A 143,325-nucleotide genomic window follows, 5' to 3' on the forward strand; every position below is an offset into this window, starting at 1 on the left:
TTCACTCCATCAGATTGTATGTACCGAGCGCTTACTGTGTGCAGAGCACTATACCCAGTGCTGGGGAAAGCACAGAATAACAAAGTTGGTAGATACGTTCCCCGACTACAACAGGCTCGTAATCCAGGTGGGGAGACGGACATCAATATAAACAAACACATTACATATAAGGACCTAAGTGCTTTGGGGCTGAGGGTGGGGTGAATAAAGGGGGCAAATCCAAGTCCTCTTCCTCCTCTCTCCACTCTAAGTGGACCCTTGCCGGAAGCAAGTGGCCAGGCTGTCCTGGAGGGCAATCTCTCCACCTTCGAAGATTTATTGAAGTCACACCTCCCCCAATTAAGCCTTCATTTCCCCTACCCCCTCTCCCTTTCGCATCCCCTATGCAGTTGGAGATGTGCCCGTTAATCACTTGATATTCACTCCACCCTCAACCCCACAGCACTTATGTCTACATCCATAACTTATTTTAATGTCTGTCTCCCTCTCTAGACTGTAAGCTCCTTGTGGGCAGGGAACGTGCCTACCAATTCAATTATAATGTACTCCACCAAGCGTTCAGTACAGTGCTCTGCACACAGCAAGCGCTCAGTAAATACCTGATGGATCGATTGATTGAGGCCAATCTGGGATTTCCAGGATATAACCCAATTGAGCCTTGGCTCTTTCCCTCAGGCCAGAAGCCCAGAATCACATAATCAACACCTGGCCCTGTTCAGTCTCTTCTGGAGGGAATCCAGAGAGATCTTCCCCCTCAGAGAGACTCTTATTCCCTGGAGTTGGGCAGCCTGGAAAAGCCCTTAATCATCTCTGGGCCACTCGGAGTTCCACCACTGGGAATCACCCGGAGAGAAAATGGCCGGAGTCCAGTGTGATCATCACAGAATTCAGCTCTTTTTGACTTCTGCTTTTGGTCTATTGTCTTTCCAGGGAAGAATCCTGCTCCCTCTCCCCTCCTGCAAATCTCCCTGGGATGAGGGAGCCTCTCAGCCTCTCAGCCTGTCTTTTGGGACAGCCCTTTCAGGGTGGAAGTACCAACTCCTCCTTGGGAGAGACAGTCGCCTCCTCATCCCCAAGACAGTCAGTCAGTCAGTCAATTGTATTTATTGAGCGCTTACTATGTGCAAAGCACCGTACTAAGTTCAACAATAAACAGACACATTCCCTGCCCACAGAGAGCTTACAGTCTAGTGGCAGCTTGTAACACCTCATGGCCCAAAACACCCAGAGGACAGCACCCAGAGCACACCAGAGACAGAGACACAGTTCCTGCCCTCCAGGAGCTTACATTCTAAATGAGCTCAAGTTATTCTGTAATTATATCTGCGACTTATTTATTTATATTAATGTCTGTCTCCCCCTCTAGCCTGTTAGCTCGTTATGGGCAGGGAATGTGTCTGTTTCTGTATTGTACTCTCCAAGCGCTTAGAAAAGTGATCTGCCTACAGTAAGCGCTCAATAAATACGACTGACTGACTATTCCACTGTCAAAGACTCCACAACTTCCCTTCTTCGGTAACCAACAACCCTAGAATCGACTCCAAATCCTTCCTCCTGCAAAGTGCGTTTTTTCCCCCCGAGTTCAGTCTGAACGGGGACAAGTTGACCCAAGCAGACCCCCCGCCGCTATCTGCAGAGAAGGGCTTTATCTGGAAGGCGGACCCAATCCTATCACGGCCACCCATCTATACACACATTCCACGCTCCACCAGTGATGGAATTAGCACATCCAGGCCGCCCATCTCCAACCCCTGCCCACCTGACCCTGAATTTTGAAGTCGGGAGAGAGCGATAGGGACCTGGGAGGTGGGCGGAGGAGGAGGCCGTTCATTCATTCATTCAATAGTATTTATTGAGCGCTTACTATGTGCAGAGCACCGTACTAAGTGTTTGGAATGTACAATTCAGCAACAGATAGAGACAATCCCCGCCCAATGATGGGCTCACAGTCTAAACAGGGGAGACAGACAGCAAAGCAAAACAGAACAAAACAAAAACAAGACAACATCATCAAGACAAATAGAATCAAGGGGATGTACACCTCATTAACAAAATAAATAGGGTAATAAATTATATACATATATACATATATATATATATATATATATATATATAAGGGAGCAGTGGGGGAAGAAGAAGGGGAGCAAAGACCCCCTCCCCCACAAGTGCTGTAATGCCTTTCCAGCCGATGGGGTCTGCTAATATCCAAAGTGGCTGTGATAAGAAGCAGTTCCCGGGTCCCAGGTGGCAAGGTGGTAAATCGTACACAAGGAACTATAAACAGCGTGCGCTAATAAAGCCAGATCAAAGAGGGAAAGTTTATTTTCTAAGTGTCTCCCTTCCTCTGGGAGTGCGAGCCAGGCCGCCGAGGGGAAGGAAGGGGAAAGCAGGAGGAGGCAGGGCAGAGTGGGACAGGGAGGGGGGGAATCTCTATAGGGGTGGCCCTAAGTGGATTGACTCCACCAGGCCCCTTTCTTCTCCTTCCTCCCCATGCAAGGGGCTGCTGCGAAGGCCCAGACCCCCCTGCTGTTGCAGTGGCTGCTGGCGCTGGGAAGGGGGTCCTCAGCAGTGGCGGGCTGGGGAGGGACCCAGGAGAGCGGGGCGGCCCACCAGCACCAAACCGTCTAGAAGCGGAATGGCAGAATGTGCGGAAACGTTCTAAGGAAAACATCTCTAGGGGGAAAATGTCCGGCCTGGAAAACACGGTTCTCTGCCCTTCACATCTGGCCGAGTGTTAAAAAAAATATGGGAAAACAGAAGAAGTGTTGGGAGGAGGGGAGAGGAGAGAGGAAGGAGGGGGTTCCTGAGAGATTTGAAATCTTCTCCTGGTCTTTTAGAGCAAAGAGTGGTTAAAGGAAGAGGATGGGACTGGGCGTGGGGTAAGGGAGAGGGAGTCTGGAAACCTGGGTTCTAATCCCAGCTCTTCCACTTGCCTGCTGAGTGGACTGGGACAAGTCACTGAACCTCTCTGTGCCTCAGTTTCTTCACCTGTAAAACGGGGTTCAAATACTTGTTCTCCCCTTTCCTCTCTCTCCCCACTCCCTTCCCCCTTAGACTGGGACTTTTAAAGTTAGATTCCCTTATGGGGCAGGGTCTGTGTCCTATCTGATTATATTTTGATTACTGCAGTGTGTAGCAAAATGCTGGGGTACATCACGCATACTTAAATAAATGTCACTGTCATTAGTATTATTAGCACAGTTTTTCTTTTGGGTTTGTTACAATATAAGCAGGTCGGACACAGCTCCTGTCCCACATTGGGGAAGGAGAATAGGTATTTTACTCCCATTTTACAGAGGAAGGAACTGAGGCAGAGAGAAGTGAAGTGATTTGCCCAAGGTCATACAGCAGACAGATGGTAGAGGCAGGATTAGAACCCAGGACCCTTGACTCTCCTTCCTGTGCTCTTAGCAGTGCTGAAACAAAGAGGTAGAGGGGACTACTAAAAGCCCCCCACACGCACACCGGAAGCAGTGTGGCCTAGTGGCAAAAGGATGGGCTTCGGAGTCGACCTACATTCTAATCCCACCGTGTATCTGCTGAATGACCCTGGGCAAGTCACTTCTCTGTGCCTCAATTATCTCATCTGTTAAAACGGGATGAAGACTGCGAGCCCCATGAGGGTTATGTATTGTGTCCAACCCGATTAGTATGTATCTACCCCAGTGCTACAGTACAGCGCCCCACGCATTGCAAGCGCTTAACAAGCACCATTAAAAACAAAACAAAAAACCTTTCCATTTCTTTTCTCATGGCTAAGGGGAAAACAAGGAGAGGAATGCACTCTGATTTTTCCCCTTTCTTTCACATTTCACCTTGGAGTTTCAGAAGCCCTGCTCCCATTCTGAAACGAGTATTTCACTGTCAATTATTGCAATTATTATAAAATGCTCATCACATTAGAAGCTGCCCAGAAAGTTTGCCCAGCCCACCACTTCACCTTCCTTATTGCAGAGATATTAATGATGTCATAGAAGTGAACAGAGCACTGTCTTGAGCACTGGGACGAGTACAGATCCTTGGCTTCAAGGAGAGCACTTATGTATTTTTTTACACTCTCCTCCACAGTCATGTAAATATGAGTGCTCAAGCTTTATTTTGACCACTCTGGTTGCTCATTCATTCATTCAGTCATATTTATTGAGCACTTACTGTGTGCAGAGCACTGTACTAAGCACTTGGGAGAGGAGCAGCGTGGCGCAGTGGAAAGAGCACGGGCTTTGGAGTCAGGGCTCATGAGTTCAAATCCCAGCTCTGCCACTTGTCAGCTGTGTGACTGTGGGCAAGTCACTTAACTTCTCTGTGCCTCAGTTCCCTCATCTGTAAAATGGGGATTAAGATTGTGAGCGCCACGTGGGACAACCTGATTCCCCTCTGTTTACCCCAGCGCTTAGAACAGTGCTCTGCACATAGTAAGCGCTTAACAAATACCAACATTATTATTATTATTACAATTTAACAAGAAACATATTCCCTGGCCACAATGATTTTACCAATGGACTTGGTCTTTCTTGTAGAACAGCTGGGCTAGTGGCCTTCCCAGAACCTGAAGCAACTACAAATGTGTACAAAGACACTGAGGAATAATAATAATAATAGCAATAATAATAATAGTTATTAATAACAGTGGTATTTGTGAGGTGCTAACTCTGTGCCTGGCACTTTACTAAACACTGGGGTAGAGACAAGATAATCATATCCAACAGAGTGACTATCTCACTTGGGGCTTACAGTCTAAGTAGGAGAGAGAATGGAGATTGAATCCCCATTTTACAGATGAGCCTACTGAGGCACGGAGAAATGAGATGACTTGCCCAAGGACAAACAGCAGGCAAGTGGCAGAGCTGGGATTAGAACCCAGGTCCTCTGATGCCCAAGCATGGGTTCTTTCCATTAGGCCACACCGTTATGAAGTCAACCAGTCCTCCCCAATCATTCATTCATTCAATAGTATTTATTGAGCGCTTACTATGTGCAGAGCACTACTAATTCGGCAACTCCACGGATCCACTACCAGAACGATGGCAGACGCAGAGCAGCGTGGCTCAGTGGAAAGAGCCCGGGCTTGAGAGTCAGAGGCCACAGGTTCTAATCCCGGCTCCGCCGCTTGTCAGCTGTGTGACTCTGGGCAAGCCACTTCACTTTGTGCCTCAGTTACCTCATCTGTAAAATGGGGATTAAGACTGTGAGCCCCACGTGGGGACAAACTGATCACCTTCTATCCCCCCAGCGCTTAGAACAGTGCTTTGCACATAGTAAGAGCTTAATAAATGCCATCATCATTACTATTATTATTACGGAGAGCGGGGCGTCCTGGGAGAGACGCGTCCGGGGTGTCGCTATGGGTCGGAGACAGCATAAGACGAGTAGCGGTAAAACAGTAAGAGTTGTACTAGTTGTAATAATAGCGCTAGTAGCAATAGTTATAATAGTAATAATAATAATTATGGTATTTGTTAAGTGCTTACTGTGTGCCAGGCACTGTACTAAGCGCTGGGGCGGATACAACCAAGTCGGGTTGGACATAGTCCCCGTCCCACGTGGGGCTCACAGTCTCAATCTCCATTTTACAGATGTGGCAATTGAGGTCCAGAAAAATGAAGTGATTTGCCCGAGGTCACACAGTAGACAAGTGGTGGAGCCGGGATTAGAACTCATGACCTTCTGACTCCCTGTAGCAGCAGTAGAGCATTACAGCAGTAGCGCAATGCTCTGCGCACGGTAAACACTCAATAAATACGATCGACTGGCTGCCGGGAGGCCTCGGGGGCCTTGGGAGGGGCGGCTCTTGGCCGGGTTTGTCCTCTGGCTCCCTTCCCTGGCCATGATGTCACTGGGGCTGAGCTCATCCCGGGAGCCAGCTGCCTGCTTCCCTGACATGTGAGCGGGAATGTCGGTGGGGGATCCCGACCCACCAGTGTCCCGGAGCAGGAAATGAGGAACATCTGGCTGGGACTCCAGAACACCTGCTTCCTCAGGCAGAGAGAAGGAGACTCCCACAGAGACCCTCCCTGGCCCCCACGCCCCCAGGGACTGCTTCCGCTCTGAGCTCTGCCCGGCTAGGGGCTTCCAGGAGCCAATCGATCAATCGATCGATAGTATTTATTGAGCGTTTACTGGGTGCAGAGCACTGTACTACGTGCTTGGAAGAGTACAATATAACAGAGTTGGTAGACATATTTCCTGGCCACAGTGAGCTTACAGTTTAGAAAAGCCAGGCTGCAGAGCATTTGTCTCTGCCCCTAAATGGGGAAGTGATCCAGGTCAGCCCCACGCCCTTAACATCCTTCCCCTCTTAGACTTAATCGTCCAAGATTTGCCCTCAGCACTTCCCCGCTCTCTGCAAGGTGTACACGTGAACACACAACGTCCCGTGACATGCATGTACACATCTTACATGCCCCATGAACTAAGCACCAACTGGTAGGGAAGCAGCATGGCATAGTGGCTAGAGCACGGGCCTGAGAGTTAGAAGGTCATGGGTTCTAATCCCAGCTCTGTCATTTATCTGCTGTGTGACCTTAGGCAAGTCACTTAGGCAAGTGCCTCAGTTACCTCATCTGTAAAATGGGGATTGAGACTGAGCTCCACATGGGACAGGGACGGTGTCTAACCCGACTTGCTTGTATCGACCTCATCGCTTAGTACAGAGCCTGGTACATAGTAAGCGCTTTATAAATGCCCATTTATTATTATAGTAAGCGCTTCACAATTATTATTCTTCGGCGTCTTCGGCCACAGTTGCAGTTGTCGCAGATTCTGGGAAGGCCACTATCCCAGATGTTCTACAAGAAAGAGCTAACCCATTTTCCCTTTTTCCTTCTTCCTTCCTTCATATATTATATATGATCTGCTAGATCAGAAGCTCCTTGAGATCAGGGATTTTATCTCCCTTACATCACTGATCTCCTACTGCAACCCAGCTTGCACTCATCACTCCTCTAATGCCAACCTACTCGCTATACCTCGATCTCATAATCTCTTTGCTGTCTCTTGCTCAAATATTTCCTCTGATCTGGAACTTCTATCTCTTTCACATTCAACAGATGATCATTTTCCCCATCTTCAAAGGCCTCCAAAAATCACATTGCCTCCAGGAGGCCTTCCCTGCCTAAGTCCTCATTTCTCCTACTCATCTTCCCTTCTTCTGCACTGCTGATTCATTCATTCCTTCAATCATATTTATTGAACGCTTACTGAGTGCAGAGCCCTATACTAAGCGCTTGGAAAGTACAATTCAGCAGTAAAGAGAGGCAATCCCTGCCCACACCATGCTTACAGTCTAGAAGCGGGGAGAGAGACATCGAAACAAGTACAGGCATCAATAGAAATAAATAGAATTAATACTTAAGTGCTGGGGGGCGGGGGAGGGAGGAAGGGCAAAGGGAGAGAGTGGAAGTGATGCAGAAAGGAGGGGGAGCTGAGGAATAGAGGGGCTGAGTCTGGGAAGGCCTCTTGGAGGAGGAGAGCCTTCAGTAGGGTTTTGAAGGGGGGAAGTGTGCTAGCTGGGTGGATGTGAGGAGGGAGGGCGTTCCAGGCCAGAGGTAGGACGTGGGCCAGGGGTCAATGGCGGGACAGATGAGAATAAGGCCCAGGGAGAAGGTTAGTGGCACCAGAGGAACAGAGGGTGCAGGCTGGGATGGAGAAGGAGAGAAGGTAGGAGATGTAAGTAGGGGCAAGGGGATGGAGAGCTTTGAAGCCAATAGTGAGGAGTTTTTGTTTGATATAAAGGTTGGTAGGCAACCACGGGAGATTTTTGAGGAGCAGGGTGACACGCCCAGAACATTTCTGTAGAAAGTTAATCCGGACAGCAGAGTGAAGTATGGAATGAAGTAGGGACAGGAGGTTGGATGCCCTTGGATCTGTACCTACTAAGCACTTGATTTGATATTCACCGTCCTCAGCCCCACAACACTAACGTACATCTCCTTACGCTCTGCCATTTCCCTTTTCTTTACGCTCTGCCGTTTTCCCTGTACTTTATTTTAATGTCCATCTCCCCCTCTAAACTGTAAGCTCCTGGAGAGTAGGGATCATGTTTACCAACACTACTGTATTTACTCTCCCAAACTCCTGGTATAGTGCTCTGCACTCAGACAGGCAACTCCCAAAAGCTGTATTAGTAGCAGTAGGACCAATTAGGTGTGGTATACTGTACTAGGCATTTTGGATGTACATAATTTAACCTCCTGGGGCTGGGGCTGGGGCTTAGTTTCCTCATCTGTAAAATGGGAAGGAGCTAGTTTGTGAGAACTCGTTTCCAGAGTTGAATCCAGTGCTCTGCAAACAGGTGGTTCTTCCAGTGCTCTGCACACAGGTGGCTCTCAGCTAGCCTATTGAATGAATAAATGAATGAATGAGGTGTTCTGCTGAGGCCAGGATGCTGGGAGCACCTGTTTCCTGCTTGGCATGGCTGACAGAGACCCCTATGTCAGGGCCACCGAGGCGCTGAAGAAACAGAGGAACCAGTTCCCACCTCTGCTACTAGTTCCTGTTGGTCTGGAGAAAACTGCCGTAGGCAGATGGTCTCTCTGGCATCCCCCACCCCGGCTTTCCCTGGCTCGCAGCACCCAGTGCGAGGAGACAGGGAAGAGGAGGGGGACTCTCCGGCTAGAGACGCCCAGGAGGTGTGCCGATGCCAAGTGCCAAGGGAAACAGCAGGACCTAATGGATAGAGCACGGACCTGGAAGTCAGAAGGACCTGGGTACTAATCCCGGCTTTGCCACTTGTCTGCTGGGTGACCTTGGGCAAGCCACTTATCTTCTCTGGGCTTCAGTTACCTCATCTGTAAAATGGGGATTAAGACTATAAGCCCCACGAGGGACAACCTGATTACTTTGTATCTACCCCAGTGATTAGTACAGTGCTTAGTATAGTAAATGCTTCACAAATATCACAATAATAATCTTCTTGCCTTATGCTGTCATGTCGTCTCTGACCCATAGCGACACCACGGACACATCTCTCCCAGAACACCCCATCTCAATGTGCAATCGTTCCGGTAGTGTATCCATAGAATTTTCTTGGTAAAAATACAGAAGTGGCTTACCACTGCCTCCTTCCGCACAGTAAACCTGAGCTCCTCCCTCGACTCTCTCCCATGCTGCTGCTGCCCAGCATGGGTGAATTTTAACTTGTAGCAGGTTGCCTTCTACTAACTTGCCACTATCCAAGCTAGGAATGGAAGGGGTAGGCCTCCGCTTGACTCTTCCTCCTGTAGTCGAGACTGGTAGAGTACTGGGAAACTCTCCAGGTGTGAAAGGATAGAATAATAATAATTAATGGTATTTATTGAGCACTTACTGTGCACAGAGCACTGTTCTAAGCACTCGAAAGAGCACAGTACAACAGAGCTGGTATAGATGATCCCTGCCCTCAATAATAATAATAATGTTGGTATTTGTTAAGTGCTTACTACGTGCAGAGCACTGTTCTAAGGGCTGGGGTAGATACAGGGTAATCCGGTTGTCCCACATGAGGCTCACAGTTAATCCCCATTTTACAGATGAGGTAACTGAGGCACAGAGAAGTTAAGTGACTTGCCCACAGTCACACAGCTGACAAGCGGCAGATCTGGGAATCGAACCCATGACCTCTGATTCCCAAACCCGGGCTCTTTCCACTGAGCAAGGAGTTTACAGACCAGAGGGGGAGACGGACAGAAAATATAAATTACAGATCGCTGTGTACGACAGTGCTGTGGGGCTGGGGGAAGGGGAGGTGAATATAAAAAAAACTTAAGGGGAACAGATCCAACTGTATAGGTGAATTAGAAGGGAAGATTAACACAGGGAAGTTAGGACTCAGTAGGGGAAAGTCACTTGGAGGCAATGTGCTTCTAGAAGGCTTTAAGGTGGGAGAGCGATGGTCTGTCAGTTATGAAGTGGGAGGGTGTTCCAGGCCAGAGGCAGGACGTAGGGATGGGGGTCGGAGGCCAGATAGAAGAGATCGAGGTACAGTGAGTAGATTGGCGTGAGAAGAGTGAAGCGTGTGGGCTGGGGTGTAGGAGAAGATCAGTGAGGTGAGGTAGGAGGGAGAGAACTGATTGAGTGCTCATTCCCTCACAGAATAAAAGAGAGCATCTGCTTTTTGAAAGGCAGGTGCCAGAGGGATAGAATGGTAGTGAGTAGGAATATAATGTTTTGGTAAGAAATGGAGGGAGAGGGATAGGGAGGAAAGGAGAGGGAGGGGGAAGAGAGAGAGAAAAGGAGAGGGAGAGAGACGAAGAGGGTGACCTTGAGCAAGTCACTTCACTTCTCTGAGCCTCATTTCCCTCATCTGTAAAATGGGGATGAAGATTGTGAACCCCATTGTGGGACAGCGACTGTGTCCAACCTGATTAGCTTGTATCTACCCCAGTGCTTAGCACAGTGTCCGGTACATAGTAAGCGCTTAACAAATGCCACAATATTTACCACAGTAATAATTACTATTCAAGGTACAATGGCTCTCTAGGCTCATTCCATTTCTCCTCCCGCAGCCTGCCCCCTTCCCCCTCTTCCCGGGCTCCTCTAGATGCCAACGATGCACTAAGCTGGTCTTCTCCCGATGCCTCTTCAGGGCCCAGTCAGTCAATCAGTCAGCCAGTCAATCATATTTACTGGGCACGTACTGTGTGCAGACCACTAAACTGTACTACGCTATTCTAAGCATCCCACCCAGCACCAGTCAGGAGTCCATCACCATCCAGTCTGAACTACCTGGAAGGCCCTGCTCCTAACTCTTATTCCTCCCTCCCTCTCTCTCCTTCTCCCGGGAGGAATTCCCACAAGCACACCCACGGAGAGATCCTCCTCCCTCTCTCCGGCCCCAGGACACTTCCTGTTTATACCCTCCCAGAGCCCCGCACCAGGCAGAATTCCACAGGCAAACAAGATCATTCCTGTCGGAAATGGAGCGGGTGAGGGCTGGACGGAGGAGGGCCAGGGGCCTGCCCCCAGCTGGGGGGACAGGATGCCGGTGGCCCCGCAGCTTCCCTTTGAAAACAAAGATAAAGCCCCGAAGGAATGTCTTCCTCCCGTTTACTTGGCCGGGGCTGAATCAGTTCAGGCATTTGCCCCTCGGCCCTGCCTCCGGGCCCCGAGAATATCCCAAATAGGGCAATGGCTGTCGCAGGATCCGTGTCCGGCCGGAACAGGGGTCCGGTGGGAGTGTCGGCGAGGGGCTAGACAGTACAGGTCGCTTCATTTCTCTGTGCCTCGGTTACCTCATCTGTAAAATGGGGATTAAGATAGAAAGCAGCATGGCGTAGTGGATAGAACATGAGTCTGGGAGTCGGAATGTCATGGGATTAGAACCCATGACATTGGAACCCGGCTTTGCCACTTGTCCGCTGTGTGGCCTTGGGCAAGTCACTTCATTTGTCTGGGACTCCGGTACCTCATCTGTAAAATGGGGATTAAAAGTGTGAGCCCCATGAGGGCCGGGGACTGTGTCCAACCTGATGTTCTTCTATCTACCCTATCGCTTAGTACAGTGGCTGGCACTTAATAAGTGCTTAACAAATACCTTAATTATTATTATCATTAATAAAACTCTAAGCCCCATGTTGAGAGGGACTTTGTCCAACCTGATCAGCTTGTATGTTCCCCAGCACTTAGAACAGTGCCTGGCATATAGTAAGCAGGTCCGAGAAAGTCCATCCAGCCACAGAAATGGGGACGGCCAGATTCAGCTACAGCACTTACTTCTGGGACTTAGAACCCTAAATTTCCATCACCTCACCAGGCCTTCCCAGAATAATAATTATGGTACTTGTTTAGTGCTTACTTTGTGTCAGGCACTGTTCTAAAAACCGGAGTAGATACGAGGTAATCAGGTTGGACGCCTGTCCCACAGAGGGCTCACAGTCTTAATTCCCACTTTACAGATGAAGGAACTGAGGCCCAGAGTAGTGAAGTGACTTGCCCAAGACCACATGGCAGACAAGTGGCGGAGCAAGAATTAGAACCCATGATCTTCTGACTCCCTGGCCCGTGCTCTTTCCTCCCCCATTTAGACTGTGAGCCCGTTGTTGGGCAGGGATTGTCTCTATCTGTTGCCAAACTGTACATTCCAAGCGCTTAGTACAGTGCTCTGCACATAGTAAGCACTCAATAGATATGATTGATTGAATGAATGAATGAATGAACTACACCACGCTGCGTCTTTGTTCGAACAGGGAGCCCAGGAGCTCTGACCACCCAGGGCTTCTCTGGGGATAGAAGCAGGCCAATTTTGGACCGTGTTTGTATTCCCAAGGCCCCGGGGTCAGGGAGAGAGAGACAGCGAAACAGGAAGCCTGCATCTCCACAAGTGAACCTCGGTCCCATCACAGGCAGAAGCAGAACCGGGTCCAGGGTTACGATTAATGAACTGAGATGGATAATGGTGCTTGTGAAGCACTTAAAATGGGCCCAACCCTGTTCTAAGAGCTGGGATTTGATGGCTGTGGGGCAGAGATAGTCCAGTGCTTAGAATAGAACTTGGCACATAGTAAGTAAGTCCTTAACAAATACTGTAATTATTATTAATACTTATTAATTCTCCTCTTTCTCCTTGCCCCCCAGAACACCTGCTTGGAGCTGAAGCCGGATGGGATTGGGGGGTGAGGGCTGGGGGGTGGGAGTGGGGACCTTATTCACCTCTGTCAGTTGCAAAGCTTCCTCCTGGCCCCCGCTGGCCTTTCTACATGGGGCCGTTCCCCCTTTAGACCGCAAGTTTCTCGTGAGCAGGAATCATGTCTACCAACACTATTGAATTACACTTTTTCAATCAACCGATCGATGGTATTGATTGAGCGCTTACTATGTGCAGAGCACCGTACTAAGCACTTGGGAGAGTACGACCCCACAGAATTAGCAGACTCATTCCCTGCCCCTTAGTACAGTGCTCTGGACACAGTGAGCACTCGGTAACGTCAACTGATTGATTCCGTTCCACACGCTCAACCGTTAAAATAATAATAATAGTGATAATAATTATGGTACTTGTTAAGTGCTTACCATGTGCCAAGCACTGTTCTAAGTCCTGAGGTAGATATTAGTTAAAATCAGGTTGGACAGAGTCCCTGGCCCCCATGAGGCTCACACTCCTAATCCCTGTTTTTCAGATGAGGTAACTGAGGCTCAGTGAAACTTAAGTGACTTACCCAAGGTCACACAGCAGACATGTGGCAGAGCTGGAATGAGAACCCGGGTCCTTCTGACTCCCAGGCCCGGGCTCTCTCCACTAAACCACGCTGTTTCTGGTGGCTGATGGAGCGGGAGAAGCTGCGGAAGCCAGCCGTGTCTTCAGACGGCTGGGAGGACAGCTGATTCTCCAGCGAGGTTCCTGGCAGAATCGGGAGCTGTGAGCCTGGGAATTCTCCGCCGTTCTCATCTGCCTTAAAGTCCGTCTTGGCTCTTTTGGCTCCGCTAATTAATCTTCATTCGTCTCCCTCCGAAGGCCCACGCCTGGAAGCTTTTCGTCACCGTCACCGGCAACCGGCCTGAACAAAACCCACAGACGACCAAAATTTAAACCATGAAAGATACATCAGAGAGGCTAAGTGCTTATTGAAGGCCCAAGCGTTCTTCCCTAAGCCCTCCGTTCCTTGTCTCCCACATCCTTCTGCGTCACCCCGTCTTTATTCATCAACCCTCCCAGTCCCTCAGCAATTATGTCCATACCTGACATTCATTTATTTATAGTAATGTCTGTCTCCCCCTCTAGACTGTAAGCTCACTGTGGGCAGGGAATGTGTCTGTTTATTGTTATTTTGTACTCTCCCAAGCACTTAGTACAGTGCTCCGTACACAGTAAATGCTGAATAAATACGATTAAATGAATGAATGTATATAACCTTCGGATATTTGTTGATTTTGATTGAGAGGCAGCATGGCCTAGTGGAAGGAGCACAGGCCCGGGAGTCAGAGGACCTGGGTTCTAATCCCGGCTCTGCCACTTCCCTGCTGTGCGACCTAGGGCAAGTCAGTCACTTTACTTCTCTGTACCTCAATATCCTCATTTGTGAAATGGGGATTCAATCCCTGTTCTCCCGCTTAGACCGTGAGCGCTGCGAGGGCTATTGTCTAACATAATTATCTTGTATCTACTCCAGAGCTTAGTACTGGGCTCGGCAGCTAGGAAGCGCTTAACAAGCACCATTCAATAGTATTTATTGATCCCTTACTATGTGCAGAGGACTGTACTAAGCGTTTGGAATATACAATACAGCTTGGAATGTACACTATGTGTCAGACATCTGGGAGCAGCTTTCAGTTGGTACAACTCCAGTGGGGATTAGAACAGTGCTTGGTACATCTTAAGCACTTAACAAATACCATAATAAATGATAATAGATAAATAATTAGCTCCTCTCCCCTCCTACTTAGCCTGGGAGCCCCAGATGGGCAGGGACTGTGTCTTAACCTGATTGTCTTGTATCTATCCCAGCCCTTAGTACAGTGCTTGGCACATAGTAAGTGTTCAAGAATACCATACTTATAATTAGTATTTTCGGATGGGATACAGTCCCTGTCCCAAGTGGGGCTCACAGTCTAAGAAAGAGGGAGAACAGGAATCTTATCCCTGTTTTACAGATGAGGAAACTGAGGCACAGAGAAGGTAGAGAACCCGAAAGATGGATCAGATTCATGAAGGCTCCATGGTGGCCTGGGAGGCCTGTGGGTTTTGGGAAGTTTCGGAAGGCTTTGGATCTGGGAAAGCAGTGTGGTCTAGGGTATTGATCACGGGACTGGGAGTCAGAAGGACCTGGGTTCTAATCCCAGCTCCACCAGTTGTCTCCTGTGTGACCTTGGGCAAGTCATTTCACTTCTCAGGGCCTCAGTTACGCCTTCTGTAAAATGGAAATTAAGACTGTGAACCCCATGTGGGACATGGACTGTGACCAACCTGATTACCTTGTATCTATCCCAGCTCTTAGAACAGTGTCTGGCACATAATAAGCACTTAACAAACGCCATTAAAAAAAAAAAGGTATTGGTGGCTGGGGAGCTATTTACCGCTGCCCTCCCCGGGCCCTTCTCTCGTCATCCGTCTCCCTGCAGAGCGCTCATGAGACCAAATCCAGCCCCGTCGATGCTCCCGGGCCCACCCAACCAACTCCCAACTCCTTTCCCACTCCTGCCCACCCTGGTGATCCCATCGTCCCTTTCCCTGGATCAAGGATCAAAATCGTCTGGCCTGGGGGAGCGGAGATTGGAGTGGCAGTCTTGGAGCTGAACTTGGAGGGAAGCGAGCTGGGAGTTGGCAAGGAAAGGCTGGCCTATAACCGTTCCTAGCCTGGCTGGCCTGCAGCCCCGATGTGGGGCATGCACACACGCACACACACACACACGCATACTCCCCACTCACTCTCTTCTGCAGTTACTCCACACGTGCAAATGTCTGTTGCAATCTACGCGACCCTGGTTGCCAAACCCCAACCGCAGTCCCGTCACCTCCCAGCCGGGGATGTCTCATCGGGAAATTCCTCCCCTTCCGGGGAGCTGCGTGGACCCCACTCCCTCCCCCACCCCGCAGCCCCTCCCCAGGTCAGGAGGGGACAGAGGGACCCTAGACTCTCCCTGCTGTCTGCTTTCTTTCTTTTTTTTTTGGTCGTTTAATGGTGTTTGTTAAGCTATCGCTATGTGCCAGGCACTGAACTAAGCACTGGTGTAGATATAAGCTAATCAGGTAGGACATGGTCCGTGTCCCACATGGGGCTCACAGTCTTAATCCCCATTTTACAGATGAGGAAATTTATCTTTTGTACTTTGCTGCTTCCCCTGACTGTAATTTATTTTAGTGACTGTCTCCCCCCTTAAACTGTTAGCTACTTGAGGGCATATCTACCAACTTTAATATACTCTGCTCAGTGCTTAGTACAGTGCTCTACCCACAGTAAGCCCTCAATAAATACCACTGATGGATTAATTGACAGGGGGCCCCTAAGGGTCAGTTTCCTATGGGATAGGTCAGAATCATCCCAAAATCCTTGAGATGGCAGGAACCTTGGGAGGTCATCTAGTCCAATCCGTTGCCTTTGTGGTTGGCCCAGAAGAAACAGAGTGTCCTAGTTTTAAAATACCTGCCTGGGAAATTCCATGATGTCTCTCAGCCACCTACCACCTGGGACTCATCCCCCATAATGATGAGACATTCTTCCTTCTGTCTAATCCCAAACCCGCTCAGTCCTCTGAGGGAGAGGGTTTACTTTATTCACCAGCCTCAGCTAGGCCAGCCCACTGCCTGGCCCGGATCCCTGAGAAAATAACAATAATAATAATCATAATGGCACTTATTCAGGGCTTACTAAGTGCTAAGCATTGTTCTAAACACTGGGGTAAACACAAGTTAATCAGGTTGGACACAGTCCCTGTCCTACACGGGGCTCACATTCTTAATCTATTGCTAAGAACAGTGCTTGGTACATAGTAAGTGCTTAACAAATACTATCATTATCATTATTATGATTATTAATCCCCATTTTACAGATTAGATGAATAAGGCCCAGAGAAGTGAAGTGACTTGCCCAAAGTCACACAGCAGACATATGGCAGAGCCGGGATTAGAACTCAGGTCCTTCTGACTCCCAGGCCCAGGCTCTATTCACTAAGTGACATTGCTCTCCACTTGTTCCATAAGAGTGTTTCTTTCTACACGGCATTTATGAAGCACTCTCTCTGAGCCAATTCCAAAACCCAGGCTGAACTCAGCTGCTCCATCTAGATCGTAAGCTCATTGTGGGCAGGTAATGTATCTGTCTATTGTACTCTCCCAAGCGCTTAGTACAGTGCTGTGCACCCAGCAAGTACTCAATAAATATGATTGACCGACTGATCCTCCAGCCGTAGCCCCGGTTTCCCTTGGCCACCTTCCCACTTCCCTCCCCTCTCCTCCCCTTCCCTTCCCGGGCCTGTTCTGCCCCTTTCCAGAGAGGTCTGAGCTTGGCCTCTAACCCCCCGTTGCTTCCCAACCTCCTCTCCCCATCTCTTCCCTGTCACCTTGGAGCATGACCGCATTGCATCACTTCCTGCCAATTCACTCTCTGCCCAGCATTTCCAGTGCATCTAACAAACCGAACCTGATTCACCAACTTCTTCTTCCTGTCCAAAAGTGGGGCGAAGGGCACCTCCTTTATCAATCCACTATGGGCAGGGAACATGTCTCCCAACTCTGTTTTATCATTCTCTCCCAAGTGTTTAGTACAGTGCTCTGCACACAGTTAGTGAATCCCAGTTCTGCCACTTGTCAGCTGTGTGACTGTAGGCAAGTCACTTAACTTCTCTGTGCCTCAGTTACCTCATCTGTCAAATGGGGATTAACTGTGAGCCTCACGTGGGACAACCTGATTACCCTGTATCTACCCCGGCGCTTAGAAACAAATACCAAAATTATTATTATTACTAATAATAAATATCACCGACTGAATGATAGGCACTCGATCCCACAGACCCCTTCTCAAAGCCATCAAGATCCCTGCAGCAGCCCATTTTGGTGACACTCTGGTCATACAAGACCCATCGTGGCACACTCTCCCTATTCCCACCTCCCTGGGACGCGCCATTTCTTGGCTCCCACGTCTGTTATAATTAAGTTCTTACTTTGGGCCAAGCACTGTACTAAACAGTGGAGCAGGTGCGAGAGAATCTAATCGGACACAGTCTAAGCGGGAGGGAGAACAGACATCGAATCCCCATTTTGCAGCTGAAGAAACTGAGGTGCCAAGAAGTGAAGTGACTTGACCGAGGTCACAAATGGTAATTATAATAATAGTAATGGTAATTGTTAAGCACTTACTACGTGCCAGGCACTTTACTAAGCGCTTGGGTAGATATAAGGTAATTGGGTTGTACAAAGTCTCTGTCCCACAATGGGGTTACATCTTTATCCCCATTTTACAAATGAGGGAACTGAAGCCCAGAGAACTGAAGTCGCACAGCAGGCAAGTGGCGGAACCAGGTCCTCCGGCTCCCAGGCCCGGGCTCCGGCCACTAGGCCATGCTGCTTTTTGATCTCCTCCTGGGGAGGCTCCCGAAGCGGGCCTAGGCCGAGGTCTCGGAGGGCTCAGCTGGGCTTCCCGCCTCCCGGCCAGGCCCGCGCTCCGGACCGTGAGCCGGGGCCAGACAGCAAGGGGCCGAGCCGGCCCCGCTTCCAGCTCCCGCTAATGAGAACGCCAAATGTCTACCCGGACGGGGGCTGGGCGGGCTCTGGGCAGCCAAGGCAGCCCCGGCCATCTTAATCATTTCCAGATTTGTGTGCGAGGTCAGGGCCCTGGGGTGCCGAGCTGTGTCAGTTTTATAAACAGTGCAGTTTTTCCAGATGGCCGCTGGCTCCAGTCTGGCTAGCAGGTTGATTGGGGTAGACCAAAATAACAACAGGTGGAGAACAGGCCCCCCGTCCCTCTGTCCGTCCGCCCGTCCGCCACCGCTATCTCCTCTCCCATCTCGTCGTTCCCAGCTCCCCTCGGCCCCCCAAACTCCCTGTTTGTAGAGCCAAATCCCGGGGCTGGGGCTGGGGTTGGGACCCAGACAGGAGCACCAGGTCAGCCTCCGATGCTCAGCCTGGGCCCGGCGGTGGAAGTGCTTGGTCTGTGTGCGCGTTGGGAAGGGTCCAGGGAGCCACAAGGAGGTATTTTTCCAGTGGTATTTGTTAAGAGCTCACTATGTGCCAGGCACTGTTTTAAGCGCTGGGGTAGATACAAGCTAATAAGGTTGGGGCTCAAAGTTTTAACTCCCATTTTATTATTAATAATAATAATGGTATTAAACGCTTACTATGTACCAGGCACTGTACTAAGCCCTGGGGTGGATACAAACAAATCGAGTTGGACACAGTCCCAGCTCCACATGAGGCTCACAGTCTCAATCCCCATTTTCCAAATGAGGTAACTGAGGCCCAGAGGAGTGAAGTGACTTGCCCAAGGTCACACAGCAGACAAGTGGCAGAGCCGGGATCAGGTGCTTCTGATTCCCAGCCCGGGCCTTTTCCTCAGAACTTCGCCTCCTCCTCTTCTGACTCGCTGCCCTCCTCCGCCAAGTTCCTGTAACCCGGCTTGTCCTTGGCAGACCTTATCAACCCGGTCGGGCAGAGGATGGCTCCGGGGAGGGGTCCGGTGGCCCGCCTTGGCCTTGCCCCTTTCCAGTCCCAGCCCGCCTCCCTTCGCCCACGTTGCCGTGCTGCCTGGGGAGAGCCTGGCCTCTTGGTCTCCGGGCCGGAGCAGGAGCAGAGTGGGGCCGTGACCCACCGCGTCTGGGAGGGTGTGTTCACCCGGGTGCCAGGAGGACCAAATCCGCCGTGGAGATGGGTCTTCTCCGGCAGAGGCCGGATTCATGGGCACTCTTCTCTCCAATCAATCAATCAATCAGCGGTATTGTAGTCTCCCAAGCACTTAGTACAGTGCTCTGCACACAGTAAGCACTCAATAAAAAAGACTGACTGATTGAAAGTACATGACATCAAAGCTGGTAGAAGCAATTTCTGCCCACAAGGAGAAGCAATATGGCTTAGTGGAAAGCCTGTTTCCTCCTCTGTAAAATGGGGATTCAACACCTGTTTTCTCTCCAGCTTAGACTGTGAGCCCCATGTCTCATAGGGCCTGTGTCTGACCTAATTAACTTGTACTGACCCCAGTGCTTAGAATAGTGTTTGACACAAAGCGAGCGCTTAACGAACACCATAAAAAAGGAGCTTACAGTCTACGTGTGGAGCAGGAGGGACAGACAGGCAAGACAATGAAGTAGATTAGGGAAAGGGGAAATAGTAGCTCCCTCCCTTGAAAGCGCTTTAGGTCGAGGGGGTCCCCACTGGTTTGTGAGCCACTCCCACAACGACTTCTGTTCTCACACTGTGTCCCGCTGGCGAGGCCCGGGGGTCCCGGAATGTCAGTGTTGAGTCCAGGCCCCTCTGCCCACGGTGACCCCCGTGACTCAGCCACGACCGGCTCCCGGTTCCCCATTCCCCTCCCCGCCCCTCAGATCTCTTCCCGGGGCATGTCCACTCCCTTACGCAGAAACCCTTGACCCCTAAGGGTTTGGGGCACAAGTCCCTGTCTTCTAACTGCACACAGTAAACGCTCAATAAATAGGCTTGACGTACTGACTAACTGGCACATGACCCCCGGTGAGGCAATGCAGCTTCTCCGAGAGAACTCCTTTGAGGGGACCAATCGATGAATCAGTCGTGGCATTTCTTGAGCGCTTACCATGTGCAGAGCACTTCACTAAGCGCTTGAAAGAGTATGATACGACAGAATTAACAGACACGTTCTCTGCCCACGATGAGCTGACCGAGCTAGAGACGAGCTAACAGTTGAGAGTCTAGAGACGCATGGAACGTAAGCCCCTTCCGACACTCTGGCACAGAGAGAAAGCTGGGGTGGTCCCAAAGTCCGGGAATGAGGAGAGAGCCAGGTTGGTATTCCAAGGACCCGGAAAAGGAAGAGAGCCAGGCCGGTATTCCAAGGACCCAGAAAAGGAAGAGGGCCAGGCTTGCTTCACTGATCCGGGCTTCTGGGTTTGGCTCATGTTCCCAGGAGGCAGAATATTTTCTAGGTAGTTGGCTGGAGTGGAATTTATACCTGAATCTATAATCATGTCTCAACACACACACACACACAGACACACACACACACACACGCACGTACGCGCGCAAACACACGCAGAGAAATAGAAAGGCAAAAGGAACACTGGATATGGAAAGCATTCAGATCCATAAATAAAAACACCTGGAATTCGCTCTGTTTTCATTTTTCCAAAGAGCTTCCACGTCAATTATGATATTTTTCCTCACAGCGACTCTGTGAGGTAAGGAGAGTCAGGGATGCTATACTCATTTTCCAGAAGACGACACTGAGGCCCAGAGGGGCTAAGTGGTTTGCCTAGTGTCACGCAGCAGGTGGACGGAGAGCTGGGGCCAGAAGCAAAGGGTCCCGACTTCCAGTCCGATGCTCTTTCCATTAGGCTATCCGGCCCCTAGTCACGGACATCCAAGCCAGCGAGGAAATTCTCCATGGTGATGAGATGCAGGTGGGACCCCCGACCCCTGCCCTAACAGCTCCTGAACTCATGTTCCCACCTTCCGTGTCCTCCCACCCCCTAAAAAGGAAATCGATCCCCTCCCCTCAACTGCTCCGCCGAGGGACCAGGACTCTCTACTCTTTCAGCATCTGGGGCTCGCTGTTTCTCCATCCCTGCCCGACAGCCGTTCTGTCACACCTCTCCCCCAAAGCTCCATAGTCAACCGGTCGATCAATCAATCAATCAGTAATATTATTGAGCATCTTTCGGGTCCAGAGCATTATACTTAGCAATGGGGAGACTCCAGTAGAATTAGCAGGGCTGACTCATGGCCTCCGGGAGCTTTTACTCTATGAAGGGAGACAGGCACTAAAACAAATTACAGCAGGGAGGAAGCAGGGAAAGGGATGACCTCCTGGAGCGAATGTCTAAGCGACAGCACTTGCACCCCAAGCCATAGACTTCTTCCCCTATTCCCTCTCCCTTCTGCCTCATCCTTGCACCTGGATTTGCATCCTTCAGCCTCCCAGCACTTCTGTCCAGTAAGCGCTCAATAAATACGATTGAATGAATGAACGAACCCCCGTGCTTAGGACAGTGCTTGGCATATAGTAAGTGCTTAAAGAGTACCGTAATTATTATTATCATGATTACAACAAGACAATCAGGTCGGAAATAGTCCCTGTCCGACATGGGGCTCACAACCTATTGGGGAAGAGAGAATAAGATTTGAACCCCCTTGTTACAGTTGAGGAAACTGAGGCCCGGGACGTGAAGTGATTTTCCCACGGTCACCCAGCAGGCCGGGGTTGGAGCCGGGATCAGAACCCAGGTCCCCGAACTGGTAGGCCCATGGGCTTTTGAGCTCCACAATGGGGCAGGGATCGTGTCCAACCCTATTTGCTTGCACGCACGCTAGTACTTAGTACAGTGCCTTGTACATAGTAAGCACTTAATAAATACCGCAGTTATTATTATTATTTCCACTAGGCCCCGCTGCCTCTCACGGCCGGCTCTCCATCCCGTTCTCAGACTTCAGACCCCTAGGCGGGAGACCTGAGACGTAGTGGCAAGAGCACGGGCCTGAGAGTCAGAAGGTCATGGGTTCTAATCCCGGCTCCGTCACTTGTCTACTGTGTGGCCTTGGGCAAGTCACTTCACCGGGCCTCAGTTACCTCATCTGCAAAATGGGGATCGAGACCGTGAGCGCCACATGGGACGGGGACCGCGTCCAACTCAATTTGCTTGGGTCCGCCCCAGCGCTGAGTACGGTGCCTGGCACATAGTAAGCGCTCAACAGATACCGTTACGATGATTATCGTTATTATTAACACAGCCAGTCGCCCTCGGTCACTCTGGCCGACGCGGCCGATCGTCGGCTCGTCCCTAACGCTCGCCGTGCCTTCCTGCTGCAGAGGAATGCCGCCGCCGCCCCCCGCCACCCCTGCCCGCCCACCCCACCGCAGAGGAGGCCACGATAATACGGGCATTGTTCGTGCCCGGCCGCCGGGGTCCTGGAGCCTGCCTGGGAGAAAGGTGACTCTGAGCGCCGGGCTCAGCCACATGTGTTTACACAAGGAAATGCGTGCGGGTTTGGGGTGGCGCCTGGTGTCAGCAGCCGCTCTCTGTCCTCCTGACCCGCCGGAGCCGTTCGCTTGCTTCTGGGGACGTTTACTGCGCTCCAGATGTGCGCCGGCTCCAGCGTGGCTGAGCAGAGGCGGAGGGAGGCCTGGCATATCCCCGAGGCTCATCGGCGGCCCCGGCTAGAATGCCACGCTGGTGGTTTTTAAAGCTGTAATGCGTCTTAGTAACACATCATGATTTATTCAGAACTTTGTTTGACAGAGGGCCTTTATCAAAAGCTCATGTGCAGGGGGCCGGCCGGCCCGGGGACTTCACTGACCTCCAAACTTCCCAGACTTTGGGTCCCCCGGGGGGTGGGCTGCTGGGGGGTCGGGGGGGTGGTTTGCTGAGGGGGGACAGGGAGCGGGGCCTGGGGTGCCTGAGCAACAGGAGGACAGCGGCGGGAGCTGGGCGGGCTGAATAATCTTGGGGGAGAGTCGGGTTCTGGTCCCCGCTCTGCCTCCCCTGTTCTGTGTGACCTCGTGCACGCTCTTGTCCCTTTCTGGGCCTCGGGTCTCCTCCATGGAGACCGGAGAGAGTGGTCCATGGTCCTGTTGAGGCAGATGATGCCGGCTGTGTGAGGTTCTGGGGTTTTCTTTTTAATGGGATGGTTGCAGCTGGAGGGCTAATAGCAGGACTTGAGGCCCCAGCAGGGCCTCGAGTTGAAGACGTTCCTACCTTTGGCTTCTGGGAAGCAGCAGCCCCCTACTCTCCTTATTCCGCCTCCTCAACAGAGCTGGGCTCCCTCTGCTCTGACGTGATGGTGCCCGTGAGGAACGCTGAGGGATGGCACATTTGGGCCCGGCCACAGAGTGGAGATCTTGGCCTCGTCTAAGCGCGGCCATCTTGATCCCACCTCGGGACAGCTGAATGTCTGAAGCCAGTCCTGGGCAGCGGCACAAACGTTTCCTCTGCTGAAGAGGCTCCCGGCAGCCCAGAGGCTCTCTCATTCAACCTCTGAGAGGGTCCTGCTGACAGGGGAGAGATGACGATTACTAGGGGAGGGAGAGGCAGGTGATGTCCATTAATTTCCCTCCTGAGTTGCTGGAAGTAATTGTGCTGATAAGTCTCCTGGCTTCCACGGCCCACAGCAAACTCCACAGACAGAACCAGTATTGGGGGCTAGCTAGGTTTAGAAGAGGCCTGTTGCCCTCCCTTCCACCCCAAGTCACACAGCAGGTCACTAGAACTCATGCTAATTCTACAATTTGCTTTGTTCCCTCCAGTTATCATAATAGTACTCATAATGATGCCATTTACTGAGTGCTTACTATGAGACAAAGCATTGTTTTAAGCCACAGTCTAGGCTGTGACTTTGAGCGAGTCACTTAACTTCTCTGGGCCTCAGTTACCTCATCTGTAAGATGGGGATTACTACTGTGAGCCCCCATGTGGAACATGGACTGTGTCTAAGCTGATTAGCTTGTATCTACCCCAGGGCATAGTACAGTGCCTGGCACATAGGTGCTTTAAAAATACCATTTAAAAAAAAGTGCTAGTCCCTATCATACACTTTCTGCCCACTATCCCCAATACTCTCTGTCTCTCAGAGAACAGACGAGGGGGACAAACAGGGAGAGCTCACTGCCAACAGGCCTTTTCTACTTCTTCAAGGCTTTTAGTGTCCCCCAGCTGTGCCTGTTAGCCGGACCTGAGCTCGTGCAAAGCTGCTGGAGATGGAGCTGCAGCTGTGACGTTCTCCAACTTGTGCTGTCAGGAAGGTTACTGGGTTGGTGACCATGAGGTCTAAACTGCTATCACTTCATCTTGCTTTCCTAGACCCCTCGGGAGGGCCTGCATGCGATATGCTATTTAAACAAATGGTTCCCATTAATTGTAAAAATGTTTGCCCCTGATTTATGGATCACTATTAAATACACAATATACTCCTGGGCTTGCTTTTCCTAACTCTTTTTCACAGGATTTGGCCTTTTCATGGACAAGAGGGTGGGGACAGGAAAGGATCCTTCACCCTGTACTTAAAAAAAAATTATCATTATCACTATTAATAATACAAATAATAATATTTGTTAAGCACTTACTATGTATTCAGCACTGTTCTAAATGCTGGGGTAGATACAAGTTAATCAGGTCAGACACAGTCCCTATCCCTTACGGGGCTCGCGGTCTAAGTAGGAGGGAGAAAGGTATTGAATCCCCATTTAACAGTTGAGGAAACTGAGGCATAGAGAAGTGAAATGACTTCCCAAAGGTCAAACAGCAGACAAGTGACAGAGCCAGGTTTAGAACTCAGGTATTCTGACTTGCAGGCCTGTGGTCTTTCCATTAGGTCACACTGCTTCTTTGGAATGGAAGAGGTTGGGTAGATAATGGCCCTCTCCTTTTTCTTTCCTGACGTCACGGAATTAGAGTATTCTGGAGTTGGAGGAGGCTTCAAGAGGTCATCTAGTTCATTCTTCTGCCTCCAGGCAGGTGATATCTTAAACTTCCAGTTATCTGTTCCCTTTTTTGCACGGAAAGATTTCTAGGGGCAGAGATTCTATACCTGCTTTGCTTCCTTCGGACGGTGAGGTGGGGGCTGTGAATAGTCTACTTATCATTCATTAATTCATTCATTAAATCGTATTTATTGTATGCTTCCTGTGTTCAGAGCACTGTACTAAGCGCTTGGGAAAGTACAATATAACAATAAACGGTGACACTCCCTGCCCACAGTGAGCTCACAATCAAGAGTAGGGGAGACAGACATCAATATAAATAAATAAAATTAAGTGCTTTGGGGCAGGGAAGGGGGAAGAGTAAAGGGATAAATAAAATTACAGATTTGTAAATAAGTGCTTTGGGGTTGGGAGGTGGGACGATCAAAGGGAGCTCTACCCCTGTACTTGGCATAAAGTAAGCACTTTATTCTTATTTTTATTATTATTATCTGGGCTACCAGACCAAACCTAGGATCTGGGTCCCAAGGAGCGAGGCAGAACCAAGGTGGAAGAGAAGAGGAAGACAGGGCTCAGAGGATGCTTTGCTGTGGTGACACCAGAGGCCTTATCTCTGCCAGATTGGCCGGGGGACCTCACTCAGGGAGCAGTGACCTCAGCCTGCCATCTCCCCCGTGGCCTTCCCAGCTTCGCCTTCCCTCCCGCCCCTCCTCCTCTGCCATCGCCACTGCTGCTATCACCTGCCTGTTGGGGAGAAAGCCTGGAAACCCTCAGAGAGAAGCTTGGCCTGACCTGATCTGGTCTGGCCTGGACCGACCTGACAACAGGCCTGAATAGATGCCTCTTAGGGCTCTCTTGAATCACTTGAGCCTGTCCACATCTCCAGCAGGGGAGGAGGGAGAAGAAGGAGAATGAGGGAAGAGGAGAGGGAGAGAGGAAGAGAAGGAAGGAGGAAGATGGGAGGGAGGGAAGAGGAGATGAAGGGAGGAAAGGAGGAAGAAAGGAAGGATGGAGAAGTGGAAGGAGGTTGGAAGAGAAGAAGAAAAGAAGGAAGAGAGGAAGGGAGGGGGAGAGAGAGGGAGGAAGAGAGGGAAATGGACATCAGGCCTCAAGTCGAAAAAGAACTCAGACCTCGGAGCAGAGAGGGAGAAGAGGGAGACAAGGAATGGAATTTCTTTCATATTTTCTCTCCTATAGCACATCCCATGTTCATGTGGAAGTACACACACACACACACACACACACACACACACACATAAACACCCACCCCCATTTGACTCTGGTTCCCCTCTGCAGGGGAGACTTTATGTGGGTCCGAGGACCCTCCTTGGTAAAGGAGTGTCCCTCCCCTCAGTCCCCCTGGCCCTATAGCTGTCCATCCCAATCCACAGTGAGATTCCCTTTCTGCAGGGCTGAGTCCAGGTCTGGGTTTTCTACTCTAGCAGAACCTGGGGAACAAAGATGTGGCTTAAGGAACAGCTACAGAGATGGTGAAAGGGCTGGAAAATTTGGTTTATGAGGAAACGCTTGAAGAACTGGAATTCGTTAGCCAAAGAAGAAAAGGCCGAGGGGCAGCTTAATAGTAAGGTTGCTATAGGCACGGATCTCTGATACTGAGAATGGGAATAGCTGATTTCCTCCTCCCGTAAAGACCAAGCAAATACAAAGAGTAGTAATTGTGGCATTTGTCAAATGCTTACTACATGTCAAGCACTGTGTAAAAGCTCTGGGGTAGATACAGTGCTATGAGACCCAGTTCCCATTTTACATGGGGATCACAATCTAAGGGGTGGATTGGCGTGCTGGGGAAGAACAGGTGTCTTGTTCTTATTTTCCAGATGAGGAAACTGAGACAGAGAGAAGTGAAGTGACTCACCCAAGGTCACAAAGTAGGTGAATGGTGAAGTCTCCTCAGTCCCATCTTTTGTTTCACTAGGCCAAGATAAAATGGCAAAGATCTGAGACGTGTTTTAGACGCAAAGAAAAATTCCTTCCTGCATCAAGAAGGTTATTAAGATCCTGGTGTAAGTAACTAGTTCAGTTCATTGCAGCTGGTGGCTTCTTAATAAATTCTCTGACTACTGTGGGTTCTTGTTCTCTGGCTTTTTAGGTGGGGTCTCCGCTGGTTTATTCAGGATTATTTTGCGGGGAGGGAGTGGGACCTTGTTTTTTTTTAAAAAAATGGTATTTGTCAAGTGTTTACTAGGTGCCAGGCACTGTACTAAGCAACTGGGGTAGATCCAAGCTAAGGTTGGACACAGTCCATTTCCCTCACGGGTTCACAACCTCGATCCCCATTTTACAGATGAGTTAACTGAGGCAGAGAGAAGTTAAGTGATTTGCCCTAGGTCACGCAGCAAAAGAGAGACAGAGCCAGGGTTTTAGCTGCCGTGCTGCTGAGGACGGTGGCTTCAATCAATCGATAGTATTTATTGAACATCTTCAGTGTACAGAGCGCTAAGTACATGGGAGAAGACAATAGAGTTAGTCCTCCGACTCCCTGGCCCTCAAGGAGCTTCTAGTCTAGCGGGGGAGATGGACGCTCGAATAAATGACTAGAGTCCCAGAGCAGTCCCCATGAGGAGGGTTTGATGGCGGTGGGTGGAAGAGTCGAACGCAGGGTCCCTGCTTTCGATTTCATCTACCTTGCCGCCGATCTCTCACCCACGTCCTGCCCCTGACCTGGAACTCCCTACCTCTTCATATCCGACAGACAATTACTCTCCCCACCTTCAAAGCGTTATTGAAGGCACATCTCCTCGAAGAGGCCTTCCCTAACTGAACCCTCATTTCTTCTCCCCCTCTTTTCAGCATCACCCTCGCACTTGGATTTGTACCCTTTATTCACTCCTCCCTCGGCACGTATATACATATCTGTAATTTATTTATATTAATGTTGGTCTCACCCTCTAGACTGAAAGCTCGTTGTGGGCAGAGAATGTGTCTGTTATATTGTTATATTGTACTCTCCCAACTCTGAGTACCATACTCTGCACATAGTAAACGCTCAATAGATACAATTGATTGATCGACTGATTGATTGCTTTCGAGGTGGAAGGCGCCGAGGGCCAGCACCCCCCGGCCGGGATCTGGTTTAGCTTTTGGCTTTCCACTTGGTCTCTGGAGCCGACAGACGCCGGCAGCTTGGCTTCCCCGCAGGCCTCATCCTGCCAAAACACACAGCAAACCCCGGGCTCGCTTTATAAAACACAGCCCGGGACGTTCTCCATCCGGATCTTGTTGGCTCTCCGGGAGGGGGGTCCCCAGCAATGGCCCCCGACTTTCCAGGAGTCTTTCCCCCGCCTCCCCTCGGGGTTCCCCCGCCTCAGACGAGACACCCTCGAGGGGCCAAGGAAACAGGGTTTGATTACAGGGAGAGAATGGAGTTTTCTGACTGGAACTGGCTCTAGGGGGGTGGGGGTGGAAGGAGTTTCCCTTCCTATCTGCTCCAGGTGATTGAGGGAGGGCGATGGACTGTGTGAACCCTCAAGGCCTTCGGGTGCTCAGGGTCGATGGGAAACCACTTGGGAGGGAACTAAGCTGGGGGGAAGGTGTCTGGAGTAATATTAATAATAATAATAGTGGATGGTATTTGTTGAGAGCTTACTATATGCCAAGCACTGTTCTAAGGGCTGAGGTAGATACAAGGTTCTCAAGTTGGACTCCGTCCCTGTCCCACGCGGGGCTTTCAGTCTCAATCCCCATTTTACAGATGAAGTAACTGAGGCACAGAGAAGCGAAATGACTTGCCCAACAGACAAGTAGCAGAGCAGGGATTAGAACCCAAGTCCTTCTGGCTCCCAGACCCGTGCTCTATCCACTACACCATGCTGCTTCAGTCAGTCAGTCATATTTATTGAGTGCTTACTGTGCGCAGAGCACTGTACTAAGTGTTTGGGAAAGTACAGTATAGCAGTCACGTTCCCTGCCCTCAAAGAGCTTACAGTCTAGAGGGGGAGACAGACATTAATATAAATAACTAAAGGACAGATATGGACCTAAGTGGTGTGGGGTTGGGAGGAGAGATGGAGGAAGGGAACAAGAGTTCTGGGTCTGCCTTGCCTTAGACCTGCCCTCCCCACAACTGACAAGAGCCAGAAACAAGCTCCAGGAGCGAGGCGGCTGTGTTCTTTTGAACCCTCCCTCCCCGCCAAGCTCCAGACCCAAATCCTGAGCGGATTAACCCCCTGCGGAGCGGCTGATTCGGCGAGGTCCAGCCCCACGCTGGTAAGATGGTAACTGAGTATCCGGAAGGGGGTCCCACTGTGCCCAGGGTTGGGGTCAGAGACCTTACGGTGGGCCAAATGCCTTTCATCCCCGATCCTAGCCAGCACCGCTCTTTGACAAGAGGCTGGAGCGAGGAGGAGGCTGCAGGAATGCGACCTGCCCAAGGCCCAGATACTAATCAACCCCCTGGGGGGCCAGGTGGCCAGCAGCCTCCCAGGGCAGGGGCAGGGCCCGGCCCTGTGGCACCAACAGGAGCCATTTTCCGGGACCGCGTCTCTGGCTACAGGGGGCACAGGCACTGGCACCCCCCCTGCAAACTCCCCTGGTAGAGTCAACGACTTTTACCTACCCTCTGCTTCCAAACCCATCCACCCAGCCAATAATCAATCCATCGATCAGTAACGCTTAATAACAATAATAATAATGGTATTTGTTAAGCGCTTACTGCGTACTAGGCACTGTATCAAACGTGGGGCGGGGTGGGGAATAGAAGCAAATCTACTTGGGCACAGTCCCTGTCCCACATGGGGCTCACAGTCTCAATCCCCATTTTACAGATAGAAGCAAACGAACTACAGAGAAGTGAAGCGACTTGCTCAAGGTCACACAGTAGACAAGTGGCGGAGCCGGGATTAGAATCCACAACCTTCTGACTCCCAGGCCTGGGCTCTAGCCACTACACCATGCTGCCCTTGAGGGGATTACTGTCTAACAGGGTAGGTGGTGGCTAAGAAAAATTAGAGGTTGAGGAAAAAGTAGATTATAAATGCTGCGCGGTCTGGAAGGGAGGTGAGTAGCCGAGTGTTGAGATCATGCCGAAGGGGTGAAGTGGTAGATGGAGTGCAGAGAGAGGCTGAGAGATGAATCAGGGAAAGACACCCACCCCACCCCCATCCCCCAGGGGCAGGGAATGTGCCTGTTCCTTGTTCCTTTATACTCTCTCAAATACTTTTAGTACAGTGCTCTGCACACAGTAAGCACTCAATAAACACCATTGAATGAATGAGTGAATATTGTTCTTTTGAACTCTCCCAAGTGCTTAGTACAGTGCCCTGCACACAGTCAGTGCACAATAAATGACTGAATGAATGTTGTTCTATTGTACTCTCCCAAGCGCTTAGTACAGTGCCCTGCTCACAGTAAGTGCTCAATAAATATGATTGAATGAAAGGACATGCGATTTCAGAAGGGTTTTGAAGATGGGGAGAACCGTGGTCCGAGGGAAGCAAAAGGGGAGGGGGCTCCGGGCAAGAGGGAGGTGGGCGTGAGCAAGAGGTCACTGGTGGGAGAGAGGAGGCTCGGGGAGTAGGAGGCTTGAGAGGAGCCGAGCCAGGGAGCCAGAGAGCCAGGGGGCGGCAGGAGATGTTTCCTGTCTGATGAGGATGATGATGATGGTATTTGTTATGCGCTTATTGTGTGACAGGCACCTTACGAAGGGCTGGGGTGGATGAAAGCAAATCTAGTTAGAGAAGCAGTGTGGCTCAGTGGAGAGAGCCCGGGCTTGGGAGTCAGAGGTCATGAGTTCGAATCCCGGCCCTGTCACTTGTCAGCTGGGTGACTGTGGGCAAGTCACTTCACTTCTCTGTGCCTCAGTTACCTCATCTGTAAAATGGGGATTAACTGTGAGCCTCAGGTGGGACAATCTGATTACCCTGTATCTACCCCAGCGTTTAGAATAGTGCTCGGCACATAGTAAGCGCTTAACAAATACCAACATTATTATTAGTTGGATACAGTCCCTGTCCCATGTGGGGCTCACAGTCTCAATGCTTAGAATTCGTGACAGAACTTGATATGGGCAGGGAATACGTCCGTTAATTCTGCTGTACAGTACTCTCCCGTGCGCTTAGAACAGTGCTCTGCACATAGTAAGCCCTCAATAAATACGATTGATGGATCGATTGACTGAGGGGCCTGGTCTCTTCGTGGGCCGGCAGGACGGGAAGAGGAATGAGGAGGCTGGTCATTTGGCCCACATGCAGGCTACTGCCCGTGAGCCTGCTCGATCGCCAGGCCTGGCATCTCACGCTCATGCACCACTTGGAAGCGGATAAGGGGGAGCGGAGCCGGGGGACCGGGCTGCAGGGGAGGTTAGGAACCATTTGAAGGAAAGGCTCCAACCCAATCGTGAATTCGTCTCCTCCGGGACCGCAATCGATCAGAGATAATGAAGCCGGCAGAGCCCGGGCCGGGGAGGACAGCGGCTTCTAGGGCCGCCCGGGGGACTCTCCTCGCCTGCGAGAAACCTCTCCGCCCTGTCCCCCTTTCTGAAATGCTTCGGTCTCATCTTTCCCCTGCCCCCTGCTATTTGGAAGTAGCCTCTCTGGATATCTCCCCCATGGGACTGGCAGCTCCTGGAGGGCTGGGAACACATGACCGCTCCCATTGGGTAACCCCAGCGCTCAGTCCAGAGCTGAGCATGCCTCCAGCACCAAGTGAGCATTGCCAATCGATCCCTCTATTGATGGAGAAAAGCCACCAGGACTAGAGAGAGCTGACTCTGTGGGGGTGGGGGCGCGAAGGAGGGAGAGGGAGACTGAAAAAGAAGGAGGGAGGAAGAGGAGAGAGAGGGCGGGAGGGAGTGGATGAGTCTGCTGCCTTAGGACAAGGGAGCCCCGGGAAAGCCTGGGGTAGACCGAGGCGTAGGTCAAGTCCAAGTGGCGACCAGGACAAGGGTTGGGCCCAAGATGGGCAGGGAGCCAGGAGGCAGGTAGGTCCTCCGAGGCTGGATTTCCTTCCACCCAGCCCCGGTGAGAGCAGTGGGTCTCGCCAGTCTTCTGCCCCCCGGACTGTGGGCGTGCGGTCGGTCCCGGTGCTGCAAACACCCCAGGACCACCGAGACCCTGGGAATCACCCGGACCCCTGGGACCACTGGGCAAGGACAAAGACACCACTCTTCCTTCTGGGAGAAACGTGCTGAGCAATCTGCTAGTTGACAGAGAAGAGAGGCGAGGCGGAGAGGTAAACTTCCCCCCACCCCCCCTACCCCCCGCGAGGGTTCAGGGGGTGTTCCCAAGCTCCTGCTCCGAGCCACACACGGAGACACAAATACCCTCCATCAGCCTCACAAGGAAACACAACAGACATTTGCTGAGGGCCAGGGGGTGAACTCGACGCAGGAACAACAAACAAAGTCCGAGCTTAAAAAATCACGGTGGCATCCGAAGCACAACTCTTGGGGCAGGGGTCAACCACCACCACTCCCTGGATGGGCAGGGCAGGCGGGATGGGACAGGACAGGGCACGGTAGGACAGGGTAGGATAGGTGGAAGGTGGGATGGGTGGGGGGGCAGCACAGGTGACAACCTTCAGGCAGGTGACCGGTATCCACGTCTGGCTGTTTTCAGTCCCCTTGTCTGCCGTCAACGGCAACTAATATGAGCCCCTGCCTCTTGCAGCCCCCGTGCTGTGGGAAAGTAAAGTGAGAAGCAGCATAGTCTAGTGGAAAAATCACAGGCCTGGGAGGCAGAGGACCTGGATTCTAATTCTGGCTCTGCCACACGTCGGCTGTGGGACCTTGGGCAAGTCACTTAGCTTCTCTGAGTCTCAGGTAACCCACCTGTAGCCCCATGTGGGACATGGACTGTGCCCAAACAGATCGACTGTATCTAATCCAGTGCTTATAGAAGAAGCATTGTCTAATGGATAGGGCACGGGTCTGAGAGTAAGAAGGTCATGGGTTCTAATCCCAGGTCTGCCATTTGTCTGCCGTGTGACTTTGAGCAAGTCACTTCACTTCTCTGTGCCTCAGTTCCCTCATCTGTAAAATGGGGATAAAGACTGTGAGCTCTGTATAGGATAGGGACTGTGTCCAAAAGTATCTTGTATCTACCCCAGAGCTTAGAACGGTGCCTGGCACATAGTAAGCACTTAACAAATACCATAGTTATTATTATTATTATTATTATTATTATTAGAACAGTGCTAGGCACATAATAAATGCTTAAAAATGCAATAATAATAATAACGATAAGTAAAAGCCAAAGCTGTTGCTTGAGCTCCCCTTTTTCGGTTTCACAGAAAAGGTTGTCCCCGTGTATACAGGCTGTGCAGCACCAAGTTAGTGGGTCAGTCAGTCAGTCAGTCAGTCAGTCAGTCAGTCAGTCAGTCGTATTTATCGAGCACTTCCTATGTGCAGATCACTGTACTAAGCACTTGGGAGAGTACAATACAACAATATAACAGACACATTCCCTGACAACGATAGCATCAGCCCTGTCCAGGCCAGGAGAGGGGAAGGCGGAGGCCGCTGGCCCGGCCAGACTGTTTGGAGAAAAGAAATACATTTCAGTCTGCAAACGTCTTCCCCTCTCCTACCCGGCACCACGCAGGCACCTAAGTCGGAGCCTCGGAAAGCTATAGTCTGGAAGAAAGAAACCTGTAGGAAGTGACATCACTTCAGCAGAGTGTCGGCATCCACTCAGCGTCACCAGGTTGCTTCGTCGCCACACCGTGTAGCTGCTGCTCCTCTTTCTCCAGGCCTTGGGTCCCTGGGAATTAAAAAAAGCCCCTCAGGCTTGAAGGTTTAGCTGGGTTAGAAGGCACTCGGTCAGCTCTCTCCACCTACTTAATCCTCTCTCCTCTCCCCCTACCCACCGGCTTGCCCGCTTTCCTTCTCCCAAGCCAATCTGCTCCCGGGCCTCTTTCTCCCGCCACCGAGCTCTCGCTCACATCATCCCTCCTGCCGGGAAATTCCTCCCGCTCCCGCTTCGCGTTGAGCGGACCGGACCGCTGCTGTCCCCGCTTCCAGGCCATTCTAATGATAATGATAGTTGTGGTAGTTGTAAAGCATTTACTTTGTGCCAAGTACTCTGCGAAGAGCTGCTGTAGACATAGGATAACCAGGCCCCTGTCTCATATGGTCACCCAGCCTGAGGAGGGAGAACAGTGCTTAAAAGAGTGTCCAGTGCTTAGGGCAGTGTTTGACACGGAGCAAGCGCTTAACAAATACCATAAGACAAAGGACAGGTTTTGGATTCCTATTTTAGAGATGAGGAAACTGAGGCATAGAGAATAATAATTGCATTATATCTGCTAAGTGCTTACTATGTGCCGCGCACCATACTAAGGGCAGGAACCCTAAAGTCAGATCAGCACAATCCCCATCCCACATGGGGCTCACAATCTAAGGGCTCACAGAGAAGTGAAGTGATCAGCTCAAGGACACACAGCAAGCCAATGGCAGGGTCGGAATTAGAATCCAGATCCCAGCCTGGGCTCTTTCCACTAGGCCAGCTCCCCATACAAGTACCCCATCCTTTAAAATCCAAATTCCATGGCATGATTTGCATCTTCTCTCAGGTCCTGAAATATATTTGAATTTCAAAAGAATGCAAATACACCTGTAAGCTCGTCGCGGGCAGGAAATGTGTCTACCAATTCTGTTATATTGTACATTCCCAAGTGTTTAGTACAGTGCTCTGCACGCAGTAAGCACTCAATAAATACAACTGATTGATCGATCGATTGATTTGGTAACTCTTGTTCTAGCACACTGGATTTTCCCAGGCGTCTATGACAGTGTTGGGTGTGCGAGGAGCTGGACAATATGGTGTGGGCTGGTAGATAGCTCAACCCTATCTGCAAGCCTGGTTTAGCTCCTAGCCCTGCCATTAACTGCGGCAGTAAAAGTGTCCTCGTAGGTTTCCAGCTTGTTACTCACCAGTTCCTCTTTTCGCCGACCGCGGGTCGGAGTGGGGACATCCATCCGATCCCGCTCCTCCACTCAACCACAAAGGGTGACAGGTTGAGCTTTATAAACGAGGCCAGGCCGTGACTCCAGGGGTCCCATAAGGAGCAGAGTTCAAAGGGGGTTTTGGACTTAGAGGGTGGGGGGAGGGACACAGGAGCCGGGATTGTGCTCTGGCTGGAAAGCGTGACGACAGCGAGGAGCTGCCGGGGCCAGAGGGAGTGCGGAGACTTCTGGCCTCAGTGATCTGCGAACACAAATAATCAGATGTCGGGACCACACGGCTCCGGCGCCCCGAGAGTGGGGGGAGGCGGGAGGGCCTGGGCCCGTGAGCAGGTGGCCCGTGGCCGCGGTGCGGGCAGGATGCCCAAGGCCTCTCCCCACCGGCCCTCCCTCTGTTCCCGGAAGCCAGAGGCCCCACAGGCAGGACCGTGGGAAGTTTTGAGGGTCTACCTCGGAAGAGAGCCCCCTTCCCCACACTGTTTCCGGGAAGGGTGAGGTGATGGGTGAGGGCTCGCCGGGGAGGGGCTGGAAGCCGGCGGGGTCCACAGTGGAGCATCCGACTCCAAACTCCCGGCCGGGTGCGGTCACCCCCCGGCCCAGGGCAGGATGCAGCCCGGCAGGCCTGGGACCGGGAGTCCCGTTCCACTTCCGGTGCAGTGCTGGCAGTCCGGGTTTGGGCCTGGCTGCTGCAGCTGGAAATGGAACACCCCTGCTGCCATCCGCCACTGCTCCGTGGGGCCAACGAACCCGCTGCCTCTCGGCTGGGACACGAGACCTGGGGAAACAGAGGCAGGGAATCTGAACGTGTGGGTACCAACGCTAGTCGGTCAATCAGTCTGTCAGTCAATTGTATTTAGTGAGTGTTTACTGAGTGCACCGCACTGTACTGTTTGGGAGAGTACGATGTAACTCTAACTGTACCCTCCTCTAGATAGTAAGCTCACAGAATGTGCCTGTTATATAGTTACACTGTATTCGTCCAAGCGCTTAGTACAGTGCTCTGCACACAGTAAGTGCTCAGTAAGTACTCAGAGAAGCAGCACGGTGTAGTGGTTAGAGCACGGGCCTGGGAGTCAGAAGGTCATGGGTTCTAATTCTAGCCCTGCCACGTCTGCTGTGTACCCTTGGGCAAGTCACTGCACTTCTCTTGTCTCAGTTCCCTCATCTGTAAATGAGGATTGAGACTGTGAGCCCCACATGGGACAGGGACTACGTCCAAACCGATTTGCTTGCATCCACCCAAGTGCTTAGTACAGTGCTTGGCACATAGTAAGTGCTTAACAAATACCTCCATTATTATCATTATTAATTATTATTAATAAATAGCACTGATTGATAACATTTGAAGTATTTTCTAAGTCCTTACCTTATGCCCAGCAATCAATCATTCAATCAATCAATGGTATTTATTGAGCTCTTACTGTTGCTTAATGGGGATCACGATCTAAGTTGGACGGAGGACGATTTAATCCCCATTTTACAGAGGAGGTAACTGAGGCACAGGGAAGTGAAATGATTTGTCCAAGGTCACACAGCAAGCAAACTGGCAGAGCTGGAATTAGAACCCAGGTCTTCTGACTCCTAGGCCTGTGCTCTTTCCACTACACCATGCTGCTTTTCAACTGCAAATAATTTTCCCCATTTGCACCCCAGAAAAACCCATTTTAGCCAGAATCGCATTCCTGGAATCTAACACGAAAAAGGGTCTGAGATGCAAAGGCTTTGACCCTCTTCTCCCCAAGGGGGAATTTACACACTTATGGAAGCACTCTGGAACACTGCTTAGAATCCCTGAGCCTTCTCCAACCCAGACTTCTCAAACAGCAGCCCCCAAAAGGCATCCACATTTTTAGGAAGATCTCCACCGGCTTTTCACCTTTTGAAGTAAAAGCCAGAAGATCAAACTAATTTCCTGTGAGGGGAGGCAAAAATGGAATTTATCGTGGAACAGTTCGTTCTTAAATCTTCCAACGAAAGGACTCCATAGACACCTCCTAACTAGATGAACTCAAGGAAATGATACACAGACCTGTTTGTGCTTTCTTACAAAGCTGGTAGTCAGAGTGGTAGAATAACAGTAATATTTCTATTTCTGCTACCACTATTACTGCCCTCTCAGGGTGGCACCTGAAGAGTTTCCAGTCCTCTACCAGTCTCGGCTACAGGAGAGAAAGACAAGCAAAGGCCTACTCACTCCAATCCTAGCTTGGCCGGTGGCTAGCGAGTGGCAGGCAATCTGCTACAAGCCAAAACCCCCCTGTGCTGGGCAGAGGCGGCACCGGAGAGGGTGGAGGGTGGAGGCCCGAGTTGACTGCACGGAAGGCGGCGATGGTCAACCGCTTCTGGATTTTGACTAAGAAAAGTCTAGGGATACAGATGAGACGATTCCAGATGGAGAGCGGGGCGCTGTGGGAGAGATGTCAGATGGAGAGATGGGGCGGTCGCGGTGTCGCTTTGGGTCGGAAATGACTCGACGGTAGAAGGCAAGACAAGGCTACTACTACTAATACTAGTTTTGGTACTAGTAGTTCGGACTAAGCCCTCATTTCCCCTTCTCCCACTCCCCTTCTGTGTCACCCTGGAACTTGGATTTGCACCCTTTAATAATAATAACAATAGTGGCATTTGTTAAGTGCTTACTATGTGAAAAGCACTGTTCTAAGCACTGGGGGGATACAAGGTGATCGGGTTGTCCCTCGTGGGGCTCACAGTTTTCATCCCCATTTTACAGATGAGGTAACTGAGGCACTGAGAAGTGAAGCGACTCCCCCAAAGGCACACAGCTGGCAAGCGGCAGAGCCGGGATTAGAACCCTTGACCTCTGACTCCCAAGCCCGAGCTCTTTCCGCTGAGCCACGCTGTTTCTCTATTTACCCCTCCCTCAGCCTCACAGCCCTTATGTCCAGATCCCTAATTTATTTTTTTACATTAATGACTGCACCATCGTCCAGACTGCAAGCGCTTTTAGTTTTTTTAAATGGTCCTCATTAAGTGCTTACTATACACCAGGCACTACTAAGCACGGGGGTAGATGCAAGATCATCAGTTTGGACACAAGGGGCTTGCAGTCCTAATCCCCATTTTACAGATGAGGAAACTGAGGGACAAAAGTGAAGTGGCTTGCCCAAGGTCACACAGCAGGCAAGCGGCAGAGCAAAATTTATAATCCAGGTCCTCTAACTCCCAAGCTTTTGCTCTTTCTGGTAACTCATTCATTCAATCATATTTTTTGAGCGCTTACTGTGTGCAGAACACTGTACTAAGTGCTTGGAAAGTAAAATTCAGCAATAAATAGACAATCCCTGCCCACACTAGGCTTACAGTCTAGTTCAAACTGCTTCCCTGTCATAGTAGTAGTAGCATTCACTGAACACCCACTTTCTGCACAGCTCTGTTGTATTTAAGTACTTACTATATGTAAAGCACTGTGCTAAGCACTGGGGTAGATTTGAGACAATCAGGTCAGACATGGTCCCTATCCTGCACGAAGCTCACATTCTAATGGGGAGGGAGACCAAGTATTGAATCTCCATTTTATGATCGAGGAAACAGGCCCAGAGAAGTTAAGTGATTTGCTCAAGGTCACCGAGCAGGCAAGTGACAGAGCCAGGAGTAGAATCTAGATTTCCTTGGGACAATCAGCACTCAATTAATACAATTCAACGAATGAAAGTACCGAATCATAAAGTGACTTGTTCCCTGCCCACAAGGAGCTTCCACTGACAAACATGAAAACGCTTACAACACTGTTCAAATAAATGAGCAGAGCAGACACAAATACATGAACTTATTGCATAGTTTCTACAGAAGGAGTACGGAGCGGGTTTGGGGATTGGGATATCAAACTGGGGTGGAAATAAATTTCTTTTGACAGCAATCTATATTTCTCACAGTCTGCTCCTCCTCTTCTTCCTTCTCCTCTTCTTCTTCCTTCTCTTCCTCTTCTTCCTTCTCCTCTTCTTCTTCCTTCTCTTCCTCTTCTTCCTTCTCCTCTTCTTCTTCCTTCTCTTCCTCCTCTTCCTTCTCCTCTTCTTCTTCCTTCTCTTCCTTCTCTTCCTCCTCTTCCTTCTCCTCTTCCTCTTCTTCCTTCTCCTCTACCATGAGCGGTCCCATGTAAATTCCAACAAGTCTTTTCTGGCCCCTGACAGGTCAAACCCACATCCACGGGATGAAAACCGCCAGCGGAGGAAAGAAAGACAAAAAGGCGATGGAAATGTGAGTTTCTGGCCGGGGGGGATGTGAAAAATGGACCCAGGGAAGATTCATTGTGGAGAGAAAGGCTCCAGTGGATCATTTGGGTTTCATGGGCAGCCACGGGGCTTCGACGGTTCACCCGCTCCCTCTGCTGGTGCCCGCACAGAAAGGCTGGTTGGCTAGCTGACTGGCTGTTTGGCTAGCTCGTCCATCCTCTCTCCAAGCAGCAGACTGACACACACATCCCCCTTCCCCAAAGAGCGGAAGTTGGCGATTCAATCAATCAGTGGTATTTATTGAGCACTTATTGGGTGCAGAGCACTCCACTAAGTGCTTGGGAGAGTACAATAATCCTGCGAGTCCCGAGCAGGTCGGTTGAAAAGAGACCCGGCTATTAAAACAAGAGAACCCAGAGTCTCTGTTGCAAAGGGCTACTGAAGACACGGATGAAAAGCATGTTTTGCTCTGGAGGGTGTTTTCTGCTGGGACAAAGACTGCTCTCGCCGAGAGTCTGTCTCCTTCCTGGCACTGACTGCTTGGCTTCCGAGTGGCTCGGGGAGGCGCGAGTGGCAGGAGAGTTGCCCTCAGAGGGAGGTAAGAGGCTGTCCTCACCCCACAGCTGTTCAATCAATTGTATTTATTGAGCATTTACTGTGTGCAGGACACTGTACTAAGCACTTGGAAGCATATGACACAACAGAAGAGACATTCCCTGGCCACAAGGAGCTGGTCCCCCCCAGCCCTCTCCCCATCTTCATCCCAAATCCTTCCTCTAGTAACCCATTATGGCCCTTAGCTTATAAATCTATTGATTCTAGATCGAATCTAACACTCTTTGTGTGGTACGACTTCCTGGGATAACAAACTTGTATTTATCACCGGCTGTGTGAAAACATGCTTCCTTCAACTGGGTGATTTCCCCCCTACTCTCCCCCTCCCCAGAGACATTCTTGGGGCCCAGCTGTCTCGCCTTCACACGAAGGCTGACAGGACCGTGAGAAAAGCTTCTGGCCCTTTGCTGCAGCCTAGGTTTAGTGTTAAGAGTTTGGGATTATGGAGCTGCTAGAGGCCAGACTGAAAAAAAAAGCTTTGAGAGAAACAGCGGATCCCATGTCGGGCACTCCCGACATGGTTAAGTCTCTTTTTAAATCGAAGGATCTGGCCAATGCTCAACTAGTTCGTTCATTCAATCATACGTATTGAGCACTTGTGTGCCGGGCACTGTACTAAGCACTTGCGAGAGTACAACAATAAACAGACACATTCCCTGCCCACAACGAGCTTATTGATCATTTCATCTGTGGATCCCGTTGGGGACAGGGAACGTGTCTGCTAACTCTGTTGCATTATTCCAAGTGCTTAATACAGTGCTCTGCACATAGTAAGTGCTCGATAAATATCATTGATTGATTCCAAGAGACATGAGAGACAATGATATTGTGTGTCCCTTTCTCCAGCTTTAGTAAGAATCACGGTATTTAAGCACTTACTTGTACGGGCAGGAATTGTCTCTGTTGCTGAATTACTTTCCAAGCGCTTAGTACAATGCTCCGCACACAGTAAGCGGCTCAATAAAAACTATTGAATGAATGAATGTATGAATGAATTATATGCGCCAAGACTGCAAACTCATTATGGGCAGGGAGTGTGCCTGCCATGCTGTTACACTGTACTCTCCCAAGTGCTCAGTATGCTGCTCGGCACACAGTAGGGGCTCAATAAATACAACTGACTGACTAAGTGCTGGGGTAGATAGATGCAAGATAATCGGGTCCCACATGAGAGCTCACAGTTTAAGCAGGAGGGGGAATAGGGATTGAAAGCCCATTTTGCAGATCAGGGAATTCTGCCACTGAAGTTGTGACCTGCCCCAGGTCACACAGCAGACTAGCGGCAGAGTCAAGATCAGAACCGGGGTCACCTGACTTCCAGGCCCTTAGTCTTTCCATGAGGCCACACTGTTTCAAGGGACCTTAGTTTTTTGCATCTAAAAACTTGACCAAGGCTATGCCAACCTCCTAACACCAAGCAGAAGGGAGCACACACATTTTACAGAAGGAAAAAGGCAGAGGTCTCAGCCAAGGGCAGAGGTAGTTCTGACCACCAACAGACCCTAAATCTAGCCTCAAAGCCAGCCACCACCTGGAGAGCACCTCTCTCCTTACAAGGTCCTGTCATCCCATGGACTAACCAGGTGGGACCCCAAACAACCCTGTTGCTGTTTCTCTTGAGAATGGAAGGGTCCACGGCTGCATTTCCCAATGCCCCTCATTACCTCTTAAATTATTGTCTTTAAGGTACTCGTTAAGCGCTTACTCTATGTCGACCACCATTCTACGCACCGGGGTAGATACAGATCAATCAGTTTGGATGCAGTCCCTGTCCAAAATGGGGCTCACAGTGTAAGTTGGAGGGATTCAACTGATGTTCAATCCCCATTTTACAGATGATGACACTGAGGCCCAAGGTCACAGAGCAGGGTAGTGGAGCCAGAATTAGAACCCAGATCCTCTGGGTCCCAGGCCTGTGCTCTTTCTCCCAGGCTTCACTGCTTGTTGGCATCTTTCAACACAGCAGAAAACAGTCACACGACAGTCGATGGAGCAATGAAGAAGCAGCACAATTCCATTTATTTTCACACCATCCAGAGGGCTGTACAACGTTTTAACCAGTTTGAGGTGGCGCACAACACAACCAAGGTCCTTAGGTTCCCTAGCCCGCATAGTTTTTTAGGTGTTTGAAAAATGATTTTTAATACGCGCTTTCTACACACCAGGCACCATTCTAAGCTCTGGGGACAACACAAGCTCATCAAGTTGGATGCAATCCACGTCCCATATGGGGCTCACAGACGTAGTCCCCATTTTATAGATGAGGGAACTGAGGCACAGAAGTGACGTAGCTTGCCCCAGGTCACACAACAGACAAGTGGCAGAGTCAGAACTAGAACCCAGGTCCTCCTGGCTCTCAGGCCCGTGCTCTATCCATTAGGCCACACTGCAGCTCCAGTGCAGTTGCAGTCCACGGGTACTGTTTGGCCCCTGTCCTCGCTAATGATTTGTTTGGAGTTTGGGGGTGAAGCAAACAAAATTTACAGGGCAAATGAACCAGGGTTCACAGGTCCTACTTCCGTATTTCACAAGTGCAAAGTGTCTACACTAATTTTCTGGCTGTAATGCCACCTCCAATTTGGTTCAGATTTCCCCCTTTTATGCCAGCGACATTTTCAAGATCCCATGTTGAAGGGATACATATAATAAAAGCTTACAGTGTGATCTTTTAACTGGAGAGAAAGGAAATCCAAGAGGAATTAGTCAGAAGAACTTTATAGTAGCAGAAGCTAATAGAACAATTGACATCCTACCAAGATTTGACCTGAGAATAGGGATTTCTTTGAAACTCCACTGATTAGGGTGGTACTCGGACCCATTCCCTCTAGTTCTTGAAAAAATATTTTGTCTGACCATCAAGTTCCCCCAAATGACTACAGAGCTAGTCACAACCAAACTCAGAACTTCCTGAAAAATCAGCAAGACGTCACAAAATTAAGCAAACCACTCCACCCCCCTATAGAAGCCCAATTGAATGTCAAGTTGGGCTTCAGAAAAAGGCTTGTGTTGGGACCTTCTAGACTGTCAGCTCTTGGTGGGCAGGGAAGGCGTCTACCAACTCTGTTAGATTGTACTCTCCCACGCACTTCTCTCCCTTCTGTTAGATGTCCGGATCTGAGTACGAAAGCAGCCCTTGCATCATTAGACATGCAATTCCAGGAATTGGTGCCTTCAAGGCTAAGCAGTGCATCCAAAAAGGAAACCTCTTACCCATCCATCAATCAGCGGTATTTATTGAGCACTTAGGGTCTGCGGGACCTTGTACTAAATGCTTGGGAGAGTATAACGGAACTGGTAGACGCGATCCCTGCCCGCCAGTTTAGTCTCCAGTGGTTAGAACCACCACCTACCCCACCTGGGAGTGGGAATCGGGCAGGTTTCATTGGCGGCTTCAACGGCTCTGGCCCTCCAAAAGCCGCTGAACCCTTCCCTTCCCCAGCTGCGGTCATTCTTCCTCTACCTGGAAGCAGAATGGCAGACGCCCAAGGGGAAGGGCTGGCTCTTGGAATGCCACGGGTCCAAGAGGCCCCACCCCGAGACTGCAGCGGCGGCAGGCGGCATTCACAAACAGTACCAAGCCCACCTGCACGTTCTTAGCAGTGTCCCTGTTTCTCCCACCTCCCCCTCCTCCTCCTGGAAATCCTGGTCTTCAAGTGACTTTCCAGTGGTCAAAATGATAGTCTCGGCCCAAACGGAGAGAGTCTGGAGCTGTTAATGTTCCAGGATTGGTGGGCACGGGACGCCGATGAGAATTTGGGAATGCTTCTGAGATGGCAGCTCTAATTGGCAAGAGGGAATGGTCTAGAGCACAATCCCCACTCCTCACCACCAGACAGAGATCCTCCCCACAACCTCAGCAGGTTATTTACGCTTTGCTGTAAGTGGGGAGGAGTTTCCGGAAGCTCATCCTCGAGACTTTAAGCTTGTTATGGGCAGGGAACGTGGCCTGTTCATTCTGTTGTATTCTCCCGAGTGCTTAGTACAGTGCTCTGCACATAGCAAGCGCTCGATAAATACCATTGATTGCAACAATGAAGGCCATGTCTCTGAGCCCTGCTACTGCTAGGGTAATACCCTAACAGGAATAAGACCACAGCCTCTTCATATTAATACACACTTTTTATTATATTAAAATCAGGCAATGGTCTGACACAATAAAAAGGCTGCTTATGGAATACTGTTGTTAAACTTTAATTACAGAGGCTGTTAAATCCTTACAACTCATATTTGAATATCTCCCTCCAAAAAGTTAATGGAAACACCAATTGTTTCTGGCTGGATATCTACTGCTTCCAAGTGTGGTTTTTACACAGACACTGAATTACAAAAAAAACCCAAAAACAACCAAAAACAAAAACACAAAACCAAACCTAGGATACAAATCTTGAAGCTTGCATCCACATGTTCAGTAGAACAGTGAGTCAGAAGAGGCTGTGAGTTGCCAGGAAATGATGCCGGGGAAATGCTATGGCTGCTATGCACACCGAGTTTTCTTGAATAACTGCAGAAGAGCTGGACTTCACGGACACCGAGGGAGGGCTCGGAAACCAAAGTTTGCCCCGAATTCGAAAGGAACCACCCGTTCCGGCTGCCGAGTTCCAAAACCGCTCTTATGCTACCGCGAGAGCAGCCGAGAAAGGGCTCATGTGATTAACGAATAATCCTTCAGTTTCCAAAGCTGAAAGCCCTACAGATATCTGACTGATCCCTTCAAAGTGGGGCACGCTTAGAACCGAGATCGCAGCCTTTTCTTAAAAACTAGCTGCTGAAGATCTTGACCATTGATGGATCGACTCGATCCTGATGAAACTTCTGCTCTTCTCACTGGACCAAGAGCCAAGCTAAAAACCATCAGCCGTTGCAGGGGAGTTGGCAAAAGGGCAGGGTCTCGGGGGGCATCTGGGTGTGGGGAAGGGAGGGGAAGGCGGGAAGAGGTGGAGGGGAGAAGGAAGTGGGGGGAGAAGGGGGCTAGGAGGAGGTGGGTCTAGATTTGCAAACATTAGATACGCCGGTCTCCCAGGCTGGTGAAAATTAAATGCAATTTCAGTCAAAATAATGAGCTAGGGAGGGCAGGCTGGCTATTGGCCTGAGGTGAGGAGAAGCTGCAGGAAAGGGATGACCGACCAATTCAAGGAAGGGGCGGGGAGAGAGAGAGCAGCACCCCACAGCCAAGGTGGGGGAAGAGAAGACGTTGGAAAGAAAACCCTGAATCCCTCACCAAAGGCCCTTGTTATGAGGGGATGGAAAAAAAATACAATCGAAGTCTTGGCCAAAGGCTGTGGAGGGGAGGACGATGGCTTACTGGGGTATCGTTTAAAAGAGAAGGCGTAGTGGTGGGGGGGGGGTGGGGTGGAGGGAAGGAAACCAGCTTCGTCAGTCTTTGCTAGAGGCGGGACAAAGGGAGGGATGGTTGAGGCTAGCAGGCAACCCTCTTAGTAGTCCCAAGCCCAGCATCACACTGGAAGCTAAAAACCTTTGTTTCCTCTAACATACTGCCCTGAGCTGGAATGCGATTGCCAAAAGGGCGGGAGTAAGGGGGAGGGAGGTTGGGGAGGCTGACCAAAGAAAGACAGAAAACGAGGAAATCCCAGGCCAAATAAAGCAGCAAGGTGATTGTGTGATGCACGCTTTCACAGTTGAGTTAGATGTGCCACATTGGTTATGACAGTCCAAATTTTAAATAGACTATCTTGAGACCCGAAGGTCAACTAAGTGGACAGTGGTTACACATGACACATGATTTGCTATAGCACAACTTAGGTTTCAGATGAAAAATTAGTATCATTTACAGTATCTTAAGATAAATCGCCTTTGAACGGGAACTTCCTTTCCAGTACTTTGAGGTCTACAAGATGCAACTAGAAAATGGACTACTGTGGAAAATGAAGACAGCTTAAATTGAATAAAGGGGTAAGGGTGGGGTGATTTTTTTTTTGTTTGTGATTAATTGCTGTAACATTGTCCTTCAGGTGGCTGAGGAAGTTTCATATTTTCTTTAGATAGCATTAAGCGCCGCAACTCTTGCAAAACAACTTTGATGCTATATGAATTCTGCCATTTTGCTAGCACTGATATGGCTCTTGGATCCACCTAAAAAAAAAAAAAAGGTTAAACAAAAAACATGTTAGCCATTGTAGCTCCAGGATAATAATAATGACAATAACAATAATGATAAGGGTATTTGTTGAGAATTTACTATGTGCCAAGCCCTGAGGTAGATTTTCTTTTTTTAATGGAATCTGGTAAGCGCTCACTATGTGTCAAACACTGTTCTAAGCGCTGGGGTAAGTACAAGTTGATCAGGTTGGACACAGGTAGATACGGTACAATCGGATGGGGCACAGTCCAGGATGGGGCCAAGGTATTTGCTGCGTGAACCGAATAAACAAAAGAAAATTGAACTTTCACTCTCTTGTGCTTAGATCTAAGTCCCTACTTAAAATCGGTCTTTTTCTCATCAGTTTTCCTCCTGAGCCATTTTGTTTTTAACAATTATTACAGGCTGAGGATTTGCACATCATCAGTTTAGATGCAATAGATGCAAGTTGCAATACTGAAGGTTTTTTGTGGGGTTTTTTGGTTTTAGTTTGAAATCACAAAAAAAATTGAGGCACTTTGGTCACGACATCAGGCCTTGGAGAACAGTACATCAGAGGGGATTGCGGAAGACACTTGGGTCATCAGGAAAAACCAGGGCTTGTTGCTTGAGGTGTGGGTATTTAAACTCTAGATAAAATTTTTCACTGAAAATGTAACCCTGCGCTGCAACCTTGAGAGCAACCCGCTGGCACCAAAGAAGGGCTATGACTTTTCTAAACGGTTTTCATTGCCCATCATTTTATAACTTGAACCAAATCTGCAGTGCCCTAAATAATGATAATAATGATGATAATCATTATGGCATTTGTTAAGCACTTACTGTATGCCAGACAATGAACTAGGTACTGGGGGAGATACAAGATAATCCGTTTAGACACAGTCCCTGTCCCCCCTGAGGTTCACAGTCTTAATCCCCATTTTACAGATTCGGAAAGAGGCGCAGAAGTAAAGTGACTTGCCCAGGGTCACGCAGCAGATGAGTGATGGAGCCGGGATTAGAACCAAGGTCCTCTGACTCCCAGGCCTGTGCTCTTTCCAATACGCCACGCCGGTTCTCCTCAGCTCAAATAGCTGAAAAGGGCACAGTGGGCTGTCCTAAAGAATGAGGCAGGTGGGAGGGAGTTGGGGGGTAAGGGAGAGGGGGAAGGAGGGGACCTCAGAGGAGCAATGGAACCACAGTTCTGCTGCTTTCCAAATAGCTGCTTGGTCTCTCAGGGGAAGGGAAGATTTGACAACAACGAGAAGCCTGGACTCCACTGGACTACTTCCACCACCCTAATTCCATTACTTAGGCCAATCAAAGGCCTATTGAAGAATCAGCTACTCAAAGCCCCCTGACATCCAGGTTACGCTCTAAGATTTGGAAGGGCAAGAAGGTGATGGGAAAATCACTTACCACTCCGTTAGAACTATTTACTCCATTCATATTAATTTTTGTTACAAATCTTACAAATGGGGGCGCTTCTGGATATTTAGGTCCACATTCTACTTTAAGGCTGTATATTCGGTTTTCATAAATGGTCTGGAAAAAAAGGGGGAGGGGGGAGAGAAAATATCAGAAAATATCCACATGCTTTTACTGGAGCGAAGAAAAGAAAATCCCGTAACATAGAGCCCTTGCAAGTTCCAATTCTCGACTGTGGCATCAGTTCAGTCGCTTTTAATTAGATAAGAAGCAGTCTTTCAACATCACGAAAAACGGATACAGGCCCTCTAGACGGTGAGCTCGTTGTGGGCAGGGAATGTGTCTGTTTATTGTTATATTGTGCTCTCTCCAAACACACATGGTAAGTGCTCAATAAATACGAATGGATAAATGAATAAATCCCCTTCCCAATGTTTGGTGGGACGGTTAAGGACCGTCCAGTGACATCTTGTGGCCGATCCCGACTAGCTGGATGCCCATCGGCAATTCACTCCCCATCCTCTCTAAACACTCGAAAAGACCTTTGATGTTTAAGTGCCATTCAGCTGCACCTGCCGCTACTCGGGCTCTGGAGAAAGAACCCAGGCCCACGCAAACCAGGTGCTGTGGGAATCCGCCATCCACAAAGACAGGAGGATTGGGGATAGAGAGCGTGGCTCTTTTTTTCCAAGTCTGGCACCTGTGACCCGCACAGCTCTTCTTCTTTTTTATGAGCCCCTCAGTTGCCTTTCACAAAGCAAGTCCAAAGATAGTGCACCGTCTTGCAGTCGACCTATCACTGGTATCTGTTCGGCGCTTACTTTGTACAGAATACTGTACTGAGCGCTTGGGAGAGTACAGAACAACAGATATGATGCTGAAAGTGAACAGGGAGATTTCTCCTGCAGGTAGAATGCACGAAGAGCATTGGAAAGCTGCCGTCTTCTACAAGATTCCCAGATGGCCTCACCAGGAAGGAAACTCCCCAACTCCAAGCTTTGTCAATCAATTATTAATGGTATTTACTGAGCACTTACTTTGTGCCCTTGGGAGAGGACAATGCAGTTAGTTGGTAGACCTGATCCCCGCCTACCCGGGGCTTACCGTCTAGCGGACTCTGCCTTTTTTGGGAACAAGTTCTTCACAGGTTCTGCTGACCTCCCCCAGCGCTTAGTACAGTGCTTGGCACATAGCAAGCTCTTATATACCATAAGAAATAATTGGATTTTACTGCTGAAGAGATAAAGCATTAGAAATACGATGGAGTAGCAGTAGGAAAGGTATTTACTGAGCACCCACAGAATGAAATGCAGATGTCCTGAGTGCATGAAGCCAAATACAGTTTTCCCCGCTACTGGTTCAGTTAGATTTCCAACGTGGGAACATTCCAGTCCCCCAATGTTCAGAGCTGAGAAGAGACATCAGTTTTTGGCTGTCTCTAAGGCCCTTTCTGGACACTGATCCAACACCAAATCTACATCTCTGAACTTGAATTCTAGAAAAACAGAAGTTTGTTGAAACTTCCCTTGGCTTTGGGGTGATTTTGCTTACTCCTGGTTAGAATAGGCAGAAAAATGATAATAATAATAATAATAGACTACTCAAAGGATTTAAGAGTTTCAGGTCTCACCAAAGCTACTGATTCCTAAAAGAGAAATGCTGAAATCAATTACTGAGAACTCGGCTTGGGAGCGAGGGAGATGGCTTTCCCACCTTGAGTGCTGAGGAGGTGATTGGGTGGAAAACCAAGGGAAGCGGTCAGCTCCCCTGCCTGGCCGGAACCAGCTGGGTAGAGCAGTTCAGAGCTGTCCCTGTTTCTTCCTCTCTAGACTGTATTTCATTTTACTTATTTTACTTTTTATTTTATGGCATTTGTTAAGTGCTTACTATGTGCCAGGCACTGTACTAAGCAAGGGAGGGGCAGATTCAAGATAATCAGGTTGGACACCATGTCCCACATGGGGCTCACAGTCTTAACCCCCACTTTACAGATGAGGTAACTGAGGCACAGAGAAGTGAAGTGATTTGCCGAAGATGACAGAGACACAGGCGGCAAAGCCGGCATTAGAACCCAGGCCCTCTGGACTCCCAGCCCTGTGGCTTTCCCACTAGGCCATGCTGCTTCTTGTGGCCTCTTTCAGGTCCTGCTTCTTGATGAGAAGATCGATTAGTCAATCAAAAGTATTTACTGGCACTTACTATGTGCAGAGGCCAGTACTAAGCATTTGGGAAAGTACAACAGAATTAGCAGACCCGTTCCCTGCCCCGTAACAAGCTGACATTCTCGAGGTGTCACCGGTTAGCTATCAGGGGATTCCCCATCTTTGCTTCTGTCCTATTTGAGGCTGGAGATTTCGAGCAGACATTGGACGCCGTCCCCGAGCCGGAGAACGTCACCACCAGTTAGCGTTCCTGTCGGACACGGTCCGATGACCAGCTTTCACGTTTCGGTGTTTCTATCTGCCCTTGCATTTACATTCCTTCGCGACGGGTGGCTCGTCGGGTTTTGGAATCCCCGCGCTGAGTCTGTCCGGATCTCTCGAGTCTTTTTCCGCTCCGCAGCGTTCGTCGGCTTTGGGGTTGTACGCACTAATGACGAGAGCCAAGCGCTTTCGCTAAACGGGCACGTGTGGCAGCGTCGGTCAGTCCCGGCTGCCTCGGCGCAGACCGGGGAGGCTTGAAGGTCTCCGGACTGCCTGCTAGCCAGAGCTGCTAGCCAGGCTGAACCTGGATAAAGTGGATCCAGCCCCTGCCCCTGTGAGCCAGCTATCTCTTCAGGCACTGCCATTTTGGGTTTCCCTCAGGGCCATCAGTAGATTAATCAACTGTGAATCTGGTCAGTTCACGTGCCACAGAGAAGTCGCTGGCCTTTCTGGACAATCCCTAATGGATGCTGAGAGCAGCCCGGGTCCCAAAGAGGACTGTGTCTAACCTAATTAACTTGTACCTACCTCGGAGTCTAGAACAGTTTTTGACGCACAGTAAGCATCACCTCCACATCCAGCAGAAACTCCTTACCACTGGCTTTAAAGCCCTCATCGCCTTGCCCCCTACCTCACCTTGCTGCTTTCCTACTAAGACCCAGCCTGCACAAGCCACTCCTCTACTGCCAATAGACTCACTGTACCTCGATCTCGTCACCAACCTCTTGCCCACGTCCTGCCTCCAGCCTGGAACGCCGTCCTTCCTCAACTCTCTCTGACAATTACTCTCCCCGCTTTCAAAGCCTTATTGAAGGCACATCTCCTCCAAGAGGCCTTTCCAGACGAAGCCCTCCTTTCCTCTTCTCCCACTCCCTTCTGCATAGCCCTGCCCTGTTCCCTTTATTCACTCTCTCAGCCCCACAGCACTTAGGTTCTTATCTGTAATTTATTTATTTTTATTAATCTCTGCCTCCCCTTCTAGACTATAAGCTCCCTGTGGGCAAGGAATGTGTCTATCAACTCTGTTATGCCATACTCTCCCAAGCACTCAGTACAGTGCTCTGCACACAGTCATCACTCAAATATGACTGAATGAATGAATGACCATCACCCGTGAAGAGTGACCGATCGAGGTTCTTTGTGGTGACCCAGGAAGAGAGTTTACTCTCCCGACGCACACATACCTAACTACCTACCTACACTGACAATCCAGTGGGAGTTTCTTTTGGAAGAAACTGAAAGAGGGAAGTCAATCACCACAAAACGATACTGAAAATCCAAAACAAGCCAGCTGCCCTTCACAGACATCTCTTAGGTTTCTCAAAAGCAAAGACGCAAGGAGACGGATTTCCCCGATTAATCCCGTTTCCCCTACTCGCTCTCCCTTTTACATCATCTCTGCACTTGGATCTATTTATATTTATATTAAGGTCTGTCTGTCTCCCTCTAGACCATAAATTCCTAGTGCAGGGACCATGTCTACCCATTCTGTTATATTGTACTCTCCAAGCACTTGCTAGAGTGCTCCACTCGCACCAAGTGCTCAGGGGAGAAGCAGCAGAGCCTAGTGGATAAAGCACAGGCCTGGGAGTCACAGGACCTGGGTTTTAATTCTGGTTCTACCACCTGTCCGCTGTGTGACCTTGGGCAAGTCACTTAACTTCTCTATGCCTGTTAGTTACCTCATCTGTAAAATGAGGATTAACACTGCGAGCCCCATTTGGGACATGGACTGTGTCCAACCAGATTAGCCTGTATCTCTACTTAGTATAGTGTTTGGCACAGGGAAAGAGCTTAACAAATACCACATAATATCACCGATTGACTGATTTGAGACAACCATCAAATGTCGACTTGAGGAGAACTGTTTCATTATCTAAAGGTAAAGCAGTTCTTGTGCCAAAGCAATTCATCATCAACATCAAAGGGATTACTGAGCGCTTACTGTGTGCAGAGCACCGTATTAAGCGCTTGGGAGAGTATGATAAAACAGAGTGGGAAGGCCCACTCCCTGCCCAAGCAAAATGTGCTGATGCCACATATATCCAATCTTTTACTTTCTTGATGTAACTTTGGTTTTGACACATCTGATTAGCAGGAAACCAACTCGCTGAGGTAAAAGCTCAGATATTATCTCGGAGAAACCAGAGGCATCATTTCATTCATTCATTCATTCATTCGTACTCATTGAGCGCTTACTGTGTGTAGAACACTGTACTAAGCACTTGGGAGAGTACAATGAAATAATAAACAATTTCATTCTCTGCCCACAATGAGCTTATAGCCTAGAGGGTAGACACGAGCTAATCAGGTTGGAAACAATCCCTGTCCCACATAAGGCTCACACTCTCAAACCCCATTTCACATATCAGGTATCAGGCACAGAGAAGCGAGGTGACTTCCTCAAGGTCACACAACACACAAGTGGCAGAGTTAGCATTAGAACACACGCTGCTTCTCCAGCAGCCAATGCTGCTTCTCCTTGGCAACTTAGGAGGAGAGACTTGTTCACTGTGATGATGCTGGCATTTAAGTGCTTACTATGTGCCAAACACTGATCTAAGAGCTGTGGGAGGCCGAGCAAGACTAAATTTCTAAGCTAGCTAGTTCACTGTGGGTCTTCCTTAAAGGCACCCCCCACTCTCCCCCGTAAATACCTGCAGTTTGAAACTTTCCCGTACACCCAAATGAGTAGCCGAAGTCTGTCCTCTTGATTACGGGCCCCGGTGACTTATAGCTTCTGCCCCTTGGCAAACATCCAAGTAAGGAAGCTGGGAGAAAACCAAACTCTTCTCTATTTTGACTGTGATCTCTGGTCAACTTAATCACAACTGGAGATCCATTTTAGCAAAGAATTCATCATAAATTTCTCCTGGCCGACAGAATGCAAGTCAATAAAAATGCCACAGCTTCTCGGCAGAGGCAGAGTCCTGGGTTCTCTTAAACCCGACCCTGAGCAGAAGGGTGTGGCTGCCAGGAGAGGGGTGACCATAGGCCATGCTGGCTAGAGCCAATTGGCTTTGGAAGTCAATTTGGAAAAAGAAATCTGCTGCCTTCCTAGGTTCTTCATATATTATTATTATTATTATTACTGTCGTATTTGTTAAGTGCTTACTACGGTGTCAAGCACTGTTCAAACACTGGGGTGGAGACTAGGTTATCAGTTTGGACAGAGTCCGTGTCCTGTATGGGGCTCACGGCTTAGGTAGGAGGAGTGGGATGAAATCCTCATTTTACAAGGTCACACAGCAGACAAGTGGCAGAGCCAGGATCGGAACCCAGGTCCTTCTGCCTCCCAGACCCGTGCTCTATCCATTAGGCCACGCTGCTTCTCGTCCACTTTCTCATCCCTAGTTTTCTAAGCCGCAAACGCGGGGGCCGACGGCAAACCTCAACCAGTTCTTCCCAGCCCGCTACAAAACTCCAGCTACTGAACTGAAGAAAGAATTTGAAAAATCAAAGTTTTCAGAAGCCACGTGTTAAATACCCTAAAAATACCTTCCTTGCCTGGCGACGAGGACCAGGGAAATCTGCCCCAGTTGAGCAGGAAAGGGCCGAGAGGCGGCCGCCACCTCCCCCTGCAACCCCTCCGGCTTGCCTCCTTGGGCCCGTCTCCTGATCGTGGAGGAGTCCTGCCTCCGCAACCCCTACCCTGCGACCAGCCTGCGTAGACCTTGGGGACCCCTTCCCCCGGGGGTATGCAGGAGCATCAGCCTTCACCCAGAGCCCGGGGGGCAGAGCACCATTACAAGAAATGTTGCCCTGGGCAAATAGGGTTAACACATAAGAGAGGCACCCCCTGCTCTAGCCGGCCTGCCGGGCCTGATGGGCGCAGAAGCTTCGAGGGCTGGTTGTCCAGGAGGTGGGCCAGCGGACACCGGGAACTTCTGGACAAATTCTGAGGTGGGACAACTGACACCCGGCTCCAGAATTCTTGCTCGCTTTAGCTTGGTGCTTAAAGATGCACACACCAATCCTTGCTTGCTTTAGCTTGGTGCTTAAAGGTGACTTTACATGGTGCATGTTCAGTTCAGAAAAGGAATCTTCCATTGGAAGACCCTCACACACACACACACACACGCACACACACACGCAAACATATTACACTCATCCTCCAATGGGAAATGTATTTTCTGAACGGAACGTGCACAATTCCAACCCACCTTTCCACACGACCCAGACCTGACACTCTGTTTAAAGGAGAAAGCTTCTAAGGAAACATCTTTCCCTGCAGAGGAATTGCCTCCAGGTACAGCGGATTACCACGGGACGTTTTTGGCCTTCAGTGACATTTTTGCCTACATTTCCTCCCATCTGATCGTAGCTCCGGGTTTTCTCCAAGTATACACTAGGTTTTGGCTCAAGTAATGATTAAACAGCATCAGGGGACTTTCACCTCTATAGACCAAACTGGTGAGAAAACAAGAACCACATTTCAAAGAGCCTACTGTGATCTTTTTTTTCTAGCCAGATTCATATTTTTCAAAGGAGGTAACGTGAACATTAGAAGACATTGACATTTATAGCTGAGGCCGGTTGCTTACTCTTGGAGGTCCAATAATCATTCCTGTCCATCTTGTAAGTGTCATGTCTTCATCGTCTTCAAGACCCCAGCTAACTGTCCCATCGCCTACGCCCTTCTGACCTTCTTCAAGTTCTTCCAATAGTCGGAAATTGCGGGGGACTTTTACTCCTAAAATAAATGGAAGGAAATGGGGTAAACAATCCCAGCAGTGTTGTTTAGCGTCGGTTTTCTTTGTACAGACAATATTGCTGGTTCACACTGACTTAACTGTGGTACCAACGAGAGATGATTGTGTTTGTGTGTGCTTGTGTGTACACAGACGCCCGACGCTCCATTTCTTGAAAGTGAAAACTCGACAGCATCGGAAACTTTTTGGGTCCAACTGTCGACAACTGAAAAGTCAGACAGAGAATGCCACTATAGATGGGTGAGATAGATAATAATCATAATAATAATCACTATGGTATTTAAGTGCTTACTATGTGCTAAGCATTCTCCTAAGCACAAGGTAATCAGGTTGTCCCCTGTGGGGTTCACAGTCTTAATCCTCATTTTACAGATGAGGGAACTGAGGCACAGAGAAGTGAAGTGACTTGCCCAAGGTCACACAGCTGACAAGTGGCAGAGCCGGGATTAGAACCCACATCCTCTGACTCCCAAGCCTGTGCTCTTGCCACTAGGCCATGCTGCTTCCTCAGAGTGAAATCAGAGTGATTTGAAGATGTTTCTGTTTTTCAAATCTATAAACCGAATGGGTCAGATTAATGTAAAATATTCAAGACTGTAAGTTCCTGGTGGGCAGAGAACACGTCTACCAACTCTGCTGTCTCGTACTCTTCCGGGTGCTTAGTATCGTGCTCTGCACACAGTGAGTGCTCAATAAATACCACTGATAGACTGATTGAGCAAAAGTGGCTACAATTTATAACGGAACAGTTGCATTTTAAATATTTTCCAAAACAAGGAGCTCCACATAATCAGTCAATGGTATTTACTGAGCTCTTATCGTGTGCTGAGCACTGCACTAAGCACTTAGGAGAGGACAACTCAATGGAGTTGGTAGATATGTTTCCAGCCCACAATGAGCTCAGGGTCATCCGGGTTCCCTGTCTAACAGGGATGTGCTCAGTGCTTAGAACAGTGCTTTGCATATAGTAGGCGCTTAAATACCGTAATTATTATTATTATTATTCTCTCAATACAAACCATGACCTCGGAAACACCGTGGGCTCTTCGAGTGGAGACTCTGGCTCTTTTACAAAACCTCTTTCACTGGGCTTGTCAAACTCTGTGATCAGACAGATTTCAGGGAATCCAGTAATCCTTAAAATAGGGCCGAGGGGGAAAACAGTAAATGCCTGCATGCAAAAGTATAATGGAAGCTTCTAAAGTCAGTACCAACTGTTTCCAAGCATCGCCCAACTATCATGCAGGCCACGGCAGGAAGATTTATTCACTACGGTCAGATTATGTTCCAGTGATTCAGTCTGGACTTACTTTCTCCCTTCACAAACAAATTGACCTAACAGTTGTTTGACTTTCTAGGATAGGAAAAAAAAAATCAGCAGGCTCACCAAACACCACACCCAGGAACGGGCTGGTAAATTGCAATTTCAGGTTCAAGCCCAGGGGTGAAGTTTGCCCTGGGGTCTGAAGGGATTTTGAAGGTCTCCCTTCGGAAAACAGGGTTGGGCGGGGGGGGGGGGGGGGGGGGGGGGGGAATCAGTGGAACCCACCTGCTTGGACAGGAAAATCCTGTTTTATTGGGTCGAGCCGACAGAGAGCTGGAATTATCTAGAAACGGGACAGGGGCGGCTGCCCCTTTCTTGGAGAGGCTGAGAACTCAGAAGTGTAAGAATGATTTTACTACTGTATTGTGCAGTCCCATGTGCTTATCACAGTGCTTTGCATACAGTAAGAGCTTAAAAATGCCACTGAATGATTAGGGGTGCAGAGGAGTTATTTCTGTTCACCCTTTGCCCTACTCCTGCCAGTCTCCGGTGCCAGGACGAGAGGTGGCCCACTCTTCCTTCCGCTCCGCCCGCTGCGGAGCTGGTGCAGGTACAGTGGGCAATACTCAGACACTCCGGCTGGCAGGTGTGTGTGTATGTGTGTGTGAGTGTCTGTTTCCCCTCTGTTTTCAAAGTTGAAGCTACTGAGGGTAAGATCCCAAGTGTACGGTTAGTGGGGTGTGGGTGTATTGTCGTGTATATGCACATGTGTGTCTTCATTCAATCGTATTTGAGAGCTTACTGTGCACAGAACACTTACTAAGCGCTTGGGAGAGTACAATATAACAACAGACACATTCCTGCCCACGAGGTCGGTGTCTGCCCTCTGCTTTCAAAGATAATAAGAGAAACCCTTTGGCCTAGCGGAAAGGTCACGGGGCTTGGAGTCAGAGTACCTGGGTTCTAGCCCCAACTCCGCCACAACTCCGCTGTGGCCTCGGGCAAGTCACTTCACTTCTCTGGGTCTCAGTTCCCTCACCTGCAAAACGGGGATTTAATACTCATCTACTTAGACCGTGAGCCCCACGTGGGACGGGATTACCTACGGGACCGGTGCCACGCGGATGCCCGCGACCGTTCCTCGGGCGAAAACCGACCGGCACCACCTCGCGCAAGGAACGGATGGTACCGCTGTCACAGACTCATGCTGTGCCCGATTCTTCCGGCCTGGCAAACCCAAATTGGGGCGTGAAACCCCCCGTTGTGGAGGAAGTCCCCCGGACACGTGTGCCAGGATGGAAGGAGCTGCGTACTGGCAGAGGGGAGCACTCTGGACCCCTCGCCACCTCAGCACCGGGAAGCTCAACTTCCCAGAGGACGCCTCTGCGGGAAGGGCTCGATGCACCATATTTTAGAGCCATCCTAAAATTGAATTGGTCCAGCTCTGAAACATCACTCTACCGGCCAGGTCTCGCTCAAAGGTCTCTCGGCCTGAGGACAGATGGACAGACGGTAGGGAGGAGGAAACCTCCCGCCCGTGGAGCTAGAGAAGAGGGACCCTCTACACGGTGGAAGTGGCCAGGCTGCAGAGCTCCTCTTCACTGCCGTGCGGTTCAGAGGTGCGCACGCTTTGTGATGTTTTACAGTGCCGAGCCTGCCTCCCTTCTGGGGGCGGCCCTGCCCGTGGGGGCGGATGAGGAAGGGGCCCGGACCCCGGCCGCACCGGAGCCCCGTCACAGGAATGATTCCGGAGCTGATGCTCTTGTTTGCTTTGGCTGTTCTTCAGTTTGTGAGGCTTGGCCACCCTGCCCTAGCCACTTCCTCACAGGCAGCAACCAAGACTGAAACCTATATATATACACAGAGAAATTAAATATTATAAATTACCTATATTGCTGTCTGTCTCCCCCTCTTGACTGTAAGCTCCCTTTGGGAAGGGATGGTGCCTGCTAACTCTGTTGTACTGCACTCTCCCAAGCGCTCAGTACGTTGCTCTGCATGCAGTAAGTGCTCAATAAATGTCACCGACGTTGATGACGACGAAATGCTTTGGTCACGATATATACCACTGATTGACAGACTGACTCTCCAAAGGGATTCTCTGAAAATGAGGTTTTGGCAGGGGGATTATAACTTTATATATGCATAATGATAAAAATAATTATGGTATTTGTTAAGCAACAACTATGTGCTAAGCACTATACTAAGAGCTGGGGTGGATGCAGGGTAACCAGGTTGGACACAGTCCAGCCCACGCAGGGCTCCCAGTCCAAGGAGGAGGGAGGACAAGTACTGAAACCCCATTTTACAAATGAGGAAACTGAGGCACAGAGAAGAAGTTTCATCACATAATAATTTTTTTTGTAATATGGCATTTGTTAAGCATTTACTATGTGCCAAGCACTGTTCTAAGCATTGGGGTAGATACAAGGTAATCAGGTTGTCCCAAATGGAACTCACAGTCTTAATCCCCATTTTACAAATGAGGTAAGTGAGGGACAGAGAAGTGAAGTTACTTGCCCAAAGTCACACAGCTGATAGGTGGTGGAATCGGGATTAGAACCCATGACCTCTGACTCCCAGGCCCGGGCTCTTTTCACTAAGCCATACTGCTTCTCATGCATCACATACCATGTAAACTACTTGTGGGGAGAAAATATGTCTACCAACTCCTTTGTATGGTACCCTCTCACGCGCTTAGTACATGCTTTGCACATAGTAAGTGCTCAATCAATCATATTTATTGACTGCTTGCTGTGTGCAGAGCACTGTACTAAACACTTGGGAGAGTACAATATAAAAGAGTTGGTAGACATGTTCCCTGCCCTCAACCGACACTCTAGAAGGGGCTTACAGTCTCATCATCATCGTAACAATAATAATGTTGGCATTTGTTAAGCGCTTACTGTGTGCCAAGCTCTTTTCTAAGCACTGGGGTAGATACAAGGTAATCAGGTTGTCCCATGAAGGGCTCACAGTCTTCACCCCCATTTTACAGATGAGGTAACTGAGACACAGAGAAGTTAAGTGACTTGCCCAGGGCCCCACAGCTGACAAGGGGCGGAGCCGGAATTAGAACCCAGGTCCTCTGACTTCCAAGCCGGAGCTCTTTCCACTGAGCCATGCAACTTCTCTGAACCTTACAGTTCTGTTCCGGGCGTCCTCAGTCGTATTCATTCAATCGTATTTATTGAGCGCTTTCTGTGTGCAGAGCACTGTACTAAATGCTTGGAAAGTAAAGTTCAGCAACAGAGACAATCCCTACCCAACAACGGGCTTATTTTTAAAGAGCAGACTGCCCAGAACTGCCATTTAGGAAAAGGCTCAGTACACTCTCTTAGTCGGTAATGCACACCGATATTACAGGGTGAACTTTGTTCAAGTTTCTCTTTCTGACAGGACTATAAATGTGCTGGGTTTGCACCAGTAAGACTGGGTTATTAATTTCAGATTATTTTTTTTTTTAACCTCCATTTATAAACTGAAGGATCCAGAAATCTGTCGTGCTTAGTGACGAGTCCTAAATTCCAAATCTTGAGTCCTGATAAAAATTCACCTCTTGCTTCCTGCATATTTTTCTAACCCTGCCTAGATACCTCTGCTCATGAATTGATAATCAAGAGCCTGGATGTGTTAAGGAATCGTCAACGTTTTGGTTCAAATTCCTTTCACAGGAAAAATGAAGAAACCGATCATCCTCATTAACATAAATGCCATTTAAAAGAATCAGATAAAAATAAACAGCTCAGATCAGATTGTTTTGGTTAACTGGAGCAGAGGAACCAGAAAACTAGTTATCGGCTTAGTCGGTTTTTACATCAAGTGCCGTTCATTTGTGATAACAGTTCTGTTCTCCCTGTCCTCTCTCCTACTTGGACTTGCGAGGCTCCAAGTGGGACGGGATTTATGTGGCCTGCTTAACTTGTACCCATCCCAGCACTTAGAAAGGTGCTTGACATAGTTAGTGTTCAACAAATATTATTTAAAAAAAGAATAAAGTTTATCCTAGCTAAAACAAGAACACTCAGTGCTTAGTGGAAAGAGCACGGGCTTGGGAGTCAGAGGTCGTGGGTTCTAATTCCGGCTCTGCCACTTGTCAACTGTGTGATCTTGGGCAAGTCACTTAATTTCTCTATGCCTCAGTTACCTCATCGGTAAAATGGGGATGAAGACTGTGATCCCCAGGTGGGACCACCAGATTACCTTGTATCTACTTCAGTGCTTAGAACAGTGCTTGGCACATAGTAAGTGCTTAACAAATACCAATATTATGAGAGAAGCAGCATGGCTCAGTGGATAGAACAGGGGTCTGGGAGTCAGAGGACATGGGTTCTAATCCCGGCTCTGCCACTTGTCTGCTGTGTGTCCTTGGGCACACCACTTAACTTCTCTGTGCCTCAGTTACCTCATCTGTAAAATGGGGATTAAGACTTTGAGTTCCACGTGGGACAACCTGACTACCTTGAATCTACCACAGCGCTTAGAACAGTGCTTGGCCCATAGTAAGAGCTTAACACATACCATAATTCTTATTAATGGGTTCTAATCCCGGCTCCGCCACTTGTCTGCTATGTGACCTTGGGCAAGTTACTTAACTTCTCTGGGCCTCAGCTACCTCATCTGTAAAATGGGGATTGAGACTGCGAGCCCCATATGGGACAGGGACTGTGTCCGACCTGATTTGCCTTTATCTACCCCAGCGCCTGGGACAGTGCCTGACTCACAGTGTTTAACAAATGCCATTATTATCATTTAGGGCACTGCGGATTTGGTTCCAGCTACAAATGATGGGCAATGAAAATCATTTAGAAAAGCCACAACCTTGGCTCACCTGCCCGACAAACTCATTCTGGAAATACTCCTAGTAGGAATGGAGAAATCTATCAACTTTAGGGCAACACTATTCATCTTCTGATGGGTAAATGTCTACTGTATCATGAACTCTCTGTCAATCATATTTATTGAGCTCTTACTATGTGCCAGAGTACTGTATTAAGCACTGGGGAGAGTACAATCTAATCGAGTTGGTAGACTCGTTCCCTTGACCACAGGAATTTACAGTCTAGAAGTGGAGACAGACATTAATAGCAATAAATTTTGGATACGGACCTAAGTACGCAAATCCAGGGGCAAGGGAGACGCAGGAGGAAGTGGGAGAAGAGGAAAAGAGGGCTTAGCCAGTGAAGGCCGCTCAGGGCCCAACGAACCCTTGGGGCCACAGGTGGAACACGATTCATTCAATCGTATCTATTGAGCGCTTACTATGTGCAGAGCACTGGACTAAGCGCTTGGAAAGTACAATTTGGCAACAGATAGAGACAATCCCCACCCAACAATGGTCTTACAGTCTAGGAGGAGGAGACAGACGAAACAAAACTAGTAGACAGGCATCAATAGCATCAGAAATAATAAATGATAATGATGGTATTTTTTAAGCGCTTACTCTGTGCCAAGCACTGTTCTAAGCACTGGGGGAGACACTAGGTAATCAGGTTGTCCCATGTGGGACTCACAGTCTTCATCCCCATTTTACAGATGAGGCAAACTGAGGCACAGAGAAGTGATGTGCCTCAAGTCACACAGCTGACAAGGGGTGGAGCCGGCATTAGAACCCATGACCTCTGACTCCGAAGCCCGTGTTCTTTCCCCCGAGCCACGTTGCTTCTCAACACGACGACGGCCAACCTACTCTCTCGCTCTACGTGTACAATATTCTCTATTGTACTCTTTCCAGCATGTAGTACAGTGCTCCTCCCAGATCAAGCGCTCATTAAATACCACGAATTGATTGCCAGAACTGCCAGGACCCCCTTGAGGCCTAGTGGCCTATTTATCTATTTTTGATGCTACTGATGCCTGTCTACTTGTTTTGTTGCCTGTCTCCCCCTTTCTAGACGGTGAGCCCGTTGCTGGGTAGGGATTATCTCTATTAGTTGCCGAATTGTTCTTTCCAAATGCTTAGTCCAGTGCTCTGCACACAATAAGTGCTCAATAAAGACAATTGAATGAATGAAAGGCCACGCTGAAAGAGAGTGGCTGAGGTGGGCGCCCTTTCACTGGCCGCTGCTCCCCTTCCTCCCTCCCTTGGAGTCCCCATTCTCAAAATCCAGGAATCCCCGCTCCTTCTCTTCTGCTCGGGTGCTGGTCGCTCTCTTGGGCCCGGATCCCTTCTCCTCCTCCTCCCCTCCCTCTCCTCCTCTCCCCCACCCCAGGCAGCAGAAGCAGAAGTCACGGAGGGCCGGCTGGGTGGGCCTAGTCGTTGCTACTCGCCTGCTGCCCCCCACGAGCCCCCTGGGAGTGCGTGCCTGAGTCTCGGGACGTGCACGCCCCTTGACTGTGTGTGGGCCACCTGGGCAAGGCACTGTTGATTGCTGGTGCCAACTAAAGAGCTGGCAGAACTCCATTTTCGCAGGGTTCTAACAGCCACAGGCCCCTTTCCACGGCAGGAAAAGCAGCAAATCGTGGGGCAGTTGTAAAGAGTCAGGGGGACCTGTCGCCAGGAACCCAGATGCTTTCTAGGCCTCCATCTCATTCATTCAACAGTATTCACTGAGTGCTTACTATGTGCAGAGCATTGTACTAAGCGCTTGGAATGTACAATGTGGCAACAGATAGAGACAATGCCTGCCCAGTGACGGGCTCACAGTCTAATCGGGGGAGACAGACAGCAGAGCAAAACAGAATAAAACAAAAACAAGACATCTCTCCACCGACCCCCGGCTCCAGCCCTCCCGCCTGCCTGGAACTCTCCCCCTTCCCAGCCGACAGACCACCGCTCTACCAGCTTCAAAGCCCCACTTCAACCATAGCTCCTCCAGGAAGCCGTCTCTGACTTACCTCACCTCCCCACCATACTCACCACCCCCTTCTGTGCCTACACGCTAGACTGTAAGCTCATGTTGGGCAGGGAAGCATCTATTAAATCATTGGGTAGTACTCTCCCAAGGGCTTAGTACAGTGCAGAGCACACGGTAAGCGCTCCATAAATACGACTGACTGACTGCACTTGGGCCTGTGACCCCTAAGCACTTTGACACTCCCCTCACTCCCAGCCCTTCAGCACTTCTGCACATATTCTGGTAACAACTTATGGTATTTGTTAAGCGCTTACTATGTGCCAAGCACTATTCTAAGTGCTGGTATAGACACGAGATAATAAGGTTGGACATGGTGCCTGTCCCACATGGGGCTCACAGTCATAATCCCCACTTTAGAGATGAAGTTAAGAGAAGTTAAGTGCCTTGCCCAAGTTTACAGAGAAGACAAGTGGCAGAGCCAGGATTAGAACCCATGTCCCCTGGCTCCCAAGCCCATGTTCTTGCCACTGGACCATACTGATTCTTATACTCTACTGTTTCCTCTCTGCAATTTATTTGAGTGTCTGCCCGCCCCCCACTACCCCCAGCTAGACTGTAAGTAAGCTCCATGAGGGAATATATTTACCTAATCTTTTCTACTCTCCCAAGGGCTTAGTACAGAGTGTTGCACATAATAAGCGCTCAATAAATGCCACGGATTGCATGTTTTTTGCGTTGCCGGGAGGCGAGGGCATCTTTTGATGATGACGATAACGGCGGCATTTGTAAAGTGCTTACTCTGCGTCAAGTGCTGCTCTAAGCGCTGAGGCGGATACAAGACGATCGGGTTGGACACTGTCCCCGTCCTACAGTCTAAGAAGGAGAGGTAATGGGGAGTGGATCCCCAGTTTACAGACTGGGAAACCGAGGCCCGGAGAAGCACGGTGACCCGGCCAGAGTCACACGGCAGGGGGGAGCAAGTGGCGGAGGTGGGATTAGACTCCCAACTCGACTCCCAGGTCTGGGCTCTTTTCGCTAGGCCACACTGCTTATAGTAGGGCCTGGGCATCTCTCCCTAGGAAGCCACAGTGAATCTCTTCGGGCCAAGTGCTGGAAGAGGGTCCTTACTGTCTTTGTGCGCACCGTGTGGAAATTTTTTTTTGGGGGGGGGGGGGGTGCCACGACCTACAAATGGTTCTGGTCGCATCAGCATCGTCTTCAAACCCACAAGCCCCTCGATGGGTAGGAACCGTGTGTAATTCCCACCTGGGAGCCCTTTCCCAGTGCTTAGCACAGTGCTCTATACATAGTAAGTGCTTTATAAATACCACACTCTATCTACAAATGGTCTGATGACGTGACCATGTCGAAACCGAGTGTAGTTGGAGAATCTGAGGGCTAGAAAAGCTTTCAATTCCCCTTACTTCGCCTGAAGGCGAGAGGTAACTCAGCTTCTCTAAATCAGGCAGTGTCATGCAGGTGAAATACAAGTATGACACCAGGTTTTCATATTTTGCTAAGCTTTGAGGCACTTCAGTAAGAATCAAGTTTGGATCGCCCCCAAAATGCACGATTAATTTCATTCTGCTAAGTCACCACCTGACTGTACATTAAGAGCACAATTTGCTTTGAACAATAGCTGTGGTAATCAGGAAGTTTCACAGGGAAGGCTGATTTGTTATTCTAGAACCCTGACTGCTCATCAGTATTTTTTTCCTAGGTAGAGCTGAAATGGATCGTCTGGTCTCCTGGCATATTTGTGCCTGGGGTAGAGCACAGGCCTGGAAGTCAGAAGGACCTGATTTCTAATTCTGGCCCCGTCACTTGTCTGCTGTATGACCCTGGACAAATCAACTCACTTCTCTGTACCTCAGTTCCCTCAACTGGAAAATGAGGATTAAAACTGTGAGCTCTGTGTGGGACAGGGATGTGTCCAACCCGATTTGCTTCTATCCCCACCAGAGTTTGTATAGTGTCTGGCACATAGTAAGTGCTTAACAAATACCATTATTATTATTATTGTCCTCAGGCCGAAACGGCTCGGAAAAACCCCCAATATGGTTCCCATTCTCAACTTCAGCTTTCAACCGCCAAAGAAAAGCCGTAGATTGAAATTCAAACCCGACGGCATGGCGGAACAATGAAAACGTTGACCTCGGTGTCGGGCTGGATATAAATGGGGAATCTCAGGGGAGTGTGTGGGCTTTGGCTAGCAGGAAATGCGATTGGGCCTCTAGCTGTGTAACAAGGGCTAGTGGGGGGAAAATGCTCTGTGGCACAGAACTTACCCCAAAGCCACAAGGGTAGCATAGGCTAGGAAAAAACGGGAACATCCTGGACTAGTGGAAAGAGCCTGAGAGGGCCACGATTCCAATCCCAGTTTCTCCAAACACCTGCTGGTTGACACTGGGTAAGTCACTTCTCTGTGCCTCGACTTCTTCATCTGTAAAATGGAGATCCAATACCTGTTCTCCCTCTCCCTTAGACCGTGAGCTCCGGCTGGGACAAGGACTGCGTCCGATCCGCTTGTATTCTATCAGTACTTGGTACAGGGCTTGGCCCTTAGGAAGCGCTTGCTAAATAAATATGGGAAGCAGCATAGCTTAGTGGAAAAAGCACAGGCTGGGACTCAGACAACATGGGCTCTTGTGAGCTCGCTGTGGGCAGGACTGTGTCTGCCTGTTTTACTGTACTTTCCCAAGGACTTAGAACAGTGCTTTGCACATAGTAAGTGCTCAATAAATATGACTGAATGACTAAATCTCAGTTCCACCATTTGCCTGCTATGTGACTTCTGGGAAGTCACTTCACTTCTCTGTGCTTCAGTTCCCTCAACAGCAGAATGAGGATTCAGGACCTGTTCTCCTTCCTTTTTAGACAGAGAGTCCTACATGGGGTAGGGACTGTGTCTGACATGATTACCCTGTATCTACCCCAGCGCTTAGAACAGTGCGTGACATACTAAACGCTTAACAAACATCACGACTATTACTGAGAAGCTCCTCCAGTTAGAATTGGAGACAGGAGATGAGAGAGAAGGGGTTACTATCAGCTTGGGTTCACGGGGGAGATGTTTTAAGCAAATGTTTCAAGCAACAGCCAAACAGATTCTAGGACGTGGCCCAACCCAGCGGAAAACAGACAGACACAAGGACAGGGCGAGCAAAAGCTTTGTCGGGACCGAGAGATAACGAGGCAAAACTTAAAATACCACCAGACCCTGCAGACCTCACTCATGACAGCACGACAGAGGCCAACCTTTGTGTGTAGGACTGTCTCCCGGCCTCGCCCCGCCACCCTCGTTTGCCTTTTCCATCACCTGCACCCACGGGCGAATTTTAGCGGGAACGACCTCGGCTCTGAGTGCGAAGGACCCATACCCGTGGAGGAATGCATCAAGAAAACTCGATCTACTAGGCGTCAAACCCGTGGTTTCCAACCAGGGACCGGTCCTGGCAAATCAGGCTACCACGTTCGATTTTACTGCCTGTGAAAGGATTGTTTAACCATTCGCGCTGCGGAAACCCGAAAATACCATAAGCTCCTCGCTAGACTGTAAACTCCTTGAGGGCAGGCATCACGACTACCTACTCTATTGTACTATAGTCTCTCAAACGGTCAGTCCAGTGCTCTGCAGACAATAAACACTCAATAAATACTACTGGTTGCTTGACTGACTGGCTGGTCTGGGAGGTTCAGGCGAATCTTAGCGGGGCTTGACCTCTGGCACCGGGTGGGTCCAGCCGGGGTGGCAGGAGCTGACCTTGACCAGGCGAAGGATTTCAGATCAAGACCACCCTGGGTCCATTTGGGCACAGTCATGGCCCCTAAGCTATTGACACGAGGGCAACCAGACAAGCCCTGTAGCCAGGCTGAGATAAGCCACCCTAGGCCATGCTCGCTCCCAATTTTCCCCTCCAACAACTGTCAGCTCTCTGACAACGCAAGTGCCATGTTTTTGAAGAACCCAAGGCCGGGAAAACTTGCACCGTAGTACAGAAGCTCTGACCGACGATGCGAGGAAGCACACAACCCTTTTTTCCGTCATCGCGTCAAACTCTCTTCCTGTCTCACTACAATCAGGTGCTCAATCCCTTCGCTTCAGCAAGACTGCACTTTCTAAGGTTTCCGACAACCTCCTGATAGCCAAGTCTGACGTGTTCTACTACGTACCTAATCCGTCCTTTCCCTTCAAGGACCTTTTTCAGGTCTCGATTTGCTGATCCAGTAGAAGCAGCATGGCCTCGTGGAGAGAGGACGGGCCTGGAAGTCAGAAGGACCTGGGTTCTAATCCCAGCTCTGACACACGTCTGCCATGTAACCATGGGCAAGTCACTTCTCCAGACGGTAAGCTCACTGTGGGCAGGGAATGTGTCTGTTTACTGTCATACTGTACTTTCCTAAATGCTTACTATAGCCTTCTGCATACAGGAAGCGCTCAATAAATAGGAGTGAATGAATGAACTCTGGGCCTTAGTTCCCTCATCTGTAAAATGGGGATTAAGAGTGTGAGCCCCATATGGGACAGGGACTGTGTCCAACCTGATTAACTCGTATCTACTTCAGCGCTTAGAACAGTGTTTGACACACAGTAAGCACTTAACAAGTACCATTATTATTATTATTTCTCTGGTTCTCCTCCAACTTTTCTGCATGCTCCTTCTTGGTTTCATTTGCTGGCTCCTTGATATATCTTGCCCTCTGACTTATCCTGGGAGTTCCACAGGCCTGTTCTGTTCCTCAATTGGCCTCTCTAGCCCTGACCTCTCCTCTAACCTATACCTCCTCTTGCCTCCAGACACCTCCACCTACTTCCGCTATCTGTGGTTTAATTGTTCATCTCCCCCACTAGACTGTCAGCTCAATGTGGGCAGGGATCACACTTACCAACTCTATTGTACTCTTTCTAGAGCTGACTTGCAGTGGTCTGCACACGCTAAGTGCTCAATAAAAACCATTCTTTGATGTCCCCCCCGCACCTCAACGCAACATGTCCACAATAAAACTCATCTTCCCCGCTCAACCCACTCCTCTGATGATTTCCACTTCTGTCCACACGATCGCCTGCTTCCCCGTCCCAGAGTCTGGCAAGCTTGACGTCAACCTCGACTCCTTAAAGCCCTTTCAATTCTCCCATTCACTCTATTGCCAAATTCTGTCAGTTCTTCCTCACATCTCCTGCGTCCACTCCTTGTTCTCTGTCCCCAGTGGCCTACAGTCCAGTGGTCTTATGGAGGCATAACATTTGGATCAGCCTCCTCGCTGGTCTCCCCGCTCCAAACTGTGCTCCACGCTGCTGCCGGATGAATTACCTTCTTGAAGTGTCCTCTCTACCCCTCGGAACCTTCCCATTTCCTTCCGCATGCAGCAAAAACCCAAGACAAGCTTCAAGGCTGTCCACCAACTCTCTTCCATCTTACACAGCCACCTTTCTCACCTGCTACTCTCCGGCTCATGCTCCGAACCTCCCAACCAAATCTTGCTCGCAACTCCTCTGTCTCCTCCTCTTTTGCTCATCATTTTCCTAGCCAGAAACTCCCTCCCGCCCCAAAGCCGCTAGACCGCAGCCCTCTCCATATTCAAAGCCCTCCAGAAAAATCCGACCTCCTCCAAACAGCCTTCCGATTGATTCCCAGACTGTGAGCCTGTTGTTGGGGAGGGATTGTCTCTATCTGTTGCCGAACTGTACTTTCCAAGCACTTAGTACAGTCCTCCGCACACAGTAAGCACTCAATAAATACAACTGAATGAATGAATTTGTCACATGTGCATATTTCTTTGTCACCTTCTCAGTTCTTACATTTCCAGGTCTATTCAACTACTTATTTTGGCCCCGCTGGTTGTAGTATAGTTGCCCTGATGGTGAAATTCACCTCGGGGAACCCGTGTGGCTGACAAGGCCAACGTGGGATCCATGGTCCCGGTCACACTGTGTCCCCCCAAAAAAGGCAGTTCCTTGACAGGTTGTCAAGTTATCAACGGTTTGATGGGTGTCTCCCCCATTAAGAGTTCCTTGAGGGAGGGAACCTGACCCTTGAGTTGCACTTTCCCAAATGTTTAGTACAATGCACTGAACCCACCTGGTACTCAAAAAATACCAACTACTCAGACTGCATAACATTCTCTCCAAACAGATGCCCGTTTGCAGAAATACGTCGTCTGAAGTCCACAACGGCTTTCTCTTTCAACGAGTCGTGAAAACCCACCGCAAGGGAGAACTATTTCTGACCATTCTGCTGAAAACCACAAAATTCTGTCTCTGGGTGGGGAACCTCCTCCACCCCCACAATGACCAGAAACAGATTTTTGTAGTCTCGTTGAAGTGCTTGGGCCTAGAAGGGCCTGAGGGGAACAAGATGGTTCAGGCCAGGCCCCGACGGTGCCTCTGTACCTCCTCCGGGATGTGTGGTGTAGACCCGGTGGGGCTCAGAGTTTGGCGTCCGGAAGCCTCTCGGTCCAGGTGAGGCATTTTGGGCCAAGAGGACGGTGGCATAGCCACCGCACTGGATTCACGTGCTGGCCACCATAGTGGAACCTTTACACACGGGGGTCCATTTCAGAGGAGCCATCCACCACATGGCCCTGACCAGCTCACCCTCTAAGATTGTAAGCTCCTAGCGGGCAGGGATCGGGTCTACCGACCCTGCCGAACTGTACTTTCCCGGGTGCTTACTACCGGTTCGGCACCCCCGAATGATCGACTGATCGAGACGGAAAAGTTGGCAGTCGCCCAGGATCAGGGAGGGAAGTGACGGTCACAAGGACGAGGTCGAAGGGTTGCCTAGTTTTACGGCATTTTATCCGGTTGGTCGGAAATGAAAAGCAACAGGCCTGCAAGGCGTCCGGGGCCCGATCTGGAACATCGGCGGTGCCGATTTAAAAATCTAAAAAACCGGGGCCTGCTGGAGTCACTCTCTACTGAAAAACGGCACATTCTCACCCTCTCCTCCTAAAGAGAAAGCAGTCGTTGAAAATCGGTTTTGGTTTTGTTTCCCTGTTTGGAGGAAACCGGCGTAGACTGTGAAGTGATTTGGCCAGGCAGCCCTCTCACCACAAGAGCGAGGTGCGGCATGCCAGGACAGACGCGGATCGGCGTGACGCCGGTGACCCCGGAGTCCCGCAAGGCAAGGCTTTGGATCGGTTTACTATTTAATGGACGGATGAGGGAACTGAGGCACAGAGAAGTGATGTGTCCAAGGTCACTCAGAAGACAAGTGGCAGAGCTGGGATTAGAACCCCATTCCTTCTGACTCCCCTGTCCGTGCTCCATCCTCTAGGCCACTTCAACTGGGCAAGTTTGAGTGCAGTCAATCCTATTATTGAGTGCTTACTGTGTGCAGAGCACTGGACTAGGCGCTTGGGAGAGTACACCCGACACATTCCCTGCCCACGATGACCTTACAGAACGATGACCTTACGGGGTGAGTGCCAGTGCGGGTTGGAACAGACAAGCGACACTGCCGACTGCTCGTAAAGAGTTGCCATTCTCATTTAACCGGCTCTCTTTTCCGAACCCAATTCCAGTGTGCATCCCCTAAAATAAAGCAGGGCGTCGGACTAATTGGGCAAAAACGAGTGGTTACAAAGCGTCAACTGCTGGAAGAATGAAGTTCGCCACAGCCCCCCGGGTTATCCCGGCTCTGTCAGCTGTGTGACTTTGGGCAAGTCACTTCACTTCTCAGTGCCTCAGTTACCTCATCTGTAAAATAGGGATGAAGACTGTGAGCCTCACATGGAACAACCTGATTACCCTGTATCTACCCTAGCGCTTAGAACAGTGCTTGGCACATAGTAAGCGCTTAAATGCCAACATTATTATTATAGCGTGGCTCAGTGGAAGGAGCCCGGGCTTGGGAGTCAGAGGACGTGGGTTCTAATCCTGGCTCCGCCGCTCGCCAGCTGTGTGACTTTGGACAAGTCACAACTTCTCTATGCCCCAGTTACCTCATCTGTAAAATGGGGATTAAGATTGAGAGCCTCATGTGGGACAACCTGATTACCCTGTATCTATCCCAGCACTTAGAAGAGTACTCGGCACATAGTAAGAACTTAACAAATACCAACATTATTATTATTATTATTATTAGGGTCGGAGAGCAAGACAGCGTGACCCAGAAGCACAAGAGTGACTGTGAGTTTCGTGAGGGCAGGAACTCTTGTCTTGAAGCAGTGTGGCCTAGTGGACAGGGCATGGGCCTGGGGGTCAGAAGGACCCGGGACTCGTCTGCTGTGTGACCTCGGGCAAGTCACGTCACTTCTCTGTGCCTCACTTCCCTCACTGCAAAATGGGGATTAAGACTGTGAGCCCTGTGTGGGACAAGGACTCTATCCACCTTGATTATCTTGTATCTACCCCAGAGTTTAGAACAGTGCCTGGCAAATAGTAAGGGTTGAACAAACACCACAATTATTACTAATACTATTTTCAGCCGATGCAAGAAGATGCCAGCTCAGGTGGGGAAGGGAAAGCTTGGTTTTGCCCTTCATTCATTCATTCATTCAATTGTATGTACTGAGCGCTTACTGGGTGCAAAGCACTGTACTAAGCGCTTGGGAGAGTACAACACAACAATAAACAGACCCATTCCCCGCCCACAACGAGCTCAGTCTCCAGGAGGAGCTTTTAAGAAAACTGACCGGTGCCTTGCCCTCTTTCCCCACCAACCTTAAAACTTCTGCAAGGAGATCATGGGGACAGCGGTTCAGGTAGTCTTTGGCTGCTTGGACTCTACAGGACTGGCGAGTCATCGTTGTACTGTCCTGTCCCAAGTGCTTAGCACAGTGCTCTACACACAGTAAGCGCTTAATAAATATGACTGAAGGACGCCTCCATTGCACCAAGAAGAATGGGCTCCCGCGCCTCTGCCTGCAAACTACGGGCTTGGCCAACTCCGAAGCCTTGGGTACCGTGCAGCTGATTCCCCTGAAACGCGGGCGCAGCCCTCCGGTCCGGCTGCCCTGCGGGATGGACGTGCCTGCCCCCGCGACAACTGGGCATTACGGCAGAATCGGGTCTGCTCTGTGACCTTGGGCTAGTCACTCCACTTGGCCTGTCCAAGTCAAGTGGATAGAGCCTGGACCTGAGAGTCAAAAGGAACTGGATTCTAATCCCAGCTCTGCCCCTTGCCTGGGTGACCTTGAGCAAGTCACTTCACTTCCTCTCTGCCTCAGTTCCCTCATCTGTAAAATGGGAATTCAGACTGTGAGCACAAGGACTGTGTCCAACCCGATTACCCTGTATCTACCACAGGGCTTAGTATAGTGCCTGGTACACAGTAAGCGCTTAATAATAATGTTGGTATTTGTTAAGCGCTTACTATGTGCAGAGCACTGTTCTAAGTGCTGGGGCAGATACAGGGTAATCAGTTTGTCCCACATGAGGCTCACAGATAATCCCCATTTTACAGATGAGGTAACTGAGGCACAGAGAAGTTAAGTGACTTGCCCACAGTCACACAGCTGACAAGTGGCAGAGCCGGGAGTCGAACCCCACGCTCTTTTCACTGAGCCAGACTTTGGCTTAACAAATGCCACAATTATTATTATTCTCTGTGCCTCAGTTACCTCACCTGAAAAATGGGGAGTAAAACGGTGAGCCCCACGCAGGGCAGGGACTGTGTGATTATTGTGTACCTAGTACATAGTAAGCGCTTAACAAATGCCACAATTATTATTATTCTCTGTGCCTCGGTTACCTCATTACAACTATAAGCCCCATGTATGGCAGGGACTGTGTGATTACTGTGTACCTACCCCAGCTCTTAGTACAGAGCCCGGCACAAAGTGAGCGCTTAATAAACACCATTAAAAAATATCAATGGCGCTTATTGAGCACTTAATGTGTGCAGAGCACTGTACCAAGCGCTTGGGAGAGGTCAATGAAGCCGAGTCGGTGGACACGCTGCCGGCCCACAAGGAGCTTACAGTCTATAGAGAATTGAAGATTCCAGACCCGCGTTTGACCGCACGACGTCCCTACCTTCCCCAGGAGTTTACTTTCCCTTCTGGTCCGAACGGCTAAGAGAGACGCAGGGCAACATCAGATGTTAATCTTTTTATAGGAATGAAAGACTTCTAAGGCGAAAAGACTGTGGCCCCCTGGTCTCTTCCACCTGCTTACCGAATACTCCTTTCGAGGGGACCCAAACCCTGGCGGATCCTTGCTCAATCTGGAGCCAAGATATCGCTTCAGATTGTCAGGTCGGCTGTTAGTAGGTTGACCGTGTGCCGGGCAGGTGATTTTTGTAAAGTGAATAGGTCCACTGTAGGGTTTCTGATCACAGCCCAGCCCGGACCTCAAGCCGGGACCCTCTGGGGTCCTCTACGGCTCCTCGGTGCCCTCCTGGCTTTCCCCGATATCCCACGCGGAGGAATCGGGGACTGGCTACAAAGTCAGGGCCAGTGGCCCCCACGAGTGCCGTGCCCTAGCAGAAGCAGCTGGCCACTTGGGTTTTGAAGGACGGGTGACCTCCCATTACTGTACACTCTGGCTCACGACGTTAGACCAGAGATCGCTCAACTAGAGTTTGGGCAGAATGGACCCCCTATAAGGTCCAGGCTAAGACAGTTTGAACCCCAAAACGATCTGAAGTTGGTAAGCTTTCGAGTTGTTTCCATGGAAAAGAAAGGAGGGGAGGGGGGCCGAAAATGGCGGTCCTTCATTTAAGAAACTATCTGTACCTACATCTCCCCCTCTAGACTGTAAGCTCGCTGTGGGCAGGGAATGTCTATTTGTTACACTGTACTCTCCCAAGCGCTTAGTACAGTGCTCTGCCCACAGTAAACGCTCATCAAATACGACTGAATGAATGCACACAAAAGGAGTTTCCCTGGAATTCGCCATGTCTGACCTACTCCTGGCATCAGTTTTTGTTCCCGCGTGTTTGATTGATAAGGTCTCAATTACGTGGGTGTTAAAAACAAGGATCAAGGAAAATAAAGGGAAACATGACTGGCTATTAGGGGCACCGGGACGGTACACTCCCCAGCAACGGGGCAGAGAAGTTGTTCTTGTTTGGAGTTTCCCAGAGCGATTGTGCCTGACTCAGCCTTTCTCTCTAGGTGCGTCTGTCGCAGCAGCTTTGCAATTTAGCTCCACGCTGCTTAAGCCGCAGTCGGCCTCAACGGGGACGGAACGGAGGAACTTTTCCATCCCAGACCTAGGCCGGAGGCTGTTTCAGATGCAGTCCCTTCCTCAGGGCACCTGGCAGTTGGGCAAAATCAAATTCCCCGTTATCAATCCGCGCTTCCTTCCCCCACCCCCGCAGATCAGCGGGTACTGGAACGGGAACGCCGCTGGGGAGGGAAAAATGGAAGGTGGAAAAATATACTAAGGAGAAGCAGCCTGGCCTAGTGGCAGGAGCCCCGGGCTCGGGAGTCAGAGCCGTGGGTTCTAATCCCACCTCCGCCACTTGTCTGAGCAGCGTGGCTCGGTGGAAAGAGTACGGGCTGGGGAGTCGGTGGTCATGTATTCAAATCCCGGCTCAGCCGCTTGTCAGCTGTGTGACTGGGCAAGTCACAACTTCTCTATGCCTCAGCTACCTCATCTGTAAAATGAGCATTAAGACTGTGAGCCTCACGTGGGACAACCTGAGCACTCTGTATCCTCCCCAGAGCTTAACAAATACCATCATCATTATTACTAATCATTAAGGAGAGGAAGCGAACCCGGACCCCGACTCCCCGGCACCCCTCAAACTCTGGCCATAGCCTCACCGATCTCCCTCCCCAAAGTCGTCGCTGCTAGGCCACCCATGGGGGCTTCCGGGCTTGGCCAGGCCGTCCCCCATCCTCCCTCTGCCTTCCCTCCCCCCCTTCCTTGCTCATCCCTCTTCCTGGCGATGCTCTTCCCTTTTCAACACCCCCCAGCTCCTTAATCAACCCAGCGATGGTAAGTACTGAGTGCCGAACGGTTGCAGACACTGTACTAAGCGCTTCGGAGAGCACAATAGAATTAGCAGACATTATCACGGCCTTCAAGGATCTTACAATCTGGCAGATCAACTAATAGTTATTAGGTGCTTACTATGGGCAGAACACTGTACTATTCGTTCATTCATTCAATAGTATTTATTGAGCACTTACTATGTGCAGAGCACTGTACTAAGTGCTTGGAATGGACAAATCGGCAACAGATAGAGACAGTCCCTGCCCCTTGACGGACTTACAGTCTAATCGGGGGAGACAGGCAGACGAGAACAATGGCAATAAATAGAGTCAAGGGGAAGAACATCTCATAAAAACAATGGCAAATAAATAGAATACTACTACTGCTACTAACAACGGCGGTATTTGTTGAGCACTTACTCTCTTATAAGCACTGTACTAAGCACGAGATAATAGATCAGACCCACTTTTGTCCCACATGGGGCTGACGGTCTAAAAGGGAGGGAAAACAGGAACTTAATCACGACTGCCCAATGGAAAGCGCACCGCCGCCTGGGAGTGATAAGACCGGGGTTCTAATCCTCTTAGTGGAAAGAACAGGGGCTTGGGAGTCAGAGGGTGTGGGTTCTGAACCCAAGTCCGCCACCTGTCAGCTTTGTGACTTTGGATAAGTCACCTCACTGTGCCTCAGTTACCTCATCTGTAAAATGGGGATTAAGACTGGGAGCCCCACGGGGTACAACCCGATTACTTTGTATCTACCCTAGTATGCAGAACAGTGCTTGGCACAGAGTAAGTGCTTAACACATACCGACATTATTATTATTATTATCCTGGTTCTGCCACTAATCTGCTGTTAGACCTAGAGCAAGTCATTAAAGTTTACTGAGCCTCAGTTTCCTCAACTGCAAAATGGAGGTTCAGTACCTGTTCTCCCTCCTCAGACTGTCACCCCTTGTGGGACAGGGAATGTGTCTGACCAGGTTAACTTGTATCAACCTCAGCACTCAGCAACTGACCCATAGTAGGGCACTTAAATACCCATAATAATGATCATTTTTTTTTATACAGAAACTCAGGCACTGAGAAGACAAGTGCCTTGTCCAAGGTCACCCAGCAGGCCAGAAGCAAAGCTGGGATTAGCACCCAGATCCTCTGACTCCCAGGCTTGTGGTCTTTCCACTAGGCTAGAGCATGGGGGAACATGAGTGGAAGTAGACAAGACCCCCTGCCTTCAAGTAGATTACAACCTAGTAGAATTAATAAGTGGTATTTAGTGACTGAGTGCATGCTGTGTGCGGAGCACTGTCCTAAACGTTTGGAAGAGGACAGCATGACGGAGCAGGTGGACATTTTCCCTGCCCACAAGGAGTGGAAACCTCCTGGCTCCTGGGATTTCCCTTCCACAAATCAATCAATGGCACCAAGAAGCAGCGTGGCTTAGCGGAAAGAGCCCGGGCTTGAGAGTCAGAGGTCGTGGGTTCTGATCCCAGATCTGCCGCTTGTCAGCTATGTGACTTTGGGCAAGTCACTTCACTTCTCTGTGCCTCAGTTCCCCCACCTGTAAAATTGGGATTAAGACTGTGAATCCCATGTGGGACAAGCCAATTAACTTGTATCCACCCCAGCGCTTAGAACAGTGCTAGGCACACAGTAAGCGCTTAACAAATACCATCATTATTGTTACTATTTATTGAGCGCTAGCTGTGAGCAGAGCACTGTATTGAGCACTTGGGAGAGCCCAATACAACAGAGGGGGTAGGCAGCAGGGCCTAGTGGATAGAGGCCGGGCCTGAGAATCAGAAGGTCCTAGGTTCTGATAAAAATAATAATCATGGTATTTGTTAAGTGCTTACTATGTGCCAAGCACTGTTCTAAGCACTGGGGTAGATACAAGGTTATCAGACTGTCCCACATGGGGCTCTCAGTCTTAATCCCAATTTTACAAATGAGGGATTAGAGCCCACTACCTCTGACTCCCAAGTCGGTGCTCTTGCCATGAAGCCACGCTGTTTCCTTCATTCGATCGTATGTACTGAGCGCTTACTATGAGCAGAGCACCGTACTAAGCGCTTGGAATGTACAATTCAGCAACAGATGGAGACAATCCCTGCCCAACACCAGGCTCACAGTCTAGAAGGGGGAAACAGACAACAAAACAAATCTAATCTCAGCTCCGCCACTTGTCTGCCGTGTGACCTTGGGCACATCACTTGACTCCTCTGTGCCTGGGAGCCCCATGCGGGGGCAGGGACTGTGTCCAACTCCATTTGCTTATATTCAACCCAGCGTTTGGCACGGTGCCTCTAGGCTGTGGGCTCGTGGTGGGCTGGGCTTGTCCCTCTTTATTGCTGAATTGGAGTTTCCCAGGCTTTTAGCACAGTGCTCCGCACACAGCAAGCAGTTAATAAATAGGATTGGACATAGCAAGCACTTAAAAATCATTATTATTAGGCGCGTTTCCTGTCCAGCAGACAATCTCTGTATCAATCCGGGCCTGTTGACTTGTTTTGCTATCTGTCTCCCCCCATCCCTAGACTGTGAGCTCATTGTGGGCAGGGACTCTCTCTCCTTGGTGGCCAAATTGTACTTCACAAATGCTTAGGACAGTGCTCTGCACACAGTAAGGACTTAACAAATACGACTGAGTGAATGAATATCTATAATTTTATGTATTGATATTGGTGCCTGTTTACTTGTTCAGTTGTCTCTTCGGTTCTAGACCGTGAACCCGGGGTGGGCAGGGATTGTCTCTCTTTGGTTGTTGAATGGTACTTCCCAAGCTCTTAGGACAGTGCTCTGCACACAGTAAGCGCTCACTACATATGACTGAATGACTGTCTATAATTCTATTTATTGATATTGATGCTATGGATGCCCCTCTACTTGTTTGGTTTTGCTGTCTGTCTCCTCCCTTCTAGATTGCGAGCCTGTTGTGGGCAGGGATTCTCTCTCTTTGGCTGCCGAATTGTAGTTCCCAAGTGCTTAGGACAGCGTTCCACACACAGCAAGCGCTTAATAAATACGACTGACTGGATGAATGAATATGTATAATTCTGTTTATTGATATTGGTGCCCGTTTAGTTTTGTGTGTCGACCCCGCACCCCTTCTAGACTGTGTGCTCGTTGTGGGCAGGAACTATCTCTCTTTGGTTGCCGAACTGTAGTTCCCAAGCGCTTAATATAGTCATGCAGTCAGTTGTATTTATCGAGCACACAGGAAGTGCTCAATAAATACGACTGACTGAATGCATGACTATCTGTAATTCTATTTATTGATATTGACGGTATGGATGCCCCTCTACTTGCTTGGTTGTGCGTCTCCCCCGTCTAGACTGCCACAACGGGCCGGGACTGTCTCTCTCTGGCTGCCAAATTGTAGCTCCCAAGCCCTTAGGACAGTATTCCACACACGGCAACTGCTCAATAAATACGACTGGATGAATGAATATCTATAATTCTATTTAATGATATCGGTGCCCGTTTATTTGTTTGGTTGTCTGTCTCCCCCACCCCCCAGACGGCAAGCCCGTTGTGGGCAGGGACTGTCTCTCTCTGGCTGCCGAATTGTAGTTCCCCAGCGCTTAGGACAGCGTTCCGCACACGGCAACTGCTCAATAAATACGACTGACTAGACGGATGCATATCTATAATTCTATTTAATATCGGTGACCGTTTATTTGTTTGGCTGTTCGTCTCCCCCCCAACCCCCTAGACGGCGAGCCCGTTGTGGGCAGGAACTGTCTCTCTGGCTGCCAAATTGTAGTTCGCAAGCGCTTAGGCCAGCGTTCCGCACACGGCAAGCGCTCAATAAATACGACTGACTGAATATCTAGAATTCTATTTAACGCTATCGGTGCCCGTTTATTTGTTTGGTTGTCCGTCTCCCCCCACCCCCCTAGACGGCGAGCCCGTTGCGGGCAGGGCCCGTCCCTCTCTGGCTGCCGGCCTGGAGTTCCCGAGCGCTTAGGCCAGCGCTCCGCACGGAGGAGGCGCTCACCGGAGCTGCCCGAATGAATGAAGATCCGTCAGCGGTATGCGTCGGGGACTTCCTCGGTGCGGAGGGCTGGGCGAAGCGCTGGGGAGAGGCCGAGCCGATGGAGGCCGGGATGGGGCTGGGGGAGCCAGTCCTTCCCGGGTTGGGTTTGGCGGTGGCTCCCTGACCCTTCTGACCCTTGACCCCTGGGAGGGGCGGCCCGGGGGAGGGACAGGGCCGGGGCCCGCTTCTGTCTCTGCCGCCTCCTCCTCCGGCCGCGGGCCTCGGGAGGGCAGGAGCCCTTACCGTCCTGTCCTGTCCTGCCCCGTCCCGCCCCGCCGGGCGCTAGGCCTCGCCTCGGCCCCCGCCGCCTCCCCCGCCGCTTCCCCCGCTCACCCGAGCCCGTGGTGGCCGCCATCTTGCGTCGCTGTGGCTGGAGGCCGGGCCCTTGCTGCTCCACGCCCCCTCCCCCGGGACGCCCTCCGCCTCCTCCTCCTGCTCCTCCTCCTCCCGCTGCTGCTGCTCCTGCCCTGTGACGGCACTGCCACCGCCGGGCGGAGGCAGGGTCGGGGAGGAAGGGAGGAGGAGGAAGAAGAGGAGGAGGAGGAGGAGAGAACCTGCTGGGGGGCGGGACCTGGGCTGGGGGTGGGACCGGGAAGGAGGAGGGGGAGGAAGAGGGAGGGAGGAGGAGGAGGAAGGAGGAGGATGGAGGAGAAGGGAGGAGGAAGAGGGAGTTGGAGGAGGGGGGAGGAGGAGGAGGGTGGGAGAGGAGGGAGGAGGAGGATGGAGGAGAAGGGAGGAGGGAGAAGAAGGGGTGGGGAAGGAGGGAGGAGGAGGAGGAGGGAGTTGGAGGGAGGGGGTGGAGGAGGAGGGAGAAGAGGAGGGAGTTGGGGGAGAAAGGAGGAGGAGGGAGTTGGAGGGAGGGGGGAGGAGGAAGGAGCGGGGAGGAGGGAGTTGGAGGGATGGGGAGGAGGAAGAAGGAAGGGGGAGGAGGGAATTGGAAGGATGGGGAGGAGGAAGGAGCGGGGAGGAGGGAGTTGGAGGGATGGGGAGGAGGAGGAGGAGGGTGGGAGAGGAGGGAGGAGGAGGGGGGAGGAGGGAGTTGGAGGAGGGAGGAGGTGGGGACGACGCTCAATCCCCTAGTCCCTGCCCCTTCACCTGCGACGGTAGCTGCTGCAATCTCAGCACGGCTGATGACCCTCTCCTGCGGCCGTCCTGTCCTGCCTCCCCGCACTTCATCCGGAACCCTGCACCCTCATACCCTATTTCTTTTGGGAATGAGGTGTCCATCCCCTCGATTCTATTTATCGTGATTAAGTTGTCTTGTTTTTGTCCGTCCGTCTCCCCCGATTAGACTGTGAGCCCGTCAGTGGGCAGGGATGGTCTCTAGCTGTTGCAGAATCGTACATTCCAAGCGCTTGGTACAGTGCTCTGCACATAGTAAGAGCTCAATAAATACGATTGAATGAATGAATGAATCAGACTGAGTCCGTCACTCAGCCAGTCCCATGGATGGAGCCCTTACACTATGGGCGGAGCAGTGTACTCAGCGCCCGGGAGAGCACGACGACAGAAACATTCCTTGCCCACCACGAGCCTACGGTCAGATAGCCCCAAGCCTCCTGATCCGTCAAGCAATGCTATTTATTTATTGAGCGCTTCGTAGGTGTGGACCAGTCTACCTTCCAGTCGTAGCTCACCTGGCTCCCCAGATTTAATAATGATGGTATTTCTTAAGCGCTTACTCTGTGCAAGGCACTGTTCTAAGCGCTGGGGGGATACAAGGTCATCAGGTTGTCCCAGGTGGGGCTCATGGGCTTCATCCCCATTTGACAGATGAGGGAACTGAGGCACAGAGAAGCGAAGTGACTTCCCCAAAGTCACACGGCTGATAAGCGGCGGAGCCGGGATTCGAACCCATGACCTCTGACTGTATATATCTCCATCACCCTATTTATTTTGTTAATTTTGTTTAATGAGATGTACACCACCCTGATTCTATTTATTTGCCATTGTTTTTATGAGATGTTCTTCCCCTTGACTCTATTGCCATTGTTCATGTCTGCCTGTCTCCCCCCGATTAGACTGTAAGCCCATCAAAGGGCAGGGACTGTCTCTATCTGTTGCCGACTTGTACATTCCAAGCGCTTAGTACAGTGCTCTGCACATAGTAAGTGCTCAATAAATACTATTGAATGAATGAATGACTCCCAAGCCCAGGCTCTTTCTACTGAGCCACGCTGCTTCTCTGATTTGATTTGAACCTGAACCCTGTACCCTGATAGCCCCAACCCTCCTAATTCATCAAGCAATACTAATTTATGGAACTCTTCGGAAGTACAGAATAGTCTACCTTCTGGTCATAGATTTGATCCTGAACCCCGTACCCTGATATCCCTAAACCTCATGATCGATCAATTGATGGTATTTTATTGAGCACTTCCTAGTAGAAGTGCAGAGCGCGGTACCGGCATGACGTAGTGGACACACCACGGGCCTGGGAGTCAGAAGGTCGTGGGTTCTAATGCCGGCTCCACTGTGTGTCTGCTGCGTCACCGTGGGCAAGTCATTGCACTTCTCTGGGCCTCAGCGACCTCATCTGTAAAATGGGGATTGAGCCTGTGAGCCCCAATGCGGGACAGGGACCGTGTCCAACTCGATTTGCTTGTATCCACCCCAACACTTAGGACAGTGCCCGGCACATAGCAGGTGCTTAACAAATACCATTATTATTTCTCTTACTGAGCATTGAACAGAATTAGTGGGCACGTTCCCTGCCCTTAACGAGCTCATAATGAAATATAGTATTTCTCCAGCGCTTTGAGGGTCTGGCATAGTCCTGGGTTTTGTGCAGAAAAAAGAGAAGGTCCTGCCTTCTGAGAAGGGGAATGCGTCTACCACCTCTGACGCATAGTACTCTCCCAAGCGCTTAGTACAGCGTGAGCGGTGGCTTGGCCTTGTGGACGGAGCATGGGCCCGGGAGTCGGAAAGTCCTGGGTTCTAATTCCGGCTCCGCCACTGGGGGACCTGGGACGAGGTCGCTTCGTTTCTCCGAGCCTCGGTTTCCTCATCCGTAAAATGGGAATTAAATCCTACTTCTTCCTCTCTAGACTGTCAGCCTCAGGTGGGTCAGGGCCTGTGTCCAACCTGATAACCTCTTTATCTACCCTTAGGCTTAGAACGGTGCTGGGCACATAGTAAGCACTTGACAAATACCATTAAAAAAAGAAAGTAGTGTACTGCTAAACCTGATGGAGACTTCAGGGTGCAATGTACAATTTTCCCAGTGGGGGCTGCTCAGAGCCTTACGGTACTAAATTCTTCAATTTCCCTTCACATCAGGCCAATGGTAAATCGGTTTATGGAGCAAGGGATGGAGGAGAGATTTAAAGGATTTAAAAGATTTCCCCCCCTGCCCCCTTTTATTTTGGCCAGGGCAGCAAACTAGTTAGGGAAATTACTAGAAGAAGTCTCCATCTCAATTCAGGAAGAACAAAGATAATAATAATGATGGTATTTGTTAAGCGCTATGTGCAGAGCACTGTTCTAAGCGCTGGGGTAGATACAGGGTAATCAGGTTGTCCCACGTGAGGCTCACAGTCTTTATCCCCATTTTACAGATGAGGTACTGAGGCACAGACTTGCCCACACTCTCCCCAGCGCTTCCTCCAGTCTGCGCACTCAGTAGGCACAGCCGATAGCTGTCACCGGGTGCAAGGTGTGCAAGAATGAAAAACCAGTAAAATCCGTATCTGTCGATGATGGGGGAGGCTGCCTCTAAGTGCTTGGAAGAATACCTGGGCCATCAGTAAGTGAATACTAATTGGGGGGGGGGGGGTTTAAATAACAGGGCCTACCTACCTCTTCCCTACCTCTATATGTAAGCAATCTCATCTTTCTCCGCCCCTCCGGCCAAGCTTTGCGGAAGCTGCCAATACCCAATCCCTCCCCCTTCTTCCTGTCCTCGGCTCTCTGATTTCCTCTCCGCTTTGTCTTTAAACCCTGACTCATCACTCTCTGCCCTTGTATTAATTCTTTCCACCGGCCAGAGGGAATTGGAATGGGAAAGAAGGTGATAGGACACTTCTTCAGAAGCAGCCTGGCCTAGTAGGAAGAGCGGGGGCCTGAGACAGGGGACCTGGGTTCTACTCTCATCCCTGCCACTTATCTGTTTTGTGACCTTGGGCCTCAGGTTCCTGATTTATAAAACGGGAAGTCAATGCCTGTTCTCTCGCCTACTTAGACCGTGAGCCCCTTGTGGGAAAGGGACCGTGTCCAACCTGATTTTTTGGGGGGGGGGGTATTTATCAAGCACTATGTGCCAGGCACTGTACTAAGCGCTGGGGGAGATAGAAGCTAAACAGGTTGGACACAGTTCATGTCCCACGTGGGTATTTCCATACTTAAATCCCCATTTTACAGAAGGGACCACTCGGGACACAGAGAAGTTGAGTGACTCGCACAAGGTCACACAGCAGTCAAGTGGCGGAGCCGAGATTAGAACCTAGTTCCTTCCCACTCCCAGGTCTGTGTTCTATCCACTAGGCCACACTGCTTCTCAGAAGCTTGGATCTCTCCCAGCACTTAGTACAATGCTTGGCATATATATGGTAAGCACTCGACGAATATCGCAGGGATTATCTTTCAGTGACGAAGGCAGTGGGGACCAGTCAGGAGCCAAGTGTAGTGATGAGTCGAGGACCTGTGTTCGAATCCTGATTTTGCCCCTTGTCTGCTGTGTGACTTTGGGCAACTTACTTCACTTCTCTGTGCCTCAGTTTCCTCATCGGTGAATGGGGACTAAGACTGTGATTGTAAGACAGGGACTGCGACCAACCCGATAAAGTTGTATCTACCCCAGCGCTTCGAACAGTGCTTAACACAAAGTAAGCTCTTAACAAACAGCATGATTATTATTAGAGTGAAGGCTCTATTTATTAGAGTCAGGCTGTGAGAGGGTGGGCTGGAAGGAGGAGGGGAAAGAGGAGAGAGATTGTTCTGAATAGCTTATGCCCACTATAATAATAATAGTTATAAATAATGATGGTATTTAAGCGCTTACTATGTGCCAAGCACTATCAGCAGACCATCTTGGAGGGAAGTGTCCAGTGGACCCCAGCCCATCTCACCCCCTTCTAGGGACTTCTCATTGGCCTCCCAAAGAGTGGGGGGGGGGGCAATTGGAGGCTTGTGGGGATGTAAGGTAATCAATCAGTGGTATTTACTGAGCGCTTACTGTGTTCAGAGAGCACTGTCCTAGTCACATAATAATAATGTTGGTATTTGTTAAGCACTTACTATGTGCAGAGAACACTGTTGTAAGCACTAGGGTAAATACAGGGTAATCAGATTGTCCCACATGAGGCTCACAGTCTTCATCCCCATTTTACAGATGAGGCAACTGAGGCACAAAGAAGTTAAGTGACTTGCCCACAGTCACACATCTGACAGTGGCAGAATTCAAACCCATGACCTCTGACTCCCAAGCCCGGGCTCTTTCCACTGAGCCACGCTGCTTCCCAAGCAGCGTGAGAGAGCACAACACAATGAGAATAATAATAATAATGTTGGTATTTATTAAGCACTTATTATGTGCAGAGCACCGTTCTAAGCACTGGGGGAGATACAGGGTAATCAGGTTGTCCCAGGTGAGGCTCACAGTCTCAATCCCCATTTTACAGATGAGGTAACTGAGGCACCGAGAAGTAAAGTGACTTCACAGTCACACAGCGGACAAGTGGCAGAGCTGGGATTCGAACCCATGACCTCGGACTCCCAAGCCCATGCTCTTTCCACTGAGCCATGCTGAGAATGCAGGGGAAACAGCTCTTTCCACAAAGGAGTAGGAGTGGAACAGAGCCCAAGTCTACCTGGTCCTTGGCAATGAGACGTGGCTGGGCCCACGCCAGCCGCTGGTGGGCCTGGGTCAGTCGCCAGTGTCGGCCAAGGAAGCCGGGTTGAGGAAAAGGGAATCAGAGCAGACATTCCGCTGACCCGGGCAGATCTCTTCCCCAAGCCTCAGGCTCTTCAGCTTCCTTCACCTTGGTTTGGATGGGAATCATTTCATTTGGTCACCCAAGGATGCGACTGCTCTTTTTAACCCGATCTTCCCTCCGGAAGACTCGTGGGCTTCCATCTTGGATGAGAAACAGTACGGCCTAGTGGAAAGAGCACAGGCCTGGGAATCAAATAACCTGGGTTCTAATGCTGGATCCGCCGCCTGTCTGCTGAGTGACCTCGGGCAAGTCACTTCACTTCTCTATGCGTCAGTTACCTCATCTGTAAAATGGGGAATAAGGCTGTGAGCCCCACGTGGGACGTGGACTGTGTCTGACCTATCCTGTATCCACCCCAGGGCTTAGTACAATGCCTGGCACATAGTAAGCGCTTAACAAGTGCCATTCAAAAATAAAAATGAAAAGCCCTTTGACAGCCAAGCGAATCCTTAGGGTGAACTGATCCCAGCCAGCCCACACTCGAGCTTGGCAGGACAGAGAAAGCTGCTTCCTTAGAGGTCGGTTCTGGAAGTCCAAGTTAAAGCTCTGTTTGGGTTCTGGCCCATGAGACAAGTGACCGATGATCTGGGCTAGGCCTCGGGAATTTGCATAAGTCTTTGTTTCTTTTTTTATTGTATTTGTTAAGTGCTTGCTATATGCTAGGCACACTACCGTGGCTCGGTGGAAAGAGCACGGGCTTGGAAGTCAGAGGTCATGAGTTCGAATCCCAGCTCTGCCACTTGTCAGCTGTGACTGTGGGTGAGTCACTTCACTTCTCTGTGCCTCAGTTACCTCATCTGTCAAATGGGGATTAACTGTGAGCCTCACGTGGAACAACCTGATTACCCTGTATCTACCCCAGCGCTTAGAACAGTGCTCTGCACATAGTAAGCGCTTAACAAATACCAACATTATTATTATTAATAAGCCAGTTGGCCTCCTGAACATTTTATATTAAGGTCTGTCTTTCATATTAATTTCTGGTTCCTGTCCCACCCACCATAGACTGTGAACTCCTTATGGGCAGAGAACGCATCTGCTAATTAGAGAAGCAGCGTGGCTCAGTGGAAAGCGCACAGACTTTGGAGTCAGAGGTCATGGGTTCCAATTCCGGCTCGGGCACTTGTCAGCTGTGTGACTTTGGGCAAGTCACTTCACTTCTCTATGCGTCAGTTACCTCATCTGTAAAATGGGGATTAAGCCTGTGAGCCCCACGTGGGACAACCTGATTCCCCTGTGTCTACCCCAGCGCTTAGAACAGTGCTTGGCACATAGTAAGCGCTTAACAAATACCAACATTTTTTAATTCTGCTGTAGTGTACTCTCCCAAGTGCTTAGTACAGGGCTCTGCACATAGTAAGCGCTCGATAAATACAATTGATCGATCCATCTTCCCAGCCCCACAGCACTTAGGTACATAGCCATTAATTTATTTATATTAACATAATTATCGTATTTGTTAAGCGCTCACTATGTGCCAAGCACTATTCTGAGCACTGAGGTAGATTCAAGGTAATCAGGTTGTCCCACGTGGGGCTCACAGTCGTAATTCCCATTTTACAGATGAGGGAACTGAGGCAGAGAAAAGTTAAGTGGCTTGCCCAAGGTCACACAGCAGACAAGTGGCAGAGCCGGGATTAGAACCCTCGTCCTCTGACTCCCAGGCCCGTGCTCTTTCCACTAATCCATGCTGCTTCTCACCCCGTCCCCCCCTCCAGACTGTAAGCTCCTTGTGGGCAGGGACTATGTCTGTTATATTGTACTCTTCCAAGTGCCCAGTAGAGTGCTTTGCACATGGTTAAGTGCTCAATAAATACAACCGATTGAACATGCCCTGGGCTAAGCAGGGTGAGTGTGAACACACATGCAGAGTGCAGTGGTCTGCCCAGAGAAAGCGTTCAATAAACAGCACTGAGCATATCTGTAATTTATTCATTTATATTAATATCTGTCTCTCCCCCTTGACTTTAAGCTTGCTGTGGACAGGGAATGTGTCTTTCAACTCAGTTGTACTGTACTCTCCCAAAGCATTTATTCATTCATTCAATCGTATTTATTGAGCGCTTACTGTGTGCAAAGCACTGTACTAAGCGCTTGAAAGAGGACGATACAACATATTCCCCACCCACAACAAGCTCACAGTCTAAAGCACTTAGTAAGCACTCAATAAATATGGATTGACTGATTGCTGTATAACCTGTATGACAAGTTCTAACTTCTCTGTGCCTCAGTTATCTCATCTGTAAAATGGGGATGAAAACTGTGAGTCTCACGTGAGACATGGCCTGTGCCCAACCCAATTAACTTGTACACAACCCAGCGCTTAGTACAATGCCCAGCACATGGCAAGGACTTAACAAATATCATTAGACAATGGAATCTCTCTACTATCCTTGTGTGAGGTGAGGTGCGTGGCCATTCTCCCTGCCTCCATTTTGAAGATGGGCAAAGGTCAAGTAAAAATAGGTGTCCAGGTTGGCCTTAATTCTGTGTGCGTTTGTGTGTGTGAGAAAGAGACAGAGATAGAGAGGGAGAGAGAGAGAGCACTTTCCATAATTAATAATAATGTTGGTATTTGTTAAGCGCTTACTAAGTGCCGAGCACTGTTCTAAGCGCTGGGGGAGATACAGGGTAATCAGGTTGTCCCAGGCGGGGCTCACACACTTTTAATCCCCATTTTACAGATGAGGGAACTGAGGCACAGAGAAGTTAAGTGACTTGCCCACAGTCACACAGCTGACGAGTGGCAGGGCCGAGAGTCGAACTCACGATCTCTGACTCCGAAGCCCAGGCTCTTTCCACTGAGCCACGCTGCTTCTCACATGGCCAGGAGTAACTCTGGGGTGGAGTAGGGGGTTAGGTCCCTTTACTCAAACTATGAATAGCACTAAACTGAGAAGATTAGAGTGGATGCAGACCACGGGCAAGTCACTGTACCTCAGTTTTCTCATCTGTAAAATGGGGATTCAATGCTCTCCTTCCCCAATAGATTGAGAGCCCCGGATGGGAAGGGACTACGTCCAACCTGATCATCTTGTATTTAACCCAGCACTTAGTACAGTGTTTGGCACATAGCAAGTGCTTAAATACTATTATTATTTTATTAAGGCTTCACAGCTCAACATGTGGTTTGGGTGGAGGACGAGAGGAGTGTGTTTGGGGGTGTTGTGCAATGGATCCAAATTCCCAGCAAGGGGTAGGACTTCTCTAGGGATTAAACAAGTGCCCTTCTGGGCCTTGAGAGTGCTAGTGACTTCTTGAGGCTAACACTTTTCAGATTTGAGAGCCTAAAGGACAGGCTGCTGCTCTGTGGCAACTCTGTCCCCCTCCCAAGAGATCCAAGAACTCCAGCGAACAAACTTCATATGCACTAGCTGCTTTGTTATAAATATATTATGTACATTCAAAACATCACATTAAAATATTATTCCATGTTACAGAAAGATATTAAGGCTTTATATTTACATTAATCAAGCAAGCACCAAAAAAAAAAAGTCTCCATTTGTCCCAAGTCTCCCCCAAACCAGCCGGACACGTAAGTTTCTGGCTGGAGCGGTCAAACGAACGATGCAAACTTCCAAGCTAGCAGAAAGATCAGCGCCCGGGAAAAGATGTCCCACAGTCAGCGAAGAAAAGACGGATTCCGGACTTGGCCCGTGGATCTCGGCACTGACCCCGATAGCTCGGTTCTTTCCGGCCCGGCCCGCCGACCCAGACCGCGACCCCGCTGGCCCCGTGCCGAGCCCCCCCGCCTCCCCACCCGCCAATCCAGACCGTGATCTCGCGGTCTCGCCCACCCACCCTGGACTACACTCCGGCAGGCCCCAGGCTGCGCCCTTAAAGTCCTGCCCGCTAAGCCCAGGTTACGTCCCCTCGGCCCGGCCTGCAGACCCAGACCGTGACCCCGAGGCTCTGCCCGGATGACGTCCCCGCCAACTGACCCCATGGGACATGCCAACACAGTCCCACCCACCTGCACCCCACTAGCCCCAGGCTAAGCCCTCATGGCCCGGCCCGCTGACTCAGGCTGGGCTCCCGAGGACCTTCCTGCCGACCCTGGACTATGTCCCCGCTAGCCCCAGGCCACGCCCCCACCGCCCTATCGCTGACCCGGGACCTGGTGGCTTTGCCTGCCAACCACAGGTTATGCCCTTGCTGGCTTCAGGCCAGGCCTCCGAGGTCCTGCCTGCCGACTCAGGCCGGGCTCCCGAGGCCTCTCCTGTCCACCCTGGACTATGCCCCCTCGCTGGTGCCAGGCCTTGCTCCCACCGCCCTGCCGGCGGACCCTATACCATGCCCTGGCCACCCTGTCCTCCAATCCCAAGCTACGCCCCTACTGGCCCCAGGCCATGCCCCTTCCAACCTGCCTGTCCACCCAGGCTGGGACCCCACTAGGCTCCAGGTCGTAGTTCCCGCTACCCCGCCTGCCAACTCAGACCGTGCCCCTGAGGCCTTCCCCGCCGACCCAAGACCATGCCTCCGTTAGCTCCAAGCCATGCCTTTATAGCTCTGCCCGTTGAGCCAGACCCTGCCCCCGCTGGTCCCCGGTTCCTGTACTCCCTGACCACAGATCACAGACCCACGGATCCACTTGTGAGCGGCCAGTCTCTGCCCATGCCGGCCCCAGGTCGCGTTCCCACTGCCCTGCCTGCCGACCCAGACCGTGCCCCTGTTGGCTCCGGGCCTCCAGTCCACCGACCCATTCTGTGCCCCCTCCAGCCCTGGATCGGCCACGCCCCAAGATCCAGGGGATGCTTCAGGGACCCCACGCCCACCTTTTAAAGGAAGGGAGCCGGGAGGAGGGGAGATATGGACTGAGAGAGGTTGGGGCGGGCCGTGTCCTTTTCCCACGAGACCAGTGTGGGAGAGGAGAGGGCAAGACATCAGAAAGGACCTGTCTGAACCGAATGGGCGTGTCAGGAGGAGGAGGACACACAGGCTAAGCTGAATTGATCTCTAAGGGTCCTGACCAGATGTCCTGGTTTCCTCTAATATGCAGGGCTGCATTAGAGGACATTGAGGAAAAAATAATCAGTGACCGGAGCCAAAATGAGAAACCTCGACCATCGTCCGCTCTTTTCTCTGGGACCGGCGGGAAGGAAGTGAACGTAGAGGCGGCTGAAGTCAACTGCTCTTCATGCCTCCGGGTGCCGATCGATCCCCTGGACCGTTGTCACGTATGTATTTTTTTTCGGCGGGGGAAGTGGGAGGCAGAGGATTGGGACAGGCTTTTAAGACGAAGGGCTTTCCCCGCCCCTAAGATGGCAGCAGCCGTCGGTAAACGAAACAGGTCGGGCAGGCAGCCAGTTGTGGTTCGAGTACTGTTTCAAAAGGAAGCTGGAAGGGGGTGGGGTCCGCGCCTTCCTTTGCAGGTCAGATGCCGTTGGTGCTTTGCAGTGCTGGCTTTCAGAGTTTGTTATCTCCAAGAGTGGAATTTGGCGGATGGTGTGTGCATGTGGGTGTGTGTGTGTGAGAGAGAGACAGAGGGTGTATGTGTGCGCGGGCACTGTATAGTAAAAAAAAAAAAGAAAAGGAGGGTGTTGGCAATAAGGTTAGAGCTTGCAGAACAGCCGCTGGAAACTATTTTGTTTTCTGAGCCCATTTCATATCATCTGCTCGGGGTTTTTCTCCAGTGAGTCCTTGGATGATATCCTCCAAACGCCTCCAAAATCCAATCTTCTCCAATGGGTAATTTAGCCAACCTGAATAATTGCAAGGGGGAGAGGAAGGGGAGGGAGGAGAGAGAAAGAAAGAGGAGAGAGAGGGAGGAAGGGAGAAAAGACAGAGAGAGGGAGGAGCCCTCTGTTACTTTCACAAGCAGTGGTGAGGAGTTACGTGCTCAGACGGAAAAACCAATCTGTTCCCCGCTGCTGGGAGGTCAGGGCCGTCAGGGAGGTTTGCTGAGCGGGCAGCAGAGTCCATTTGCAGTAGAAAAGGAAAGCCGGGCAGAGGACACCCCTATCTCACTCCTTGACCCACAAGATGACCCACAAGGAAAGGAGAAGGCCGTTCCTTATGAGTACACACACAGAAATGTTTCCACAGAAACCCGGGCACTCCCTGGGCTCTGACCACGGGAGCCTGAGTCAGGGCCAGAGTTCTCGACTTCGTGGCCTTTGGGCGGGTCTCTTTAAGATCCCCATCTCCACACGTCCCCTATGGGGACATCGCCTATTGAAAAGGGAGGGAGAGGGTTTGAGGGAAGTACAGTCAATGCAGAGCCTGCAGTTTGAAAAAAAATCAAGAGGGTTTTAAAATCCCCAAGCCCTCCAGGAGCTTTCTTTACATGTGTCAGGGGAAAACATCTCCACTTTTAAAAGGAGAATCTAAGACTCGGGGATGCTAGCATAATAACTGCATGGCTTATTCATTCATTCATTCATTCATTCATTCAATAGTATTTATTGAGCGCTTACTATGTGCAGAGCACTGTACTAAGCGCTTGGGATGAACAAGTCGGCAACAGATAGAGACAGTCCCTGCCGTTTGACGGGCTTACAGTCTAATCGGAGGAGACGGACAAGACAAGAACAATGGCAATAAACAGAGTCAAGGGGAAGAACATCTCGTAAAAACCGATGGCAACTAAATAGAATCAAGGCGATGTACAATTCATTAACAAAATAAATAGGGTAACGAAAATATATACAGTTGAGCGGACGAGTACGGTGCTGTGGGGATGGGAAGGGAGAGGGGGAGGAGCAGAGGGAAAAGGGGAAAATGAGGGTTTAGCTGCGGAGAGGTAAAGGGGGGATGGCAGAGGGAGTAGAGGGAGAAGAGGAGCTCAGTCTGGGAACGCCTCTTGGAGGAGGTGAGTTTTAAGTAGGGTTTTGAAGAGGGAAAGAGAATCAGTTTGGCGGAGGTGAGGAGGGAGGGCGTTCCGGGACCGCGGGAGGACGTGACCCGGGGGCCGACGGCGGGATAGGCGAGACCGAGGGACGGTGAGGAGGTGGGCGGCAGAGGAGCGGAGCGTGCGGGGTGGGCGGTAGAAAGAGAGAAGGGAGGAGAGGTAGGAAGGGGCAAGGTGATGGAGAGCCTTGAAGCCTAGAGTGAGGAGTTTTTGTTTGGAGCGGAGGTCGATAGGCAACCACTGGAGTTGTTTAAGAAGGGGAGTGACATGCCCAGATCGTCTCTGCAGGAAGATGAGCCGGGCAGCGGAGTGAAGAATAGACCGGAGCGGGGCGAGAGAGGAGGAAGGGAGGTCAGAGAGAAGGCCGACACAGTAGTCTAGCCGGGATATAACGAGAGCCCGTAACAGTAAGGTAGCCGTTTGGGTGGAGAGGAAAGGGCGGATCTTGGCGATATTGTAGAGGTGAAACCGGCAGGTCTTGGTAACGGATAGGATGTGTGGGGTGAACGAGAGAGACTTAGTGGATAGAGGACGGGCCTGGGAGGGAGAAGGACCTGGATTCTACTTCCGGCTCCTCCACGTGTCTGCTGTGTGACCTTGAGCAAGTCGCTTAACTTCTCTGGGCCTCGGGTTCCTCATTAGTGAAAAAGGGGATCAAGAGTATGACCCCTAAGTGGGAGAGGGACTGTGTCCGGCTGGATTAACTGGTATGTACCCCAGTGCTTAGAACAGTGCTTGGCACATAGTAAGCTCTTAACGAGTACCATAATTATGATTATTATTATTATACAGTGTACTATACACTGTATAATAATCATAATTATGAATTATTCTAACAACAGTGGTACTTATTAAGCACATACTGGGTGCCTTACTAGGGAAGCAGGGTGACCTAATGGATACAGCACAGGCCTGGGAGTCAGAAGGACCTGGGTTCTAAACCCGGATATACCACTTGTCTGCTGTGTGATCTGGGAAAGTCACTTCAATTTGCTGGGCCTCAATTCCCAGATTAAAATTAGGATTAAGACTGTGAACCCCGTGTGGGGCATGGGCTGTGTCCAACTTGATTAGCTTGCATCTACGCTACTGATTAGAATTGTGCCTGGCATATAGTAAGCGCTTTACAAATACCTTTACAATAAAAAAAAGCACAGGACTAAAAGCTGGATACAGTATAATCATATAGGACATAGTCCCTGCTCCATATAGGGCTCACAGTCTGAGGGGACTGGAGAAAAAGTACTGAATTCTGCTTTTCAGTTGAGGAAGCAGCGTGGCCTAGTGGATACAGGTTGGACCTGGGCATCAGAGGCTTAGACCGTAAGCCCGTCAAACGGCAGGGACTGTCTCTATCTGTTGCCGACTTGTTCATCCCAAGCGCTTAGTACAGTGCTCTGCACATAGTAAGCGCTCAATAAATACTATTGAATGAACTTGAGTTCTAATCCCGCCTCTGCCACTTGTCTGCTGTGTGACCTTGGACAAGTCACTTCACTTCTCTATGCCTCGATTCCATCATCTGTAAAATGGGGATTAAGACTGTAAGCTCAAAGTGTGGTACGGACTGTATCCAACCTGATTATCTTGTACCTATCCCACTGCCTAGTACAGTGTCCGGCACATAGTAAGCACTTAAATACCATTTTTAAAACGTGACCAAAATAAACCAAACAAAAAAAAACTGCGGCATCAAGGAGTACAATTGGCTTGCCGAAAGTTACACAATAGGCGAGTGGCGGGGCTGGGACTAGAACCCACCTGCTCTTTTCACTAGGCCATGCTGCTTCTCACCTCAGGTCCTCCAGTGGCAATAAAGACAGTCAGCTAGCCTGGGGCGGGGAGAGAGACAAGAGGCCTCACCTGTGGTAATGCAGAAGTAGGTCTCGTGAGGGGAGACGTGATGAATTCGGTGGTGTTTCCGAGGCAGGATGATGTGCCAGTCCTGGAGGAAGGTCACCCAGCGCGGAAGCCCGAAGTACGTGTGCGACCATTTGTGGATCTGGTTGGTGAAGGTCACGAAGATGATGAGGCAGAACACAAAACACTCCCAAGGGTACAGCTGCTGCACAGATTCTATGGGGCAGAAAGAGGCAAGGGCTGACAGTTCTCCTCAGACGGCCAGAGCGCGCGCCTGCCCGCCTGACCTCTCCCTCCCGACCTCTCCCTCCCTTCCTTCCTCCCTCTCTTCCCCCCTCACGGACTCTCACCTGGGCTCAGGGTGCTGAACTTGTAGGCCATGTTGGCCAGGGGCAGCAACGTCACCAGGCAGTTGTCTCCGTTGGTCTCAACGAAGTCGTGCCGGGTGATGGCGGTGGGGTCGATGTGGTGCTCTCGGAAGGGCCGGATGAAAGCCTGAGGAGGCGGCGGGGACGGGGAGGTGGGGAGGCGGGAGGGCCCGTCAGTCCCGCTGACCCCACAGCCGCGGAGAGGAGGCCGACTGCCCCGCTGGGCTGGACTCGGCACGTCCCGTGGCCCAGGTTTAGAGTAGGTTTTATTCATTAGCTCAATTTTATTTATTGAGCGCTTAAATGTGTGTAGAGCACTGTACTAAGCATTTGGGAGAGTCCAATATAACAATAAACAGATATGTTCCCTGCCTACTACGAGCTTACAGTCTACAGTCTCCTCTAATGCTAACCTTCTCACTGTACCTCGATCTCGTCTACCTCGCCGCTGACCTCTTGCCCTGCCTCCGGCCTGGAAGGTCTTCCCGCCCTCAGATGTGACAGACAATTACTTTCCCAGCCTTCAAAGCCTTATTGAAGGTACATCTCCAAGAGGGTTTCCCTAAGCCCTCCTTTCCTATTCCTTTCTGCGTTGCCCTGACTTGCTCCCTTTATTCATTCCCCCTTCCAGCCCCAAAGCACTTATGTCCTTATCTGTAATTTATTTATTTATATTAATGTCTGTCTCCCCCTCTAGACTGTAAACTCACTGTGGGCAGGGAATGTGTCTGTTTATTGTTACACTGTACTCTCCCAAGTGCTTAATACAGTCCCCAGCACACAGTAAGTGCGCAATACATACGATTCACGGACCAGGCTGCCGATGGCCCCAAGCAATGCCTGTCCCGCTACCCTCCTGGAGCAGGTGCATGGCAGAGCGGATAGAGCAGGGGCCTGGGAGTCAGAAGGTTGTGGGTTCTAATACCAGCTCCGCCGCTTGTCCGATGTCTGACCTTGGACAAGTCACTTCACTTCTCTGGGCCTCAGTTACCTTATCTGTAAAATGGGGATTGAGACTGTGAGCCCCATGTGGGACTGTGTCTAACCTGATTTGCTTGTATCCACCTTAGTGCTTAGTACAGTGCCTGACACACAGCAAGCGCTCAACAGATACCACGATTACTATTACTGGGTGCCAGAGAGGGGGCAGGCAGCCCTGCCTGCAGCTCAGGAGAGGGACAGCTGCTGCCCACTGCCACCCACTCTCAGCGAAAATTCCCAGCCCATGGCTCTTGCTCGCTCCCTCCCTGCCCCCGCCCCAGCTCCACATCCAGTCCCTTTCCTCTCTGCCAACCTGGGAGGCCTGGACCCTTGTCCCCCCCCAAGCCAGCCAGCTTCCGGCCCCCTCCTCCAAATGAGCTTTCCGGCCGTCTGCGTTTGCGCCGGTGCTCAGAGCAAACTCCTCAAACCCTGACCTGCCCAGCTATAATTCCTACCCTTCTGGAGAAGCAGCATGGCACAGTGGAGAGAGCACGGGCCTGGGAGTCAGAAGGTCATGGGTTCGAGTCCTGACTGCCACTTGTCTGCTAGGTGAATTTGGGCCAGTCATTTCACTTCTCTGGGCCTCAGTTACCTCATCGGTAAAATGGGGATTGAGACTGTAAGCCCCCATGGGAACAGCGACTGTGTCCAATCCAATTTACTTGTATCCAACCCAGAGTGTAGTACAGTGCCTGGCACATTATTATTATTATATTATGGTATTTATTATTAAGACTTTACTATATGCAAGGCCAAGGGCTTAACAAACACCACAGTTATTATAATCACCCCGAAACCAGCACCACACCAGGGCCAGAATGCTGCCATCTCAGGAGGCCCAAAGGCTGCTTGATATTGCTAATAAAAATCATAATAACTATGGTATTTGTTAAGCGCTTACTATATGCCAGGCACTGTACTAAGCACTGGGGTGGATACAAGCAAATCGGGATGCTACCAACACCCCTCTCCCTGCGCCCGCACCGACTGCCGCCCCAGCCGGGGACTGAGGGGAATTAGGATCTTCCCCGGGACGGCGGGAGCTCACCCACCTTCCCCACCACGGGCAGCTCCACGGACCCCCAGGTGTCAGCTCCCCAGTGCACCAGCCCCGACAGGAAGTCAGCGATGAGGATTCCTGCAACTGAAAACAAACAGAGGTGAGTGGAGAAGGGGCCCCTCCCAGAGGAACATGGGGGGACTGGTGGACACTGCCAACTTGACCCGGGCCCTGGCCACCAGCACGGAGAGGGCAATCGTAGTTATGGTATTTTGTTAAGCGCTTACAATGTGCCGGGCACTGCACTAAGGACAGGGGCGGATACAAACAAATCAGGTTGGACACGGTCCCTGTCCCACACGGGGCTCACAGTCTCGATCCCCATTTTACGGACGAGGTCACTGAGGCCCAGAGAAGTGAATAGACTTGCCCAAGGTCAGACAGCAGACAAGTGGCAGAGCAGGGCTTAGAACCCATGACCTTCTGACTCCCAGGCCGGTGCTCTATCCACTAGGCCATGCTGCTTCTGGTTCTGACTCTGCTCATCTGCCGTTCTCATCACTGTAACTATAATAAGTGTGGATGGCGTTTGTTTTTGAGAAGCAGTGTGGCTTAGTGGATAGAGCACGGGCCTGGGAGTCACAACGACCCGGGTTCTAATCCGGGCTCTGCCACCTATCTGCTGTGTGACCTTGAAAGTCACTTCACCGCTCTGGGCCTCGGTTACCTCATCTGTAAAATGGGGATTAAGAGTGTGAGCCCCGTGTGGGATAGGGACTTGTGTCCACCCTGATTAACTTCTATCTACCCCAATGCTTAGAACAGTGCTTGGGACACAGTAAGCACTTAACAAGTACCATAATCGCCATCATCATTGTAAGTACCTACTGGGCAGGGCACGTGTCTGCCAACTCTGTTCTATGGTACTTTCCCACGTGCTCAGGAAGTACGGCGCTCTCCACACAGTAAGCGCTCAATCAATACCATTGATTGCTGAGGTCCCTTCACTCGGTCAGTCAGAAATGGAACCTGGCGTTTTTGATCCTTCCAGGACTCCGGATCTGTCTGCTGCCTCATGGGGGAGCCCTGTACCTGAGGAAACGGAAGGGAACCCGTGAGGGGTGGGGGGACCCCTCCATTCCTGCAAGATCCGGCCTAAACTGCCCCATCCTGGCAAGTGTGGGATTCCACAAGTCCCAGGAAGGAATCTGCCCGAGGTCGGGGATGAGTCAGTAGGAACAACGCAGTCCCAGCTCCCTGTTGGACTTTGAAGGAACAAGGCCTGGGGCAAAAGCTAAGGGACTCTGCTTCCAAGGGAGCCCCTATAGTCGACCAACAACACAAGGCCAACTGGTTCTGCTCCTTTGGAGGAGGCAGGGTGGGGAGGAGAGGCTGGGTTTGATCCCTCCTTCCCCCAGCTCTCCCCACCAGCTTGAGGGGAGAGCTGCCAGCCTGAATTGTGGTGGGAAAGGGACATACCTTCAGGGTAGAGCCCCAGTGCTTCCCAGAGGAACAGAAATTTAAGGGGGGTTGCATTTCAGCCCTCAGGGAATTAAACTAACCCATGACTTCTCCGCGTTTAAGCCAGGACACACGGTCTGCCCCTAGGCAGGATCAGCCTCTCTCACTCCTACCCTTGCTCGGATGGGGGCAGGCAGACCCCTCAGACTCCCTCAGACAAGAAGCCACAGCCCCCCATCCCAGACTCCAGGACTCCCTCACCTCACCCCACTGCCCCTCCATGGGGCTGCTTTCCTCTACCTATCATTCATTTAGAATCTGTCTCTGCCTCCTTATACTCTCCCAAAAGCTTAGTACAGTGCACTGCAAAGTGCTCCATAAATACTATCCATTAACAGATTTTTGTGTGTGTGTGTGTAGCATTAGTTAAGAATTGACCACGGGCCAGGCACTAAATGCTGGGGTAGATTCAAGCTATTCAGATTGGACACAGTCTACGTCTCATATAGGGCTCACAACCTTAATCCTCTATGTTACAGATGAGATAACTGAGGCCCAGAGAAGTTAAGTGACTTGCCCAAGGTCACACAGCAGACAAGTGGCGGAGCTGGGATTAGAACCCAGGTCCTTCCGACTCCCAGGCCTGTGCTCGATCCACTAGGTCAATCTATTTCTCTGCCTAGTGCTTACGAGATTGTAAACTCTCCTCCAGACTGTAAGCTTTTGGTAGGTAGGGAACGTGTTTACCAACTATGTTGCAATGTACTCTCCCAAGTGCTTAGAACAGTGCTCTGCACACAATAAAACACACAGGCCTGGGAGTCAGAAGGACTTGGGCAAGTCACTTAACTTCTATAGTTCACAGTTAGCTCCTCTATAAAATGGGGTTAGTATCCATGCTCTCCCTTAGACTGAGTCCCACATGGGACAGAGTACTGTCCAATCTGATTGACCAATACCTACTCCAATGCTTAGCACAGTGCTTGGCACATAATAAGTGCTTAACCAATACCACTATTATTAACAATAATTGTGCCAAGCACTGTTCTAAACACTGGGGTAGATACAAGGTAATCAGGTTGCCCCACGTGGGGCTCACAGTCTTAATTCCCAATTTTACAGGTGAGGTAACTGAGGCACAGAGAAGTTAAGTGGCTTGCCCAAAGTCACACAGCAAATGGTGGAGCCGGGATTAGAACCCATGTCCTCTGACTCCCAAGCCCGGGCTCTTTCCGCTAGGCCACACTGCTCTATTCCACACTGCTTGCAGGTCTATTCCATGTTGTTTCACTGATCATCTCTACTCAGAGCTTCATTGGAAGCTCAAATACGATTGATTGACTGACCAAGTGCTTGGTACAGTGCTCCGCACACAGTAGATGCTCAGTAAGAATGACCGACTGATTGAGAGATTAGTCAGGGAGGAGTATTTATTGCATTTCAGCCCGCATAATAGCCAAAAGGAGAAAGCAGAACTAGAATTTCAGACACAAGGCAGTTCTGTCAGACTGGAGAGAGAAAACAGATTCCAAACTTTAGGCTAGCTCCCCCTCCCCTCTCCCCTTCCACTGCCTGGGGGCCTGATATGCTGAGGTGCCTTGGGCTTCTCTGGCCTGATGCTATGGAGGTTTCCCAATAAGGCGGAGCAGACGGAGGGAAAAAGAGAAAGGGGGTGGGAAGGACAGGTGGAGGAAGAATGGGAGAGATCAAACAAGAGGAAAATCTGCTTGCTGCTGCCCATATCCTCAGCAGCTGCTTTGTTACTGCCACAATGCCTCTTCCTCACAAAGCCTTCAATCCATCAGAGGTATTTATTGAGCGCTTACTGTGTGCAGAGCACTGAATAATATAACAAAGTTGGTAGACATGTTCTCTGCCTACAAGGAGCTTACCGTCTATTGGGAGAAACTGGGAATTTAGTGTCCTCTCTGCTGAAAGTGAGCTAAATCCACTCTCCCTGCATCCGTTCTGCACAACCCTGAGCTTTATGGGAGAGGGGCCTCCCCCAGATTAAGCCCCCATTTCCCCGTTCCACCCTCAGTGGACTGTGCACTTCTTTGTAACCCTTAAGCACCTGTGTACATATCCTGATAAATTACAGATAGGGGAAATAGATTAATTCAGTGTCTGTCTCCCCCATACACTCTAAGTTCCTTGTGGGCTGGGATCGTGGTAATCACTCTGTTATATTGTATTCTCCCAAGCTCTTAGTACAGTGGTCTGCCTGGTCAGTGCTCAATTCATTCAGTCTATTTATTGAGCGCTTACTGTGTGCAGAGCACTAAGCGATTAGAAAGTACAATTCGGCAACAGAGACAATCCCTCCCCAACAACAGGGCTCACGGTCTAGAAGGGGGAGAAGACAATGAAATAAAACAAGTAGACAGGCTCAATCATTACCACTGATGGATTGAGGGAGCCATCCGCCCCCAGGCCACCAGACTCTGTTACACTGTACTATCCTGAGCATTTAGTACAGTGCTCTGCACACCGTAAGCGCTCAATAAATACGATTGATTGATTTCCATCAGTCCTTTTCCAGATGGGAGAGTGAAACAAGTTGTCCTGACTATGAAAATGTAGGGAGGAAGGCTGGGATTGTGGAGCCTGCAAACCCTATTCCTCCAGCCATTCATTCAATCATTCAATCAGTAGTATTTATTGAGCGCTTTCTGTGTGCACAGCACTGTACTAAGCACTTGGCAACAGATAGAGACAATCCCTACCCAACAATGGGATCACAGTCCAGAAGCCAAGAAACAAGACAGCAAAATGAGTAGACAGGCATCAGTAGCATCAAAATAAATAGAATTATAGATATATACACGTCATTAATAAAACAGAATAATAAATATGTACATATATACACAAGTGCTGTGGGGCAGGGAGGGGGTAGAGCAGAGGGAGGGAGTAGGGGTGATGGGGAGGGGAGGAGGAGCAGAACCAGAGAACCTTATTGTTCTGGTCCTATTTATCACTGTCCTTGTCTTGTTTTTGTATTTCCATCTTTCACGAGGTGACTCACCAATCAGGAAGCAGCGTGGCCTAATGGATAGAGTATGGGCTTGGGAGTCAGAAGACCTGGGTTCTAACCCTGGCTCTGCCATTTGTCTGCTGGGAGACCTTGGGCAAGTCACTTTATCAGTACCTCAGTTTCCTCATAAGTAAAATAGGGGACTGGGAGCCCCATGAGGGTCAGGAACTGTGTCCAACCTGACTGTCTTGTATCTGTTTCAGCTCTTAGTACAGTGCCTGGCATGTATTAAGGATTTATTAAATACTTTAAAAAAAAAATCTCCCCCCCCCCAAAAACCCTAATTGTGAGCCACTCCTTGGGGACTCGAAACTGCACCTAATTCTCATCCCTGGATTTTCTCCTAGTGCTTACTTCAATGCTTTGCACACAGTATGCACTAAATACTATGACTACTATTATAAGCAGCAAGAAATGCTATTGCTACTAGGGCACGAGAAGCAGTGTGGAAAGAGCTCAGGCCCAGGAGTCAGGTGAACTGGGGGGTTTAATCCTGGCTCTGCCATTTGCTTGCTGTGTGACCTCCGGCCTCAGTTCCCTCATATGTAAAACTGAAATTAAACATTTGTTCTCCATCCCCGCTCAGTCTGAGAGCCCGTGTAGAACAGGGACTTTGTTGGACCAGATTGGGCAGTACCTACCTGAGAACCTAGCACAGTCCCTGGAACATAATAAGCACTTAAATACCCCAATGATTATTATTCTAATGTCAGGTTAGAAGTGGGGAAGCAGCGTGGCCTACTGGATAGAGCATGGGCCTAGAGTCAGAGTTCCTGGTTTTTGAACCTGGCTCTGCCACCTGTCAGCTGTGTGACCTTGCACATCACTTCATTTCTCTCTGTCTCAGTTACCTCATTTGTAAAATAGGGATTAAGATGTGAACCCCATGATGGACACGGGACTGTGAACAACCCAATTAGCTTCTATCTACCCCAGTGCTCAGTACAGTAGCTGGCACACTGTAATCATTTAGCAAATAACATTAAAAAAAAAAAAGGATGCACTTAGTCAAACTTCTTGTTTCTAAATCTTGTTCTTTTCAATCAACTTTTTTTTAGGGTATTGAAGTGCTTACTATGAACAAGACTGTACTGAGTGCTGGGGTAAACACCCTCCCTCCCTACCAGCTGTATCACTGAGGATTGAAGGACCCATTACTGGCATCTTCTGGGGAGCGTCAGTTGTATTTATTAAGCGCTTACTGGGTGCAGAGCACTGTACTAAGCACTTGGGAGAGTGCACTGTAACAGTACACAGACATATTCCCTGACCACAACGAGCTTACAGTCTAGAGGATACCAGGTGATGCGGCTTTCTGTTGGAGAGTGGAAATTTTGCAGGCCAGCCCTGGGATCCAGACTTCCTTCCCCAAGCTCAGGAGGAGGAGGAGGAGGAGCTTGGAGGGCTCACAGGGCTGGTGAATTAAGTAGGAGGCCTGCTGTAAGAGGGAAGGCCAGCCGTGAGAGGGAAGTTGCCCAGGAAGTGAGGAAATGACAGCCGGGGTGGGCAGAAGGCAAGAAAGGACAAAAACTTCCCAAGGAGCAAGGCCTGGTAATATTGTGCATTCAGGGCTTGCTGTGTGCACTGTACTAAGCACTAGGAAAAGTGAGAATGAGACAGAGTCAGAAGCTTGGGATTCTAACTCCAGCTCTGCTACTTGCCTGCTGTGTAGCCTTGGGCATATGACTTAACTTATCTGAACCTCAGTTTCCACAACGGTAAAAATGAGGATGAGATTGATTGTCCCTCCCACTTAGACCGGGAGCCCTGTGTGGTACAAAGTCTGTGCCCAAATGGCTTATACTGTATCTCTCCCAAGGTTTAGCACACAGTCAGTGCCCAACAAATACTGATTATTAGGCTCTGGCCAGGGAGTGAGACACCAGACCCCTTAAAGGGCAGGGCTCTCCCCGGCAAACTCCAGAAAGCTGAGGAAGGTCCTTAGGCTGGGTGACCCAATCAGAAGACGCAGAGTTCTGTCCACGGGTGTCTCCGGTTCTGGCCAAGGGTGGACCGAGCCAGGGAAGACAGGGCACCGCTCAATCACCGATGCGGCCTGGCCGGCCTCTGGCCACTGCAGGGATGGAGGCCAGGATTGGGGGGAGGAGGAGGAGGAAGATTCTGGAACGCGGCAGCTTTGAAGGAAATCTGGACGGTGGGGGGAGTCGCCCTCCCTCACTTCCTTCCCCCTGCCCCGATCCAGAACACAGCCCCATCTCTCTCTGGAGTCAGAAGTCCACAATCCCTCTAACAGGGATGAAGGGAGCCGGCTCCGGGTGGACAGGCCCTCCTTTGTCCCGCCCGCGCCTGGGGCCCTGGTGGAATGTGGTGGCGAGGGAAACCAGCGCAAGCGTGCAAGGGTTAGCGTGTATGTATGTGCGCTCGCCCCCGTCCTCCACCGTCAGCCTCGCCTGCCTCAATCTCCCCCCAACTCCCAACCTGTGCCACCCGGGCAGGAGGTGGGGGACACTCCTCCCTCTGGGCTGCCCCTCTTTCTCTGGAGAGGTGGGTTGAGGAGAAACTTTGCCTGGCTGTGTTTTTGTACTTGCCCACTGAGGGCCTGAGGAGCTCAGGAAGACAAGAGACTGATTCTCTTTTCCCGCCAAGATGGTGAATTAGATCACCATCAAAAAGGATGAGGACTGTGTTCCAGCTGTCTGCATTTTTTTCTTTATAATATTTGTTAAGCACTTACTACGTGCCAGACATTGTACAAAGCACTGGAGTAGATATCCCTGCCTTAATCCCCATTTTACCGATGAGGTAAATGAGGCACAGAAATGAAGTGACTTGCCCAAGGTTGCACAGCAGATAAGATGAGTCAGGATTAGAACCCAGGTCCCTTTTTTAAAAAATGGTATTTGCCAGTGCTTACTATGTGCCAGGCACCAAACAAAGCACTGGAATAGATACAAGATAATCAGGTTGGACACAGTCCCAGTCCCACATGGGGCTCGCTGTCTTAATCCCCATTTTACAGACGAGGTAACTGAAGCCCAGAAAAGTGAAGTGACTTGCCCAAGGTCACTCAGGGAACAAGTGGTGGAGCTGGGATTAGAACGCAGGTCCTTCCGGCTCCCAGGCCTGGGCTAGATCCACTAAGACCCTGCTGATTCTCACTATATTGTATTTACCACTGAACTTACCCCAGTGTTTAGCCAGTGTCTCCGGAGCTGAAATTTCAGTCAGTTTTATCCAGACAGCTCAGGAGGAAAGACCAATTAATCAACAGTAACTGAGCACCTACTGTAAGCAGAGCACTGTACTAAACCCTTGAGAGCACAACAGAGTAGGTGGACATGATCCCTGCCCTCAGGGACTCCAACTGCGGGCAGAGTCAAGGAAAACAGGGTAAATACCTACATCTGGGGGGGGGGGGGGAGGGTGGAGGAGGAGGATAGGAAAGAAACAACTGAGAAAGGCTGAGGGGATATCTGTTTGTTAAGTGCTTCCTATGTGCCAAGCACTGTACTAAGTGCTGGGGTGGATAAGAGCAAATCAGGCTGGACACTATCCCTGTCCCACGTGGGACTCACGGTCTCAATCCCCATTTTACAGATGAGGTAAATGAGGCAAAGAGGAAGTAAAGTGACTTGCCCAAGGTCATACAGCCGACATGTGGCAGAGCAGGGATTAGAACCCATTCCATTTAATCCTATTTATTGAGCGCTTGCTGTGTGCAGAGCACTGTACTAAGCACTTGGAAAGTACAATTCAGCAACAGAGAGACAATCCCTGCCCAAAGCAGGCTAGAGTCTAGAGGACTTCTGGGGTTCCCCGTTCCCCCACCCAAGAAGCGGAGGATAAAGCTTGAAGATCCTGGGGGGACTTGATTGGCCAGTGGGGATTCTAGAATAACCAAGGGGCAATGGGGGGGGGGGTACCCTGAGTAGGGGGGATCCTGTCCAAGGCCTGAACTCTATCCATTACAGCCGCGGTGGAAGGCCCCGTCAGAACCCAGAAGGGCCCTTCATTCTCGAACCCAAGGAAAGACAGGGTGGGGGGCGGGAGGGGTATCAGTGCCTCCAGCTCGACACATTTGAGGCTCAGCGGAGGTGGACGCACAAGGCAGTTCTCAACTGCAGCCATTGACTGACGGTCCGAGGCCGAGATCGGGCGGCCGTGGCCGGTGGCCAGCTGCCGCTGGAGTGCCCGACCAAGCCGCTTTAAATCTTTAATTATCTGCATGTTTAAATCGTGTCTACTCGGGTGCGCTCCATCAGGGCCTCTCACCACCACGGCCAACCGGCAGACACCCGCCGCTGGCCACTCCCAAGACCTACCGGGAAACTGGGAAGACTGGAGAAGATGGGGGAGAGGGGAAATTGGGGTACAGTGGCCTTCCCAGACCCCTCACACCACAGTACCTACTGTGGATTAGATGGTTTTATGACCCTCTCTTTCTAAAGGGTCTATCAGCAATTTTCCAGGCGGTGTTGACACAGAATCCCAGCCCAAGAGGAATTGATTAGACTGTTCAAACAGCACTTATCAGTGAATTGGCAGGCTTATCAGCTCTCCAAGAGCTGCGATAAGGTGGAGGTGATGGGGGTGAGGACAGTGTGGTCCCCAACAAACATAAGTGTGCCAACACCAGGGCCCAGTGCGGGTTTTTAGTACCGGCAGACAACTGCAGAGGAGGGATGGGGGTGGTTCACATAATCCAGCCTGACACACCAACGCGAGAGCCCCAACAGTCCACTGCCCACTTGGGATCGTATCTCCCTACTCGCTCGTTATTATTACTGTTATTATGGTGTTGGTTAAGCATTTACTATTGGTCAAGTACGTTTCTAAGCGCCAGGATAGATACATGTTAATCAAGTCCCACAGTCCCTGTCCCACATGCAGCTCACGGTTTTAAGTAGGGGGAAGAACTTGTATTGAACCCCCATTTTTATAGTTGAGCAAACTGAGGCCCAGAGCAATGACTTGGCCATGGTCACATGGCTGACAAGTGGCAGGACCGGGATTAGAACCCGGGTCCTCTGAGGCCCAGGCTTGTGCCCTTTCCTTTAGGTCACGCTGCTTCTCTACCGCCCGTAGCGCTCCGTGCTGTACTCTCCGGAAGCGCTCAACACCATTAACTGATCACCTGTGCTGCAGAATTTGGGGGAAGGCTAGTAAGGTAGCCTGGGATTTCCCCTGGAGCTCTGGTGACCTTAGGCTGCTGAGAAGGGAAATGCAGGACATTACAGCCACTGTCTCTTGGGCTAGAGGGAATTTCTCATAGCTCATTCATTCATTCATTCACTGTACTAAGTGCTTGGGAGACTACAGTGAACAATAAACAGACACATTTCCTGTCCACAGTTAGCTTACAACTAGTTCCTACCAATCACTGGTATTTGTCCTGCTCTCCTGGGTCTGAAAGGCACTGGATGCTAAATATCAGAAAAGTCTTTCATGACAAAAAAAAAACACAGAGCAACCAGACTCTTCTCTCTCTCAAGGATTATGGATTTGTGAGCCTCCGTCTGGAACCAGACCTGCTCTACCTTGCCTGACCTGACCCTGGATTTGCTGTAAATAAATTAAAAAAAAAAAAAAAAGGAGCACTGACTACTGATAAATAGCCAAGTCGAATGACTTCCTTGAGATTACTCGGTGAATCACCTACTAGGGCTCTAAATAGAACCCAGGTCTCCTGATCGCCCAGCTTCTGCCCTTTGTGCCCAGTGACATTCCATGGAGGAGAAACCTGAAACCTTTTTAAAAGAACAAAGTCCATTTCTGACAGGGCAAAGGCCAAGCAAACGTCCACTGCTCCAAGAATCCCATCCAAACACTCAGGGTGGAAAATTTCACGGGTGTTTTCTCCCTAAACAGTCCACTTAGCAGAGGGAAAGAACTCTCAGCGTAAAGACCGGCCCCGGAGCTGAACAAGTAACTTAGACCTCACAAGTCAACCCCTCAGAGACCCCCAAAACACACTCACATCTCTGTAGTTAAAAATCCCAGCAGCCTCTCTGATTGCTGTTTAAAAAGCAAAGCACCACTAATTCCCTTAATAAATTGATTCCCCGCCGCCAATGGAGCCATCTCCGCCTCTCAGAGGCTTGGGACGCGGGAAGTGGTTTGGCATGAAAGCCTCAAGGTGATGAACTCGGAGTTGTAAAAGGAGCGAGCCCATTTGAGGACAAACCATTAAAAGCTTCCCCGAGGTCCAGCTGCAACTCCCCCCTCCCCAGGACCCCCATCAGGTCCCCGAGCACGAAGGGTGGGCGAGGGGGTGGGCGGAGGGAGGAGGAAGGGGTAGACTTACACATTCCGAGGAGCACGGGGCGGGTGTGCTCCAGGCTGGCATGCCGGAGGAGGTGGTAGAGGTTGAAGAAGATGAGAGAGAAGCACGTGATCACACAGAACCACTCCTGGACCCGTTTGCCTGTGGGACACAGAAAGGGGACACTGCCGCGTCACTGCCCGGCTGCCACCGGCCCCCGGGATCCACACACTCGAAGGATCGGCTCCCGACAGAGAGGCAGGAGGGGTCGGGGTGACCAAACTAGAGCAGGCATTCCGAGGGGGATGTGGAGCCCGTGTCTGAAATATTCTTTAAAATTATCTGTTTGATCGATCGTATTTATTTTATTATTTTTTTAAAGGTATTTGTTGAGTTTACAATGTGGCAGGCACTGTACCAAGTACTGGGGTAGATACAACCTAATCAAGTTGGACACAGTCCATGTCCTACATGGGGCTCACTGTCCTAATCCCCGTTTTACAGATGAGGGAACCAAGACAGAAGTTAAGGGATTTGCCCAAGGTCACACACCGGGCAAGTGGCTATCCTCTGACTCCCGGGCCCTTGGTCTTTCCACTAGGCCACGCTGCTTCTCTTTATTGAGCGCTTGCTGTGTGCACAACACTGTGCTAAGCACTTGGAAGAATACAATAGAAGAGAGCCAGTGGATACGTCTTCTGTCCGGGTTAAGCCGAGCATTCGCTCAACAGTCCCTGTGGCTTGAGGACTCCAGGATTTGATCCAGGGAAGAGAACTCCCTCAGCCATGGCAGAAGCAGGGGATAAGTCTGAAGTGTCCTGCTCTGGCTATCAAGCAATCGATCGTATTTATTGAGGGCTGAGTGCTGAACACTGTACAAAGCACTTGGGACAGTATGACACAATATAACAGGCACATTCCCTGCCCACAACGAACTTAGAGTCTACGGGGGGTGGGGACGACACAGACAATAATATAAATAACTGCTAACCTTCTCGCTCATCCCGTGACCCGCAGGTTGGGAGGCAGAGGGGCCCAGTGGGAAGAGCCCGGGGCCTGGGAGTTGGGCAAGCAGGGTTCCTGTCTCGGCTCTGCCGCTTGCCTGCTGCGTGACCTTGAACGAGTCAGTTAACCTCTAACACCCAGCAGGCCTCCATTCTGACAGGAAGGCGGCGGAGGGCAGAAGGGCAGCCTAGCCCCGCCTCACCGTTCCCCCAACAACCTGCCCTCTCCAGTGTGCCGGAGGCCAGCAGCAAGAGCACATCTACTCTGCGGACTGCAACGATTGGAGGGTCTACTTTCAGGATGGAGGGGCGGTCAGGGTCAGGCCAGCCCCCTGGGGCCCTGGAGTCTATTTTGGGGAGCAGCTGGGCAAAGAAAAGGGGAGCCGAGCAGGGGCGTCCACACTACAAGGGGTCCCTGAGGGGGAGGGAGCCGGTGAAAACAGAAAAGCTGCCCCCCACCAGCCACATCCTAACTCCCATGGCTTGCCTGAGACTGTGGCCTAGACAGGCCACCCCCGACCCATTTTACGTATTTGTTAAGTGCTCGCTATGTGCCAGGCACTGAACTAAGTGCTGGAGCAGATGCAAGCAAATGAGGTTGGACACAGTCCATGCCCCACATGGGGGCACAGTCTTCAACCCCATTTGACAGATGAGGGAACTGAGGCACAGAGAAGTGGTATTCGTTAAGCCCTTACAATGTGCCAGGCACTGTACTAAGCAGCGGGGTAGATAAAAGGTGATTGTGTTGGACACAGTTCTGGTTTCACATGGAGCTCAGTCTTAATCCCCATTTTACAGATGAGGGAACTGAGGCCCAGAAGTGAAATGACTTGCCCAAGGTCACACAGCACACAACCTGGTGGAGTCAGGATTAGAACCCAGGTCCTTCTGATTCCCACACCCCTGCTCTCTCCTGTAGGCCACACTGCTTGTCTTTACATTCCTTTCAGATTTCGAGAAAATAATTTGATTGTTATGCCCCTCTCTGCTCCTTTCCTTCTCTTTGTACCCAAACCCCCCCCAGGTCCAAGCCCAGGGGGCCAGGCCTCGCCTTCTCGGCCAGATTGAGAACTGGAGGCAGGTGCGGCTGGTGAGAGACAGGTGAAGGGACTGGGAGAGGAACAGAAAAGTTTTCTCCTTTCCTTCCCTGCTCCTGGCATCAGCTCCTGGGACTTCCAAGCAGGAGCACAGAGAATAATGATGATAATAATAATACTAATGATAATAATGATAATTGTTCACCATTTTAAATGCCAGGCTTGAATTACACTAAATGCTGGGGTGGATACAGGATAATCTGGTCAGACACCACCTCTGTTTTATATGGGGTGCACAGTCTAACTGAAGGAGAACAGGTACTTAATCCCCATTTTGCAGATGAGGAAACTGAGGCCCAGAAAAATGAAGCGACTTGTCCAAGGTCACCCAGCAGGAAAGTGGCAGAGTAGGAATTAGAAACCAGGTCCTCTGACTCTCAGGTCCTTGCTCTTTCCACGAGGCCACACGGCAGACGTCCCCCCGCCCTGGAAGAAAATCCTTAGGCGCCACCCAGGCGATGTCACAACTATTTTGGGAGTGGCCAGCTTCGAGCCTCTGGACAGAGCACAGGCCTGGGAGTCAGAGGGACCTGGGTTCTCATCCTGACTCTACCACTTGTCTGCTGTGTGCCCTCCTCTGTGCCTCAATTACCTCATCTGTAAAATGGGGATTCGTGCTTGAGCCCCATGTGGGACATGGATCGTGTCCAACCCGATTTAGCTTGTATCTAGTCCAGCGCTTAGAACAGTGCCTGGGTCACAGTAAGTGCTTAACGCAATACCATCATCAGTGAGGGGGAGGGAAGGAAGCGAGGGGGAAGAGGAGATGAGGAAAGAGTGTGTTTTAGGCCTAGCACCCCAGTTAGGCTTTAGACTCCTCCAGGGCTTGGGACCCTTCAGAATTCCAGGCCACAGGCCCCAAGCCAGAGGGCCACAACTTCTTCTTTTTAATTCCCCAAATGCAAAGCCTTCTCCCCAAGACTCCTAACTTCCCACCAGCCCATGCTGCCTCGCCTTGCATGCTCTGACACTTTTCACCCCTCTGATCCTCAGCCATCCCGACCGCAATGGGATGAATCACAGCAAAACAGCAGTTGATGTTGGCTTTATACTGTCAATTATTTTTCCTGGAGGCCAAATGAAAACCCAAAAAATAAAATAAAATTAAATCTCCCATCCTACTGAGCAGAGAAATGGAGCTGTGAGTCACCATTATACTTCCTGCAAAAACTCCAGCAAGCCGGCATTTCACCTCCTCAGCCCTAGGGGAAAGGCAAGAAAAAGGTTGTTCCCCGGAGGCCAGAGGAAGGGAGACTCTTCTTTAAGGAGGGGTGGGGACTTCTTGGCGACCATCCAGGCCTCGGAAGGGAGCGCAGGTTCCCCCGACCCCCTCACTTTCAGAGCTCCGGAACACTGACTCCGGTTCTCAGACTCCATGCCCGAAACGGAGGACTTGAGGAAGCACAATCCCCTTATCATTGGCGAGGCAGAAGGTCAAAAGCAGGGGGAGGGGGAACAAGGGGAGAGCAGAGAGTTTGGGGAGGCGGGAGAGAGAGAATGGGAGTCCTAGGATCCGGAGATTGCTGAGTAACAGCTCGCAATTCCGTGAAGCAGAATTCCGTGAAGCAGAATTCCGCAACGGGAGTACGTTTTCGCCCAAAGAATCACTGGTTATTCACCGGAGAACTAAAGCTGAAATAATCGGGCCGGGAAGAAGAACTGCACCAAGGGGCTTCCCGGGAGCGGGAGTCGTCTGGGGTGGAAATCTGAGGTGGAAGAATGCAAGCGAAGGCGATGGAGAGCTAGGGCTATTCTAGGGCTGAACTTTTCAGTGGCGGAGAGAGGTCTGAATCCACCGCGGCTTTGGTTCCAATCCAAATCCCTACATTACCTCAGTCTCCTGCAGGGAGGGGATAGAAGGCTTTGGGGGTTGTGGGGAGAAGGCAGGCTCAGAACTGAACAAGGTCCCAGGGATGGGAGAAGGTTCGGAGTGAATAAGCGTTTCTTCCCTATTTTCCCTCGCCACTTCCAGACCTGTGCTGAAACCGCGCTGTGGCCGGCAGACAGAAAGTGACAGGCACAGCTAGGCTGCAGGGCTACAACAGTCTGCTGCTCCTGCCGAGCCTTGGGACACCTGAATAGAGGCCCAGCCAATGGCCTTAGTCCAGTTGGCTCCGAGGTCCAGCAAATACAAAGCCAAGGTTGTTAGCGGGTTGGAGAAGCAGCTGCCTGGCCTTGTAGGGTGGCAGAGTGGCAGGAGAGAGGGTTCTAGCTCACTGCAGTGCCGGGTGATCCCGCCTAAGTACTTTCCCGTTCTAATAATAACAACTGCGGTATTTGTTAAGCGCTTACTATGTGCCAAGCACTTCATTAAGCGGTGGGGTATATACAAGTTAACCAGGGCCCACATGGGAGCCTAAGTAGGAGAGAGAGCACGTATCGAGTACCCATTTTGCAGATGAAGGAACTGAGGCACAGAGTAATTAAGTGACTCACCCACAGTGATCCAGCAGACACGTGGCAGAGCTGGAATTAAAGCCCAGGTCCCCTGATTCTCCGACCTGTACTCTTTCCACTTGATCATGCTTCTTTCCAGTGCTTGGCACATAGTATGTGCTTAATAAATAGAGAAGGTATTAAATAAATAAATAGAGAAGCAGCATGGCTCAGTGGAAAGAGCAAGGGCTTTGGAGTCAGAGGTCATGAGTTTGAATCCCAGCTCTGCCACTTGTCAGCTGTGCGACTGTGGGCAAGTCACTTCACTTCTCTGTGCCTCAGTTACCTGATCTGTAAAATGGGGATTAAGACTGTGAGCCCCATGTGGGACAACCTGATTCCCCTGTGTCTACCCCAGCGCTTAGAACAGTGCTCTGCACATAGTAAGCGCTTAACAAATACCAACATTATTATTAATAAATATCATTATTATTATTATTACTCTGAATTTCAGTTTTCCTGTATCAAACTGAGGAAAACAGACAGGCCCTTTGGGAAGGCAAAGGGAAACGTGTGTAAAACCCTTCCATAATAATAATTGTGGTATTTGTGCTTAGTATACGCAGGCGCTAAGTGTTGGGGTAGATAAAAGGTAATCGAGTTGGACACAGCTCCTGGAAGCCACTAGATAAATAAGGGATTGTGGTGACCATTCTTCTGTCACCTTCTCCCTGGGGCACCAAAGACCTCAGCGCCCAAGGGAACCCCAGAGTTCTGAGCCCAGTTCTCACTCGACATCCCAGAGGGCTCACTGCCCCCTGCCCACAAATAAAACGTTCCTCAGGCACAAAGGATTCTCACTCAAAATAAGTCGGGGGTGGAAATCAGATCAGCCAGAGTCGAGAGGAGCGGCCCGGCCTCCTGGAAGGAACACGAACGAGGGAGTCATCGGGAGACCCGGGTTCTAATTCCAGTTCTCCACTTGCCTGTTGGGTGACCTTGGACAAGTCATTCCCCTTCTCTGCATCTCAGTTTCCTCATCTATACAACTGGGGGGTAAAATCCCTCTTCTCTCTCCCCCTCAGCCTGAAGGTGGGACAGAGACTGTGTCTGATCTGACTGCCTCTTACATCTACCCCAGCTCTTAGCAACCTAGAGAGTGCTTTAACAAATGCCATTATTAGTTAAGAATCTAATGAGGAGCTCCCCGTTCTGGATCTGCCCTGGACTGGTCTATTCAGGTTTCTTCAGAACAGACACAGACTCTGGAGCCTCAGACACCACGCTCATGGGTCAGCACACAGAGCTGAGCCATTATACACAAGCCAGAAACAAAAAGCCTCTTGAAATCAGACACTGTTCCTTGGGTTATTGAGATCCTAAGGCAGAGGTCTAAACATTCAGCTCAGGTGTGATGGGGGGTGGCGAAGCCTTGAGCAGGGAACACATCTGAGGAAGGGACCGGAGGGATGTGGAGAAGGAAAGGACAGTGGCCTGATGGATTCCAGGGTGTGAGCAGGGGTCCATGGCCCAGCCACTGACCCAGGAGGAGGAGGAGGCCCCTTTAAGGGCCAGTAAAGGGAGCTCTGAAGGGTTGGGAGGAGATGTGAGAGAGTGGTGGGTATAAGTGTTTAGAAAAGAGAAAGAGAAGTTTGCATTTCTGTGACAGGAGGAGGAAAAAGGCCTCTGAGAACAAGGCGAGTAGGGCAGTGTTGTGATGCCCATGGGACTAGGAGAAGGAGAAGCAGAGAACTAATTAGCCTGCATCTACCCGAGAGCTTAGTACAGTGTCTAGCATACAGTAGGCATTAAACAAATGCTAAAAAAAATAAAAAATCAGCGGGGAAGAAACTGCAGGAGTCAGGATTGAACAGCAGTGAAAAGATGAAAAGAGCAAGTCAGCATTCAGGGCCTAGAAAACCAGGTTCCCCCACTTCTGGTCTTTCCTTACCTACGCTTTGCGGGAAACAGGGACAATGACACCACTTTACGTCATGGGGGTGATATCGATCACTTCATAAAAACCAAACAGCAAAACCTTTTACCAACCTGACGGACTAACTTTAATAGGGGCGACTCTACAGGGATCAAAGGGGACTGAGCTCTGGACGGATCTGGGGTGGGGAGGGTAAAAGTTGCAGGATTTTCGTGACGTCTCTAATTCCCTCCCTCTCTCTATTTGGAAACCCAGGACTTTGGCTCCTAGACCGCGCCAGTTACCTACACTACCCGTCTACATATCACAACTCCAACACCTGAGATTTTCCTGGGACCGGAGCCAGGGAACCTTAGGGAGCTGGGGGAGGGGAGGCCCACAGCACTTCCCTACATATCTGTAATTTATTTGTTTATATTAATGCCTGTTATCTCCCCTCCTAGACTGTAGCTTCTCGGGAGCGCGCCTACTACTAACCTGCTTAGAACGCTGCTCCACACACAGTAAGTGCTCAATAAATATGGGCGATTGAGGGAAATAGAAGGAAACTAATAATCTACAGAAAAGCTCATGAGACAGACCCGTGTCCACAAATGGTAATGGGGGGTGGGGAGGGACGGCTTCCAGGTTTGGGGGTGACCGGGCTCGGGAAACACGGAATTTTGGGTGTGCCGCCAATCCCGGAGGGGAAGTTATCACAGGGGAACTGGAAAGGGCAAAACGGGGAGGAGGTTGGGTCATTCATTCATTCGCTCCTATTTATTGAGCGCTTACTGTGTGCAGAGCACTGTACTAAGCGCTTGGAAAGTGCAATTCAGCAATAGAGACAATCCCTGTCCAAAGCAGGCTTACAGTCTAGAGGATTTCTGGGTTCCCCCCGTCAAGAAGCGGAGGAGAACGCTTGAGGATCCTGGGTGGGCTCGCTGGCTCATGGATTGGCCAGGGGGGATTCTAGAATAACCAAGGAGCATCCCAGTGGGGATCCCTAGAACAGGAGGAAACCATTTATTATTATTACTATTACTACTACGAATAATAATGTTGGTATTCACTGGGGTCGATACAGGGTAATCAGGTTGTCCCACGTGAGGCTCACAGTCTTTGTCCCCATTTTACAGATGAGGTCACTGAGGGACCGAGAAGTGAAGTGACTTGCCTACAGTCACACAGCTGACAAGTGGCAGAGCCGGAATTCGAACTCTTGAACTCTGACTCCCAAGTCCGTGCTCTTTCCACTGAGCCACGCTGCAGTGCTGCAGTGATAATCGTGGTATTTATTACTTGCTTACTATGTGCCAAGTACAGTACTAAGCGCTGGGTGGATCCAAGCAAATCGGGTTGGACACAGTCCTTTCAATTCATTCATTCAATTGTATTTATTGAGTGTTTACTGTGTGCAGAGCACTGTACTAAGCACTTGGAAAGTACAATACAGCAATAAAGAAAGACAATCGCTGCCCACAACTGGTGGGGGGCACATCCAAACAGACATCAAAGCAAGTACCAATAGAAATAAATAGCATTATATATATACATACATACATATATATATATATATTAGAATCAGTGAAGCAGCGTGACTCAGTGGAAAGAGCCTGGGTTTGGGAGTCCGAGGTCATAGGTTCGAATCCCGACGCCGCCACTTGTCAGCTGTGTGACTGTGGGCAAGTCCCGTCATTTCTCTGTGCCTCGGTTACCTCATCTGTAAAATGGGGATTAACTGCGAACCTCACATGGGACAACCTGATTACCCTGCATCTACCCCAGCGCTTAGAACAGTGCTCTGCACACAGTAAGCGCTTAACAGATACCAGCATTATTATATCCATATATCCATAAGTGCTGAGGGGCGGGGTGGGGGAAAAGAGCAAAGGGAGCGAGTCGAGGTGACACGGAAGGGACGGGGAGCTGAGGAAAAGGGAGCTTAGTCTGGGAAGGCCTCTTGGAGGAGGTGTGCCTTCAGTAATGATAAATGATGGTATTTGTTAATAATCATAATTATAATAGTTGTATTTGTTAAGTGTTTCCTATGTGCCAAGCAAGTTCTAAGCGCTGCGCGAGATACAAGGTGATCAGGTTAAGACAATCCCGACCCAACGACGGGCTCCCAGCAGATAGGTTACTTCATTCATTCATTCATTCAGCCGTATTTATTGAGCGCTTACTGTGTGCAGAGCACTGTACTAAGCGCTTGGAAAGTACAGTCCGACAAGAGAGAGAGACACCCCAGACGCAACAATGGGCTCCCAGCAGATAGGTTTCTTCATTCATTCAGGCGAATTTATTAAGCGCTTACTGTGTGCAGAGCACTGTACTAAGCGCTTGGGAGAGGACAATCCGGCAACAGATAGAGACAATCTCTGCTCAACAACGGGCTCCCAGCAGATAGGTTACTTCATTTAGGAGAATTTATTGAGCGCTTACTCTGTGCAGAGCACTGTACTAAGCGCTTGGGAGAGGACAATCCGGCAACAGAGAGAGACAATCCAGATCCAACAACGGGGTCACAACAGATAGGTTACTTCATTCACTCGTATTTATTGAGCGCTTACAGTGTGCAGAGCACTGTACTAAGCGCTTGGGAGAGGACAATCCGGCAACAGAGAGAGGCAATCCAGACCCAACAACGGGGTCACAACAGATAGGTTACTTCATTCACTCGTATTTATTGAGCGCTTACTCTGTGCAGAGCACTGTACTAAGCGCTTGGGAGAGGACAATCCGGCAACAATGAGAGACACTCCCTGCCCGCAGCGGGCTTAGAGTCTGGAAATTCTGGGCCCTGTCCCCCATGGGGGCTCACGGGCTCCCTCCACCCTTTTTCCAGATGAGGTCCCTGTTTAGACGGTGAGCCCTCATCGGGCAGGGATGGTCTCTATCTATTCCCGAATTGCACATTCCAAGCGCTCAGTACAGTGCCCTGCACATAGTAAGCGCTCAATAGAGAAACGGCGCGGAAAGAGCCCGGGCTTGGGAGTCGGAGGTCATGGGTTCTAATCCCGCCTCCGCCTTTTGTCAGCTGGGTGACTTTGGGCAAGCCACTTCACTTCTCTGGGCCTCAGTTCCCTCCTCTGGAAAATGGGGATGAAGCCCTGGAGCCCCACGTGGGACCACCTGATAATAATAATAATGTTGGTATTCGTTAAGCGCTTCCTATGTGCAGAGCACCGTTCTAAGCGCTGGGGGAGATACAGGGTCATCAGGTGGTCCCACGTGAGGCTCACAGTTAATCCCCATTTTACAGATGAGGGAACTGAGGCCCAGAGAAGTGAAGTGACTTGCCCACGGTCACACAGGTGACAAGTGGCAGAGTCGGGATCCCCTTGTGTCTGCCCCCAGCGCTTAGAACGGTGCTTCTGCACAGAGTAGGTGCTTGACAAAATTAGACTGTAAGCCGGTCAAAGGGCAGGGACTGTGTCTGTTACCGATTTGTCCATTCCAAGCGCTTAGTACAGTGGTCTGCACATAGGAAGCGCTCAATAAATACTACCGAATGAACGAAATATCATCATTACTAATGAAGATGAATTCTATTTATTTGCTATTGTTTTAATGAGATGTTCATCCCCTTGATTCTATTTATTGCTATTGTTCTCATCTGTCCGTCTCCCCCGATTAGACCGTAAGCCCGTCCAAGGGCAGGGACTGTCTCTATCAGTTGCCGATTTGTCCACTCCAAACGCTTAGTACAGTGCTCTGCACATAGTAAGCGCTCATTAAATACTATTGAATGAATGAAATAGCACCATCATCATTACTAATGATGATGAAGTTCGAATCCCGGCTCTGCCCCTTGTCAGCTGTGTATCTGTGGGCGAGTCACTTCACTGGGCCTCAGTTCCCTCATCTGCAAAATGGGGATGAAGACTGGGAGCCTCACGTGGGACCCCCTGATGACCCCGTCTCTCCCCCGGCGCTTAGAACGGTGCTCTGCACATAGGAAGCGCTTAACAGATACCGACATTATTACTGGGGAAGCAGCGTGGCTCAGTGGAAAGAGCCCGGGCTGGGGAGTCCGAGGTCACGGGTTCGACTCCCGGCTCGGCCCCTTGGCAGCTGGGTGACCGGGGGCGAGGTCCTTCACTGGGCCTCAGTGACCTCATCTGCAAAATGGGGATGAAGACTGGGAGCCTCACGTGGGACCACCTGATGACCCTGGATCCCCCCCAGCGCTTAGAACAGTGCTCTGCACATAGGAGGCGCTTAACAAATACCAAGGTGATTATTATTATAATTACTGCTGAACGAGTGAACGGGGTGAGGCAGGGGCTGGGGGCAGGGTCCGGGGGAGCGCCTACCTGGGGAGTAGAGGTCGGCCAGCTCCCGGGCCCCGGCGTGCTGCGGACCCCGGCGCCGACCGCCTCCCGACGCCTCCGGCTCCGGGTGCGAATCCTGCTGCCCTGCGGGCTGTGCCGGCGGGGCCTCCTCCCCTTCTTCTCCTCCCCCTCCTCCGCCGCCGCCCTCCATGGCCCCGGCTGGTCCCGCTCCGCGGCCCGGGGCAGCCACAGGCCCCGGCAGCCGCCGCCGCCGCCGCCGCCGCCGCATGGAGCGATGGCGCTGGCCAATGAGCGGCCGCCGCCGGCCGAACCATCCATCCACCGCCCCGCCCGCGCCTCGCAGCCAATCGGACACGGCCGGGGGAGGCGGCGCCCGCCAATGGGAGGACGGCGGGCGTACCGTCCTCAGCCAATCCAGAAGCGGCAGACGGAGGGCGGGAGGGGAGCGGAGGGGCGGGGCTCCACATCTGCGGTTGCCTAGCGACACATCTGCCCGCCCACCAGGGGCGGTGCCAGCCAATGGGAAGACGGCTGGCGCCCCGACTTCGGCCAATCCGGCAGCGGGAGACGGAGGGCGGGAGGAGAGCGGTGGGGGCCACATCTGCGGTTGCCTAGCGACTCTTCTGCCCGCCCCCCAGGGGCGGTGCCAGCCAATGGGAAGAAGGCTGGCGCCCCGTCTTCGGCCAATCCGGCAGCGGGAGACGGAGGGCGGGGGGCGGAGCGGTGGGGCCACATCTGCGGTTGCCTAGCGACACATCTGCCCGCTCCCCAGGGGCGGTGCCAGCCAATGGGAAGACGGCTGGCGCCCCGTCTTCAGCCAATCCGGCAGCGGGAGACGGAGGGCGGGGGGGCGGTACATCTGCGGTTGCCTAGCGACACATCTGCCCTCCCCCCGCCCCCTCCTGCACGCTGCCCTCCGGGCCTTCGCCAGGGCGCGGTCCTGCCAGCCTCGAGGCGGCAGCAACAGTAACAACAACGACGACGACGACGACAACAGCCGCAGTCATAATGGCGTTTGTTAGGCCATTACTACGTGCTGGGCACTGGGAACCTGTTGGGCAGGGATGGTCTCTATCTGTTGCCGAATTGCACATTCCAAGCGCTTAGTCCAGTGCTCTGCACATAGTAAGCGCTCAATAAATACGATTGAATGAATACTACGTGCTGCCGTCCCAGTCCCACGCAGGGCTCACAGGCATTCCTTCATCTGTTCAATTGCACTTATTGAGCACATACTACTACTGCTAATAATATTACTTATGGTACTTGTTAAGCGCTTACTATGTGCAGAGCACTGCTCTAAGCGCTGGGGTAGATACAGGGGAATCAGGTTGTCCCACGTAAGGCTCACGGTCTTTCTTCCCATTTTTACAGATGAGGGAACTGGTAGATACCAGGTAATGGGGTTGGACGCCGTCCCGGTCCCCCGCAGTCATTCCTTCATCCATTTAATCGTATTTATTGAGCGCCTACTACTACTACTAATAATCATTATGGTATTTGTTAAGCACTATTTGCAGAGCACTGTTCTAAGCGCTGGGGTAGATACAGGGTAATCAGATTGCCCACGTGGGGCCCACATTTTTAATCCCCATTTTTACAGAGGAGGTAACTGAGGCACAGAGAATGATGATGCTAATGATGGCATTTGTTAAGCACTTACTATGTGCCAAGCACTGTTCTAAGCACTGGGATAGATACGAGGTTATCAGGTTATCCCACTTGGGGCTCACAGTCTTGATCCCCATCTTCCAGATGAGGTAACTGAGGCACAGAGAAGTGAAGTGACTTCCCCAAAGTTACATAGCTGACAAGCGGCGGAGCCGGGATTAGAACCCACGTCCTCTGACTCCCAAGCCCGTGCTCTTTCCACTCTTTCCGCTAAGCCACGCTGCTTCAAGTGACTTGCCCAAGGTCACACAGCAGACAAGTGGCAGAATTGGGATAAGAACCCATGACCTCTGACTCTTTCCACTAAGCCATGCTGCTTACTGTGTACAGAGCATTCATTCATTCATTCATTCGATAGTATTTATTGAGCGCTTACTATGTGCACAGCACTGGACTAAGCGCTGGGGGTCCAATACAGCAACAAAGAGAGACGATCCCTACCCAACAACCGGCTCAAGGTCTTAATCCCCGTTTTACAGATGAGGGAACTGAGAAGTGAAGTGATTCGACCAAGGTCACACAGCAGACGAGAGACAGAGGCAGAATTAGAACCCAGGTCCTTCTGACTCTCAGGCACGGGGTCCAGACACTAGGCCACCTGCTGTGGCCCTGGAGGGTGTGTATAGGGGGGTTGATCTGAAAGGGCTGCACTGTCAGTGGGTTCAGGAGGGCCGTCGGAAATCCAGAGATCAGAATCAATCAATCAATTGACCTATCAATGGAGAAGCAGCGTCACCTAGAAGATCACGGGTCTGGGGGTGAGAAGGACCCGGGTTCTAATCCTGACTCCACCACTTGTCTGCTGGGTGACCTCGGGCAAGTCCAGACTGTGAACCCATTGACAGGTAGGGATTGTCTCTATCTGTTGCCAAATTGTACTTTCCAAGCACTTAGTACAGTACTCTGTACACTAAGCGCTCAATAAATACGATTGAATGAAGGAATGAAAGTCACTACACTTCTGTGATTCAGTTATGTCATGGGTTTGAAAACTGTACTCTCCCAATCGCTTAATCCAGTGTTCTGCACACAGTAAACACTCAACAAATATGATGCAAGGAATGAATGAAAACTGTGAACCCCATGTGGGACGTGGACCGCGTCCACCTGACTATCTCGTATCTACCTCAGCGCTTAGTACAAGTGCCTGGCTCATAGCAGGCGCTTAACAAATACCCTAAGAAATCAACAGGATTTTTTGAGCACTTACTATGTATGGAGCACTGTATTAACCACCTGGGAGTGTACAGTACAGAAGAATGAGTGGACACGTTCCTTGCCCCTAAGGAGCTCAAAGTCTAACTTGAGAACTCACTTTCCCGTCCCGCAAACATGGAGGGAGGGTGGGAGGGATTGACTATATAAGCTTCTGTCTGCATTTTGACCTAAATACGATTAAGGTTCTCGTTAATGATTTAGGAAACGTCCAGTGGCATGGAAAGGCGTTCTATAAGATCACCTCCCAGCATCCGCTCCCTGCACTGTTTGTTTTCTGAACCTCCTAAATAGGAAGGAGATTTGGCCCCTTATGCTTACAAACATTTGCTTCTCTGAACGTTGGCTCCAGAGCAGCGGCACCAGAGGTCACAAGCTTCCTTTCTTATCCCAGACCCCGGCTCTCCCCGGGGGTTCAGTCCCCTTCTTCCCTTGACGGCCCCCCAAAATTAAACGATGAAATCAATGCCGGGGCTCAGCGAGGAGTTTACCTTTCTACCTCTCAATCCCCGACCCTGCCAAGGAAGGAGACTGACCTGCCCAAGGTCCCGCAGCCGACAAGTGGTGAAGCTGAATTTAGAACTCAGGTCCTCTGGCTTCCAGGCCCTTGGTCTTTCCGCTGGGTCACGCTGCTTCTCCGGTACCTACGACGTGCTTGGCTTAGAATAAGCACTTAAATGACACAGTTATGGGTCCCGAGGAAAAAAAAAGTTTTAGAGAGCTGTGGAGAAGAGCGCTTACCTGATTATTACCCAGGGACGCCATACTGAGGAGAAGTAAAAATCTTTTGGCTTTCCAATAATGGTCCTGTGTGGTGTTTTGTGGGCTGAGGAGAGAGGCATAGGCTTATCCTATGTCCTGTAAAACTGGGGAAAAAACTGGGATAAAAAAGGTTTTATCCAACTCTAAATTTAACACCTGTGTATGGATCCATACTCTTAGATCCCCGAAGGGTCTTGACTCTCCTAAGAAACGATCCCCAATCTTAGTCATTTAATCCACCACTCGGTTGTATTTATTGAGGGCCCACCCTAATAATAATATTGGTATTTGTTAAGCGCTTACTATGTGCAGAGCACTGTTCTAAGCGCTGGGGTAGACACAGGGGAATCAGGTTGTCCCACGTGGGGCTCACAGTCTTAATCCCCATTTTACAGATGAGGTAACTGAGGCACAGAGAAGTGAAGTGACTTGCCCACAGTCGCACAGCTGACAGGTGGCAGAGCCGGGATTCGAGCCCATGACCTCTGACTCCAAAGCCCGTGCTCTTTCCACTGAGCACTGCATTATTATTATTATTATTATGGTATTTGTTAAGCGCTTACAGTGTGCCAAGTACTGTTCTGAGCACTAAGCACTTGGAGGAGTCCAATGCAACAGAGTCAATAGACAGGTTCCTTGCCCACAAGGAGCTTACAGTCCAAATGGGGGAGACGGACGTGAAGATAAATACATTTTGGATCTGGACATGAGTGCTGTGGGACTGAGGGAGTGGTGAGCAAAGGGAATAAATCCAAATTCCAGGGTGACGCAGAAAGGATGGGGAGAAGAGGAAATGAGGGCTTAGTCGGGGAAGGCCTCTTGGAGGAGATGGGATTTTAATAAAGCTTTGAAGACGGGGAGTGTCCTCAGCCCAATCACCTCATCGCGTAATTGGCCGTGAGGAGGTTAGTGAACAACAGGGGAAGAGGCAAGGAGGAAGAGGATAAGCTCCATTCATGCCACCATTTCCGCCCTCGACGACACCCTCTTGACCGTCAGTAAGCCTCGGGTCCCGTCGGTCCGTCAGGGGCATTTATTGACCTCTTATTGTGTGCAGAGCACTGTACTAAGCGTTTGGAAGAGGACGATATGTAGCAGAGTTGGTAGATACAACCCCTACTCACAAGGAGCTTACAGTCTAGAGGGGGAGGCAGACATTAATAAAAATAGTCAATCTATCAATGGCATTTATTGAGTACTTATTATGTGTAGGGCACTGTACTAAGTGCTGGAGGGAGTACAGTGCAACGGTGTTGGTAGACACGTTCCTTGCCCACAGGAGCTAACAGTTGAGAGGGAGAGACAGACATTAATATAAGTAGTCAATCAATGGTATTTATTAATAGTAATAATAATAAAATAATAATTTGGTATTTGTTAAGTGCTTACTAGGTGCCAAGCACTGTTCTAAGCGCTGGGATAGATACAAGGTCATCAGGTTGTCCCACGTGGGGCTCACAGCTTTAATCCCCATTTTTCAGATGAGGGAACTGAGGCACAGAGAAGTTAAGTGACTTGCCCCAAGTCATACAGCTGATCAATGCTCGAGCCGAGATTAGAACCCATGACCTCTGAATCCCAAGCCCATGCTCTTGCCACTGAGCCACGCTGTAACTGTGGTATTTGTTTAGCACTTACTATGTGCCAGGCACTGTACTAAGCCCTGGGGGGGGGTCCAAGGAAATCAGGTTGGGCTCAGTCCCCGTGTCGCGGAGGGCTCACAGTCTTAATCTCCATTTTGTAGATGAGGTCACCGAGGCACAGAGAAGTGAAGTGACTTGCCCAAGGCCACACAGCAGACAAGTGAATTATACTTTCCAAGCGCTTAGTACAGTGCTCTACACATAGTAAGCGTGCAATAAATACGATTGAATGAATGAATGAATAAAAACGGCAGAGCCAGGATCGGAACCCGTGACCTTCTGAATCCCAGGCCCGGGCTCTAGCCACTACGCCGCTGTGTGCCGAGCACTGCGCTAAGCATTTGGGCGAGTACGGTACAACAGAATTGGCAGACATGTTCCCTACCCACGAGGAGCTTACAGTCTAGAGTCCGCTCCACAACAGTTTACCCCGCTTCTCTGCATCTCTTATTGCCAACAGCGCAAGCCATGAAGAACACGGATTCTCCGGACAGGGACGGGGACGGGTGACAAGATTGGGTGACAACAGGACACGTTGGCGGCTGCCGCCGGCAGGATGAAATAGGACACGCACAATTAAAGAGGGCAGAACAAATATTAGTCAGACATGGTTTCGAGGAGCGCGGTACCTCCGCAGACGGTCCGAGGCAGTTGTAGGAGGCTTCGCGGCTAGAGGCGATCGGGTGGGAGTTCGCTAGCACACCAAGTTGGATTAGAAAACGTCAGGTAGCGCAATACGTGGGTAGAAGGCCATCCGGCCTAGGAGATAGAGCCCAGGCCTGGGAGTCAGAGGATCTGGGTTCTAATCTCGGCTCTGTCACTAGTCTGCTGTGTGACCTTGGGCTGTCCGGTTACAGGCGACCGGGTGGGAGTTTGCTAGGACACCACGTCGGATTCGAAAATAATGACAGGCAATGCGAGATGTGGGAAGGAAGCCGTCTGGCCTAGTGGAGAGAGCCCAGGCAAGTCACCTTAATAATAATAGTAATAATAATAATATAATAATGTTGGTATTTGTTGAGCGCTTTGTGCCGAGCACTGTTCTAAGAGCTGGGGTAGATGCAGGGTAATCAGGTTGTCCCACGTGAGGCTCACAATCTTAATCCCCATTTTACAGATGAGTTAACTGAGGCACAGAGAAGTGACTTGCCCACAGTCACACAGCTGACAAATGGCAGAGCCGGGAGTCGAACCCATGACCTCTGACTCCGAAGCCCAGGCTCTTTCCACTGAGCCACGCTGCTTCCCCTTCTCCGTGCCTCAGTTACCACCTCTTTAAAATGGGGATTAAATCCTCTTCCATCTTACTTATATACCGTGAGCCTCACGTAGGACAGGGACTGCGTCCAACCTGATTATCTTGTATCGATCCCAGGGCTTAGTATGGTGCTTGACAAAGCTGAAGAGGTACCACGGAAAAGCGGTGTAATATGAATCATAACAGTATTTGTTAAGGTGTATGGTGAGTGGATAGAGCAAGGGAGTCAGAAGGTCATGGGTTCTAATCCCGGCTCCGCCACCTGTCTGCTGTGTGACTTTGGGCAAGTCACTTTACTTCTCTGGGCCTCAGTTACCTCATCGGTAAAATGGGGATTGAGACTGTGAGTCCCACTTGGGACAGGGACTGTGCCCAGCACGATTTGCCTGTAACCATCCCAACACTTAGGACAGTGCCTGGCACATAGTAAGGGCGCAACAAATTATTATTATTTATTATTGTTATTATTATTATTGTAATTGTATTGTATTTATTATTACAATTGTATTGTAATTATTATTGTTATTTTTATTATTATTAAGCACTTCAGAGAAGCAGCTTGGCTTAGTGGCAAGAGTGCGGACTTGAGAGTCAGAGGTCTTAGGTTCTAAACCCGGCTCCACCACTTACCAGCTGTGTGACTTTGGGCCGGTCACTTCACTTCTCTGTGCCTCAGTTCCTTCATCTCTAAAATGGGAATTAAGACTGTGAGCTCCACGTGGGACAACCTGATTACCTTTTATCTCCCCCAGCGCTTAGAACAGTGCTCTGCACATAGTAAGCGTTTAACAAATACCAACATTATTATTATTATTATTATTAGAACAGTGCTTCACACATAGTAAGTGCTTAACAAATGCCATCATTATTATTATTATTATTATTACGATGTGCCTAACACTGGACTAGCTTGAGGACAATCAGAGCCTTCAGTAGGGCTTTGAAGGGGGAAGCATCCGAGGGAATTGCAGGAGGCTTCCCGGCTAGAGGAGTCTGGGTGGGAGTTTGCTAGAACACCAAGTCGGATTCAAAAATAACGACAGTCAATGCAAGATGTGGGTAGGAAGTCATCTGGCCTAGTGGATAGAGCCCAGGCCTGGGAGTCAGAGGACCTGAGTTCTAATCTCGGCTCCGCCACTAGTGACTGGGTTCCTGTCCCATTTGGGGCTTGCGGTCTAACGAGGAGGGAGAACAGCATTTAATCTCCATTTTGCAGATGAGGAAGTTGAGGCTCAGAGAAGTTAAGTGACTCACCCGAGATCACAAAGTGACAGAGCAGGGATTAGAGCCTAGGTCACCCGATCCCCACTCCTACGTCCTTACCACTAGGCTCCGCTGCTTCTTATTTTCATCGGGGGAAAACGAAGACTATCTCTACGGGCACAGCAAGAATTCAACTTCAGGATTTTCATGTTCTTCTGTGGCATTCTCCCCTGAATCCGATGATTCTTACCATCAGAGGCAACACCTTCGAATATGAAAACCAGCTATATATATATTAGAATTGATAAGAAAAAAGATGACTGTGTTATATTTACATATCTGTAATGGCAGAATTTGCGTATTTAAGCATACGCTTTATTTCAATCGGAGGCATCACCTTTGGATACGGAACGGCGCCATATTAGAACTGATAAGAAGAAAGATGACTTTATAACTGTGGTATTTGTTTTGCGCTTCTTACGAGTCAGGCGCTGCACTAAGCACTGGGGAGGATACAAGCAAATTGGGTGGGACAGAGTCCCTGCCCCATGTTGGGGCTCGCAGACTCAATCCCCATTTTACAGATGAGGTAAAAGGCACAGAAAAGTGAGGTGACTTGCCCAAGGCCACGCAGCAGATGTCGGTAACTACGTAACTCGACTATCTCAGGGCACATTTTATATCAATCAGTATCACTTTGTGAACTTGAACTTCCCCTATTTGAAAAGTTCTCTTCTGGAGTTTATTGTGAATGTGAAAAGGAGACACACACGAGGGTTTTAAAAGGCAGTCGTTAATGATCACGATGCTAGAGAGAAGTGGAAAAGAGGAAGAGAGGCAGAAAGGAGAGAAACGGGGCAGAGGAAAGCTGTCAAAGGATCTAATTCTTTTTAATCCAAAACCCTTGGCGTGCAGTTCTCCAGTCCAGGTTATACTGCTTTCAAAGTGCTTCACCTGCTGCTTGGAACTTAGAAAGAGCATGGCCTAGTGGAAGGAGCAAGAGCCTGGGAGTCAAAGGGCCTGGGTTCTAATTCCACCTCCGCCACGTGCCTGTTGTGTAACCTCGGGCAAGCCACTTACCGTCTCTGGGCCTCAGTTACCTCATGTGTAAAATGAGGATTATAATAATCATACGAATGTTGGTATTTGTTAAGCGCTTACTATGTACAGAGCACTGTTCTAAGCACTGGGGGAGATACAGGGTAATCAGGTTGTCCCACGTGAGGCTCACAGTCTTCATCCCCATTTTGCAGAAGAGGTAACTGAGGCACAGTGACCTGCCCACAGTCACCCAGCTGACAAGTGGCAGAGCCGGCATTCGAACCCAAGACCTCTGACTCCCAAGCCTGGGCTCTTTCTACTGAGCCACGCTGATGGTGACTGTGAGCCCTACGTGGGGCGTGGACTGTGTCCGACCCGATTATCTACTCCGGCACCTAGTACAGTGCCCGACATATAATAATCGCTTAACAAATACCATGAAAAAGAACAACCCCTAGAGGATGGAAGGCAAAGGGGGCAGTAAATACCAATACCGTTGTCTCCGCGTATCCTCTGATGCCACTGCCGGGGACAGGCTATTGATCCGACCTACTAATAGTTCTGCTTATGCTCTTGGTCATCAACTGCTGACCTTAGTCACGAGCTGGTAAGCAAAACTGGATGAACAAGATGGTAGCTCGGGGGCAGATGCGGAGGAAGGGTTACGAAATCCCGGAGTTGGCCACGAATACCGCTGGTGTGCAGGGGTCTAGACTGTAAACTCACTGTGGGCAGGGTATGTGTTTATTGTTATAGTGAACTCTCCCAAGCGCTTAGTACGGTGCTCCGCACACAGTAAGCGCTCAATAAATACGATCGCATGAACGGGCTCGCCCTCTAGACTGTAAACTCACTGCGGGCAGGAACCGTGTCTACCGAATTTGTTATGTTGTACTCTCCTAAGTCCTCTGCACCCAAGAAGGGGTCAATAATACGATTGATTGATTGAATGACTGAGTTCGAGGAAGCTGGAGAACGGGAAACAGGGGCTGCAGACGTGTCTGATATCTGAAGCGGAGAAAGAAAGGCCATGTCAGGTGGTGAGGCGGTGACAACACCATCAGTGGTATTTACTGAACACTTGCAGAGCACTGTACTAAGCGCTTGGGAGAGTCCAATACGACAGCTACAGCTGTTGTAGCTGTTACAGCTCTGCAAGGAGCTGGCAACTCTAGATTGTAAACTCATCGTGGGCAGGGAATGTGTCCGGTTATTGTTATATTGTACTCTCCCAAGTGCTTAGGACAGTGCTTAGCACACGGTAAGTGCTCAGTAAATATGATTGGCTGACAGAGAAGCTGTGTGGTCTGGTGGTAAGAGCATGGGTTTGGGAATCAGAGGACATGTATTTTAATCCCAGCTCTGCCACATGTCTGCTGTGTGACCTTGGGCAAGTCACTTCACTTTGCCGTGCCTCTGTTCCCTCATCCGAAAAATGGGGATTAAGGCTGTGAGCCCCATGTGGGACAGAGACCGCGTCCAACCTGATTGCCTCGCGTCGATCTCAGTGCTTAGAGCAGCGCTTGGCACATTTCACAATTCTTGCTATTATTATTAGCATTTGAATACAGAGAGTACAATACAATGGAGTGCCAGGCCAAGATTGCTTCCCCTTTGCAAATATGAGACTGTGCCTATGTGCATTCAAGTCGAGATTCCCAACCCACCCCCGGCCAGATGGAGTTGGTATTCAACACCACAGCTGGAGCTTCACACTGCGCCCTTCTCCCTCCTTCCACTTTCTCTCTTTATTATCACTATCATTATTATTATTATTGTTAAGTGTCGTCGAGCCATTTCCGATTCATAGCGACTCCACGGATATACTTTCTCCAAAACGCCCTCCCCTCCGCCATAATCTGCAACCTTTCTAACGGTTCTTCCGTTATCATTGCTATGGTCTCTATCCATCTAATAATAATAATGATAATGTTGGTATTTGTTAAGCGCTTACTATGTGCAGAGCACTGTTCTAAGCGCTGGGGTAGACACAGGGGAATCAGGTTGTCCCATGTGGGGCTCACGGTCTTCATCCCCATTTTACAGATGAGGTAACTGAGGCCCAGAGAAGTTAAGTGACTTGCCCACAGTCACACAGCTGACAAGTGGCAGAGCTGGGATTCGAACTCACGACCTCTGACTCCAAAGCCCGTGCTCTTTCCACTGAGCCACACTGCTTCTCTAGCTGCCCGTCTGCCTCTTCCACCTTTTCCCTGACTTTTCCTAGCATAAGTGTCTTCTCCAGAGAATTAGTCCTCCTGATGAGAAGCAGTGTGGTTTATTGGAAAGAGCCCGGGCTTGGGGGGGTCAGAGGTGGTGGGTTCTAATCCTGACTCCGCCACTTGTCAGCTGTGTGACTTTGGACAAGCCACTTGGCTTCTCTGTGCCTCAGTTCCCTTCTCTGTGAGGAGACTGTGAGCCCCACTTGGGACAACCTGATGACCTTGTATCTACCACAGTGCTGTGAACAGTGCTTAGAATAGTAAGCGCTTAACAAAATACCACAATTAATAATGATAATAATAATGGCATTTGTTAAGCGCTTACTAGGTGGCACTGAGCCCCGCTGCTTCTCTTTAGTACAGTGTCTGGCACACAGTAAGCGCTTAACAAAAATACCATAATTTTGGGTGTTTAGTAATAATAATAATGTTGGTATTTGTTAAGTGCTTACTCTGTGCAGAGCACTGTTCTAAGCTCTGGGAGAGACACAGAGTCATCAGGTTGTCCCACGTGGGGCTCACAGTCTTCATCCCCATTTTCCAGATGGGGTCCCTGAGGCCCAGAGAAGGGAGGTGACTCGCCCACAGTCACCCAGCTGACAAGTGGCAGAGCTGGGATTCGAACCCATGACCTCTGACTCCCAAGTCCGGGCTCTTGCCACTGAGCCCCGCTGCTTCTCTTCAGTACAGTGTCTAGCACAGAGTGAGCGCTTAACAAATGCCCTCGTTATTATTATGGGTCCCTTTAATAATTTTCAACCCCGAACCTTGTCCCTGCTCCACCTGGTGGTCACCGGCCGACATTGCCACCAGAACTCGGGTTCCTCGTTGCCCTGGTGACCATCCGATCGCTCAGATCATAATAATAATGTCGGTATCTGTTAAGCGCTTACTCTGTGCAGAGCACTGTTCTAAGCGCTGGGGGTAGATACAGGGTCATCAGGTTGTCCCACGTGAGGCTCACAGTTAATCCCCATTTTACAGATGAGGGAACTGAGGCCTGGAGAAGTGACTTGCCCACAGTCACACTGCCAAGTGGCAGAGCCGGAATTCGAATCCAGGGCATCTGACTCCCAATAATAATAATGTTGGTATTGGTTAAGCGCTTACTATGTGCCGAGCACTGTTCTAAGCGCTGGGGTAGACACAGGGGAATCAGGATGTCCCACGTGGGGCTCACAGTCTTAATCCCCATTTTACAGATGAGGGAACTGAGGCACAGAGAAGTTAAGTGACTTGCCCACGGTCGCACAGCTGACAAGTGGCAGCCCGGGCTCTTTCCACTGAGCCACGCTACTTCTCAGATCAATCATTACCGTGGCCTTGTGGCACAAAGGCCGGGGCCTGGGAGTCAGAGGTCGTGGGTTCTAATCCCGGCTCCACCACCTGTCAGCTGTGTGACTTGGGGCAAGTCACTTCGCTTCTCTGGGCCTCGGTTCCCTCATCTGGAAAAGGGGGATGAAGGCTGTGAGCCCCACGTGGGACCACCTCATTTCCTGGGGTCCACCCCAGCACTCAGAAGAGGGGTCGGCAGATAATAAGAGCTTAACAAATACCGTCTTTTCTTTTTCTCTGTGACTCCGTGACCTCATCTGTAAAATTCAGATTAAGACTGTGAGCCCCACGAGAGACAACCTGATGACCTTGCACCTACATCCGCGCTTAGAACAGTGCCTGGCACATAGCAAACATTTAACAAATGCCACCATCATTACTATTATTATTATTATCAATCAATCACTGGTATTTATCGAGGGCTTACTGTAATGCAGATCATTGTGCTGAACGATTGGGAGAAGACAACAGACTAGAAGCAGCAGCGTGGCTCACTGGAAAGAGGCTGGGCTTCGGAGTCAGGGGTCATGGGTTCGACTCCCAGCTCTGCCACTTAGCTGTGTGACTGTGGGCAAGTCCCTTCACTTCTCTGTGCCTCAGTTCCCTCATCTGAGAAATGGGGATTAAGACTGTGAGCCCCGCATGGGTCAACCTGATTACCTTGTAACTACCCCAGCGGTTCAAACAGTGCTTGGCACTTAGTAAGCGCTTATAATAATAATAATTATTATTAGAAAATTTATTCATTCACAATAATAATGTTGGTATTTGTTAAGCGCTTACTATGTGCAGAGCACTCTTCGAAGCGCTGGGGTAGATACAGGGTAATCAGATTGTCCCATGTGAGGCTCACAGTCTTCATCCCCATTTTACAGATGAGGTAACTGAGGCATAGAGAAGTGAAGTGACTTGCCCACGGTCACACAGCTGGCAAGTGGCAGAGCTGGGATTCATTCAATAGTGTTTACTGAGCGCTTACTATGTGCAGAGCACTGTACTAAGCACTTGGAATGTACAATTCAGTAACAGATAGAGAATCCCTGCCCAGTGATGGGCTCACGATCTAACAGGGGGAGAAAAATGTATTTCTCCCACACAGTGAGTGTGGCCTAATAGGTAGAGCACAGACCTGGGGATCAGAAGGACCTGGGTTTTAATCCCAGCTCTGCCACTTGTCTGCTGAGTGACTCTGGGTAAGCCATTTCACTTTATAATAATAATCATGGTGTTCATTAGGCGCTTACTAAGTGCCAAGCACTGTTTGAACCGCTGGGGTAGTTACAAGGTAATCAGGTTGACCCATGCGGGGCTCACAGTCTTAATCCCCATTTCACAGATGAGGGAGCTGAGGCACAGAGAAGTGAAGTGACTTGCCCAAAGTCACACAGCTGACAAGTGGCAGAGACGGGATTAGAACCCAGGACCTCCGACTCCCAAGCCCGGGCTCTTTCTCCTGAGCCATGCCGCTTCTCAGCATGGGATTAGGATTGGGAGTCCCACGCGGTTTGCTTGTAACCACCCCAGAGCTTATTACAGGGCCTGGCACATAGTCAGCGCTTAACAAGCACTATTATTATTATTATTATTATTATTCCCTTCATCCTATATGCGACTCAAGAATTGGTGGCGACCATCAGTAGACAGGTTCTTGCCCTACGCGGCCACAGGGTGGCAGTGTTAGCTTAGAAAACGAGAGTTGAAACCATTCAATAGTATTTATTGAGCGCTTACTACGTGCAGAACACTGTACTAAGCGCTTGGAATGTACAAATCGGCAACAGATAGAGACAGTCCCTGCCCATTAACGGGCTTACACTCTAAACTAGCCCCCAAGTCCCCAATTCTTTTCTCCAAAGTCCCCAACTTTTCTCTCCTGAAGTGGAGGGGACTTTTTCAGCTGCATTTTAATTCCCAGGCCATTGCCACACGGGGTAAAAGCTGAGAGGTCCCTTCCTTCTTCGGAAAATAAACAAGGAGTTAGGGGGCACCCCAGTATCAAGTGTCCCCAACAAGGAACTTTTTTTGAATTGGGAAGGGAATCAGTGATTGACCGAAGCGGAAAGAGGCCAAGTCCCTAGCTCAGAAACTCTACCCATAGATCAGGCTTTCTTGGAGAGGGATGGAAAGATAATTAGCTGCTAAAATGCCCAGATAATTCCTTACACGTGTTTTTTAAAAAACATTCCAAATAAGGTATGCGCTTTCTTAAAATAATTTCCATGCGGCGCTCTATTTAAGAGCTGCCAATGGATCTAGATGTCCAATAGGAGAGAAACTCCCTGATGGCATATTTAATTGGATCCAGAAGGGCTTGAACTTCCCAGACCCAAAGTCTCATCTCCTCCCCAAAAACTGCTCTTCCAAAATGTTCCCTGAACTGAACACACTAGAAACGCATGTAGTGGTGAAATTCAACATGCTCCATTTAAAACAGATTCCACTGACTGCCTTGGAAGCTTCAACGGGATACCTATAACTGGCTAAAGTTTTCTTCCCCTCAAAAGTCCCAGGACTGGTAATTTAGGTCTGAGTTTGGCTGTGAGAATGACATTATAGAGAAGGAGCGTGGTGGCCTAGTGGATAAAGCTTGGGCCTGGGAATCAGATGGATCTGAGTCCTAATGTGGGCCCTGCCACTTCTTTTGTGGCATCTGTCAAGCGCTTCCAACGTGCCAGGCACTATAATCAGCACTGGGGTAGCTATAAGCTGAGCAGGTTGGACAAAGTCCATATCCCACAGTCTTAATCCCCATTTTAAATCTGAGGGAACTGAGGCATAGAGAAGTTAAGTGACATGCCCCAGGCCACACGGCAGACAAGTGGATACATCGCGGCCTGGGAGTCAGAAGGACCTGGGTTCTAGCCTCAGCTTCACCACTTGGTCTGCTGGATGACCTGGGGCAATTGGCTTCACTTCTCTGTGACTCAGTTAATTCATCTGGAAAATGGGGATTAAGACAGTGAGCCCCCTGTAGGATATGGACTGCTTCCAACCTGATTAGTTTGTATCTACCTCAGTGCTTAGAACACAACAAATACCATAAGAAAAAAATATTATGTATTACTGCTACTACTACTGATAATAATCACATTATTTGTTAAACTCTTACTATGTGCCAAGCACTGTACAAAGTGCAGGAGTAGATACAAGATCATCAGGTTGGGACACAGTCCCTGACCCTCAAGAGGTTAACCGGCTAAGCAGGAGGGAGAACAGGTATTTGATTTCCATTTTACAGGAAGGAGATAACTGATGCAAAGAGAAGTTAAGTGACTTACTCAAGGTCCACAACAGGGCAGTGCTGGAGGCGATATGAGATACAGAGCCTCCTTTTCCTCCCTCCGCTGTTCAGGCCCCGATTTCCAAGCCTAGGCCTGACTGTCCTGGCCTCTTTCCACTTCTCTCTCTCCCTCCCCGACCCTTCGCTTCCAATTCTTAACCTGAATGCTTCCGATACCCCGATAGCCTGACTTCTCCTTCCTCTACCTGGCTTCCCTGCTCCCCAGCCCCACTTCCTTCACCATTCACATATGGCTCCAATCCACTTGTTATTTCTCCTCTTCCTCCAGTGCCGCTACAACCATGCAACGGCCTCGACGGCACCTCTGGCCATTTAAAGCTTTTTTGGCAAGTGATCAAGGATAAAGCATGGGACAACCTGATCACCTTGTAACCCCCAGCGCTTAGGACAGTGCTTTGCACATAGTAAGTGCTTAACAAATACCACCATTTATTTTTATTTTTTATAAAACAGCTCCTCTCTCCTCCCTGGTGGCAGAAGCAGTGTCTCCACTAGCATCTGGCAGTCTCTCCCGGGCCTTAATTTGCAAACCACTATTGTAGGTTTATATCATTCCTCGAGGAGCTTCTAAACAGGCCTTGCCGATTGGCTCCAATAAAAATCAAACCACACGCAGGTCTTTTACTGGTGCATCCTACTTTCCCCCCTGCCCCCCTTACTAAGGCCAAGGCCACAATTATGGCATCATTAGGCTGGCATGGACTTTGAAAGATCGCTTGTTCCCACCGGCAAGGGCCATCAGCATCTGAGGGGCAGTAAGTGCTGGCGGGGAGGGGAAGGTCTTACTTTAAATTTTTTATTAAACTTCTCATCCGCTTACCCCCTGATTTCTTTTAGGTCCAGGCCGATTTTCTTCAGACCCGAAGCCTGGGGCCTACTTGTTTGCTCCATCGCTCACAAAGTACTGCAGTCCCAGGAATTTTGGGAGAGGGTGGAGGGACCTTCCCTATCCCTGCCATCTCTAGCCACTCACCCTCTTCCCGCCAGGTGAGAAGAGCCAAGACGACACCGAGCATGGCCAGAGAGCTGAAATACCTCTTTCACCTTTCCAGTGGAATCACAGCTTCTGCCTATGGGAAGGAGCAAGAAAGGAAGAGAAGCAGCAGTGAGGGAGCGAGACAGTGAGGGAATGAGGCAGTGAGGGAGAGAAGAAGTGGGGGAGAAGAGACAGAAGGACTGAGGAAGAGTGGGTGGGAGGAAAGAGGGAAGGAAGGGAAAAGGGAAAAGGAAAAGAAGAAAAAAGGGAAGGTGGCTTTTACCACACTGACGTTGGAGTTCAGGAGTCAGCTGGAAGGGGGAACTGACTGACCAGGGCGTGTGCTTAGAGAATGACCGGGCAGTGATGAGGGAACCTCGTGGCTTCGCCTGACTGCTGGTTGCCCTGGTGACAGTTGCTGCAGGAAACACCCGGCGTGGTGTGGATGGATCAGTCGAGCTGAGCGGCCACTCCATCTGGGTTGGACGGTCTATGGACCAAGAGATAGTCCTGCTCAGTTCTCTCTACATGCTGGGGGTTTAAAAACAACAACAACAACAACATCGACGGTAATAATAACTGTGTTATTTGTTAAGGCCTTACAATGTGCCAGGCTCTCTATTAAGTGCTAGAGTAGCTGCAGTACAGTCAGATCAGAAGTCTCCATGGGGCTCACGATCTAAGAGGGAGAAAGAACAGGCATTTAATCCCCATTTTACAGAGAAGGAAACTGAGGCCCCGAGAAATTAAGTGATTTGCCCCAGGCCACACGGCAGGCAAGTGGCAGAGTTGGGATTAAAGCCCAGGATCTTTCCACTAGGCCATGCTGCCTTCCAGAATAAAGGGAGGGAAACTGGAAAATTTTCCAGCTTATCCGACAGATTTTCTCATTCCGGTCCCCTAACCTCCAGGCTCAGAAAGAGGAGTCTGAACCACTCTGCTATCATTTCTACTGCTCTTCCAGGGCAAAGATCACTGAGGAAGCAGATAAGCTAGGGCTTGAGCAACTCTTCACAAGGTAAAGGCCTGGGGCTGTTAGGTCAAAGGTCATCTACTAGGTGTGCTGGTGTGTGTGTGTGTGCACATTTGCGTGTGTGTATGCACACGTGCGCGTGTGTGGGCACATGTTCATGTGTATGCATGTGTGTGTGTGTGGTGGATAGGCTGGTTGGATAGAATGCTGGGTGAGGTTGGGGGTGAGGCTATCTAGGAAAGGAGAAAAGGGAGAAATGGGAGAATTCATTCATTCAATTGTATTTATTGAACACTTATTGTGTGCAAAGCACTGTATTAAGCGCTTGGGAGAGTACAGGATAACAATAAATAGACACATTCTCTGCCCACAGAGAACTTAGAGTCCAGAGGGAATTCTCTGAATTCTTTCAAGAGCTGTTTGGGAACAGTATTGAAGAGCGGGGTGGGGGACGGAGAAGCTTACCACAGATCCACTCCTTGTTACGGCCATTCTCAGCAACAAACGACTCATTTCAGCCAACTACCAGCAGTTCAGCAATTCAAAAAAATCACTCCGCCCTCTCCACCCCAGGTTTGGGGGGCCAGGTGTGACCTGGGGATTGATCACGTAGCCCTAACCTTAGTTCTGCCCCCCACCCTGTCCTGCCTACTTAGTTTTTAAATTTCATGTCATCCCATTCTCATCTCCTGAACCCACAGGTTTGGGAAGGCAGCATTCAGGGGCAGTTGTGGTGGATTTCAGGGGGTGGTTATAGGGTTTCCCTGAGCTAGGTCCCATTTCCCCATCCCCTGCTCACTGCACCCAGGGCACGGATCCTGGGGTGGGGGAGATATTTGGGTTGTGGGGACACCACCTCAGTCCTCTGGGGGGGTGGAGATGGACTGGGGCATGGGGGAAGCTAGAGTAGTGAGGGTAGAGTGGGTGGGGAGATAGGGCCTTGTTTGGAGGGAAGTCTTGGTCCCTAGGCTATGACCCAGCCACCCCAAACTTGGGATGGGCTGAGAAGAGCTGGGGGTAGAAGGGGGTGGCAGGAGCCAGCGCAGTAGGAGGAGAAATGAAGAAAACGTTTCTTCCCACTAGACACAGGCTGGCCACCAAGGAAGGTGCAGGGGGACTCTTGGTATCCTGGGAAATAGGTCGGAGCAGCCCCTGGGGTCTGGAGTCATGATTCCCTCACTCTTTTTTTCTTGCTCTTCCAGCCTGGTCGCTCCTAATATATCTCTACTTCTTCCCTGCTTTACCTGCAGGTAAAGGTGAAAAAGCAAGATCCAGTCTCTTTCCAGGGGAAAATCTCAGTCTTGCCTGAGGAAGTGGAGAGTGGGGTGGGAGGGCAGAAGGGGCAGGCAGAGGGTGAGGGGTAAGGGAGTGTCACCATTAGGTAGAAGCTGTTTGTCCAGGGGAAGCTGGGAGGCCGGATTCTTTGATCTCAGAAAGCCCTAGCTTACTATTCCATCCCTCACCCACCTTATGGTCCTCACCGATGGGAGGGTCCCAGAGTCAACTCATTAAAAGCAATCGATCAAGCCCACCTAAGGTATTCTTCACACTGACACTGAACAAAAGATCACTACTCCCATGGGCACATAGAAACAGAGACAGCCATATCCAAAGAAATGCATTCGAGTGTGTAGACATCCACCAGACCTTGCTGTTTCAATCAATGGTAATTATTGAGCACTTGCTGTGTGCAGAGCACTCTACTAAGCGCTTGAGCATGGGACTCAATCCTTGAATACTGTTTAATATTTACTGAGCACACCCACAATGAGCTAAGGACTAACTGCTATGTATCTATAATTCTATTTATATTGATGCCTGTTTGTTTTGAGGTCTGTCCCCCCACACCCCCCACACCCCGGACTGTAACCCCTTTGTGGGCAGGGATTGTCTCTCTTTATTGCTGAATTGTACTTTCCAAGCACTTAGTACAGTGCTCTGCACACAGTAAGCGCTCAATGAATACAATCGAATGAATTAATTTCCAAGAGTGGCTAGGGGAGGTGCGTGGCCTAGGGGAAGGAGCACGGGACTGGGAGTCAGAGGAACTGGGTTCTAATCCTGGCTCTGGCACCTGACTGTTGGGTGACTTTGGGCAAACCACTTCACTTCTCTGGGGCTCAGTTTTCTCCTCTTTAGTATGAGGACTCAATACCTGTTCTCCCTCCCACTTAGGGACAGGAACTGTGCCCAACCAGATTATATCTTGAATCTACCCCAGTATGTTGTATACTGCTTGGCACTTGGTAAATGCTCAACAAAAGCAAATATCATCATCATCCTCATACAGTCAGCTTTGAGGCTCTCCACCATCAAAGCCCCATCCTTAGCCTGCTGCTCTCTTCTCCCGCTTTTCCCTGACCTGTCTTCATTCCTCCCAAGCCCACCTTTTAGCCGCACCTCACTCTTGACCCTCCCATCTCTGTCCCCTGGCTCACGTTGCTCCCCCCAGCTTCCCCTCATTCAAATCCCTCCTAAAATCCCCCTTCCCCCAACAAGTTTTTCTCCACTTAGTTTCCCTACCCCCTGAGCCAAATATTCCACTGGCCGACTCTATCACTTGGGAATTTATTTACAACCTCCTAAGCACTTATGCAAATCAATCAGTCAATCAATAGTATTTATCGAGCGCGTGCAGAGCACTGTACTAAGCTCTTGGAAAGTACACTATAAGAGAGTTGGCAGACACGCTCCCTTGCTCTCAAAAAGCTTACAGTCCACTGGGAGAATCAGATATTAAAACGGATTAGGGATAGGGAAAATGTTTGCATAATAATAATAATGATGATAATAACAACAACAATTATAATAATTGTGGTATTTGTGAAGTGCTTGTTATGTGCCAAACACTGAATTAAGCACTGGAGGTTTCACACGGGGCTCATAGCCTAAATAGGAGGGACAGCAGGTACTGAATCCCCATTTTTGCAGATGAGGGAACTGAGGCACAGAGAAGTGAAGTGACTTGTCCTGGTGCTTAAAACGGTATTTGACACATAATAAGTGCTTAACAAATACTCTAACAAAAACACCAAAGTGGCGTAGCCAGGATTAGGACCCAAGGGTTCTGTCTCCCAGCCCTGTGTTCTTTTCACCAGGCCATACCGCTAGGTTTACTTTTGACCCTTTAATTGTAAATATTTTTGTGAACACCTCCTCCTTTGGAATGTAAACTCCTCGTGAGCAGAGCATGGGTCATGTCTTTATTCTGGTTTTCCCTAGTGCCTAGTATATAGTGCACAACACCAAGTCGAGGAGCAGCGTAGCCTCGTGGCTAGAGCACGGGCCTGGGAGTCAGAAGGTCACGGGTTCTAATCCCGGCTCCGCCACTTGTCTGCTGTGTGACCCTGGGCAAGTCGCTTCACCTCTCTGTGCCTCAGGTCCCTCCTCTGTAAAATGGAGATTAAGACCGTGAGCCCCATGTAGGTCAGGGACTGTGTCCAAACCGAATATCTTGTATCTACCCCTAGAACAGTGCCTGGCACATAGTAAGCGCTTAGTTTACTGAGAGGTAGGAGAAGCAGTATGGCATGGTGGACAGAGCTCGGGGCTGGGAGTCAGAAGGTCATGGGTTCTAAACCCAGCTCCGCCACTTCTCTGCTGCTTGGCCTGGGGCAAATCACTTCACTTCTCTGGGCCACAGGGGATTGGGACTGTGCGCCCCACGTGGGACAGCGACTGTGTCCAACCCGATTTGATTGTAACCACCCCAGCGCTTAGTAATGTGCTTGGCATATAGTAAGTGCTTAACAAATACCATAATTATTGGGCTTAGAACAGTGTCTGGCACATAGTAAGCACTTAACAAATGTCATTACTATTACTATCATTACTATTATCATTATCTTAGAACAGTGCCTGGCACAAAGTAAGCGCTTAACAAATGTCATCATTACTATTACTATCATTACTATTAACATTATCTTAGAACAGTGCCTGGCACATAGTAAGCGCTTAACAAATGTCATCATTACTATTACTATCATCACTATTATCATGATCTTAGAACAGTGCCTGGCACAAAGTAAGCGCTTAACAAATGTCATCATTACTATTACTATCATAACTATTACCGTTATCTTAGAGCAGTGCCTGGCACATAGTAAGCGCTTAACAAATGTCATCATTACTATTACTATCATCACTATTAACATGATCTTAGAACAGTGCCTGGCACATAGTAAGCGCTTAACAAATGTCATCATTACTATTACTATCATTACTATTAACATTATCTTAGAACAGTGCCTGGCACATAGTAAGCGCTTAACAAATGTCATCATTACTATTGCTATCATTACTATTATCATCTTAGAACAGTGCCTGGCACATAGTAAGCGCTTAACAAATGTCATCATTACTATTACTATCATTACTATTACCGTTATCTTAGAACAGTGCCTGGCACATAGTAAGCGCTTAACAAATGTCATCATTACTATTACTATCATCACTATTAACATGATCTTAGAACAGTGCCTGGCACATAGTAAGCGCTTAACAAATGTCATCATTACTATTACTATCATTACTATTAACATTATCTTAGAACAGTGCCTGGCACATAGTAAGCGCTTAACAAATGTCATCATTACTATTGCTATCATTACTATTATCATCTTAGAACAGTGCCTGGCACATAGTAAGCGCTTAACAAATGTCATCATTACTATTACTATCATTACTATTAACATTATCTTAGAACAGTGCCTGGCACATAGTAAGCGCTTAACAAATGTCATCATTACTATTACTATCATTACTATTATCATCTTAGAACAGTGCCTGGCACAAAGTAAGTGTTTAACAAATATCATCATTACTATTACTATCATTACTATTACCGTTATCTTAGAGCAGTGCCTGACACATAGTAAGCGCTTAACAAATGTCATCATTACTATTACTATCATCACTATTACCATGATCTTAGAACAGTGCCTGGCACATAGTAAGCACTTAACAAATGTCATCATTACTATTACTATCATTACTATTACCATTATCTTAGAACAGTGCCTGGCACATAGTAAGCACTTAACAAATACCATTATTATTATTATTCTTAAGTAGGTGGTTAGTACATGCCTGTAATATTGTGGCTCCTGTGATGGCTGTTATTTCTCCCTCGGTTGCCGCTGCAGCTGCTACTATCACCGGCGTTTGGAGCCGAGCTGGCATCGAGGCTCAGCACCCCCAGACCCCGACCCCCGGGGTGCCCATGCCCAGACAGGGCCCCGGGGGTGACCCCTGACCCGGCGGCCGGTCCAGACCCGGACCCAATTCCCGGGGTGAGTGGTCGGGTGGGGAGGAGGGGGCTCCTGGGTCCCAGTGTGGGGGTCCGGTGCCCGGCGGGCTAAGAGCTGGCGGGCCGCGGCCCCCCACCCCCGTGGGCAGGGCCCCTTGGCGGGGGCAGCGCTGGCATCCCCGGCTGTGGGCACTGGGGCAGGCGCAGGGCTCGGAGGGCTCTGGCAAGACTGGCAGGGCTCGGAGGGCTTTAGCGGGACCGGCAGGGCTGGGTGGACTCTGTCAGGAGTGGCGGGATTTGGAGGGCTCTGGCAGGACTGGCAGAGCTCGGTGGGCTCTGGCAGGACAGGCAGAGCTCGCTGGGCTCTGGAAGGACTGGCAGGCTTCGGAGGGCTTTGGCAGGACTGGCAGGGCTGGGTGGGGTTTGGCAGGACCGGCAAGAGCTCGGTGGGCTTTGTCAGGACCGGCAGCTTTCGGAGGGCTCTGGCAGGACCGGCGGGCTTCGGCAGGACTGGCAGGGCTGGGTGGGCTCTGGCAGGACCGGGCAGGATCGGGGGGCTTGGGGGCAGGGGTGGGGGACCTGTGAGGGCTGGGTGGGCTCCGTGAGGACTGCTAGGCTTCGGAGGGCCGGGGCGGTCTCCATCTGCAGGGCCGGCAGGACCGGCAGTCAGGGGTCTGGCGGGGTCTGGCGGGGTCTGGCGGGGTCTGGCGGGGTCTGGCGGGGTCTGGCGGGGTCTGGCGGGGCGGCGCGGGCCGAGCGAGGGCTCCGCGGGGGCTCGGTCGGTGCGGGCGGCGGTCGGTTGGTTGGCTGGTTGTCTTTGCCGGGCAGGGCCGGGCCGAGCCGGGCCGGGCCGGGCAGGCTGCCAGGCGATGACGCAGCCGTTGCCATGGGCCCCGCCGCCTTTATAAAAGACGGGACACAAAGTTTCCCAAGTCCCAGCCGCTCACGGGACCGGGAAGGACGGGCAGGGCCTGGGAAGGACCGGCCCGGACGGTGCAGCGGCGGCGGCGGCGGCGGCAGCGGCAGCGGCAGCAGCAGGAGGGACGGAGGGCAGAGCAGGGGCAGCCTCGGCGGCCACCCCGACCGGACTTTAGCAGCGGCGGCGGCGGCGGCGGCGTCCCCCCCACTCCTCCCGGAGGCCAGCCCGGAGGCGGCATCCTCGCCATCGACCCTCCCGCTCTTGTCCGAGGCTGAGCCGGGCAGCCCGGGCCCGGGGGATTGCCTCCTGGGGGGCGGCCGGGGCGGTCGGTCCGTCCCGCGCCCCGGTCCCCCTCCCCTCCCCCTCCGCTTTCATGCAACGCCTGGTGTCGTGGGACGCGGCATGCCTCCCCCTGCAGCCCCCGGCCTTTAAATCCATGGAAGTGGCCAACTTCTACTACGAGGCGGACTGCTTGGCTGCTTTCACCAAGCTGCACCCGGCCCGGGGCGGGGGGCGTCCGCCCAGCGAGCTGGCCATCGGGGACCACGAGCGAGCCATTGACTTCAGCCCCTACCTGGAGCCCCTGGGCGCTCAGCACCCCAACCAGGCCCCGCAGACCCACCACCGGCCCCAGCAGAGCCACCCCCACCACCCCCATCCCCACCCGCAGCACCCGCAGCATCCCCACCCGCACCAGCAGCAGCCTCCTGCACCAGGGGGCCACTTTGAGCCACCTCCGGCCTCGTCGTCGTCCTCCTCCTCCTCCTCGTCGTCGTCGTCGTCGTCCTCCTCCTCCTCGACGTCCTCCGCCCCCAGCCACCCGCAGGCCCACCCGCAGGCCCACCCGCACGATTTCCTCTCCGACCTGTTCTCCGACGACTACGGCAAGGGCGGGTCCGGGGGCAAGAAGCCGGGCCCGGACTACGGCTACCTGAGCCTCGGCCGGCTGGCCACTCCTCCTCCAACGGGCAGCGGCAAGGGCGTTGCAGGAGGGCCGGTCCTGGCAGGAGGAGGAGGAGGAGGAGGAGGAGGGCCGGTCCTGGCAGGAGGAGGAGGCGGGCCGGTCCTGGCAGGCGGCTGCTTCTCGGCCCCGGGGTCCGGTCCGGCCGAGCCCAAGGCGGAGCCCGGCTTCGACCCGTTGGACTCGGGGCCTTGTCGACGGAAAGGCGAGGACTCCCCGGCGGCGGGGCCCATGTCCGCCAGCTCGCCCTTCGCCGTGCGCTCCTTCCTGGGCTACCAGTCGGTGCCCAGCGGCAGCAGCGGCAACCTGTCCACCTCGTCTTCGTCCAGCCCGCCCGGCACCCCCAACCCGGCCGACCCCAAGGCCGGGGGCTGCTACCCGGGCCCGGGCCCCGCCCCGCCGCCGCCCAAGGCCAAGGCCAAGAAGAGCGTCGACAAGCACAGCGACGAATACAAGATCCGCCGGGAGCGAAACAATATCGCCGTGCGCAAGAGTCGCGACAAGGCCAAGCTGCGCAACCTGGAGACGCAGCATAAGGTGTTGGAGCTGACGGCCGAGAACGAGCGGCTGCAGAAGAAGGTCGACCAGCTCTCCCGGGAGCTCAGCACGCTCAGGAACTTGTTCAAACAGTTGCCCGAGCCCTTGCTCGCCTCCTCCGGACACTGCTAGCCCTCCCGCCCCCCCCCCCCCCCCCCCCCGCCAGCCCCCTGCCATGGCCCTCTCCATCCCTCCCGGACTTCGGATCCCCTCTGTGTACGTATGTGACTCTGTGTCTGTGTGTGTGTGTGTGTGTGTGTATGTCCCACCCCCCCCCACCCTCCAGGAGAAAGTGGGCCGGGGGGGGGGGGCATTGCACGGACACTCGACTATTTGGGGGCCTCTCGTTGGGGGAGAGGGGGCTCCCCCCTCGCCCCCAGCCCCCTGCCCTGGCCCACTCCCGGACCTCGGACCCCCTCTGTGCACGTGTGTAACTCTGTGTGTGGATGTCTGAATGTGTCTTTGCGTGTCTGATTGTGTCTGCGTGTGTCTGTGTCAGGAGAAAGTGGGTGGGGGGCCATTGCAAGGACACTCGACTATTTGGGGGCTTCTCCATAGGGGAGATGCGGGTCATCCCCCCCCCCCCCCCAGTCCCCTGCCATGGCCCTCTCCATCCCTCCCGGACCTCGGACCCCCTCTGTGCACGTGTGTGACTCTCTGTGTGTGTCTGTGTGTGTATGTCCCCCCTCCCCTACCCTGCAGGAGAAAGTGGCCGGGGGGGGGGCCATTGCACGGACACTCGACGATTTGGGGGCTTCTCCATGGGGGAGAGGGGGCGGCCGCCGGGATTCCCACCCGGGTGGGACGGGGAGGGGGCTGCGGAGACCCCCTCCCGCTCCCCAAAACCCCTCTCCCCCCAAAATCCCCTCCCCCCACCGCTAACCCCGGCGGGCGTCTGCAAAACTTCTGCACCTTGGCTGGTTGACGAAACGCCTTTCCTGTTGGTAATTTGATTCGTTTACATCTATCTCTCTCTCTCTCTCTCTCCCTCTCTCTCAAACATATAAATATGTAAGAGTCCGGCCGAACCAAACGTTGACCTCGGGTACCTCTGCCAGCTTCCGGGAGGAGAGCGCAGTGCTCCGCACACAGTAAGCGCTCCATAAATGCGACTGAATGAATGACTTTCTATACCGTTTGCTAAATACGTGAGGTGCATATCACCCGTCGGCGGATTTGATATTTATATCGAGAGATATATATGTATATAGATAAATATATATATTTGTATATATATATGTGAACGGCGAGAGGGAGGAGGGAGGTGCGAGGAAACCAACAGCGAGTGATGCAATTCTTTAAAC

General features: G+C 50.5%; 3 protein-coding genes across 4 annotated transcripts; 1 reads left to right on the plus strand and 2 right to left on the minus strand.

Moving 5' to 3' along the window:
• Positions 1-43,828: 43,828 nt before the first annotated feature.
• UBE2V1 (ubiquitin-conjugating enzyme E2 variant 1) lies at positions 43,829-78,822 on the minus strand. 2 transcript variants are annotated; one of them, XM_016228206.3, is made up of 4 exons: positions 78,687-78,822; positions 54,200-54,348; positions 47,224-47,349; positions 43,829-45,818 (listed from the first exon to the last, which is right to left on the minus strand). In XM_016228206.3, the coding sequence occupies exons 1-4, from the start codon at positions 78,706-78,708 to the stop codon at positions 45,672-45,674; spliced, it is 444 nt and encodes a 147-aa protein (XP_016083692.2). In that variant the 5' UTR covers positions 78,709-78,822; the 3' UTR covers positions 43,829-45,671. The 2 variants fall into 2 exon arrangements, with proteins under 2 accessions (XP_016083692.2, XP_028926062.1); XM_029070229.2 differs by lacking the exon at positions 78,687-78,822 and adding an exon at positions 78,315-78,376.
• Positions 78,823-89,866: 11,044 nt separating this feature from the next.
• Positions 89,867-116,946, minus strand: TMEM189 (transmembrane protein 189). The gene is made up of 6 exons (NM_001205118.2): positions 116,778-116,946; positions 106,106-106,225; positions 95,398-95,489; positions 93,347-93,491; positions 93,000-93,212; positions 89,867-89,988 (listed from the first exon to the last, which is right to left on the minus strand). The coding sequence occupies exons 1-6, from the start codon at positions 116,944-116,946 to the stop codon at positions 89,867-89,869; spliced, it is 861 nt and encodes a 286-aa protein (NP_001192047.2).
• A 23,579-nt stretch (positions 116,947-140,525) lies between these two features.
• Positions 140,526-142,179, plus strand: CEBPB (CCAAT enhancer binding protein beta). Its single transcript, XM_007656714.3, has one exon. It carries the CDS (start codon positions 140,897-140,899, stop codon positions 142,151-142,153), a length of 1,257 nt encoding a protein of 418 aa, XP_007654904.2. The 5' UTR covers positions 140,526-140,896; the 3' UTR covers positions 142,154-142,179.
• Positions 142,180-143,325: the final 1,146 nt, after the last annotated feature.

This window comes from Ornithorhynchus anatinus, chromosome 8 (genome assembly GCF_004115215.2).
Source record: "Ornithorhynchus anatinus isolate Pmale09 chromosome 8, mOrnAna1.pri.v4, whole genome shotgun sequence".
Lineage (NCBI taxonomy): Eukaryota > Metazoa > Chordata > Mammalia > Monotremata > Ornithorhynchidae > Ornithorhynchus > Ornithorhynchus anatinus.

Bases quoted from the DNA above. Each gene is read 5' to 3' on its own strand.
- UBE2V1 (XM_016228206.3), bottom strand. From the start codon at position 78,708: ATGGCGGCCACCACGGGCTCGG. The intron at 54,349-78,686 runs GTGAGCGGGGGA...CATTTATTTTAG, and splicing joins GGCGGCCACCACGGGCTCGG to GAGTAAAAGTCCCCCGCAAT. The intron at 45,819-47,223 runs GTAAGTGATTTT...TTTTTTTTTTAG, and splicing joins TAAATAGTTCTAACGGAGTG to GTGGATCCAAGAGCCATATC.
- TMEM189 (NM_001205118.2), bottom strand. From the start codon at position 116,946: ATGGAGGGCGGCGGCGGAGGAGGGGGAGGAGAAGAAGGGGAGGAGGCC. The intron at 106,226-116,777 runs GTAGGCGCTCCC...TGTGTCCCACAG, and splicing joins GGCCGACCTCTACTCCCCAG to GCAAACGGGTCCAGGAGTGG. The intron at 93,492-95,397 runs GTGGGTGAGCTC...CCGCCTCCTCAG, and splicing joins AGCTGCCCGTGGTGGGGAAG to GCTTTCATCCGGCCCTTCCG.
- CEBPB (XM_007656714.3), top strand. From the start codon at position 140,897: ATGCAACGCCTGGTGTCGTGGGACGCGGCATGCCTCCCCCTGCAGCCC.